This window comes from Onychomys torridus, chromosome 6 (genome assembly GCF_903995425.1).
Source record: "Onychomys torridus chromosome 6, mOncTor1.1, whole genome shotgun sequence".
Classification (NCBI taxonomy): domain Eukaryota; kingdom Metazoa; phylum Chordata; class Mammalia; order Rodentia; family Cricetidae; genus Onychomys; species Onychomys torridus.
This window is the reverse complement of record NC_050448.1, coordinates 101,247,107-101,391,285: the sequence shown is the minus strand read 5'-3', so window position 1 is coordinate 101,391,285 and position 144,179 is coordinate 101,247,107. Positions and strand designations below refer to the sequence as shown.

Below are 144,179 nucleotides of genomic sequence, written 5' to 3'. Positions count from 1 at the left end.
CTCTTTGGAGTGTGTGTTGGGGCCACCTCTCTTGCTGCAGTGTCCAGCGAGGGGCAGGGCCAGCTATCCCAGGGCCAGGGAGGGATAGGGCCTGGTCAGCATAGCCCTTGGACTTCAACACACATGGTTCTTATGACCTTTTGTGGTAACATGGGCTATGGACATCAATGTAGACCCCAGCTGTGTCAGGACCATGGACACAGACATGGCCCTAGGCAGCAGCTTGGACCCTGGATGTCACCATGGTCCCAGGTGGCAGCACAGTCCACCAGATTAATTTGGCCCCCATGGCAGCATGGCCCTTGGATGCCAACATGGTCTCAGGTGACTGACCAGATCCCAGGGATCTACATGGCCCTCAGTGGTAACATCAGGAGCCAGGGACATCAATGCAGACTATGGATGTGATAGGGCCACAGACTATGACATGGCCATTGGCTGCAGCCCTGGCCTGGATGACACCATGGCACTATGTGAAAGCACAGACAACTTAGATCAGTATGTCCCCAGATATGCACATCCCTCACTACCAGCATGGCCACAGGTTGTGTCCTAGACCCTGGGTATCTGTGTGGTCTTGGTAGCAACATGGGCTATAGACATCAGCACAGACCCTGGCTGTGGTAGGACCACGGACTATGGGAAATTTTTTCCTGAGTAAGTTTCTAATGATGACTAGAGAATTTTCTTGACAACTTAATTTTCCATCTTCTCTGAAATCAAACCAAATACAGCTTGTAACAAAGCTAAGAAAGCTTGAAGGATGCAGAGAAATGCAGATTGTCCATATCAGCTTTCCATATTAAGTTACTGGCTCCACTTCAATGAAGATGGAGTTTGGCTTACTTCTCCAACAGATCACTGCAGCCCTGCATCATGGAAGCAGATGGAGAAGAACATAACTATCTATATATCCTACCTTCCCTTTGGTGTGTTATGACCATAGATGTTTTAATAGCAATGAAGAGGACTGGCAGACATTTCCACAGTGAACAGAATTGTTACAGAATTTTAACAAAATCTTTCCAAAATCATCCATACAAAAACAATGAGTTTTTAAAGAACTTCTGTTATATTTTAAAAACTGTGTCTCTCTGTGTGTATATACATGGGTGTGACTGAGAAAACACATCTTTAGTGATGTAGAATAACATAATAGGAAGAAATTAATCCTCATTTGGAGCCAAACTGCCTGGTCTAAAATATGCTTCATTTGCTGTGGGCAGGTTGTTTAATCACCCTGGATATCAGTTTCCTTTGAAGTACAATGCAGATTAAAATAAATTGTGCCCTATAGGATGTTGGTGAAGACAAAATAATTGCTGAACTGATACCTAACAACAGAGTGCTATTCACTAGTTATTATTGTTGCTACATTTTATGTAAAATCAACTATTGGTGTAAATGTCTATAACTAACCCCCCTGCTCATGCAAAATCTGGTGAGTGTGTTCATAAAACCTAAACATTAGTGTTTTATTATCTTCCATTTTTCCTGGAGTTACTACAACCACAGATGTGAGACCACAAAGCCTATTCCAAATTTTTTTAGGATTCTAGCTGTGATAATTTTGTTAATTTCTATTTTTATTGCAGTTTGTTTGAGCTCTTTCCAGTAAAGCATTCATAGGGAGCCGTCAGTTGATATATTTTCCTGGTTTCAGTGATTAAGAGATAGCATTTCTGTGATCTGGCAACATTAGAATGAGAAGCAGCACAAAACAACATTACCAAAGGACAAAGTTTTTTTAAGTAACTCAGGCAAAGAGTGATTTAGGATTTTAATGACAAGTAATTAAATTTAATTTTTAAGATAGAGGCCAACAGAAGAAGTAGGAGAGAAAAGAGAGAGACTAATGGAGAGTAAATTCTACCCAGGGCAGCACATATGTCCTTAAATCTTGATGGAGCATGGTCAAGGATAGATGATATGATAGACCATAAAAAGGTCTCAATAAATTTAGTAAGATTAAAATCCTTTTCAGTTACAGTGGTATATAATCAATAACAGAAGGGAAAAAAATCACAAAATTTTAATCACACAACACTTTACCAAACAGCCAATGAATCAAATAAGAGTTGTTTTTCAATCTAGAGACAATGATGAGACATATCTAAGCAACACAAGACTTACTGACAGTTTCTATAAGACAATACCTCAAATAAACAAAAAAGACCAATCTCAAAGTTAGAAGGAAAAAAAGAGAAATAACTAAGATAAGAGTTGAAGTAAATGAAAGACTACAAATTAAAAAAAAAAAGATAGTTTCTTTGAGAAGGTGAAAACATTGACAAGCCTTTATCTAGGCCAAGAAAAAAGGATAAAGACACAATTAAAATCATAGACAAAAGAAGACATAAAAACTGATAATAAAATAATTGCAAATGGGGCTGGGATGAAGGCTTAATAGCTAAGAACACTGACTGTTCTTCCAGAGATCCCTTGTTGGATTCTGAACACCCACACGGGAGCTAATAATTGTCTGTAGATCCAGTCCCAGGCAATTCTAGATTTGGGTCCTTAGCCATGCAGGCAAAACATACATGCACACAAAATTTAATAAAAATAATGATAAGTGATTACCATGAATAATGCTGCATCTTTAAATTAGATAATCTGGAAAAAAAGACAATTCATAAATGCCTAAGAGTGAAATCCATAAGAAACAGAAACTCTAAACACACTGATCATAATACCAAATCAACACTCATAAATTTCCCATCAGGAAACAAAAATAAATAAATAATAGCAAACAAACAAAGGTCTAATGATTCCAATGGAAAATTCTAACAAACTAATATTTATAAAGTATTTGCCAACACTCAAACTAATCTGAACATTGAAAAGAAATAAACATTTCCAAATTCATTTTGCAAGCCCCTAGATACCAATATCAGAGAAGCTGCTACCAAAAATTAATCATAGACCAATATTCCTAATAAAACACATATGTAAATATCCCCAACAAAATTTCAGGAAACTAAATGCAACATCACCTAAATGATCATACATCTTAATCAAATAAGAGTTATTTCTGCTATATGAAAACGGTTAAACAAAATGTGAGTCACTATATCAACAGGAAGACAACATTGAAGGAGTGAGCTAATTCCCTGTGGCTCTGCATTGGTTCATGAGGGTGGAGGGGACAGAAGCAGGGAATAGGTTGAACATGGCTGTTGGTACCAAGGGAGACAGCCCTCCAAGAGACAGACTTCAGTGAATCAGATCAACTTTACTGCAGAGTGCAAGGAACATATAGGATTGGAGAGCCCGGGGACAAACCCTAATTTGCATGAAGTGGCACACTTCTATCACAAGGCTTTGTATGTGGCAGCAGGCTCCTATAGAAAGGCTCCTAGCATGAGTCTTCTGAGCAGCAGTCTGTGTCAAAGGCTAAGCTAAAGATGAATCAAGCATCTGATTGAGACAGCTTTCAGAACAGGTCAGTCCTTCAGGACCCGAGACGTTCTACAGATAAGGACAGGTAGAGGCTACTGAAGGAAGGAGACCAGTGTTGCTAAGCTACTGAAATAAGCTGCCATGCCACAGGGAGACTAAATCATCTATCAGTCAGCAAAATCTTCCAACTCCTGAGAGTTGTCCTCTGATGTACATATGTGTTCTATGACTTGAAGAATATACAATAATCACATATAAGTCATACACACACACTCAAAATACACATATGCAATAGTAATATTATTAATAACAAATAAATTCAAAAATGGACAATGGTTCTGAAAATGTGACATTTATGAAGGGTATTCCGCATCATTAAATACAAAAGTAATATAATAAAAAAAAAAGCTGTTATGATGGCTGTTACAAAAATAAAAATATAATCTGGAGAGTGGTAGTGCAATTCTTTACTCCCAGCACTTGGGAGGTCTCTGTGAGTTCGAGGCTATCATGGTCTACAGAGCTAGTTCCAGGACAGCCAAGGTTACACAGAGAAACTCTGTCTCTAAAAAAAAACGAACAGAAAACAAAACAAAACAAAACAAAACAAAACAAAAACTGTAACTATAATAACAACTTCTGTTTAGAGTGTAGAGAATAATGAACCTTTGCATACTAGGAATGTAAATTTATATAACCAGTATAGTTAAAAAAAAAAAAAACACAAAAAAATCCTGTAATTTGAGCTGGCTTAAAATAATAAAACCTAGGCATTTATTCAAAGTAAATAAAATCTCTATCTTCTTAATACTTAAACTTTGGCAGCTGAGGCAGGTATATTGATGCAAGTTGGAGGTCAACATGAGCTGCATAGTGACATCTTGGCTCACTGAGCTACAGAGTGAGGTCTTATCACAGACAAAAAAACAAATTCTCCATCTCTCAGGGATATCTTCATTGTTATAGTCATTGTATCATTAGTCACAGCAATCATGACATGAATATAACCCAAGTATCTGTTGACAGACAGATGGACAAAAAGAAAACATTGAATGCTTATCAAATGGAGATGTAACTTTTAAAAAGTATTTCTTTTTAAATCTCGCTGTTTCTTGGAATTGTGACAAACTTGGAGGGCAGTATTCTAAGTGAAGAGTGTCAAATCCAGACATAGAGTGAGACAATATAAAATCCCACTTACATGTGTCATATTCAAAAGCTGAATTTGTGGAAATGGAATGTAAAGAGGTAGTAATCACAGGTAGAGGGTTGGTAAAATGGTAGTAATCACAGGTAGAGGGTTGGTAAAATGAGAAGCTATTGCTCACAAACAACCTTGAAATTATAAGATGAATGATTCTTTTCTTTTTTTTTTTCTTTCTTTTTTTTTTGGAGACAGGGTTTCTCCGTGTAGTTTTGGAGCCTGTCCTAGATCTCGCTCTGTAGACCAGGCTGGCCTCGAACTCACAGAGATCCGCCTGGCTCTGTCACCCAAGTACCAGGATTAAAGGCGTGTGCCACCACCTCCTGGCTTAAGATGATGATTCTGAAGACCTATTTTACAGCATCATGGCTCTAAATAATATGTTCTTGATTTGCTAAGATGATACTCAATGCTGCTGAAAACACCCAACAAGAGCAGCTTCCAGAAGTCAGGGTTTATTTCAGCCTACAGTTTAAGAGGACATAGTTTCCCACAGTGGGAAATTACGGGAGGAGGAGCATGAGGGAGCTGGTTAGATTGCAATCAGAAAGCAGAGATAAAGACATGTAGGGGCTCACCTAGTTCTCTCTTTTTCTTCCTGTCTGGGACCCTCATCTGTGGGGTGGTGGTGCTATCTATTTCTAGGGTGGAACTTCCCACCCCAGTGAAATCTTTCTGGAAATGCCCTCACAGACAGGCCCAGACATGTGTGTCCTAGGTGGTTCTAGGTAATTATCAAGATTAAACATCATGGAGAATAACTTCACATATCTTCATCTCTCACACATAAAAGGCAACCATGTAAATTGATCAGGACATCCAATATACCCCACTAAATCGGAAAAGAAGTCCACATGACAAATAATCGTGTAAGAAAGAAGAATGCCTAGCGTACTATAGGAATTCAAATGACGGACATTTGATTTAGATGGTGGGTGCACAAGGATTCTTCCTGAGCAGGTGACATTTGTAGATCTTTAAATTGGCAACTTGGAGTCTGAGTGAAGAAGGAATTGTTAGAATTAGCTATGAAGAAAATGTTGGGTCTTAATCTAGAAACAAGTAAATGGTCCTAGTGGTTTCAGCATCCCATCACACAGTACAATTATGTTTCAAGATGAGGAAGATGTTGAGAATGAAGACTAAAGATGTGTTAGCTGTCCATCAATCTTTGGACTAGCCATACAGTGCTGAAAAAAGACATTATTGGTGCTGTGGATCTTCTCACCAGTTCACCCTTCCGCTGGTGTGTTATTTTCATTCTTCCTGCTCCAGAGAGTTCAGGCTCCACAGTGCTTCATACATATAACACTCTTGGCAATGTTTCCCTTTGGCATTCTTGGTGATGTACAACTCAGGTGACAGATAGAACCAGAGCCAAATTATGTATTTTTTTTATGTTGATTTACTTTTCTGTACTACATGGATGCTTTACAAACTCATAGTTACTTCTCTCCTGGTTGGACATATGAATCCACTAAAGTCAAGCTTATTATGTGCCTAACATTGTGTTGGTTCTCCCTAAATATTAAATATTCATAAAAGAAGATGAAATGTAAAAAAAATAAATAATAAAAAAAAACAAGATGACAGTTGTAAGGCTGGACCTCAACTGCATTTGAGCTGCACTGCAAACATCAGTTAAAACATGTGGATACTTCTCATCAAAATACAACACTAAAATGTTTCTAGGAGGGCAGGAGATGCTCAAAAGCAACAAATAATTTTCAATCTAATTATTTAAAAATATACAAGAAAGTAGTTTTCCCATGCCCTTATATGAGAATATAAGATGTGTTTCACTTATAATTTGGATTTTCATCAGTTCTGTGACCATATTACACTGAATTTTTTCCCCATTGTTTGAAGTGAATTTTTCAACAGGTAATGAATAGTACATGGTGATAAAATATTATGCATATATATGTATGTATGTATATGTTTATTTATTTATTTATTTATTTATTTATTTATTTATTTATTTTTGCTTTTCTGAAGCCCCATTGTTCATTTCACTTACTCCTTGACTGAACGCCTCTGTTTTCATTCCACTTCACACAAAGGCATGTTTTAGGGACATACCTCTCACAAAGAAGTATTGATGGGCCAGGAATCAGACTTTGAACAAATGAACATTTCATGATAACACAGCCTAATTGTTAAAGCCCTTCTTACTGAAAAGAATGAAAATGTCATTAGTCATCAGTGTAGCTCAGCTCAAAGCCTCCCTCCTCTTCCCTACAATGCATAGAAAGTGCCAGAAAGAACAGCAGCTTTAAGTTTAGCACAGAACTGTTGGAAGCTTTGGTTTTTCTTTCAGCTCTACATCATCTATATATGTTTTGGTAATAACTGCACCATAACTGTGGTTATAATCTTAAGTATAATTTTAAGGATTTATAGTTGTTTAACAGTTTTAGATCTATGTGTGCAGCCCAAGTTACAAGTAACCCGGAGTTCCAGCTGATGAAGGTCTTGGACCTTAGGTTTCTTCTGTGAAAATTTTAGAGATTTTTAGGTCTATCTAATGTTATACAAATTGAAAGAAACATATTTTGCATTGATGACCATATTACCACAGCAGGTTTTGATTTTAGTATCTTTTTCTGCATGTAACAAATATATGCATTGATTGATCTGTTAAATGAAAAAAACCAAAGGGAAGAATTTCACAGGGACTATCTGTAGAGAAAAACCTACCAGACAACTAAGAACTGTTGGAAGAGGGAATAAGGATGAGATTTGTAACTGATTATTTAATTCCAAGTGGTCAGCCCTGAAATTACATATACAAGCAACCTTGAATGGACTCAGTAGGTTGTATTCATGTATTTATGCGTGTGTGTATGTGTGTGTGTGTGTGTGTGTGTGTATGTATGTGTGCAGCAATAACAATTAAAGAAAAAGAGGCCATGAATTTGAGAGGGAGTGAGGTTGGGAATATATGAAAGGGATTGAAGGGAGAAAAGTGAAGGAAGGAAATGATACAGTTGTGGTGGTGTTGGTGTTCTGTAAAATATTGTACACCCTAATAATCTTATCTTGGTGTTCCCCAAAATATTGTGCACCCTAATAAACTTATCTGGGGTCAGAGATAGAATAGCCACAATATTAAACATAGAGCATAGGCAGTGGTAGCACACACCTTTAATCCTAGCATTCCAGAGACAGAAATCCATCTGTTCAAGGATACAGCCAAGCCTGATGACTCACGACTTTAATCCCAGAAAGTGAGCCTTTAATCCCAGGGAGTGATGGTAGAAAACAGAAAGGTATATAAGGTGTGAGGACCACAAACTAGAAACATTTGACTGGTTAAGCTGAGAGGCTTCCAGTCTGAGGAAACAGGATCAGCTGAGGAACTGGCAAGGTGAGGTAGCTGTGGCTTCTTCTGCTTTTCTGATTTTCCAGCATTCACCCCAATAACTGGCCTCAGGTTTGATTTTATTAATAAGAACTTTTAAGATTCCTGCTACATGTAGTTATCTTTTAATTTTTAAAAGAAAATGGATTTAAAAACCAAAAGAGGAAAGATACAGGAAGTGACTATTCAGAATGGAAAGTCTTGATGTTAATTAACTAAAGTTGTTGAATATATTATGCAACCAAACAGCAGGAACTATTGTATCAGATTAGTACAATGGTGAAGGAAGAACAGACAAGGCCTGGGAACACATGGCAACCTGCAGCTTTACACACAGGCAGGTATGCTCATTGATCTTAGAAGTGTATGTGATAGAGACAGCACATGACTCATTTAACAGGTTGGGGCTCTAGATAATCTTTTAAGTTTTTATTCCTGACACAAGAAGCTTTAGTTGTTACCTGTAATTCTAGATAAACCATCTAACTCTTCTGCTCAAAGTCATCTAACTCACAATCTTGTTCTGAAAAAAAAATGCTGAAGTCTGTTGGGAACCAAAAATTGGATAGCTGTATCTTGACTTTTCTTGCTTGGATGATCTGACATAACTGCACCTATTGACTTGCAAAACAATCATTCCCGGAAAAACCACAAAGTGTACTTTTAGATTAACTTCCTGGAGTATGTTTGATTGATCAGTTGTTCAAGCATTGGACCAAAGAGACCTCTCCCTGACCCTTTTCTAATTGATTGATAGATTGCTCAAGCACTGGACCAAAAAGACCTCTCCATGACCCTTTTCAAATTGATTGATAGGTTGCTCAAGCACTGGACCAAAGAGACCTCGTCCTGAATCCTTTTCTAACAATTTTTCATCTCCCTCCCTTCCCCTCATATCCACCAGTATATGAGCTTGCTTCACTTTGCAATAAATGAGACCTTGACGTGACTCAGACTGACTCTGTCTTTCTTTATGTGCTTGGTCTCCTTCCTCTCTCGCCCCCATTGGTCTTTCAGGTGGTGGCTCCTTGGGTCCAACCTAATAACTTGGCGTGCAGGACGGGTCAAGTGGTGCCCTATTGTGGGGCCCGAGGCATGGTGACCCACCGGAGGACGGATAACGATGGAGCAACGGACCACGCAAGGTAGAGACGCCAGGACCGCATCACTTGTGCAACGCGGGAGAGTCTTGAGGTAAGCTCAGTCATCCCATAACCATGGGCAAAGGATTATCAAAAGAGGTTCTTTTTTATTAAAGAAATGAAGGGCAATCTCAGGGAGAGAGGACTAAGAGTTAAGAAAAAGGATCTGATAAAATTCTTCTGTTTTGTGGAGGAGAAGTGCCCTTGGCTGGTAGTTAATGGCTCAGGGATTCACCCACTAACTTGGAATAAGGTTGGAAAAGACATCAACAAATTACTTAAACAGGGAGAAAATGTTCCTGATGCTTTCTTTAGCTTTTATGGTGTGATCAGAGATATTTTAAAGGAGGCAGAGGGAGACGGGAAGCCCTTGCGGAGGATGTTCTCTCAGATTCCTCCTGCCCGACACCCAATGATGAGTCTGGAGCCGCCGCGGCTGCTCGGCCAAAGAACGAAAGTAAAACGGAGACGGCCGCTTCACCCCTGGCTCTGAGTTAGCACTGACTGAACCACCTTATTCCATTCATGAGGCAACAGATTACCCCCTTTCTGGGCCTTTTGGACACAGCGCTGATGTCACTGTCATAGCCAAAAAATATTGGCCTGACTCATGGCCACTGGAGCCCACTGCCACACATTTAAAGGGGATAGGCCAAATCCAAAATACACTACAAAGCTCTAGATTCCTAAAATGGGAGGACCCCAGGGGAAATACTGGAATAGTAAGGCCCTTTGTAGTTGAAGGGTTGCCAATAAACCTGTGGAGAAGAGATATAATGACACAGATGGGGATCATCATGATGAGTCTCAATGATAAAGTGACCCAAATGATGCTAAAGACAGGCTTTCTGCCTAGCAAAGGGTTAGGGATGTTTGAACAGGGACAAACTCAGCCCATCATGCCCATCCCCAAGCTGCACAAAAGGGGATTAGGGATGGACCTTTTTTCCTAAGGACCACTGCTCCTCCTGCACACCAAGCCGATAAAATAACTTGGAAGTCTGACGACCCGGTTTGGATAGACTAGTGGTCCATGCCTCAGGAAAAGGTTCAAGCTGCCCTCCAGTTAGTGCAGGAACAATTAGAACAAGGGCATCTTGAGCCTTCCACATCTCCATGGAACACTCCCATCTTTGTAGTAAAGAAGAAACCTGGAAAATGGAGTTTATTACAGGATCTTAGGGAAGTAAATAAGACTATGGTCCCCATGGGGGCATTATAGCCTGGATTGCCATCTCCTGTGGCAATCCCTAAAAAATATTTTAAGATAGTTATAGATATTAAAGATTGCTTTTTCTATATCCCCCTGCATCCTCTGGATTGCAAACAATTTGCCTTCTCTATACCTGTTGTAAATCATGTTGGACCCAACCCCCGATTTCAATGGAAAGTATTGCCCCAAGGTATGGCCAATTCACCCACATTACGTCAAAAATACATAGCTCAATCCATTGATCTGGTGAGGATCCAGTACCCTGATGCTTTAATGGATGATCTTTTAATAGCAGGGGAGTCTGAAGAAAAAAACACAATATATAGCCCAAAAGATAATTGCTTTACTTCAAGGCCAAGGATTCTATATAGCCCCAGAGAAGATACAAACCCAATACCCCTTCTTGTTTTTAGGATTTGAGTTACATACAGACCTTCTTTATACCCAGAAAATTCAGATCAAGAGAGGCAAGCTCCGTTGTCTTAATGACTTCCAGAAGCTTCTGGGGGATATCAATTGGCTACGATCTTATTTAAAAATAACCAAGGGAGAAGTACGTCCCCTCGAAGATATTCTCAAAGGGGATTCCGATCCTCAGTCCCCCAGATATCTTACTGTAGATGCAGAAAAGGCACTACAAAAAATTGAGTCAGCCATCACCCAACAACACACAGGATATTTTGAGCCGACCTTACCCTTATATTTGATCATTTTTTTCCACAGATTTTGCCCCCACGGGCCTGCTCTAGCAAGAACCCGTGCCCTTACTTTGGGTACACTGTAGCTACAGTTTTCCTGCCTGGTCTAGTCAGGACAAATGTCTCTTACCCGCCAGTCCCACAGTCGCTCAGACCCAACCAAAAAAGCACACAGAAACTTACATTGTTTAGAAACTGTATGGCCGTGGCAGGCTGCTTGTTATCTACCTTTTCTATCTTAAATTAACCCATTCCTGTTAGTCTATACTTTGCCACATGGCTTGTGGCTTACCGGTGTCTTTACATGTTGCTTTTCATGGCGGCAGCTGGCGGTGTCTTCCCCCAGCCTTCTACTTCCCAGAATTCTCTACTCTCTTGTCCCGCCTATACTTCCTGCCTGACCACTGGCCAATCAGAACTTTATTTACACAGAGTATATCCACAGCACTTTCCCTTTTTTTTTTAAGGAAGGTTTTAACTTTTACATAGTACAATTACATATAACAAAATAATTATCAAGCAAGAATTACAGTTACAATATTAAAGAAGATATCCTATCTATCTTATATTTGTGAGTCTAAGGCTTTATATCTAACTTATCTTTTATCATAACTGAGGAAATTATATAATGAGGAAGGATATAATATTACCTGAGAACTGGGAAAAGGATGCAAGCAACTTTCGGGAGTCTTGCAGGGTAGACAGAGACAGCTGGCAGCCTGAACAGTCACTTAATGTTCCTTTGTAATGTTGGGGCATTTGTCTTCAGCCCACAGGGCTAGAGTCTCTCGGTCACTTCTCTCAGTGTCCTGTAGAATGTCTGGCAGTTTCCTCTGTGAAGCAGGAACCTGAAGGACCATTTTGTCAAGCAAAGTTTAGTGGTCACCTTTCTATGGGTCCTGCATGTCCAGTTGATCGAGCAGTCCAGGCAAGAACAGTTTTTTGTCCAAATGGCTATTTTTGTCAAGGTAAAGATAAACTCCATATGAAGTGTCTTCAATGCCCATCCTCCTCTCTGAAGTAAAATGGTGCTGCCAGGAGCAGACATGTCTCACTGTCCAGAAAGTCTAAATTTTAAAAGTATTTTAAATGCAATATTCTGTAGGTCTTTGAAGTATTTGAAGATTACTGATCTACCTGAAATATCTCTGTGTATACCTAGTAAACTTAACTAACATGGCTACAAGTATGATTATCCTAGATGACTAATTATTAATCTCTTTTTAATTATCCATTACAATTTAAAATGAGCTATACAAACATAATACCTTAAACATGAGTAGAAATATGCACACAGTATAACAAAATTAACTTTAAGTTTGTATCAATAGACTAAAGTCTATACCAATGTAAAACATTTTAAACAAGTTGTTGCTCTTTAGAAGTAAGTTCCTTAATCTACCCTTTTATCCTATTATATCTATATCCTATCCCTTTTCTTCTTTAAAAAGAGATTGCATTTATAATCAACCTGCTTTAAAGAAAAATACTGGTTTTTCTGTGTCCCACACCAGAGGGCTCTTCTGATTTGGGACACAAGAATCTCTTAACCTTTTCTTTTAGCAATATGTCTGGTTTTAGAGAAGGAGTGAGCCAATTCCATCTCCAAAGCCAGCTTGATAATTTTGGGAATGTGGGCATAGTTTTTCTTACTACTTCCTGCTGGAGGGGGACACTTTATCTTATGGGGACACAAAGAAAATTTTAGGATTATGGAGTAGTCCATTAGGGTGAACCTCTGAGCCAGTTGCCTTGAAACCATTCTGGATGTCAGATCATCTGGGCTATGGTGTCATTGGAGACCTTTCAGGTGGTCTTGGCTGATCAAACCTGATGTATCTTAATCTGGAACAAATCCATAGCCTCTGGCTTTCTGTGGAAACAAAAGCAGAGACTCCTTTCCAAAGCAACATATCCTTATATACAAATTTTGAAGTCAAGATGTCTTTAAAATTTACATATTTGTTTAACTCAACAGCTTTTGTGATCAAATCTTTTTTGGTAGTTAAAAATCCCAAAGACAAGACAAACCAGATTCTCTGTGTAATATCCATCTTTGTAAGATTGAAACGCCGCTGTGGCTGCTGGCTCTGCCCTCCTCTGCTTCCCAACATGGCGGTGTCACAGTTTACCACCAGCTCTGGGTCTGTAGCCATGAGTACCATCAACTATCAGAAGCAGTTCTGTCAAAGCAGCGCATAGCCCAGAAATCTTTTTTTTTTTTTTTTTTTTTTAACTAGCAAAGGCTACATCTATCATGCAGCAGAGTAAAGTGTCACTTATAGATTCTTCATTCCCGCCACACTGCAGGTCAGACGCACACGCCAGGAATCCGCCATAGTAGCTCAAACCCGTAGGCTGCTGCTAACTTGAGAGAGACAACTAGGAAGCTGTTTTTAGCTCCGTTTCAAGTCTTTTTTTCTCAGGTTTTAGGTGGAAACTCTTGCCAACACGTTGGATGCCATTTGTAGCTAGAGTTTTCCTGCCTGGCCCAGTCAGGACAAATCTCTCTTACCCGCCAGTCCCACAGTCGCTCAGACCCAACCAAGAAAACACACAGAAACTTATATTGTTTAGAAACTGTATGGCCATGACAGGCTGCTTGTTATCTACCTTTTCTATCTTAAATTGACCCATTTCTGTTAGTCTATACTTTGCCACATGACTTGTGGCTTACCGGTGTCTTTACATGTTGCTTTTCATGGCGGCGGCAGGCGGTGTCTTCCCCCAGCCTTCTACTTCCCAGAATTCTCTACTCTCTTGTCCCGCCTATACTTCCTGCCTGACCACTGGCCAATCAGAACTTTATTTACACAGAGCGATATCCACAGCACTGTGTCCCAAATCAGAGTACACATTCCTGTTGCAAAAAGAAAAATCCTTCCCACCTACCCCTCTTTGGTTTGCCAGTTGATTGTGCTGGGGATAAAAACTTCCACAGGATACTTTGGATGGGCCCCTGATGTTATTATTATGCCATATGATAAGGAACAGCTTGAATGGCTGTGCACCCGTAGTCCTGATTGGGCCATCCTTGTATGTACCTATATAGGGAAATTTGATACACAGATGCCCAGTAATCAACTCCTACAATTCTTTTCCCTTACTTCTTTTGTTTTTCTCAAAAATACCCGAATGGAGCCCATCCCAGATTCCCCTGTGCTTTTCATAGATGGGTCCAAAAATGGTAGGGCTGCCTATGTCTTCAATGGCCAAAAGAATGTTATAACAACTCCTTTCAAGTCAGCTCAGTTGGTGGAGTTATATGCTGCACTTGTTGTCTTTAAAAATTTTTTAAATTGCTCCTTTAATTTATATTCAGACAGTCAATATGTGGTAGGGGCTTTACAGACTTTAGAAATGGTCTCAGTAATTCAACCTATTACTTCTACCTTCCAAATGTTTTCTGAATTGCAAAAATTAATCCGACAGAGGTCATTACCCTTTATGTTGGCCATATTCGTGCCCACACAGGCCTGCCTGGAACCTTGGCTCAGGGAAATGAGCTTGCTGATTCTGCTGCATGTTCTATCTTAATTTCTCATCTGGAACATGACCAGATAGCAGCCGCTTGTGAGGCTTACTGCCTTCATCATCTCAGTGCTCAAACTTTGAGACAAAGTTTCTCAATTACCAGGGAGCAGGCTAGGGAAATTGTAAAAAGCTGTAAAAATTGCCTGATGCTCCTACCTGAACCCCATTATGGAGTAAACCCCAGAGGGCTTATACCTGGACAAATATGTCACCCATGTTCCCTCTTTTGGTAAATTAAAGTTTATACATGTTACTGTAGATACCTTCTCTGGATTTATTTGTGCCTCCGCTCACAGTGGAGAAGCCACCAGAGATGTTATTAATCATATGTTACATGCCTTCACAGTGCTGGGCCAGCCAAAATGTGTAAAAACTGATAATGGCCTGGGATATACTAGTAATAAATTTAAACAGTTTTGTTTACAATTAGGAATTAAACACATCACTGGAATACCCTATAACCCTCAAGGCCAGGGTATCATGGAAAGAGCTCACCAAACTTTAAAAAATACTCTTAGTAAACTCAGCTCACAAGATACACTGTTTCCATTTAAGGGGAACCAAAAGGCTCTGCTTTCTCATGCCCTTTTTGTGTTAAATTTTTTGACATTGGATATTTTTGGAAAATCTGCGGCCGAGTGACACTGGCACCCAGAGACCAAACAAGGGTATGCTCAGGCCTTTTGGAAAGACCCAATCACCAGAAAATGGGACGGCCCTGATCCAGTTATTATTTGGGGAAAAGGGTCTGCATGTATCTATGATTCCAAGGAGAATGGGGCTCGCTGGCTACCTGTGAGACTGGTCAAGCCATATACTGTCCCAAAAACCCAATCTACAATCGATGGCCAAGATTAATGATCATCACTGTTTATGATGTCCAGGCCTTAACCCTGAGACAAAGATTTCTCTCTCTCTCTCTCTCTCTTCAGGTGTGGTTGAAGCCTCCTACAGAATGAGGGATTCTGCCCTTACCTGCCTTATCATGTGGCTTGCGCTGATACCTGCTGTTGACACCAACTCCAACCCTCATCTCTCAGTTCAACAGACCTGGCTTGTTGTGAACCCCAATACTGTAATCCATTGCCAATTCTACCTCCTCCAGCACATTCCCAAAAGGGGCATGGTTCCCAGACCTATATGTAGATCTTTGTGATATAGTGGGGGTAGATTGGGACCCCTCTGATCAGGCATTCTTCCCGGGGTATGGCTGTTCCTCTCCGAGGCGATGTTATAGTACCAGAAATGAGAGATTTTATGTCTGCCCTAGACACGGTCAGTCCCAAGCCCAGTTAAAAAACTGTGGAGGCCAGGGGATGGCTTCTGTACTGCCTGGGGGTGTGAAAGCTCGGGTCACATCTGGTGGTCTCCCCCTGTAAAAAATGACCTCATCAAGGTCGAGGCTTGGGATCGGGACAGGTTAGGTACAGGCAAGTGTGATGGACAGCCCTGCGGACCCTGCTATGATTCTTTAAAATGGCCTGGCAGATCATGAGCCACTCCAGGGGGCCGATGCAACAGACTAAAAATTATATTCACACCTCAGGGTAAGATTGTTGACTGGACACAGGGCTTCACTTGGGGGCTCCGCCTATACCGGACAGGCTATGACCCAGCCACAACCTTTACCATTCGACTCCAAGTGGAGACGGTGTCTGCCGTTCCGATTGGACCGAATCCTGTATTGCCCACTCAAAAGATGCCTTCTAAGACACGCCCCACACCACATCCCGCCTCTAATCAGTCCCCTAATTATGCCATCAAGGCACCCAGCCTGAGTACGGGTCCCAACACCACTCTATCCCCTTCCCCTCTTGCAACAGGGGATAGATTGCTTGAGTTGGTCCAGGGAGCCTATCTGGCCCTAAATGCCACAAATCCAAACAAAACCTTGGGTTGCTGGCTCTGCCTTACCTCCAGTCCCCCTTATTATGAAGGAATCGCCTTTCAGTCTGCTGCCAATAACCTCACATGCCCGAGGAGTAGGTTATAGTGATATTTTATTTGTATTGAAATGTGATTTTATTTGTATGTCAATAAAGTTGCCTTGAGGTCAGAGCAAGCCAGAGCAGAAGCTGAGCAGTAGTGTGGCACGCCTTTAATCCCAGCACTTGGGAGGCAGAGCTAGGTGGATCTCTGTGTGTTCAAGGACACAGCCAGCATGGCATACACACGCCTTTAATCTCAATACCAACCATAGAAGACCTGGAGGTCTGTACAAACAGGCAGTGACAAGGAGGTCATGTGGCTGGGTTTACAACCAATGAGAGAGGAGAACAGAAAGTACATGAAGGACATGTAGATCGTATTGATCCAAAGCTGGATTGCATTTTGGTTATTTTACCTTCTAGGCGTTCTCCTACAGGAATATTAATGCAGAGAGAAGATATTATATTGGAATGGATATTTTTACCAACTAAACCAAATGAAAAATTAAAAACTTATGTGGAAAAACATCTGTGACTTAATTTTGAAAGGAAAATTGAGACTTCGTCAATTAGCAGGAATAGACCCAGCAGAAATTGTTGTACCTTTAACTAAAGAGGACATTGAAAAATTATGGACAGAAAGTGAACCTTGGCAAAGAGCTTGCAATAATTTTTTGGGAGAAATTAACAGCAAATATCCTAAAAGCAATAGAATTGATCTTATAAAGTGAGCTGATTGGATCTTGCCTCGAATTGTACGTGAAAAACCCATATCTGGAGTTCGGACATTTTATACAGATGCCAACAAACAAGGAAAGGCAGGTTACAAATCAGAAAATTTAAGTAAAGTGGTTCAAAGTCCTTATAATTCAGTTCAAAAATCAGAATTGTATGCTATTCTGTTGGTATTAATGGATTTTTCAGAACCTCTCAATATAGTTACTCTCAGTATGCTGAAAGAGTGGTATTACATATTGAGACTGCAGAATTTATCCCTGATGCTTCAGAATTAACTTCACTATTTATTCAATTACAATATACAATCAGGGAAAGGAGTCATCCTTTATATATAACTCACATCTGATCCCGTACTGGTCTGCCAGGCCCTCTAGCACAAGGTAATGATGAGATTGATAAATTATTGATAGGAAATGTGCTGGAGGCCTCAGAATTTCATAAGAAACATCATGTCAATAGTAAAGGTTTAAAAAAGGATTTTTCCATAACCTGGCAACAAGCCAAGGAAATTGTAAAGAAATGTCCTACTTGTTCCTTCTACAATCAGACACCATTACCAGCAGGATGTAACCCAAAGGGTACTCAGAGGAAGAAAAAGGACAAATCATCTGTCCCAGGAAAAAGAGTAAAATGGCCTATTGGTATATCATCTACAAAATTCCATAAATCTTTCTAAATGTTTGTTTCTGCTCTTCTCCAAAAAATCAATACTCTTAGTCTTCTTGTAGTCCCAGTTCAATTAAAGCTTCAAGCTGATTTTGGAATTGGAGAATGGCTCTCTCCTCCTTTAAACTCAAGCATGTTGTTAAAAGGAAAATGAAAACTCCCTGTATCATACCAGAAGAAAGAGCCATCTTCTGACATGGGACAGTAGAAAACCTAATTAATTAAGGGACTATTCTATTACTAATCTCAATTCTTTGATTCTATTCTGATTCTTTAAACTTTTCTTAAAGTATGAATTTTATATCAAAATTTACAAATATATACATTTTAAACTTTGTTAAGATAATAATGGTCATATAGAGTACTAATTAATTCTAGAGAAAAGGCTTCAATTAGCTGCCTATACATGTCTTTGTGTTCGAGTCTCTTTTTCAGTTTTCTGCAGGAAATCATGGCCAGGCCTAACATCAAATGAAATCTCCAGGAAGAAGATGGGGCCCCACAATGACAATTCCACGTGGAAAATAATGTCACTAAGCTGACAAACATCATCTACAGATCAGCTTTGGACTACAAATTGCTTAGAGCAATTCTGAGATGTCTAGCTGAGATGATCTAGTTTCAAAGACTACTTGAATAAGGACTTGAGATAAACCCTGAACTTTGGCATTATGGATAACAAAGAATATAGTTACCTTTCCTAGAATTTGTCAATTAACCCAAAATTTTTCTTTTCAGAATAAAGATGACTTCGCCCATACCCACCAGGAAGCAATTTTAAGAATTCGACGCCCACATTCCCAAAGGGGTGGTGTGGGGTGGGTGGTTTTTTGGTCTTTTTATGGGTATTGGGTCTGGGATAGTTTTCATTGTTTAGGAGGGTTGGTTACAAGTTGTTGTTAAGGGTTAGGAAAAGGGCTAGGCAAAAGGTGCTTGTTTAAAAAAAAAAGAAAGAAAAAGACAATTACTAGTTTTAAATACTTTACATTCAATTGGATTGTTTTATATTGTATACAAATTATTATTATTGAGATTGAGATTGTTAGAATATACCATTCACGTATTTCTAATCTTGTTCGAGATATTGTATTTATACCATTCATTTAACAATGTAATGCAATTTGCTAATCTTTGAATGTTAGTATTACCAACTATTAGGATATATAGAAATGAAAATTAGTGGTTAGACATTACAATTGAACTTGTAGTCATATTAGGTGTGTTTTCAAGATCAAACAGATATATTTTAGATAGACAGGTCATCTTCAAACCCTTCAGAGATCTACAGAATATGGCATTTAAAATGTTTTAATAACTTAAGAATTTTTCTTTTTTGCTATGACTATGAGACATGACGGCTCCTGGCAGTACCAATCTACTTCAGAGAAAATATGGGCATTGAAAAAACTGCATATGGAGCTAACTTTCATTGTGGCAAAATTTAGCCACTGTACAACAAAGTATCCTCGAATCAACTGCTGACAAACAGGACAGACAGGACATGAAACCAAGGACTACCAATTATTGCCAAAACAAGTGTGGTTGTGGCTTTAACAAAAGGCATCTTCTGAAGCCAGGACAATATGGCACCATCCCTGAAGTGAGTGACCTTTGCAATCTGTAAAAGGTACCGTGCCCTTTTCTTCGAAGGCAGCTGAACAGGGAATGGGCCAATGGCTTCTGATGTGCAATGGAACAGCAGATGAAACAGTTATTCTTGAAGAATAACTAAGCTCACCCCTCTCAATAGTAGACTGGCGTTTAATAGAGAGATGTGGAGAAGAACAGGATGCCAAGATGAAGCCACATATTCACAGCCAAGAAAAATGGACAGCTGAATTGAAAAAAAACATCAATAATTTCCAGAATTTAAAATCCTGAATCATGACATGACACTAATGGAATTCAGGTGTTTCTGGTATATGGACTGCTCTCACCAAATGTGAGGTCAAACTGTTGACCTTGTATACATCCTAGTTCACAAAACAGTCTGTCAGATACGCTAAGCCTGTAGGCTGAAGATGATGCCCCAACACTGCTGAGAAACCTCAGGTGACTGTACAGGCAGCTGGCTGTTTCTGTCAACTCACATTTTTTTTTTTTGGAAGCTGCTTGCATGCACTTCTTGTTTTTATTTTTATTAGGTAGTATTATTTCCTTCTTGGGTCTCTGAGGGAGTTGAAGATCAGTTATTTATAGTTATAATTATCTTTGTTAAAGATTTCAGAAAAACTCACTAAGAGCTGTAAGTGTATAAATTTGAAAGACGTTATAAGACAGTTCTGTTAGCTATATAAATTAGGATAAAAAGTGAATCAGGTACATTCTGGACTTACCAAAATAGGATAGATAATGGAATTATTTTCTCTGAATTTGTCAAATACAAATGGACTAGACATTGTTTAGGTATTTATTGTTTGTATATATGGTATATATAGTTATTGTACTTTTGTATATAGTTTTTTTATATTAGTTATAACTTTTTCCTTTTTTTCTTTTTATTAAAATAGAAAAGGGGAAATATAGTGATATATTATTTGTATTGAAATGTGATTTTATTTGTATGTCAATAAAGTTGCCTTGAGGTCAGAGCAAGCCAGAGCAGAAGCTGAGCAGTAGTGGGGCACACCTTTAATCCCAGCACTTGGGAGGCAGAGCTAGGTGGATCTCTGTGTGTTCAAGGACACAGCCAGCATGGCAGACACACGCCTTTAATCTCAATAACAACCATAGAAGACCTGGAGGTCTGTACCAACAGGCAGTGACGAGGAGGTCATGTGGCTGGGTTTACAACCAATGAGAGAGGAGAACAGAAAGTTTTTAAATAGACAGGACACAGAGAAGTAGGTCTCTTGCGGAGAGAAAGAACCTCAGAAGCAGTGAAGGGTAAGGTTTTCCGCTCTTGCTCTGACCTCATGGTTTTTAACTCTGCAATCGGTTCTGTGTTTCTTATTTAATAAGCCGGATACATCTACAGTAAGTGTCAAACTAGGCCCCACAAATTGACACTTACTGAGGTCACTGGACAAGGTTTCTGTTTAGGCAAGGTCCCACCAACCCATCAACCCATAGCCACCTCTGCAGCCAAACTCTGACACCCTATAAAGGGAGCTATTATCTCGAGGTACCCGACGGGTCCTACTGGGCCTGCAACACAGGATTGACCCCTTGTGTGTCTGCTCAGATATTTAATGATTCTCATGAATTTTGTGTGATGGTCCTGTTATGGCCTTGTGTCATCTATCATGAAGAGAGCTCAGTGATGGAGTTCTTTGAACAAAGGGGCAGATACACTCGAGAACCTGTGTCTATGACTATAGCCCTCATGTTAGGTATTGGAGGTATTGCTGCAGGAATTGGTACAGGGACTACTGCCCTTGTACAGAACAACCACCTTATGTAGCTGCAAATAGCTATGACTACCAATTTAGAAGCCATAGAGAAATCTATTTCTGTTCTTGAGAAGTCCTTGACCTTGCTCTCAGAAGTTGTGCTACAGAATAGAAGAGGTTTAGATTTGCTTTTCTTGAAGGAGGGAGGCTTGTGCGCAGCCTTAAAGGAAGAATGCTGCTTTTATGCTGATCACACTGGAATAGTTAGAGAATCTATGGATAAATTAAGAGAAAGGCTGGCCCAAAGAAAGTGTGACTCTGAGAATCAAAACAACTGGTTTGAGGGCTGGTTGAAGGGATCCCCTTGGCTTTCTACCCTGATCCCCACCCTCCTGGCCCCCTGATTATTTTCCTTCTCCTCCTCACCTTTGGTCCTTGGGCTTTTCAACGGTTAACACAATTCATAAAAAATCAGATCGATTCGGCTCTATCAAAAACCGTCTCAGTACACTATCATCGTTTAGAGACTCCAGATCAAACTATCAGAGCAGGTGAAAGGCTAAGGTTCAGCACCCTACGAACCTAAAAACCCCTTGCAACTAAAGGCTAGAGGGTACTCAATGACGGGATTAGTATGGGGCCTGTGCTGGAGGCACAACGTACAGAGGTCATCAAGACCAGCTCAACATGGCACATTGCCAGACACGGGACGCAACCCATATAGCCTAAGACAGGGGCCCTCTTAAGTCATGACCAAAGCCTGCTTTGGCCATTTTAAAGAAAAAAGGGGGAATTGTTGGGAACTAAAAATTGGATAGCTGTATCTTGACTTTTCTTGCTTGGATGATCTGGCATAACTGCACCCATTGACTTGCAAAACAATCATTCCCGGAAAAACCACTAAGTGTACTTTTAGATTAACTTCCTGGAGTATGTTTGATTGATCAGTTGTTTAAGCATTGGACCAAAGAGACCTCTCCCTGACCCTTTTCTAATTGATTGATAGGTTGCTCAAGCACTGGACTAAAGAGACCTCTCTCTAACCCTTTTCTAATTGATTGATTGGTTGCTCAAGCACTGGACCAAAGAGACCTCGTCCTGAACCCTTTTCTAACAATTTTTTTCATCTCCCTCTCTTCCCCTCATATCCACCAGTATATAAGCTTGCTACACTTTGCAATAAATGAGACCTTGACGTGACTCAGACTGACTCTGTCTTTCTTTATGCACCTGGTCTCCTTCCTCTCTCGCCCCCATTGGTCTTTCAGGTGGTGGTTCCTTGGGTCCAACCTAATAACGTGGCCTGCAGGATGGGTCAGAAGTCTTTAAGTTGCCCACCATCAGTTCTAAATTCTCTCTGTTCCATTCCCTTTCAGATGCTGATCAGCCTCTTCCATTATCTTGGTCCACAGACTGTTTTTCAAACACAGCAAGCATGCCACTGTCTCAGAATCTTTGCAGTTATGAACCTCTCTTAGAATGCTCCACTCCAGAATTCTGAATATTCACTCTCCTTTTTTGATGACTGAATTTAAATGACCTACAAGGCAATTGACAAAGCTGTAGTCATGAGCAAATCTGGACCCATTGCCTGGTTCTGTATGGGTTTCATGCAAAAATAGTGTTTATGGTTTAAATGGAAAAAGAACAATCCAAGGCAAAATCACATTCTGGGACACATGAAACTCAAACTTCAGTATTCATAAATACAATTTTATTGGAACACAACTGCATGTATTTGCCTTGATTTTTACCAGTATTAAAATATACCTTAGATTGGATAGTTTATAAACAATAGAAATCTATTTCTTATGGTTCTGGAGACTTGGCAGACTCCATGTCTGAAGATTTATACCTCATAGATGAGATGGTGCCTTGTTACTCTAACTAAGCCTGGGGAAAATGGTGGAAGTATCAGGAAGGTTCTATTATAAAGGTAAAAAACATCACTCATGAGGATGGAACCATTTTGACCCAACTATAGCACCAAAGGCTCTATCTTTTAGTGCCATCACATTGATGGTTTTAGTAAACATCTGAATTCTGTCATGGAAAATGCTTACATCCAAACTCTATCACCGTCTGTGGGAAGGCAGGAATCCTGGGGAGTGAGAAGAGCTAACACAAGCACACTCAGGAGGGAACAGACATGGTCAGCTCAGGCAGCAGCACTGCGACAGTTGGAGAAGTAAGGGAACGAGAGAGAAAGCTATAAAACCATGGCAACGTTCTAATGTGTAAGTTCAATTCTTTAGCTGTTTAGTGAAACAAAATTCCAAATAATATTTCCATTTCAAAATTCAGGAGTTTAACTAATGTTCTCAAATATTCACAACCATCCAGGTCTACTGTTGATGAAACCATCTTGTTAAATAAGAAACACAGAGCCAATTACAGAGTTAAAAGTCAAGAGGTCAAAGCAATAGCTGAGAGCTGAAAACCTTACCCTTCAATGCTTCTGCTGTCTTTCCTCTCTGCAAGAGGCCTACTTCCTGTGTCCTGTCTTTTATATAGACTTTCTGTTCTGTCTTCTCATTGGTTGTAAACCCAGCCACATGACCTCCTCATCACTGCCTGTCTGTACAGACCTCCAGGTCTTCTATGGTTGTTATTGAGATTAAAGGCGTGTGTTGCCATGCTGGCTGTATCCTTGAACACACAGAGACCCTGCCTAGCTCTGCCTCCCAAGTGCTGGGATTAAAGGCGTGCATCACCACAGCCCAGCTTCCACTATGGCTTGCTCTGACCCCAAGGCAACTTTATTAATATACATATAAAATCACATTTCAGTACAAATAAAATATCATCATAGTATACCTAATTATGGAACTCATTTATTTATTCATTCAACAGATATTTATGAAAAACTACCAGAAACATACCCTCAAAAAATCTAGCTATTGTAATCACATGCCTTATAGGTTCTATTGCAAGCAGGGAAAGTGCATGTCAGTCTGAACAGGAGAGAACATTTTGTGGTGGGGTGGACAGTTGAGCTAGGGGACACAGATATGATATGACACAATAGACACTGGAAGCTGCAGCAAGAGTAAAGGCTAGAGAAAAATCCTCCATGCAACAGTGTGATGTTTGTAATTCTCATTTTTAAATGTAAGAGACCATTACCAACAACTAAATTCTGCTTTTTTTTCACCATGTCGTCCTCATCCCCTTGCAAGAAATTCTATTGGAATTTTGCAAGATACATTCTAGGCCTTACACACGTGCTGAGAAGGAGGGAAGAGGGTTTCCGCGAGCTTTACCATGTAGCCATGAGTCTTCCTCTTGGGGAGTAGAATGATGTAGAGGAGGAGTAACATTCTGGCATGGGAGCATCTCCAGAACACCAAGGTTTCTAAGAGATGCCAGAGGTATGGGTCATGTAGTAGCTTGGTACCTGGATAGAATTAATAAAACAAGAAGTAATGCAAGAGAAATGGGAGCAATCAGGCTTGTATTAATTTGTTTAAACTGCAGTCAGTGGGTAACATAAATTGCATCAGATGGCCTACTTGTGACACACTTGGATTCAAAAACGAGTTATGAACTTCATCTATTTCTTTTTACATAATTGTCTTTACCTACCGACTCTTTTATGGAGGATCATTCACAAATATTTATTTAATACTTTCTGAGACACAGGCTCACTATATAGGCCTAGCTGGCCTGAAACACAGTATGTGAGATCAGCTTGCTCTTGTCTCAAGAGTGCCGCCATTAAAGGCATATATCACCATATCTGGAGTGGTTCATAAATCTAATCACTAGTCTCCAGGAAGCCTCCTAGCCAGAAGGATTTTCCAAAGTTAGCTGTGCATTTCTTCCATGATATAAAAATCTTGTTTTAAAGTTATTTTACCACTTCAGGTTTATGAATTCAATATCAAGCAAATTATAAGAACATAAACTTCTGGTCTTTTATGTGTGAGTGGGACTGAGATATCTACCACTGGATGCAAATACCGGATATATGAGATCTCACAGTATCAATCTCCTTTATAGTCTGTCTCAGGAGAAGAGATGGATGGGCTTACTGGCTAGGCATAATTAACCAAATGATTAACCCATACAGGGTTGAAATGTGGATACCTTTGGACAAAAAAGAGACTTTAAGACTTAAGCATTTGGTTCTATCTGTGGCCTCAGCATTCTTTATTGGTCAGAGATTTTTTTACTAAGGATCTGCTCTGTTACATCAGGTATGTTGGAAGTCAGGGAGCAAACAGAATAAAATCAGAGATCCTGCATCTCTGAACCATGGTAAAGTAACCAATAACTACAATGATAAGGAAATGGCATGGGACAGAGAAATTGCAAGCCCAGGCTTTGGGTATCAGAGACGACTTCCTAGAAGGAATCCTATACACCCTGAGCCACAAATGTGATGATAGTAGTGAGCTGATAGACCAAAATGAGACCTATAGTAATGAAAACATAGATATTTTTAGGAAAGCTGTACTTCAATAATGAGAGTGGAGTCCCTGATAATCATTCCAAATTATGTTCTTCTCTAATAATCTTTCAAAACATCCTCTATCATTTACATATAACAATTAAGATAACATGTGGCCATGTATGTGACTATGTATAATTCATTACATATGGAAGCAGAGAAAACTGGAAACGTAGTGTGATCAACAAGTCTCTGCACAGGGCAGCTAGATGAATCACATGGAAAAATAATGTCTTTGTTTCTGACAATGCAGGAAAAAATGACAGATTTAATTTTGAGAATATTAAAATTATGATTCTTATAGGCAAGGGCTTGGATACAACCATGAGAACATTCTCATTTGGAGATAAATATTTGTGATTCATCAGAAGATACCCGCTGAAAGCACACCTACACAAACAGCTTACACAGACTCTGAAAGGTCTCACTTGTCAGCTAATTCTAACCAGTTCAAAAACTGAGAAATTAACCATGGGGGTTGATTTATAGTTCTGAAAAATCACATTTTTTCAAGCATTGCAAAAGACAAACTATGGGAAAGGCACCTAAATGACAAGACAACTCTATAGGTCTCTATAATCTGTGTTCATGTTCAGCTTGTTGCTGGGGAACACTTTGTGCTGCTGGGTTTCTTTGGGTCTTTAAGAGTATGAGCCACACATAGCCAACCATGTGCTCTAATGAGACAGAATGTGTCTTACCACATAGTTTTACATGGATAATTGCCTTCTACTTCCAATTTAAGTTATCTTACTCTGGTGGACAAAGCTTAACATTGGACACTTATTTCCTTCTAAAGGATCATCCTGTGACTATAGAGAGAGGATCTCAAGTTCCTTGGGTAAGTTTTGTTTAGCTGCTTTAAAATTCAAACAATGTTTTAAAGAGAAGTTTAATTAACAGGTGTTTTGTTTAGTTATAATATAACATTTGGCATGATTTGTCTTTCATTTTACCTATTTTTGATGTTTTTGTTAAAGTACAGACATTTTCTGCAAGTATTGGATAAGTTGCTTTTACTCTCTAGGGCTAAAGCCACACACACAAGATAGAGAAGTAGAAAATGAGTGAATGAAAGGAATGATGCATTTTAAATGTTAGAAGGCTGAATATTTTTTTTTATCAACCTTTAGGAAAGAGTACTTAATAATAGAAAGTTGAATATCTATTTTGCCAGGTGGTAGAGGGAACTACTCAGTGAAAGGAAAAATATGGATAAATAAAACACTTTAGGAATGTGAGGTAGTATGCTAGCAACTTAACATTTTCCAGCAAGAATAGAAAGGCTTTGAATGCTATGTTAAGGGCCTTGATAAACCTGAGACATCAGGGACTCAGAGATGTAATACCACAGCAAAACATTGCAACTTTCAGAAAGAACATCTTGTTCATAGTAGCACCATGCAGTTGAAGGAAGTAAGATAAGAGAGAGAGAGAGAGAGAGAGAGAGAGAGAGAGAGAGAGAGAGAGAGAGAGAAAATTAAGTCATTTTGATGGCACTGATATTTTACCCCAATTCAAAGCCTGCAATGATAGTGAAATCTCCATTCATTGTGGTTTTGAACAATGCTCTTCTGATTTTGTAGATCTCCTATTAAATATGATCCTCACTATTTGTAGTGTCTCACTCCCTCTATCTCTGTCTATGGTTATTCTTTCTCCTTATACTCAAACCAGCAAAACAGCCAATTCCAATAAAGATGCAGCTGAGTAAACAATGCACCGTGCATTTTGTCAGTTATTTTTCGGTTGTTCCTTACTGGATCAGCTACAAATCCTTTCTTCCTCTAGCATATTGTGTCATGTGACCTTTACTGGATGAACCAACCCTGTAAACAAATGTAGACTGAGACTGGGAAGTGGGCTGAGAGAAAAGGTTGCCATTTAAATAGCATAGACAAGATGAAAATCAATTTTAAGTTCCCAAAATTTATCTTGGATACCAAAAGATACATATCATTTGGATATTTTCTGGCTTAGATGAAAAAGTCCCATTCCCAGGATCATATACCATCTTTATGGGGTTTAAACATTACTATGGCTAAGACAGAAGAAAGACAAGCAGAAATGAAAAAAAAATATGGATCAAAAGAAAGGAAATTTTGTTTATAGTTAGAGCATAGCTCAATAATAATAGGTCATGTCTTTGTGTTTGAGACTTGGGCTTCAATCTTACTCTCAAAAGAGTCAAAAAATGGATAGCGAGAAAAGTCATTCTGTGAGCACAGCACAAAGATATTTACTAAACCTTCAGACAAAGAACAAAACTCCATCCTCCAGAAAGCATTAATTGTATGTGGCTTTATTCCCTTCTCAGGACTCCCTTCCCCAAGGCAAATAAAGGAAGGTGTTCATCCTCCAAATTGTTTGAGGTCCCAGTTTTTGATAGCAGTTGCCTAAATGTGAGTCAGAGAAAGGACAGGAAGAGAAACTGAATATAGATTGTGGGGGTAAAATTCAAGAAGTATGAAAACTAGCCCTTATCCAATTAAGTGACTGGATTTAGAATGGTGATATTTTCTGTGTACTGGTCTTCTCCTCTCTCAGACGTAGCAGCTGGATCACACCAGAAGCCTCTATTGTTCTAATTTCAAGTAGAAGATGAGATGATGGCTGAATATGGTAGGGGACATGGAAAATAAGGTTTGAGGTACATAGCCACAAAGTCATTCTGGCTATGTTGGTTGGTATTATTGAGGTAATTATAACCCTGTTACCTCCTTGGCAGCATTAAAGATGTAATCTTTATTTTTTCTTCATCATTCAGAAGAATATATATATATATATATATATATATATATATATATATATATAATATTCATGTGTTTGTCTAGAAGATAGGATACATAATTTTTCCTGTTGAGAACAAGTTGCTCCAGTTTGAAGTTTAAAGGGCTAGACAGTGGTAAATAGTAATTTAAAACAGGAAAAGAAATTTAAATCTCATACCTTGGGTGTTATTTTTCAGATAAATAATAAATCATTACAATGGTATGTGGTATTGTGTTCCCCACAATATTTTGCACCCTAATAAATTTATCTGGGGTAAGAGAACAGACAGCCACTGGAACAGAGCCAGAAATGGTGGCTATAAAATGGGTCAGAGCAAGCCATAGCAGAAGCTGGGCGGTGGTGGTGCGTGCCTTTTATCCCAGCACTTGGGAGGCGGAGCTAGGTGGATCTCTGTGTTCAAGGCCACATTGGATACAGCCAAGTATGGTGACACATGCCATTAATTCCTGAAAGCAAGCCTTTAATCCCAGGAAGTGGGGGCAGAAAGAGAAAGATTATATAAGGCGTGAAGACCAGAAACTAGAAGCATTTGGTTAGTTAAGCATTTGGATGGTTAGCATTCAGGCTTTGGAACAGCACAGTTCAGCTGAGATTCATGTGGATGAGGACTCAGAGACATCCAGTCTGAGGAAACAAGACCAGCTGAGGAACTGGCAAGGTGAGGTAGCTGTGGCTTGTTCTGCTTCTCTGATCTTCCAGTATTCACCCCAATAACTGGCCTCAGGTTTGATTTTATTAATAAGACTCTTTAAGATTCATGCTACAATGGTAAGGTACAAATAAACTAGATTAAAATAACTAGTAATTTTCATATTTATATTTAGTCATTATTTCATCATATATGTTATAAAATCTCTGGTCTTTGTCCATAGGCAAATAGATGATCAATTTTAAATATAGAATTGACTGGCATAGGCCACACCCAGACATCTGGAGGACAAAAAGTTATGTGTAGATGTGTTGACTGTGAAAGCATTTTTAGAAAAGATTAGCAATTAGATTGGTGAATTATATGAAGAATCTATCCAAAAGAATAAGAAGGAAGACTGAACTTCATTTTGAAATAAGACATGGTCTCATAGTGTCTTTTGGTTTTCCAGATTATAGGTTTAGAAAAGGAGAGAGCCACGCTCCAACTCCAAAGCAAGCTTTAATTTTTAATTGAACTAGGACTACATAAAGACCATTTGTGTTAAGTGTCTGTAGAGAACAGCAGAAACAAACATTTAGGAAGACATGAAATTTTATCCTGTTAGATATATGATATACCAATAGAACAATCTACTCTTTTTCTTGGGACATTTTTTTCTTGGTGATTTGTCTTTTTTCTTCAGATATCTCATTTGTCCAGTGTTCTTCAGATTCCTTAGCCTTCATTCTCCTGAAAGACAAAATCAAAAACTCTTCCCCAACCCTGACTTTGAGGAGGTTCCCTTTTGGCAAGTTATATTTGACCAAATGAAAAACAATTATTAGTTGTATAAGTTAATTTAAATTGAAGGGTCATGCTGGTTGATGAGCTATCACCTCTTGTAGATTTTAGGAAGCTGCTTACAATAAATCTCCTGTTTTCTTAGGTAATATTATTTCCTTCTGGAGTTTTTGATGTAGTTGAAGACTAGATAGTCATAATTATAGTTTTTCTTTGTTATCATAAAAAATAAATTAGATATGAATCTTTAGTCTCAAATATAAGATAGATGATAAAATATTTTCTTTAATTTTGTAAAATACAAATAGACTGATATTGTAACTGTAATTATTGCTTGATAACTGTTTATTATATGTAATTTTACTATATTAAAGCTAAAACATTCCTTTTTGATTAGATAGAAAAGGGCAAGTGCTGGGGGATGTCTTTCTGTATGCTGTAAATATATGTTGTTTCTATTAGTTAATAAATAAGCTACTTTGCCCTATGGGTAATCTATAGGAGAGAGACAGGAAAGAGAAAGGCAGTCTGGAGAGACTGCAGCCTACCATAGGCCATACAGTTTGTAAATAACATCTAGCCTTTGAGTGATTATTTTATTGTATAAGTGGCCGCAGGACCGTTGGGCCAGGCAGGGCTATGCAGGACAAGAGGAACTTGGAACTTGAGAAAACTTATGGCTACAATAATAGGCACAAATAATAAAATAATAGCAATTTTGTAAAAATTGCTGAAGTGAGAGACATACAGTATCCTATGTGTGTGTATGTGTATGCATATGTCTATGATATATGGGAAAACTGGTGTGTGAGTATGAATGGGCCCATGCACATATGTCTGTAACCCAAAGGAGGAGGATTCACATTCTCCCTTATTCCTTTGAGATAAGATCTCCCACTTAACCTGGAGCTAGGCTAGCAGCCAACAAGATCCATCTATCCTGTTTTGGTCCCCCCCGGCATTGGGGTTAGAAGCCTTTAAGTTTCTATGCTAAGAACTTTATGTGGATGTTGAGAATTTTAATTTAGGACCTCGTGTTTTCTCAGTGTTCTGACCCACTGAGCCATGTCCTTGGCTTTCCTCAGACTTTTAAAATCTAAAACTGAAACACTTACAGAGTTGGTGACATAAGTGACCATGGAGAAGCCACATTGTTCAGTGATAACATTTAGTCATGTGTTTCCTTTGAAGCTTTGTAGGAAATGAATGGGATGCTGAATTAAAAAAAAAATCTATACCTGCTGGAGAGTGCAATTCTATGTTTTTTCATCATTATAGTTCAAGGTATGTCTATGTAATGTACATTACATGCATGAATTGGCATGTGCTGTTTGAGCTCATTGAGAACCTGGCTCTGAAAGTAGTATTGACTCCTGGGCCCATTCAGATCCAAGCATGTTTATGTCAAGTGTCCCCTAGACTTCCTGCGTGGGGATGGGATGGTCACCCTAACTGTGGGACAGAGAAGTAAAAGAAGTACAAAACAGCCCAAGAATAAAAACACTGAGCCCTTGAAAATGGCTAGAACCTAAACTATTTCCAACAGACATTAATGTTGCTTATCTATCTTATGATATAAAAATGTCTACCATGGGAAACAGAAGTTGAAAGTTCTCCCATGGGAAACTCATTAATGGAGTGAAAGCTCAACTAGGAAGTCTCGCTAACTGACTTTCTCAAGTTTCTCAAGTTGCTGAATGTTTTTAGGACAATGATTTAAAAATATTATAATGGTAACTGTTGGGGTCCTGCTTCTCTATAGTCCTCTCCCAGGGTCCTTGGAAGAATCTACAACCAGCTGATAATCCAATCTTAGACAATATGAAAAGAATCTATGTACACAAAACTCTTTAGTCCATTCAATTTATTCTTCCAAGTCAGTTCTCTCTATATACAGTTCTACTCTCTTACTTAGCTCTTTTATTGCCTGATTTCTGTCTACATTGTTCTACTGTTCCCTCTAAGTTCTATCTTAATTCCTTATCTAGTTCTGCCTTATCTAGGTTTTCATCCCCCTAGTTCTTGCCCATCTTAGCTCCTCTCTCATCCCCTCCTTCCTCATCTAGTTCTTCCTCATCTTCTTCTTCCCCATCTGGCTCTTCCTCATCTTCCATCTTGTCCTTCTAGTTCTCTCTTCTAGGCCTCCAATCTACTTCTCCTCAAGTCTCTGAGATTTACAGTTATATACCTATACAATAGCAATGCTCTGGTTAAAGCAAAGTCATCAGGTTTGAATTCCCTCAGGCTCAAAAGGAGGGGCAATAAGATCCACACAAAAGAGCAGTAATTGTCATCCATCATCTGCAACCCAAAAGGGGAAATGACTAATAGGGAAATGAATCAACTAAGGGCTAAATTCGGTTAATGTCTAAGCAAAGGGGATTTTATGTGCACAAACTATATTCTTAGAACTGGTTAGGTGAAGTGTTAGGAGTCCACCAGTGACAAGTGAACATAAAACTGCCATATTTTCCTTTGTTCCCTTATCTGTCCAAGCTATCTTTGCTATTGCCCTTTTCTGGCACTAGGTGGCTGAGCCACAGTTTGATGTACCTGTAAGTAGAAACCCTTTAGTTTTGAGTTAGTTGTTAAAGGTAGATCTAAAACTAGAGATAAGACTTTGGAAAGGAGAAAGTTAAGCTTAATTAGCACATCTGCCAGGCCTTCTCAAACAGATAGTTTGGATGCTTAAGTATGTTCTTAGAGATTCTGGGAAATAACTCAGATAAGATACTTTCCTCCATCTGGAGAAGGTCCTGGCCAAATGTTGCTAATGCTGAGAATTACAGAAAGGCCTAATATTAGTTGGAGCACAGTTGGGGAAAGTTATATACATACTTTAATTGTATAGGGGAAATTGTACCTAATGAATGATGGAAAAGCTACAATAGCACATGAGAAATTTATAGCAGGAAACAGCTAATAATCAAAAGCCAATATCATCAAGAATCTTTGAGCCTTGGCCTCAACCTCTGGAAGAGTTCTTAACTCTTTGAGGTATAGCTTTGTCATAATCAGCTGAATTCCGACGTCATATATTTTTGCAGCCTGCAGCAATGTTACCTTTATATTATTATTTTTCCTTCTTTTCAGCCTCACCTGAAATGATGTTCTCCTCTATGCATGACTCCACTAACTGCAAACTCCAGCTGACTACCTAAATAGCTAATATATAATATACTATGATATACTTTTAGAGTTCTGTCATATGTCATATATATGCATGCTGCATGTATAATTTATACTGCATTAGTTAAAAGTTATGCATTCCTGTGCCAGTAGCAGTGGAGTAAGTCTTCAGAACTGGTTGGACCTCATTTCTCCGTGATGCCTTTTAGTTGTGATTAGACATCTTGTGCTACAAAGATGAAAGAACTATGGATATGAACATCACTTTAGCGTTAAATATCTCTAGCATACTTTTTTGTTTCTTTCTTTACTGAAGTAACTGAATTTTATTAATAGGTCAATTTATGTGTTCTTTTTTCATGTACAATATCATACAACATTATATGACCTTTCACATTACTGGTAGGAAACCTGGCATCTTTGGTCAATTCCAGACCCACTCGTACTTACCTCTTATTCTCTGAGACAGTAAATCATGCCCTGACCTAGACCATCACCATTTTATCCTAGTAAGATATACATACTATTTGTTATCAGGCTACCATCAAATATTCTGTAAGTAATTAGTGAAATATTTTCAAAGTTGTCTGGATTTCATTGAGGACTAGTTTACTAAGTAAGAGAATACATCCATTATATAAATGAGAATTAATGACAGTGGTCCTTCATATAGTCAGTGCTCTTAAACTTCCTTAAGAAAACATGAATACAGTTTGTAATATTTTCTGTCAAAAGGGAAGGATGTCAATATATAAATATAATTCCACATATGTGTTCAAGCACCTGTTGAGCAGAAAGTAGCTTGGGATGAATAGCCCTAAAACACAGAGATTTTAAACTTTGGAAACTTAGTAGAGACTGTATAAAATTGCAAAGAATAAATCACTATGATATGCACAGAATATACATAATTTATTTAGTAATAAAATGCAGAAAAGTTTCCTAAAGCTGAAGGTATCATTTCCAAAGACAACTAAATAGACAGATGGCACAACAGGACTGGACTCATCTTCTTGCCCAGATAAAACCAGCAAAAACCAAAGCATGTGCCAAGGATCCTTTTTAGAAAATGTAATGCAGAGTCTTGGTTCTTGGAGTGCACAATTCAGTAGAGCTGCCAACTCTTCATTTTACACTGTACTGTATGTCCTTGTGGCAAATCTATACCATTCTGAAACATCCAGATTGATGGGTTATACAAAGATATGGTATGCTCTAACATACACAGGAAATTTAAAATAACTCTGTGGGAAACCAGTTCACAATACAATGTAAAGTCAAAGAAAGAAAAATAAATCAAGAGAACCTTTTAAAATATATTGCAGAAAGATGTTATATTAGGATATAAAAACCATCACATTAGAATAATGCATCCAAATACTACATCCTTATACTCCTCAAAACTATCAGATTCCCTCCAAATATTATATCCTTATATTTAATCCTAAAATATCAGATGCTCTTTAATGATTTTATATTCACCTTTTGAATCATAAATTTACTCAAGAACAGGAATAGCTTCACATCTAGGACTTATATTCAAATATCGTACCATCTCTTTCTTTGTGAATGAATTTCCTTACTAGCAGGAGTATCTACAACTAAACCTGGCAATATTCTTAGATACAGTACACTTATTGTTCCCTGGTAAGTAAACATATTTGGTAAGGCTCATAAATGGACACTTAAACTTCTAAGCAGTCATGTCTTTGTAATCACTTACTTCAGTAATTACAACATACACAGTTCAGAACAACAAATGCACTTAACTCATGAGGGCTTGGCCATGCAGGGCTTTGATTAAGTATTCTATGATCTTCTCATTGTTGCTACTCCTACATACCAACTCCATGCACATAAATGTAATTCTGAAAGTCTGTGATCTATGTTGCTTATAAAAACTAGCGAATCTTCCCACAGAGAAGTATGCATCTTGGAAAATGACAGTTGCAGGCAGGATAAAAGACAGGTTTATTGTAAGCAAACAGATCTCCTTGACTGAGCTTCCAAATACTCTTGAGTTAATAAGAAGAAGGGTACATCTTCTCTCAGATAATATAAATTACGACTTCCAAACAAATGCTGCAATAGGCTGTTTCTCTCCCACCCATCTGTTCCCAAATACCTGTCAGCTGCTTCCCAAATAATTGATTCAGAGGCTTAATATTACTTATAAATGATTGGCTAATAGCTCAGTTTTATTACTAGCTAACTCTTACATTTAAAATAATCCATTTATATTAATCTATGTCCTGCCACAGGGCTTATGGCTTGTTATCTCAGTTTTTACATGCCCTACTTGTTCAGTGGCCAGGTGCCATCACCTGCAACTCTCCTGACCCTGCCCTTCTTCCCATCATTCTCAGTTTGGTTTTCCCACCTAACTTCCTGCCCTGCTACCGGCCTGTCAAATTTTTATTAACCAATAATAGTAATACACATTCATAGTGTAGAAAAGGATTATTCCACAGCAAAATGTTCTTGAATCTATTGCTTATTTTATGTCTCAAATATTTATAACAAATGTCTTTAATAATTGAGTATCTCACTTCAAGTTTATATTCAAAAATACTACTTTTCTATTTCATACAAAGTTCATATACAACAGTAAAGATGGGTTTAGTTTGAATATATATTTATTTAATTTCATAGTGGCTTTTCTTTTAAGATTGATTTTTAATATTTTAACTTATATGTCTCTCTGTATGATAAATGCTACATGTGTAGTAGAGCCTGTGGATGAAAGAATATGCTAGATTCCCTGGAGATTTGGTCCCAGGTAGTTGTGAGGCACCTGATATAGGTGCTGGGAACAGCTCTTGGGTTCTCTGGTACAGGACCAAGCACTCTTATCTGCTGAGCCATCTCTGTAGCCCTAATTTCATAAATATTTTCAAAGTTATTTGAAAATAACTCTATGGGAAACCAATTCACAATACAATGTAAAGTCAAAGAAAAATAAATCAAGAGAACCTTTTAAAATCTATTGCAGAAAGATGTTATGTTAGGATAGAAAAACCATCACATTAGAATAATGCATCCAAATACTACATCCTTATACTCCTCAAAAGTATCTGATTCCCTCAAAATATTATATCCTTATATTTAGTCCTAAAATATCAGATGCCCTTTAATGATTTTATATTCAACTTTTGAATCATACATTTACTTAAGAACAGTAATAGCTTCACATCTAGGACTTAAACAAAGTTATTATTCAACTATGTTTTATATGTCCTATAATTCCATTCCTCAAAGTAGGCTTAGAGTTCCTTTTTAGAACTCTTTCTAGAACATACTAATGAATAAGACATGCTAGTCATATATGATGTTTCTACTAGTCATTACTTTTTGATTAAAAAACAGCCTTATTCAACATAACTATTTATCCAGTTTGTTTGTTTTTGTTTTTTTAAAGTGGCTCAGAATGGAATCAATTGCTAACAACCAAATTCACAGACAGAAAAGAGACTTTTTAGAACAGAGACTCTTCTAAGAATCATATCACAGGCTCTGATGGCCAAACTTTTCCAAGATTAGATTTGGCTTTAATTTAAAACTAAATATTAAAGTAATGAAGCATTTTCAGGTACTTTCACTAAGTAATGAAATCAAATCTGACAAATATCTACTGTCTTTCTCACAATTATTATAGACACTCATTTCATATTATTTTAAGGACTCTGTCTTAGTCGGGGTTCCTATTGCTGTGAAGAGACACCATTGCCATACCAACAATTATAAAGGAAAAACATAACTGGAGTGGCTTATGGTTTCAGAGTTTTAGTCCATCATCAGCATGGTGGGACATGGCAGTGTGCAAGTAGGCAGACATAGTGCTAAGGAAGGAGCTGAGAGTTCGACATCATGGTCTGCAGGCAGCAGAAGGAGAATGTGTGCCACCCGGGCATAGCTTAAGCAGATGAGACCTCAAAGTTCACCCCCACAGTGACACACTTGCTCCAAAAAGGCCACACCTACTCTAACAAAGCCATATTTCCTAATAGTGCTACTTCCTATGGAAACCATTTTCTCTCAAACCACCACATCCCACTCTCTGGCCCCCATAGGCTTGTAGCCATATCACAATGCAAAAATGCATTCAGTCAAACTTTAAAAGTCACCATAGTCTATAACAGTCTCAAACTTATTTAAAAGTCTGAAGTTCAAAGTCTATTTTGAGATTCATGCAGTCTTTTAACTGTAATCACCTGTAAAATCAAAATCAAAAAGTAGATCACATACTTTTTATGTGTCACAACACATAAAGGCACAGGTATATAGTACCATTCCTAAATGTAGGGAAAGGAGCATACCAGGGAAATACTGGACCAAAGCAAGACCAAAAAGCAGCTAGTCAAACTCCAAACTCTGCATCTCCATGTCTGATGTCAAAATGCTCTTCAGATCTCTAACTTCTTTCAGCTTTGTTGACTGCCAACACATTTCTTTCTCTTGAGCTGTTTCCATTCTCTGTTAGCAGCTCTCTTTGGCAGGTAAATCATGACTCTGGAATCTCCAACATCTTGGGGTCTCCAAGGCAACCCAAGCTACACCTTCACAGCTTCACCCTATGGCCTCCATGCAGGAATACCTCCGTCACATGCCTGGCCTCATTGGCTTTCCTTAATTCTAGAGGAAGTTTCCATAACCCCTTTCTTCTATCCTTAACTCTAAATTCAGAATTACATGGCTAAAGCTGACAAACTCTGCTGCTTACTGGGGCTGGAACATGGCCCCATCATAAATGGAGGCTTTTCTCTGTCCCATCCTGTTGTGCAGCCATTTGCAAATAATCACTCAGAGGCTTATATTAATTATAAATGTTTGAATGATGGCTCAGGCTTATTACTAGCTAGCTCCTACATTTAAATTAACTCATAATTCCTATCTATGTTTAGCCATGTAACTTAGGGCTTGTTGCCTCATTTTCTATATATCTTGCTTCCTCAGCAACTGACAAGAGTCTTCCTGACTATGTTCTTCTTCATCTCCACTTTGATTATACTGCCTAATATTATTCTGCCTGGCTATTGGCCAACACAGCTTTATTTATCAACCAGTGAGAGCAACACATATTCACAGCATACAGAAAGACCATCCCACAGAACCCCCTGTTCAATTACATCTTCATCAGCTTTCTGTTTTTGATGGTTTCTTTCACTGCCTAAGCTTGGCTGTACTGAAACTGGATCTGTAGACCATGTTGGTCTCAAACTCAGAGACCCTTCTGCCTCTGTCTCCTGAGTGCCAGAATTAAAAGGCATATAGCACCATTCCTGGACCTAAGCTGTTTTTAGTTCCTTTTTGCAAGTTGAATGCTTAGCTGGATTGGGTCTTACCCTTGGGTCACTACTCCTTTTATTCCGTTTATTAATCTGTTTATCTCCTGGAACACAGGACTCAGCTCCATCCTACTTGCTGGTACTCATTTTCTCCCCAATTTTTTATTTCTCAGCTTGCTCCTTTCATTATACATATTAATTAGAGTTAACACTAAAACCCACACAACAGAGTCTATATTACACTGTTTTGAGATCTCCTCTGCCAATGAAATTAATCAAAACCTCTTTATTTTAGCCTCAGGCAAACTCTTAAGACAAGGTCAACATTCAGCTACGTTGTTCACCAAAATATCATAAAATCATAGGCAATACACTAAAATTCTTCTCCTCTGAAATCTCTTGAGCTATGCCCCCATAGTTCAAATCACATTCAGCACCACTGTCTTCCATGCCCCTACTAGTACAGCACTGAAAGAATCCACTGGTTTTCTAAGCCAAACTCCCAAAATCCAAATTCTTCCAGACAAAAGCATGGTCAGGCCTATCACAACAATACCTCAGTCCCTGGTATCTTTCTTAGTTAGTGTTTCTATGGCTTTGAAGAGACACCATGACCATGGCAACTCTTATAAAGGAAAACATTTAATTGGCCATGCTAGCTTACAGTTTTAGATGTTCAGTCCATTATCATCATGGCTGGAAATAGTGGCATGCAGGAAGACAAGGTGCCAGAGAACGAGCTGAGAGTTCTATATCCTGATCTGCAGGGAGCAGAAGGAGATTGTGTGCCACACTGGGCATAGCTTGAGCATATGAAACCTCAAAGCCTACCCCCACAGTGACACAATTCCTCCAACAAGACCACACTTACTCCAATAAAGTCATCCCTCCTAATAGTGCCACTCATTTTGGAACAGTCCTCTTTAGTCTTTAGGAGGAGCAATCTAGGCTCAATATGAGGTGAAAAGAGAGCTCACAGACTCTACCAGAGATGAGATCCCATTCTCGGTGTTCAGAGTCCCCATTATATTCTGAGGCCTCAGTCAGCAAAGCAGGCAAGTATCCAAGTCTTCAGTTTGTAACTTGAAGATCTGCTGTCCTCTGCCTGGAGGTTCTGCTCTAGTCGCCTTTGATGACCCCAAAGTGGTTGAGCAATTGCTACAACAAAAGGAATATAAAATTGACATAGACAACTGCCCCCTGCAGGTGTAGATCCAGACCTTGGACCTGCCTGTGGTGACCAACACTCAGGTATCCAGTGAGCCAGATAGCCACAAGGAGCTAGTCAGTGGCTTTCCTGTTGGCCTTTAGCTGAATTAAGAGGAGCTGCTAGACAAGTTGGAGATCTGAAGAGCAGTTTGATATCAGACATGGAGATGTAGAGTTTGGAGTTTGCCCAGCTGGTTTTTGGTCTTGCTTTGGTACAGTATTTTCTCACTAAGCTCCCATCCCTACTTTTTTGGAATGTAATGCATATCCTGTGCTATTAGATTTATTTATTTATTATGTATACAGAAGAGGGCACTAGATCTCATTACAGATGGTTGTCAGCCACCATGTGGTTGCTGCGAATTGAACTCAGGACCTCTGGAAGAGCTCTTAACCTCTGAGCCATCTCTCCAGCCCATCCTGTGCTATTATATGTTGGAAGTTTGTCATCATTTTTTATTTTGATTTTACAGCGGAAGATAGTTGAGAAATTGCATGAATTTCAGAAGAGACTTTGAACTTTAGACTTTTAAATAAGTTTGAGACTGTTATAGACTATGGTGACTTTTGAAGTTGGACTGAATGTATTTTTGTGATATGGCTTCAGGCTTATGGGGGCCAGGGAGTGGAATGTGGTGGTTTGAAAGAAAATGGTTTCCATAGGGAATAGCACTATTAGGAAGTGTGGCTTTGTTAGAGTAGGTGTGGCCTTTTTGGAGCAAGTGTGTCACTGTGGGGGTGAACTTTGAGGTCTCATCTGCTTAAGCTATGTCCGTGTGGCACACATTCTCCTTCTGCTGCCTGCAGACCATGATGTCGAACTCTCAGCTCCTTCCTTAGCACTATGTCTGCCTACTTGCACACTGCCATGTCCCACCATGCTAATAATGGACTAAACCTCTGAAACCATAAGCCACTGCAATTAATTTTTTTCCTTTATAATTGTTGGTGTGGTAATGGTGTCTCTTCACAGCAATAGAAAGGCCAACTTAGACAGACTCCTTTCCAGGTTACTTATTTTCCAGCATTTACAACAGAATCATGATGCTGTTTACTGTGATATGCCAAGCTTAGGAATGGACTTCAGCTGCTGAAAACACACAATGGCGATAACTTTCCTCTACTTCACTGACTGCTCTTATTTTCTCATTTGTCTACTGTGGTGGTATTGTGTTCCCCAAAATATTGTGCACCCTAATAAATTTATCTGGAGTCAGAGAACAGATAGCCACTAGATACAGAGCCAAAAATGGTGGTTAGAAAATGGTCAGAGCAAGCCACAGCAGAAGCTGGATGGTGGTGGTGCACGCCTTTAATCCCAGCACTTGGGAGGCAGAGCTAGGTGGATCTCTGTGTGTTCAAGGATATAGCCAGCATGGAGATACGTGCCTTTAATCCCAGGGAGTGACGGCAGAAAGAGAAAGATTATATAAGGCATAAAGACCAGAAACTAGAAGCATTTGGCTGGCTTAGCATTTGGCTAGTTAAGCTTTCAGGCTTTTGAGCAGCAGTTCAGGTGAGATTCATTCTGGATGAGGACACAGAGGCTTCCAGTCTGAGGAACTGGTGAGGTGAGGTAGCTGTGGCTTGTTCTACTTCTCTGATCTTCCAGCATTCACTCCAATACCTGGCTCAGGTTTGATTTTATTAATAAGACTCTTTATGATTCATGTTACAGTCTACTGAAAAATAAAAAGTCTACTGAGAAACTTCTAATCCAGATATTCCTTATGTAGCAAAATGAGCACCAAAGGATAAAGTATTGGTTTCCATCTGCCCCTTGTGTTCTGGCTTATTACCATGCATGCAGCCAAGGCAAACAAACTGGAACCACAAAGGCAGAAGATAGAAAAGGCATAAATCCAGATGGCTTCTGTGAGTCCCTGCATGAGGTAACAACCTCCAAACTTCTTCCTACACAGATAAAGATCCTATTGTTTTTGCTATTATATAATAGAAATACAATATCCATAGATGAAAGCATCTTTACTGGTATAAGTGACAGATAGCAAGCTGCAGCTTCCAGAAGATCATAAAAATGTATTTTGATAGTCCTTAAAGACACTGAGTTCATAGCTATCAAAAGCAGAAGTATAGTCTCCCCTAGAAACAGATATTACATAGATTCACTACATTTGATTAAAGATGCCTTTCCTGGTATCATTGATTGTTAACATTGCATTATGATTTACCTAACACAATTTTAGTATTTTCCTGTGTATTTTTACTAGTTTGCTTTAAATATCTTACATTACTATGATGAGCCATATATCCATAATATTTTTTATGGATTCGTCCTTGTTTTAGAAACTTTAAAGTCTGTTTCCTTCTAATGGATTAAGAGATGTTACTGTTGGTGTTCACAAGGAATTCATATCCAAATTACAGACTGCCAATTTAAGAGAAATTTCTAGCCAAAGAGTTTTAAGTACATGAAGGAGAGGAAGAGTGGTGTGGGAAAGCCATCAAAATGCCAGACATCTCAAAGATAGCTAGGATTTTAAAAAGTATGTTTTATAGTCATATTTTATTTCTATCACACAGTACATGCCCATAGCTTAGACACTCCTCATCCTTGCTGAAGAGAGCATTGAACGGTGGAATACAGTCAGTTCAGACTATATCTCATGGAATGTTAACCAAATGCTAACGAGCTTCCATTTTGTTCATTCTTTTTCTGTTCAACTGGAAGGAAGAATGATACTGTATGAATTTTGACCACATTGTAAGACATGGGAACACATATATTTCTGGGGGATTTTAGTGGAAGAAATGAGTTTACTTGCCTTTTCCTCAGTTTTGATTATCAGTGCTACATGTTCCTTGTTTTTATCATCATAGCTTTTTTATTCCTTAATACATCATGGACCCCATGGAATATTAAAATGTCTAAGGTTGAAGTAACCTACTTAGTCACCCTAACTCTAGCTGCACATGACATCATTTGAGATTTGTCCTATGCCAGGAAGATAACATTCTCTAGGTAGTGTATGGTCCAGATCCTTTTCATTTTTTTTCATCCATTTCCTCCATGTTTTAGCAGACAATGACCCAGCTAGGGTTCTAAGCAATAAAGATGTAACAGAGAATGACCATATTCTTCTTGTGGAGTTGGGATCCTAATGGGAACTCTTATTATCTTGAAAGTTAAATCAGTGATAAAATTTTGCAAGTGTTACTTTCTCAAATATTCCATGACATTATTCCCTCATTATTTAGTTTTTAACTTGACTGGATTGTATCTGTGCATAAAAACTGATCTGCTCAGTTCTGTATCTGTTCTCTCCATTGCTCATTTGCTTGAGGAACAAGAGTAATATGTTGACATGTTTTCTTTAAAAGGAATTTGTGAGTGAATGCAGGTACCTAATTGGTTTGTGAAAACTAGAGGCCTCTGATGTTACAGGAATTCAGTGTATAAATTTCCAGCAATACAAACCAAATGAGATTCTGTAACACTTCATGGTGATGTGGTGGTAGATTAACATTACATGTTATTAAAAAAAAAAAAAAAAACTCTTGAGATATAATTGTAGAGCAAGGTAGAGAATGGTTCCAAAGGTTTAAAAAGGACTACTGGGAATTTTCACAACTTAAAAATTCACAATTTTAACACAGCTGAGTAGCCGTAATCTTTTGTGGTTGTACGGTATCATATTTTTTTTAAAATTCATCTTACAGGTAAAGTATGTGGGAAGTACATCAAGGAAACATTTTCTAGAAATGTGATTAAAATCTATTCACAGTAGAAAACAGCAGTTAAGCAATGCACTTCACTTTCATTTCTAAATCTACTGAGAAAGAGTAATATATTGACTGTTAGTAGTAACATCCAAAAACACTTTAGGTTAACTATATCCAAAGTTACAACCAATGATTAATCAGTTTAGAAAACAATGGTTGGGCTACTGGTGATAAATTAGAAGTGAATGTATTCCCTACCTTGTAACTGGAAGGTTTCTCTGGTGCTGCCTGGCCCCATGGTCCCACAGCCACTTATAAAATAATCATTCAGAGGCTTAATATTATTTATAAACTGTATGCCCTATGGTAGGCTTCTTGTTAACTAGCTCTTTTATCTTAAATTAACCCATATTTATTAATCTATGTTTTGTCACATGGCCATGGCATTACCAGCTTCTTGCTTCTCCTTGGGCAACAGCTGGCATCTCTCCCTCCTCTCCTTTCTTCTCTCCATATATCTGCTTGGATTTCCTGCCTGCAACTAAGCTGCCTTGCCACAGGCCACTAAAGCTTTATTTATCAACCAATCAGAGCAACACATATTTACAGCACAGAGAAAGACATTCCACAGCACTTTCCCTTTTTTGTCTAATCAAAAAGGAAGTTTTCAAATTTTACATAGTAAAATTACATATAAAAGAACAGCTATCAAGCAGGAATTGAACTTTGCAAGGCAAGATGGTTCTTCAGGATCCTGTTTTGCAGAAGAAACTTCCAGACTCTACAGGACATGGGGAGAAGTGACTGATGAACTTTGCCAGAATAGGTGGAATAGCCCTTAAAATTTCCTTCATCACTGAAAACGATGCCAGAGATTCTAGAACTATAGGCTGAAAATGGATGCCTCAATGTTGCAGAGGAACTTTGGGTGACTGTCCAGGCAACCAGCTGACTGTGTCTTTTCCAGAATTTTGGAAGTTGCTTACAAAGCACTTCCTGTTTACTTAGGTAATATTATATCCTTCTGAGTTTTTTTATTTTGATGTAGTTGAAGACTAGATAGTTATAATTATAGCTGTCCTTAGTCAAGATAAAGATAAATTAGATATAAAACTTTAGATTCACAAAATAGGATAGATGATAGAATATTTTCTAATTTTGCCAAATACAAATACACTAGATATTGTAATTGTAATACCTGCTTGATAACTGCTTTGTTATATATAATTTTACTATCTTAAAATTAAAATTAAAATTGATTAGACAGAAAAAGGGAAGTGCTCTGGAATGTCTTTCTGCACTCTGTGAATATGTGTTGCTCTGATTGATTGATAAATAAAGCTTCATTGGCCTATGGCAGGGCAGGATGAAGCCAGGCAGGAAATCCAAGACAGAAAGAGAGAGAGAGAGAGAGAGAGAGAGAGAGAGAGAGAGAGAGAGAGAGAGAGAGAGAGAAAGGGCAGAGGTGGAAGAGGTACAAGCCCACAGCCCAAGGAGCAAGATGCCAGCAGACTGGTAATGCCATTGTCATGTGGCAAAACATAGATTAATAGAAATGGGTTAATTTAAGATGATAGAGCTTGCTAGCAAGAAACATAAGCCATTGGCCATACAGTCTATAATTAATATAAGCCTCTGCATGATTATTTTATAAATGGCTGCAGGACTGTGGGGCTGGGTGAGACCTGAGAAATCTTCAGCTACACCATTCTCATGGAATGGAAACTTTTCCTCAGAAATAGGAACATGTTTTTAGAAATGGCATTTGACAATTTGCAATCATAAAAATACTGGAGATTTTAGAACATGTTCTTATAATTGTTTCACTTAATATTTATAACACATTTGTGAAGTAGAAATCCGGTCATCATTTTTGCAAGCTTCAAAGTTGAGTTATTCTCAGTTGTGTGGGATAGGTTAAGTGCACACACATTAGTAGAAGTAAGAAGTATAATTCCAGGGCTCATTTCACAGAAATACCTGCTCTTGTGTATTAGTCTGTTTAATGGGAGCCTATTAATTGGAAGGCATCTTAACAAAAGAGGAAGAATGGTTGGTGTGATGGTTTCTTTTGTCTACTTGATACAGTGTAGAATCATCTCAGAGAAGACTCTTCATGAAGGGCTGTCACGATCAGATTGACCTGTAGGCATGGCTGTAGGGGGTTGTCTTGATAACATCAATGCATAAGAGAAGACCCAAGCCTACTGTTGGTGGTCCCATTCCCAAGCAGTAAAACGTAACTGTAAATGTAGGGAGGATAGATAGATTTAAGGAAACATGCATGAATAAATTCATTGTTCCTCTTGTATTGATTGTGGGAGTGAGTTGCTGCTTCTAGTTCTTACCTTGACTTCCCTATTATGGTGGACTAAAACTTGAATTGTAAAAAATATCAACCTTTTCTTCCTTAGAATTACTTTCATCATGGTGTTTTACTACAGCAATAGAAAAGGAAACTGGTAAAGTTGGTAGGGGCTTTGCGGCATTGGATTTCCTTTGTGTAGTGGTGATTCATTTCTAAAGAGTGAGCAAAGGCAGAAAACAGGAAATATTGAAAGGGAGAGGACTGATTGAAGAGGAAAGCAGAAGTAATTTCTATTCTTTAATTATGGATGCTCCTCGTTAACATTATAAATACTGCATAAATGCTGGCAGATAACTGAAAAGTACTTCAACATTAAATCTCAATGTTCTTTTGTATCAATAGAGGCAGATTTTATAATCCATAATGAAAAGAATATAATATTGTTTCTGGTTTCCTCTTCATTTTACAGGCTTTAAAACTAAATATGTATTGTTATCAAACTACAACCATCATGTTCCTATGATGAAGTTAAAACTATCAAATCCAAATTAAAGTTAAATCTAAGGTATTTCAAAGACTCTTGTAATCATAACTTATAATACTAATTTAGCAACTGTTCTTTCCAAGAATTATTAGAACAAACCAAATGTTTATAATCTAAGTGCCTCAGTTATCACCTATGTAACATAAAAGTAAATGATTATGAATTTTAGCTGATGGTTAAATATGTATTGACAGCTTTTATTTTTAATAGTCCAAAATCTGTAAAAGCACTACAGAGAATTCTGACATGTCCCACACCACTGCCTCTTATTGTTTAAATTATGTAGAACAAATGTTGACTAATCACTACTAATTTATCATTTTAACTAAAAGCATCACTTATTTAGATTCTCTTACCTTTAACCTAACATCCTTTTTAGTTACAGGAACCATCTAAGGCAAATGAGTTAATCATCATGTCTCCTCTAACCTGTGAAAGTTTCTTATGATTTATTTTTGATGACCTTGGCATATTTGAGAAGTAGTAGCATGATATCCACCAGAGCATCCTTACATTGGGTGTGACTTATTGCTTTTTCCATAATTATACTAGGTCATAAGAGGAAGAGTGTGTATATCTTTTTCTCTCTATATATGTATACACTCATATACTATACTTGTATACACCCATATATACACACAGAGAAAGAGAGGAAGAGAGACAGAGAGACAGAGGAGAAAAAAGACAGAGGTATCTCTTTTCAAGTGTATATTTCTGTAATTTTTTCTAATTTGTTATACCTGGCAGGGTGTCCTAATAATTGAAAACACTTTCAAATTCCCTCAGAAATCATTAATGATATTGGCTCTTCTTGAGCTAACCTCTGAGGAGTTAGTCCTTCAATTCTGGAAACCTCCAAGCTACTTTTAAACAAATATATTTTTATTTTTAGTTAAAATATAGTTATATCATTTCTTTCTCCCTCTCTTGAATTTCTCTCATGTCTCCCTCCAAAATTCATGGTCTCTTTAATTATTATTGTCACATATGTACAGATGCATATATATATATACATATATATATATATGTATATATATATATATATATATAATTATGTAAATACAACCTGCTGAGACCATTTAGTATTGCTTGTATGCATATGTCTTTAGGAATGACCACTTGTGATTGGATAACCAATTAGGGAGCTTATTCTTGGGGAAGGCTAATTTTCTCTCTCTCTCAGCAGCCATTAATCAGCTTGGTTTTGAATTTTTCCTTTTACCTGTAATTGAAGACAATGAGGCTTGCAGCACTCAACATGCACAGTAGAGTGATGATATCTCTGGTACATTGCAGGATCTGCACCTGCTCACTTGACATTCAAGTATTGACAGTAACTTTCTGCCCACCATGTCTATATGCTTATTCTTCCCCTGAGTCAAGGGGATTTTTACAGCACAGAGTCCCATAAATGGATAGTCACAGACTTGCTAATGATAAGCACAGAACTGGTTTCCAGATATGCTGACAGCAGCTTGCATTGGGAATTTCATGAGTCTCCCAGGAGTCTAAGCAGACCTTACTTCACAGTGGAGGACACTGGAGTCACCCCTTTTACCAATGATGCTTGAGGCACACTCGTGTCTGAGAGTGGGACAGCAGAAAGACATAACCCACTATGCTGTACTTCTCTTAGTAGTTCATCCTTTCTGTTCTTCTGGAACTCCTGTGTCTTATATCAGTAATTCAATGTATTCTTAGGTCTTTTAATTTTTACATATACATAAGTGTTTCTTCTGTCATGAATTTCTTGTAACTACCTTCAAAGTTACTACTTTTCACAACTGGACAGAACTTACTTCCCACAGTGGATGTTTATTTTTAAGATGTCTATTTTTATGTTCAAAAAAAGTTTTTTAGAAAAATTGCTTCCAAATTCTCATGACTTTTAGGTGTCTATGGGAACATACTCCAAAGGAAGTAGCCCATTCCTGAGTGGGTTTTTTTCTTTATTAGCCTACTGTGGTCTAGCAGGGGCACTGCTGTCTTGTTATAGGATAAATCCACTTAAATTCTTTTTATCTATTGGTATATAAATATTTTAGAAAGCTTCTACAGAGTAGGTTTCCGTGACTTTTAAAAAATGTCTTCAGTGTTGGTCATCTCTCCCCATATTCTCTCTTCTGCCCTGCCCTCCCATCTCTCACTTCATTTAACTTTTTCTGTCACATCTCCCTTCAACCTGTCTTAGTTACTTTTCTATTGCCATGACAAAACACTATGACCAAGACAACTTAAAAAAGAAATCATTTCATTTGTTTTCATGTTTCTGGATTGTTAGAGTCCATGACCATCATGGCTGGGAGCATGGCAGCAGACTGGCATGCTTGTTCCTGGAGCAGCAGCTGAGAACTTACATCTGGTCCATAAGCACAAGACAGTGAGAAAGTTCTAACACAGAATGGCATGGGCTTTTGAAGTTTCAGATCCCACACCTAGTGACACACCCCCTCCACAAAAGGCCATACCCCCTAATCCTTCCCAAACAGTTCCACAAAGTGAGGAATGAACTTTCAAATATATGAGCCTGTGGGGGGGCATTCTCATTCAAATCACAAGCCCTCTGTGCTGCTATATTCTATCTATATTCCTTAAATTCCTGTCCTCTATGGACATTTTATAATTTTCTGACCTCTATGATCATTCCAATTGGACAACAATATATAAAAAGTCAAAGCTAAAATCCACAAATAAGAGAAAGCACATAGCATTTGTCTTTCTAAAGCTGGGATAGCTCATTCAGAATTATTTCTTTTCAGGTACTTCTATTTACATGTGAATTTTCTATTTTTTCTTAATAGCTGAATAATCTTCCATTCTGTAAATGCATACCACATTTTCATTATCCAGCCATCAGTTGATGGTTATCTAGGATGTTTCTATTTCCAAGTTCTTGTGAACAGAATATAAATGAACATAGATGAGTAGACGTCTCTGTAGTACGATAAGGAGTCCTTTGGGTATATTCTCAAGAGTGATATAGCTGGATCATGTGGCAGTTATGGTTCTAGCTTTTTGAGGAAACTCCTCATTGATTTTCAGTAATAGTACCAGTTTCCATTGTCACTGGCAGTGAATAAGTGTTTCTCTTTCCACAATTCATTCTAGAATTTGTCATAATTTGTTTTTTTTTATTATGCTGTGTTTTGTTTATTATCATAACCATTCTGGCTATACTTGGGTCATATGACACAGAGAAATCACACTGGTACTCAACTGCAACCCTCATCTTGTCTGGCTAGATTTCATACTGCTGGAACACTGGCAAAGAGAAGCTTGAAAGCTACTAACAACCAACCTGGCAAAACCTTTCAGTGCCTTAATAATGAAAAAAAAAATGTCATGGGAGTAACCAACTACTTTCTGCTCCAAACATTGAAACCCATATCTCAGACCATTATTGAGACCAATAACTTGTGTCTAGATTAGTCATAGTCCCAAGAGGACAGCCTACTACTATACCTTTGCTAAATGGGTATGGTATTAAGACAACTCCTAATGACTAATTATTATGCCAGTAAAAATAAGTAATAGTGATAGCCTGGAGGTCTTACCTTAAATACAGAGGAAGAGAAAGCAAGTGATTCAGCATGCAGGATGTATAAGCCAAAGTACAGGGACCAGCAAGCCTGTTGTATACAGTACAGCAGCATATACAAGCTATACCCTGCCTCAGCAAGGTAGAAGGAGAAACACACACACACACACACACACACACACACACACACACACACACACACACACGTGTGCATAAGCATTCCACAGTTTTTCAATATCTTCACCTTGACTAGTCGTGGATCTCTGTGTTAATTGCCATCTATTGCATAAAGAAGCTTCTCTGATGAGAGTTTGGAGATGTACTTATAGGCATAATAATGTCATTAGGAATTGGTTTAATACTATATCCATTTAGCAATATATTCTCTAATCTTCTAGCTGTTTAACCTATAGCTGCATAACAACAATATTCATCCAGGAGGCCTGCAAACCAATATCATACAGAGGAAGATGCCCAGTCTTGGTTCCCAAGAACACTATACTCTTAGATTGGCCTTTGTTGCATGCCATATTGCTCATCACAGGGAGCATGCTATTGCTAAAGCATGGAGGCACACCATCCCATATCATATGAGGAAAGTAGCCATATTAGGATTTCCCTCATGGTTGCTCCACTTTCAGACAGATAAGCTTAGTTGCATGTCTCATCTCTTATCACAGGGACCATGCAACTGTACTTCTCCAATTCATCTTTGATTCTCTTGGTTTCTGTTTAAATGCCAATTTTGTTTTGATACATTTCCCAGGGAGGAATGACCAAATATTTATTTACCCTAGATATGACATCAATAATAACTCAAAGAGATTATTTCACCCAAGTCTATTTTAGATAATCAATGAACTTATTGGAATTATTTATAAGAGCATGGAAAACTCAAAACATTCACACTGCCAAAAAGTCCAGCCCAGAATGTATGGCAACTCACAATATCTGCATCCCTGGAGCTATTTGCTTAATATGTAGGCAGGCTCCAGCCTCCATGGCAGCCTCTTCTCTCCAGAAATTGTCTGCCTATTTAACTGTAGGGAGAGACCTTTTGGTTTCAGAAGCTCTCTGAATCTTGAAAGTTTTCTTTTCTTTTTTTAGCATAATAATTCTCCAGGATTTGCATAACCATTATTTTTCCTGTGTGTAGTGACAAAGAAGAAAATTAAAAGTTCTGCCTTTCCACAAAGGGTGAGGATTGGAGTAAACAGGAATCTCAAGGATAGGGAATTGTGGGGTCATCATTATATCCATGATGCATCTGCATCCAGTTCTAGAGATTATAGCCTTTGGTCTCAGCTTGGTATCCCTACACCAATTCTTCTCCACAAAAATGTTTATCATGCTGCATATTTTTCTTTGTCTTATTACATTTCCTTTTAATTTAGGCTCAGAATTGCTTAACTTCATGGGGGCTAGGCACAAGTTCTGAACCCTCATGTATGCTTCATGTTAGAAAATTATTGAACTAAATTATATAGGAAGGATGATCTGGTAGAAGAGATTATTTTGGTGTGTCAGCATAAGGAATTTGTAAGCACAAGCAAGGAATTCTTTCATTGGACATTGAATATTTGGAAAGCGATCAGTATAAGGTTTATGCAAGAACCTCAGATTCTAATTTTAAACTTAAAATGCCCACATGACCCTGGATTCCCCACATTACAGAGATATACTACTACTGAGGGATTTTTCTTCCCTGAAATGCCTTGCTATTTTGCACTGAACACTCCTTTAGACAATTTATGTGCTACACTGTAATTCTTTATGATACAAAACAAGGAAGGTAGTAGAGGAAGGCAAGGCAATGGAGTTATTCAACACAAGGTTCAAATCATAAAGTAAAATATCTATTGGTAAAACAATGATATATTTGGGTATTAGGAAAAAGACCTGAATTTTATTATTTTTCACTTGTATGCTAGTTTATTTCCTTTGTAGACTTTAGAAGGGTCAATATTAAGACTGGCACTATGAAAAGCAATTACAAGTTTTACATAGGAGATAAAGTCTAGCCTAATAAAGAGACATTTAAGTAACAGGATTTTTAAGAAAGCTAAATCAAAGGGCAATGGATTTTTGCTCATACCAACCTTCCAGAAAAAAATTCTAACTAATTTTTTCCTTTCTTTTATTTTATTTTTTTGTTGTTGTTCTCTATGTAGTCTTGGCTCTCCTGGAACTCATTATGTAGACTCAGCTAGCCTTGAACCCACAGAGATCTTCCTGGTTTCTCCTTCTGAGCGCTGGGATTAAAGGCGTACACTGCCATGCCCAGCTTCCTTACTACTTTCTTAAAAGCAATAAAATTTGTTCTTGATGTGAAAAGACAGAAGGAAATATCTTGAAGAGTCATGGATTCTGAAGTCTTCCTTAACTCTCTCAATATGAGTAAGTGATATTATCAGGTAATTAATGAAAAAGCAAGTATTTACTAATGCTTATCATTACAGGAAAATATGAAGAAAATGTCAGAAGTTTTGACATTTTAACTCTGCTTAATGAATCTAAAAACTGCTCTGGATGGATTTAGTCAAGCAGCCTTCAGCAAAAATGAAAGCGTGTGATGACCATGAGATCATCTGCCTGCTGATTGCACTTTGGAACTAGTTGATATCACCTGATGCTTACAATAAATTCAAGTCTTCATAATAAGCATTAGTACAATATTTTAGTACATTATAAACTCTTCATTGTCAGGAGGCATTGCAGGTTAAGTTCTGCAATAATATGTAGTACATAGAAAGCAGATGGGAATGGAGATGAGGGCATTTGTGGAACTTAACTGAGACTAAGATTTGATGTCCTCTTGTATATGGCTTTTATACTCTCCTCTAAAACTGTGCAAAAACCACTGTTAGAGACTCAATATAAGCTGTATAAGAATCCAGTGTAGGGGCCTTTCCAGGCCTACAGTTCATCGATGATTATGTAAGACAGGTTTGGTGTTACTATGTATTTCCCATAACTGACTAAACCTGATTCACCACAAAACTTCTAGAAATTATTTTAAAGTAGTCAACTGATTGGGCACTAGATCAAGAATCAGAGTTTTATTCATGGTATTTCCTAATAATAAAAATAATTCTGATCATGATTATTGACTCAACATATCTCAACTGAATTTTCCATTTTGCTACTTTGTTAGTAAACTTGGTTAAGTCTTATGCCTCAACCTCTCTACTTTGTATTTGAGAAGGATAATAATGGTACATTCCTCCATGATTTTCATGAGTAGTAAATGAGACATTTTGCCTGAAACACACTATTAAGAATTCAAAGTAAACAACATACATTTCATTTAATGATTATTATAATTTTAATGATCATTATTATTATTACCACTGTCAATTTAGATCTCATGATTAAAAGTAGAAGTCACTATGTTCATAATTATATTTAGATTTTAAATGATTATTATTAACATCAAATTAGACTTAATGAGCCTTTGTGGACATCCAAACCCTGTTCCCCAACTCTTTAAACAGATAATCACTTTTGAAGGAATGAAGATCAAAGGTACTTTATGAAGTCTACCATGTATGTGAAATTGTAGATGTCCTCCCAAACAATATATTCAAACATTGGAGATTATTATTATTATTATTATTATTATTATTTTGGTTTTTTGAGACAGGGTTTCTCTGTTTAGCTTTGCGCCTTTCCTGGAACTCACTTTGGAGTCCAGGCTGGCCTCAAACTCACAGAGATCTGCCTGCCTCTGTCTCCCAAATGCTGGGATTAAAGGAGATTATTGATAAAGGGGTACTGGAATGTATAGCCACCCATACTTCTTCCCACAACTGAACTTAAATCTGTTATGCTGTGCTCTGTACTGCATGGCCATCACTACAGTGTTGAGCAACATAAAACTATGCCATTTTTGTTAGTTAAAGAGATTCTCATGTAGCCCAGACTGATCTCAAAGTTAGACCTTTTACTTCTGATTCTCCTGCAACCACTTACTAGTGCTGATTATAAATGTGCATCATTGGATCTGTCTATACTATACCATTTTTATTCTCTGTGTGAAATTATTTATTTACTTATTTATTTTTATTAAGGAATTTTTTTATTCACTTTACATACCAACCACAGATCACCCTCTCTTCCCTCCTCCAGCCCAGCCTTCCCCCGCAACCCATCCCCCATTCCACCTCCAACAAGGTAAGGCCACCCATCGGGAGTCAGCAGAGTCTGGTACATTCATTAGAGGCAGGTTCAAGCCCCTCCTCCTACATCAGGGCTGTGCAAGTTGTCCCACCATAGGTAGTGGGCTCCAAAAAGCCAGCTCATGCACGGTGGATGGATCCTGATCCTACTGCTAAGGAGCCCCTTAAGCAGATCAACTACACAACTGTCTCACTTATGCAGAGGGCCTACTCCAAGTCCCATGGAGGCTCCACAGCTGTTGGTCTAAAGTTCATGAGGTCCCACTAGTTTGGTTTGATTGTCTCTATAGGAGCTCCAGGAGTCCAGTCAAAGAGAGAGAAGAGGGATTCTATACTATACATATGTTGATCTAGATATCTTACTGCCTACTTTTTCTTTCATGTATTTTGTAAGTAGGTTTGTCTGTGTTATTTCTACTTGAAAACAGGAAAAGCATGATTTTTTTTTATCAGATTGTCTTTAAGAAATGGGCTATATGAAAAGATAGCACAGAAGGAGTTCAGAGTTATTAAAGAACCAAAAAGAACATGTTTTGTTCCAATGTGCTGCCTCCTGGAACTGAAAAAAAAAATCATTAAATTTGATCTTCAGGTTGGGGTTTTAGTGCAATGGTAGAACACTTGGCTAGCATGTATGAGGCCCTAGGTGCTATGGCTTATGCTCATTGTTAATAAAAAAAAAACAAACAAAAACCAAACAAACAAACAAAAAAAACCTGATCGGCCAATAGGAGAGCAAGAGGAGATTGGGTGAGATGGCCTGAAACAGAAAGAATGATGGGAAGAGGGAGGGAGGAGTCAGGAGAGTGGGGACAGAGGCCAGAAAGCCACCAAGGAAGCAGGACATGTAGAAAATGAGGTAACAAGCCATGAGCCACATGGCAAAGCACAAATAGAAATACGGGTTGCTTTAAGTGTAATAGTTAGCCAGTAACAAGCCTGGGCGTTTATAATTCATGTTCAGCCTCTCACTCAGTTATTTGGGACAGGGCAGTCCAGACAGGAATGTCCATTTACACCTAGGTTCAATCCTCAGTATTTCTAAGAAAAAAGAAAGTCCTAAAAAGCTGATTAATTCTCCCACTGTTAGAATTAGAGATAGATAGCACCAAGTTAATATCTGTTATATGCCAAGGGCAAGGAACTTTCTCTTGCTTAATATATGTTTTATTTTTGGTAATCCTCACAATAACTATGAAATTGATATTGTCACATTGATTTTTAAGATTAATTTTTACATATTATTATTACTATTATTATTATTATTATTTTGGTGTAGAGCATGTTCACATGATTGCCAGTGCCAATGGAGCTCAGAGACCTCTGTTCCCCCTAGAACTGGAGTGACAGGTAGCTGTGAGCCAACTAACTTGGTTGCTGGGATTTGAACTTAGGTCCTCTTCAAGAGCAGGACACTTAACCTCTGAGCTTTGTCCAGCACCACATCATACTTATTTCATGGGTAAAGAAATCAAGGCCCACAGCAGTTGGTAACATAGCTAACACACTGTGGAACTCAGTACTTGTGTCTCAAAGTTAGTAGTTAATGATTATCAGTTAAGCAGTTATTTCTCACAAGTATTGACATTTTCCCCTGAAATAATTTGGGTCCAAGAGTCTCTAGAATTATAACAAACATTTTAAATTAAATAGAATGAACCAATGAATGTGGTATGCAGCAATAACAAGGTAATTTTATTTTTGGCTGGAACTTCCTTCACAGATATGTTATCTACTACAACATTCTGCAACCTGAGCAGTATGGACCCTTCCTGTTAATTTGAATAGGAAATTGAAGGGTGGATTACATATGAAAACTATACACTCTGCTTTGAAGGGAAGTAGCAAGTGTTATTCATTTTATCTAACCATCCTGTCAGTATTGAGTGCCATTGATTGGAGTGTTTTAAAATGAAGAGAGCGAGGTTTACTTTTGTGATTTCCTTTATTGCTTCAAAATTCATAAACATAATTCAATTCTAATTTATGCAAAGGCATACTAAACTTAAGTCGTGGAATGTCGTTTCAATGCTGGGCTGTGATAAACATGGCAAATGACAGCCAGATCATAGAGACAAAATTCATGGACACAGCTACGTGTAGTATTCAGTAATACAGTTTTCAACATCTGTTCGACACGACACAAAATTTACAGTATTATCAGTTAATATGATAATTAAGCACATGAATGTGACATAAATTATATAAAAGATATAAAATCATAATTACTTATTTATTAAATTTCTAATGTCAATGTTTAACCAATACCTTATTAGGGCAATTACTTGCAAATGCAGCATGACTTTTGAGAAAATAAAGCTTTTAAAGAAAATGCTTATATTCTCTATTGATTATCTGTTCAGTTTGATACTTGTTTCCAATGTTTCTAGTGCAAATTAAGAATTAAATGTACACCATATTAATCTCCTTAGGTCAAGTACAAAGATTTCTGGCTTACAAACAAGAAAAGTGTGTTATCTACTTTGAAATAGGTATTTGAAAATCTCTTCATTAGAGCAAAGATTTGGGCTTATGACCTTTGGGCACTACGGTTATTAAATAGACTGTTAATATGAACAATAAATAATAGATTTTTCTTATATCATTACACAAATTTCCATTTTTTTTTGAGGGCAAAGTTCCAAACCGGAATCAAGTAACATTAGTGGCATCCTGTTTGTTTTTTTTTGTTGTTGTTTTTTTGTTTTGTTTTGAATCTCTGAACATTAAACACCTAATTTTCATGGCAGCATTTTAGGTTCTGGAATTTATGTCTGACCTGATTTGTGCTTTTCAGAAAGTTATACCATATTCAGTTCAGTTCATGAACATCCATGTGTATATGCACACGTATGTATGGATGGCATCGTCTGTGTGTGTGCGCGTGTGTGAATGTAAAAGATTGCCTAACAGGTTCCAAATTAAAGCAAGCAAACCTTTCCTAGATTTTTTTTTTTTTTTTGAAGCCTGTGGCGTGCTATTGACACTTAAAGGGCTTGGCCACCAGTGTCTGGGGCTCCAGAGGCTACCAACTCCTTCGGAAATGTTGCTTCCTGACCTGGAAGACAACTTGGCAGACAGACTGCTAGCAAACACTGTCAGTCAGAATACGGAAGCCAGACCCTACCAGGCAAAACTTTCAAAGGCCCTTTCATGAGACGCTCCAGTTGGCTTTTTCCAGTCACCCTAGGCCCGCATTTTCTGCGTGCTCTCCACGTGTGCGCACGCGTGTGAGCAAGCAAGTGAGCGCTCAGACCCTCCACTCTCCTCACCCAGCGACTCTCGCAGGCTCGCCCACAGGAAGTGGAGGGGGCGAGCGCCCGCGCCCCGCAGGCACTGCTCCTCTCCAGCTTCTGCGGGGGGGGGGGGGGGGTGAAAAAAGAAAAAAAAAAAGGCGGGAGGACGAGGAGCAGGCAGGCGGGCGCAGACGCGCCTCGAGGGGAAGACGTGGCGGGCGGCAGGTGCAGCCGGGCAGCAGCATCGCCGTCGAGGCGCGTGCACATCGGGCGTCCCCGGGCCGAGGCAGCACCAGGAGGCCAGGAGGTTGGAGCGGCGGGCCCGGGGAGGGGAGGGGTGGTGGTGGTGGGGAGCCGGGGGCGCGGAGGCGGGGGCGCGCGCGGGCCTGAGCGCGCTCCAGCTCCCCAGCGGCGCGCCGGCTGGGGAGGGGAGGGAGGGAAGGGGGCGGGGCGCGCGGGGCCCGGCGGCGGAGGAGCAGGCGCGCTGCGGGCCCCGAGGGCACGGTGGAGCTTCGCTCGCACGCCCCAGAGCGTCCGTCTTAAGCCGGCCGGCGCGCTGCAGCCTCCCTCAGGGCTAGCCTCGGCAGGCGGAGGCGCTCGCACTGCGCTCCAAGTCCCGCGGCGCGGCAGGCGGCCGAAGGACGCGGTGAGCGGCGGGCGTCTGCAGGGACCCAAGGTGGGGGGGACGCAGGGCTGGGGATCCCGGACGTGTGCGCAGCCCGAGGTGAGGGAGGGAGGGAGGGAAGGAGGGAGGCGGAACGCGGGCTCTGTGGACAGAGAGCTCGGGTTTGTCACCCCTTGAGGTGTCCCCGCAGCGGCGGCGGCGGAGGCGGCGGGAGCGGGTGACCCGGACGCCTCTCCAGACGCAGGACCTTGCGCTGGACCCGGGGCAGGATCTCCGGGTCCCCGCGGAAGGTGCGCGACGACGGGGGGTGTACATTGGGGAAGGGGGCGGCCCCCGGCTGCGCGCACACGCGCGGGACCTTTCGGTGACCGCAGCGGTGGTGGACGGAGACCGTGCGGTCGCGCGTGGCCCGGGGGAGGCGGACGCGAGTGCAGGGCCGGATCAGGAGGTGAGAGCGCTGCGGGAGAGAGGGTGGGAGGGAGGGCACCGAGGGGTTACCGGCTGTGGAGCGGTCACAGGGCCCGGGATGGATGCTGCGGGGCTGTAGGAAGAGAGCGCTCGCTCGCGGATGCAGTGCGTCCAGGCAAAAGGACGCTCAGAGGTGTCTGGAGTCAGGACCTGATCTGTGTGCTCCAAGGCACTGGGTTTGCAGGGTTAGGAAGTTGGGGACTTAGAACTTGTCACTCTGCAACCCTTAGGGACAGGATCCCAGCTGTGCCTGTGTTGGGACCAGCCCTCAGCATCTTTTTGAGTTCTGAAGGACCTGAAGGGATGGAGACAGAAAAGTGCTCCCAGTTCAGAAAATTAACGAAGGTGGAAACTCGTTGGGGGTTGGCGGGGGTTATCACAAGGGAAGAAAGGGGTGACTTTCTTAATCCTCACCGTATCTGGAAACCACTATTGTGATAGTGTCAGGACTAGTCACAGGCTTCTGTCTCACGTGATTGCCTTCTGAAAAGGTTCAAAGAAAGCACTAAGGGTTTTTGGTCATCTTAGGCTGTCACCTTGTACAACTGTTTTTTAATGACAAGAATGTGTGGCAGTTTGCCTGGGTGCCAAATATGCCGCTAGTTCTAGCTATAATCCCACGTTTCCCCCAAACAAATTCCTTCTTGGATGTAGGCTTCCTTAACCCATGTGCCCAGACCAAGAAAAAAAAAAAAAATCCACTGTTTAAAAAAGGCTAGAAAGTCTTCCTTAATTACTCTAATAGCATTACCAGTCACATATTGTCCCTAGGCTTTTTTTTTTTTTATTAATTAACTGAAAAAAAATCATACCCTTAAGTGTATGACAAGGAAGAACAGAACTTCATGTTAATCAAATTAAATGTGAGCCTGCAGTTTAACTTTTGCTGAAGAAACTATTTTTTGGTAGCTTAAGGTGCTTGATCTGACCAAGTCTGTTCAACAACTCTTAAGTCTTCTAGATAGTGTTAGAGAGAACGACGGATTTACCTGCTTCCAGCAAGGTTAAGTGCACATCTAGTGTGGTCTCATCTGTCGTTACAGAAACATTTTTAAACTGTAAGGAAGCAGTGTCAACGTTTAGAACAACAGCCCAGCTTTGTTGGGCACATCTGAACAACTGGGCATTCTACTGGCCATTCTGCTTTTTTCTGCCACAGAGATCTGAGCTCGAGTCTAAACTTTACAGTTTTGCGTTTGTACTGATACTTAGAATACTTGTTATAATAAACAAATTCAATAAATATATTTCATGACAAGATTTTGTAAGGTTTTTTTGATCAGTTGTTTGATAGTTAACATTTCTAGTCATTTAAATTGGGATATTTCAAGGTACCTGTGAGCAGTCCTGAGTTTAATTATCATTTAAATACTGCTGTAAAACTTACCCTCAATTCTCAGACTCTGTTTTAAAATAATTTATGGATCTGCATCTCAAACAATCCAGATTTCTTTATTAATTAATTCTCAATTTCCAGAGTACACCTGAAAATAGCTGACACATACGAACAATGGCTACTTTTGCCTGCTTATGCAATATATATTATACTGACAACATATGACTTGGTGCTTACTTTCTGGGTACTTCACCCCATATTAATCAACTTCAAAAAAGCTAGCCATTAAAATAAGCAGTTTATAAACCTTCAGAATTTTTGGATATGTTTTTTTTTGTGGTGTCTGGGTTATAAGTATGAATCTATAAAGGATTCAAGAATGCAGTTTGTTGAGGTGTAGAGAACTATTTTTGTTGATAGTTTATGGTCTCTGCCTGCCAGGTTGAAGTCCTAGAATGGAGACAGAGGTACTATTCTTCTTTATGTGCTTTTGTCTGGGTCCCCTTTCTGTTATCAGCTATCACTTTCTGCTATCAGGCTGGGAGCAGGTCCTGATGCTGTATCCATCTGTTTTTTTTTTCTTTCTCTCTTTTTTCTGTCCTAGGGAAATGATGTATCCATTGCCACGTACAAAGCCTGTAGATTCTGTGACTGACAGGTTTTGTTCATGTGCTCTTTGCTATACTATGGGCTGAAAGGTTGTGATTTTCAGAAGAGTGACTGTATATGCAAGGTTTTAATGTGTTTATTTACAGAAAATTTTGTATGAGAGATCCTTAAAAGAGCATCTGCACTTTAGATAATTTGGCCTTTTTTTTTTTAAAAAAAAAAATCGAATCAGACCCTTTAAAAATGTTTACTTATGTGGTTTTAGGTTAATTATGTACCTCTTTCTGTCAGTGAAACTCATTAACCTGGTGTAGTATTAATAGTCCCCTATCCTGGAAGCTAAGTAAAAGTGTAATTTGATAATCCTGCTAGCCATACTGGATGCTTGTTCAATTATTTAAATGTTACTTTGCATACCTGTCTAAGGAGGAGCTACATAATCAAATCAGTTTGAGGAAAGTCTATTAGTCTTTAAAATTGTATTAGTCATATATTCTTAATCTGAAGCATTTCATGAACATATATTCTTTCCTCTAACAGGTATTTATTAACAGCATACCTGTTGCGAGTCTCTGTGCACTGAGATTATGCAAACAATTCTAACTGAGGTAGTTTCTGGGTCTAAGAGGGAAACCTAGTGCTGTGTGCTCTAGAGCTAGAGGAACTTTGGTTTTTTGTTTGTTTGTTTGTTTAATTATGGGGAAGCACAGTGTCTTGGCATTTGAACAACAGCTCAGTACACTATAACATGTTTTGCACATCTGAGACAAAACAAGAAACTAATATTAATGAAATAGAAGAGCACTGTTGTTTAAATGCTGTGGTAGAAGTGTGATCTCAGTGCCTGAGCAGGGATTTGTGAATGGCTAGTTATCAATTCAAGAAGACTTTCAAGGATTCATGGAAGGTGACATAAAATCAAGGTTAGCAGAAATAAGATCCTGGATGTTTGTTTACCATCCTGAGGGTTATCTGTCTCTATGCAGAGTTGCTTTTAAAAGAGGTGTGATGTGCTCAGAGGTCAGCTTTCACAGCAGTCTAGAAGGATGGCTCTCAGAAATCTGAGACAGGAACAGCTTTTATGTATTGGGATGACCTTGATAAGAGGACTTAATATATAAGTGTTACTTGAGTGAAGAAGAAGGAGTACCAAGGTAACTTAAGTGGTAGAATCTATAAGAGCAGGAGATGGCTGTGCTGGTGGGATACAGAAATTTGGGATAAGAGACTGAGATTTGAGAAGTCAAGGTGGGCACACAGAACCTAAAGTGGTGTGGAAAGTTTATTAGAGATGTGTATGCAGTAAGTCATGCCACAAAGTTTTGTGAAGAGAGGGCCTAGGTTAGATAGTAAGTAGGTAGATTAGTGGATGGATGCAGGGATTGACAGTTGTAGCATGTTGCATAATTGTGAACATTGAAAGGGTTGATGGGCTTACTAGGAAAGGTACCAAGAGTTAGTAGGAAAATAGACAACTGGGGAGATCCTAAAATTTGGCAATTGGGTTGAGAAATAGAGACCAACAATAAATGAGACCTTGGAAAGCAAGAGGGCAGGACAGAAGGAGGGGAAAGGAGAGACTTTCAAGAAGTGAGCCATTGAGCCATCGGGTGATGAACGGGGGAGCGTTAAACAGTCCTGCTCTACCTTCACTAGGTAAATTCTGTGTCCTGGGGCTGGCAGTTCATTTTCTAGCCTTAGTCTGCAAAATAGGGAAAAAAGCAACTGTTTTACAAGCCTTCTGTGAGAGCAAAGATGATAGATAGGCTTAAGTACAGCATCTAGAAGGTTACTTTTTTGTTGCTAATATGTAGTAGCTGCTTTAATGAAAACAGACCTTGGATTTGTGATTAGAAGACTCAGAGTGAGTTTTAGTTCCCAAAGTGCAAGCTGGCAGAGTCTAGAGGTTATTTCAAAAACATTTATGAGATGATCCAATTTGTAGTGCTTTGCTTGGGAAGCCAATGGATTAGCAGATATCGAAAAATGTGAAGGGATCCGGGAAGCCAGCTCATCCAAGTTTTAGAAAAGAGGATAGGAGTTGCTTCCAAAGTTCTAGGGGGATGCTGAGTTCCCAGAACAGGCTCCAGCTGAACTGTGTTTAAACATCAACTGTCCCTCAAACCGATGTTCTTGTATTCTAAGTATGCCTTGGATGATCTCACAAGGTATTGATTGTTCATTTTAATAGAGCCTGAAACAGAAACAAAACTGAAGATAGATATCAAAACTTAAACTATTTCCATCAGTTGCTGAGTGAAGCCTCTCTCAGGCATCAATCTACGAGTATAGCAGAATATCATTAGGAATCATTGTCATTGACTTTTTCCCCCATTCCTTCATGATTCTGTCCAAGGTCTAAGGGGCATCCCAGCTCTGGGTCCTAGCACTCAGTGGTGAGCTCCCTCTCAGGGTATCGGTCTCCACCAGTGCCAGTCATTCGTTGGTCACTCTCACAATTTCTGAGCCATCTTTCCCCCAGCATATCTTGTAGGCAGTACAATTTGTAAGTTGAAGCGTTTGTGGCCAGGTTGGTGTCCCAGTCCTTCCTCTGGAAGTATTGCCTGGTTACAGGAGATGACTGGTTCAGGTTCAGTATCCCCTATTTTTAGGAGTCTTATCTAGGGTCTCCCTCATAGATTCCTGGGACTTTCCATTGCTGTAGGTTTCTCACTCATCCCAGGGATGCACCCAGCTTCCAGTTTTCTCTTCCAGAACTCTCCCCCAACCCTACCTGATCCCTCCTGTTCCCATCCCCAACCCTTTTTCCAACCCCTGCCCCTCTTCCATTGGCAATGTCTATTCTATTTCCCCTTCACAGTGAGATTCATGAAACTCTACCTTGGGCCCTCCTCGTTACTTAGCTTCTCTGAGTCTGTGGCTTGTAGTGGGGTTCTCCTTTACTTTACAGATAATATCCACTTATGAGTGAGTACATACCAGCTATTGGTGGAAACAGATGCAGAGACCCACAGCCAAACATTAGGCAGATCTTGGGGAATCCTGCCGAAGAGAAGGAGGAAGGATTGTAGGACCCAGTGGTGGTGTCAAGAACACCCACAGAACCCACTAACCTGGGTTGATAGGAGTTCAACAGTGATTAAACATATAACCAGGGAGCCTGCATGGGGACTGACCTATGCCCTCTGCATATATGTTACAGCAGTGTAGCTTGGTCTTCTTTGTGGGACTTTTAACAGTGGGAGCAGGGTCTTTTTCTGACTGTGTTGCCTGCTTTTGGGACCCATTCCTCCTATTGGATTTCCTCATCCAGCCTTAATTGAAGAGGAGGTGCCTAGTCTCACTGCAACTTGATATACTATGGCTGGCTGATATCCATGGGAGGCCTGCCTGTATCTGAGGAGAAACAGTGGAGGAGGAGTGGAATGGAGGGGGCTGGGAAGAAGGGAGGGAGGAACAACTTCTATTGGAATGTAAAAATAAAACAACCAACCAAACAAACAAAACTTAACAAACTAATGTTGTATCAAATGTTTCAGAAGACATTTCTCACTTATCCAGGGCCTTAAACTCAATGTTGTGAACAGGTTATGATCAACCTGTACAGCAGTGAAAGGATGATCATGGAGTTTATTTTCTTTCCCCTCCTCTCCTGAGGTTTATTATAGTAATGTATAAATATCCTTACTTGGGAGTATTTTGAGAGTAAAATATTAACATATATGAATTGTTTGGCAACCATCGAATCCCTGAACACTGTACATGTTGTTTATACATTATTAGTTGAAAGGCATTATTGTGATTGGTTGGTTATATCTAATTATGTTTAGCTCAAGTTAATAAGTCTATTAGTCCATCATATCTATGGCAAATTCACACTTTTTTTTGTATAGCACTCTCAGTAGTGCATAGCTTTAGGACACATAAGAATTTACTGATAAAATGAAATTTAATGTTTAATAATTTAAAGGTGAAGTGCAATTTGTTGTACTGATGGCTTTGAGAGACTCTAGCAATACTTTCAGTTATCAGCATCTCTCTCTTTGGCAGAGTTGACTTTCTGTGATTTTTTTCCACTCTGTTTACTTAAGTACATGGTCCTATTACTTGCAAAGGGTAGAGAGCTCTGAGATTTCACTTTAAGATTTTCATTCTGTTCTATATTATGTGTGCATAAATCTCAGTATTTCACACTGGATATTTATTGTCTTTCTAAATACCCTCTTAGACTGCAAGGCCAAGTTAAAATTTGTCTAGAGTGTTACCTGTTGATAGGTATTAAGCATTGTATAATAGCCCGAACAAAAATGCTACTTTTGAATTTATGAGTTGTGGGATATCTAGGATAGCTTAAGTTTCAGGTTTGAAATCAACTGCTGGTTTCAGGCTAGAAAGTTGCCTAAGTTTTAAAGTATTTTATTAGATGGGAAGACTGCATAGCAGGAACATTTTGGAGATCTTCCTTATGGCCTTCGATTATTTATGTCAACTTGTAATGCTTAAAATGTTTTCAAGATTCTAAGTCATGTTTTAGAATTAAACATTGAGTATACCTTGTTTTAATTGGAAGAAACTATGGAACTAATATTTCTCCAAGTGAGAAAAAATGCAAGTGTATGCCCAAGTATTGGAAAAGTAAAATTATTTGTACAAATTTGCTACAGAATTTGAAAGATGATCTTTATGTTGCATAAGTTGAATCATATGTATTATAAAACTTCAAAACACCTGAAGAAAATTGGGCCAACATTTAAAATTTGTAAAAATGCTAGGATGATAGTTTAGGAGGGTAAAAATTTCTTCCACAAGCCTCATTATATGAGTTTGGATCCTCAAAATGAACCTACAGCCAGACATGAGAGCATATCTGTAATCCCATGATTCCTATGGTGAGATGGGAAGAAGAGACAAGAGAATCCCTGGATACTCACAGGCTCTTAAGCCTGGTGTGCACAGTTACAAAAACAAGAGAGTTTGTTTCAAACAAGATGGAAAGTGAGGGTTGAAACTCCAGGTTGTTCTCTGAGCTCTACACATGTGCCCAAACTACCAGAACACAGGCTCACATACAGTACACTACATATATACATAACACACAGTTTTAAAATTATATAGTTGATATTTTGATATATTAATTACACACCTTATTGTATCATATAAATACTTCCTTTTCAGCTGATGGTTTAAAAGTATCTCATTTTAAATAAACTAAACTAAAGGACTTTGCTATTCAAAGCAACATCAAAGAACATCCATGGGAAGAATCCTCTTTTGAGTAACCTATTTTGCAAATTCAAAGCTTTTTATTCTGCTTAAGTACACACACAGCAACAAAAACATGTGGACACACCTCTATAATTGCATGTAATTCAACCATCAGATGTTTTTTTGCAGTCTTTTTGTGTAGCACAACTGACCTCAGATTTGTAATCCTCTAGTCTCAGCTTCCAGAATACTGTGTGTCCCCACACCTAGCTCCTTTATAAAGTTTAAACACCATTTCAAATGGGCTTCCTATTATTCTACACCATTGCCATAATAATACTGATAATGTAGAAGAGTGTATCAAGAGGATTTTTTTAAAATTTCTAACAGTGACATAAGTGAGTATGTGCTGATGTCTTAGTATTCTTAAAGATCTGTTCTACACTGCAGATATTGTACTTTACCTAAGAAACTTGGTCTGTGTATTTTCCATAGCTTTATCCATTGTCCAGTTGGTCTCTCTACTGAGTAGGGTTTACAGCAAACTAGTCAAGCAGGTTTGCCTGTTTATTTGTCAGAGCTGGGGGAAGCAGGGAAAGTTATGGATAAAGGCTAGATTGACGCTGTTTTAAGGAAACTAATGCTAATCACTAACTCTGTTTTCTCCTGACTTTGAAAATATGTTGAAGACATTTATAAGAATATGTCATAATAGAGATATGATTAGGATAATGGAATCTAGAAGGGGAAATAAGATGCAGTGAATAAGAACAAAGTGGGAACAATAGAGAAAGAGAAAACCTTATTGGAACAAGAAAACATTTTAAAAAAGCAGTATACTTCAGTGCTATTCTTTCTGTGAGCTGGCTGTGTCATAGCAAGAAACCAGAGTATTGATCTGAGGGGGAATGTAATTAAAGCAAAAGCTTGCCTGTGGCATTGGTATCTGGCATGGGACCTCTCATCCCAGACCTGAGCTATACTAGGGATATTTATGGGTAGGATATAGTAACTTTCTCTGACTCTAACTTTATCTTAGAAATGATAATTATCTTTTAGAAAATAATAAGATATTCATGCAGATTTTTGAGGGTTTCATGTATCTAAAGCTAGCTGAAACTTAACTGTGTAGCAGAGGATGACATTGAACTGCTGATCCTCTAGTCTCCATCTACAGAGAGCTAGGATTAAAGGATTGTGTATAACCATGCCAAACTAGCTTTTTTTTTTTTTTTTTTTTTTTTTTTTTTTTTTACTATCTGTAGTTTACAAAACTGTGTGTTCTATCATTGTATTCTTGATCTGCCTCAGATCTCTGGCCAGAAGGCAATAGAATATTACTATAAGAAGATATAAAGTCTGCAAGTTTTCAAATCACTTATTGAGATGACCAGTATAGTCCCTAAGACTTCAAAGTTAGGACCTCAGTTTCTTGCTGAGAACCAGGTGCTGGAGGTATACCAAACACCTTATTTTCTGAAATACTTCCATAGTCCTGGGGAAATTACACAATAAAAGCCCCACCCCCATAGTGTCTATCCCTTTCTTTCTTGATGGAGTCTCCCACCCCTACTCTGTGACAGTGTTCTTCATCTGCTTTTCTGATTATTCCTTTGTCTTTTCTGGGCATTCTTCAGATCATTTTTTAAAAATTCTCAAACCTTCACTCGTTTTCTTCATTCCTTTGGTGAGGGATATTTGTGCTTGTAGACTAGATTTCTGTTTATAAATATATGGTCTGTAATCCCAGCTATGACATTTTTAATGTACTATTAAAAGAGTTCAAACTCAACTTGCAAACTATGTCTGGCAACCCTGTCTGCATCAGTCAAGTGACAGACCTTGGGTTTACCTCTGAACTTACCCTTCTTTTGTCTCGCTTATTTAGTTTGGCCTACTCTTTTATGCTTATGATCTTATTAAAGCCCTCCCTTCACACTGCTTGGAACTCTCATTCACCTGTGCTGTCTCTGTGTGGTCTTCTCACACTCAACATTATTACCCTCTCTCACCTTTGCCTTAGATACCTTTTCATCACTACTTACTTGCTGCTTACCCTTCACCTTCTTTAGGGGCCATTTAACTGTGCCCCATATTGGAAAACACCCAGTCTTTAGCTAACCTTCATGCCTACACATTGTCTAGCTGTACCCTGAATACCCTTTCTAATCTTACACCCAATAATGTGACAGCATGTATCCCTTGAGGCATTTGCTTCAGGCCATTTCAGTTCTAAAGTGCCCTACCTTTCTATGGAGAGGTAGATAACAAGGAGATAAATGAAGTAAGGAGAATGGGTTAGTAGAGAGAAGAAAAGAGACACACAGAGAGAGATTTTGGGGGTATAACCAAGGAATTTGTTTTTGTGCCTGACAAGAGTTCCACCACTGAGCTACATCCCCAGTCTTTACTTTCTCATTTCAGATATTCACCTACCCAGCTTTTGACATTCAAGTCATGTGGTGGTATTGTGTTCCCCAAAATATTGTACACCCTAATAAACTTATCTGGGGTTAGGGCACAGAACAACCACTAGATACAGAGGCTAGAAAATGGTGGCACTCACACCTTTAATCCTACCATTCCAAAGGCAGAAATCCCTCTGGATCTCTATGAGTTCAAGGCCACATTGGAAACAGCCAGGCAGTGATGGCTGAAAGCAGAAAGATATATAAGGAAGAGAGATATATAAGACCAGAAACTAGAAGCTTTTTGCTGGTGAAGCATTCAGGCTTTCAAGAAGCAGTTCAGCTGAGATTCATTTGGATAAGGACTCAGAGGCTTCCAGTCTGAGGAAACAGGATCAGCTGAGGAATTGGTGAGGTGAGGTGGCTGTAGCTTGTTCTTCTTCTCTGATGTTTGAGCATTCACCCCAATAACTGGTCTCAGGTTTGATTTTATTAATAAGACCGTCTAAGATTGGTGCTACAAAGTCACACCTCGGATTATTGTATTTTGCATCTCTAAACTTTTCTTTGGCTTTAGCCTTTGCATATATTGATGTGAGTTTAACATTTACTTCTGTCTACCTTCTACCTCTAAGGAGAGCACACGTCCATATACCACATTGGATAAACTGTTCTCACCAAAGATAATGATATTAAACATCATTAAGTGTTATTTTTAGCTCCTCACAAGGTAGTGTAAGAAGAGAATTTTCCTAGGTTTCTGTACATATGTTGATACTTTTGCTGTTTTCTCTCAAGCTTGATCATTCAAACTTGAAATGTTTCTTTTTTTTTTGGGGGGGGGGGGGGATTTTGGGATTGTCTGTGTGAAAACCATAAGGGTTACCAAGACCTCCGTTTCACATAGTCAGCCACAGTAGGAAGGTCTAATCTGTAGAAAAGTCATGTTGCAGAACTCTTTAAAGATTGCATTCATGTAAGAGTATTTTCTTTTAAATTTACCAAATATTTTATCTAGTAGATAAAAGTGCATTCCCAAGTAATTCTGAATGACACTAATTCAAGAAATAGCCATAGCAGTAATTAATTGTACTTAGTGTTTATTTCAGATTTATGTTTGATTGTGAGTGTGCCCAATGTTGTGAAATAGTAGTTGAGGGTGGGTTACATATACTAGAAAGAAGAGTTGGATGCCTTCTAATTCCCTCACCTGGACGTTTTACAGTAGCTGTAGATGTTGAAAATGCTACCCAGGTGGGGTGTTTTGTTTTCCCCCCCCTCTTCCTTTATTCTAAGCTTCTCCCTTGGTAATTACCAAAATTCTTGTTCAAAATCACTCCCCTTCTATTTCTTTCTGGGCAGAGTAGTAGAAGAAGGGATGAGATTAAGGATATAGTTTAAGATTAAGACAAATTTTAAAAAATTTAGCCCAGGAATAAAAAGAGAGAAAAGCATGAAATATGAAGACTATTAAAATCTATGCACGTTACCTGACTACGAATCAGGAAGTTCCCATAGGAACTCAAAACAATCTAGGGTATTGCCATTGTTCTTAGTTGCCTGCTATAGATAGATGACAGGACCCTATTGCTAAAGGCACAACATAGTTTGATTACAGGACTTAGAGAAATCAAGCTGGGAGTGACTAGGAAACTCTCCCTCCAGTGTAGCTTCCGCAGTTCTAGAAGGTACTACTGTGCAGGCTACTAAGAGAAAAGACATCAGGAGTTCCATACTGGCCCCTGCAGCAACCTGCAAAGGAAGATGTGTGCACTGATACTGTAGTGGGAAGACTGGCAACTGGGTTAACCAAGAGCTCTCTTGATTTGAGGCCAGTTCCACAGGAGGGAATCCATGCTTGTTACTGTAAATGTAGTTAAGACCTATAGTTAGGGAGGTTATAGGATCCAGGGGGAACTTACTACTGTTGTTTTGATAAATGGTCATTTTGTTGCACTGCTTTCTAAATACTTTATGTTCATAAATTTGTGCCTTTCTCAACCTTGGGCAGAGAAGCTTCTTATTGCAATGGGTAATGGTTAATGTGGAGAGCCATAGCTGTTCAAAGTGCTGAGAATAATAGCCGCAAATACTCAGCCATGGTTGGGGTGTCTATATTAATTTCTCACCCATAAGGCTCAGGGAACAGGGTGGAAGAGGGAAGCAAGCAAAGGTAGAGAATGGGAACGAATGCTGAGAAATTTCCTCTGGCCATGATATGTCTGTGACACATATGAACTTATGGCAGCTGTGGTTACCAATGTAAGACCTGCTCAACATGAGGCCAGACAAAAATTCCAGAATGGATGAAGGAGGGGCTACCACAGACCATAGCTGAAGAGCTCTTGGAAGTTGATGGCTATTGTGTAAAGAGTAACTTTTCTTTGGGGAAGGGGAGTGGGCACTGGTAGGTTGCTTATGCCCCAGTGGATAGCTGCCCACCTGAGCACATATAGACAATAGTAATTGAACTAAGTGGTTTTAAACAACAAAAGTGTCATGTGCCAGTCAAGGCTTTGAGGGCTGTACATTACTTAGAACAGTTATCTTTTAAATAAGCACATTTTGGAATGTTGTTCCAATGTTTCAAACTGTGCACAAAACACAGACACAAGCTCTTCTGGATATCCTTGCTTCATTCCTTTCTCCTTACCCTGTGTATCCTTTTGGAGATAAAGTTCTTCTCATCTTTAAGAATCCTTGTGCCAGATGCTACTGATGGGTTTATAGGTGGGTGGCAGGGCTAAGAACATGGTGTGAGACCTTTATAGTAGTTGTTAATGCAGCGTTTATGGACCCTAAACACTTTATGATTTACATATATATGTGTATATATATTATACATACATATGAAAATACTAAAATATATAAATAATAAAATTCTTTCACTAATCTCTCTGTCTTTCTCTACCTGAGTGATAGTTTTGACTTTGTCGATGAGTAGCTATGGCTTGCTTGTGATGGTAGATAACTACTCATTAGAGACATTGTCCCTTTGTCAAAGGAAAGAATTTGAACTCAGTTATATTTAGTACTTAAATTAGAACTCCATTTGTTCTTTAGATGAAAATACTTTTAATTGTATTTTGTATTACTTTACATGAAATATATTAATTACTGTGTTTAAGTATATTTATATTAGTTTTGCAAAACCAGTAATGACAGCAGTGATATACAAAAGACTGCTTGACATTTCTTCATTGTGGATATATTAGTATAATCCTAGATGCATAAAAGACGAAAAATTACATTTTCCTCTGTTAGTAAAGGAGCATCAGAGAGATGCACTGTGCCTCATGAAGAACCTACCCAAGTCGTTGGTACCAGGGGACTCATAAGTTTGCTGTTTTTTAATCTAATGATCTGCAAAGAGCTTCTCATAGTGCTTGTGCCTGAATTTTGTGACAATAGACAAGTTTATTATGAGTTTACTAGTGAACACTTCCACAGGATACAGAAATACATAGAATTGTGGTTAATATTTGGCTAGACTACTTTTTTTAAACTCAAAAACATGTTTGAGACATTATATGAATGCTTAGTTTGTGACTTTCAATAATGCAATAATAGCTCATCCACAAACCTATTTAGTGATAGCAAATAAAGGATATTTTTAACAAGTAGAGGAAAGTTCCATGCATTCCAATACATTTCTGTAACATTAAGAATTCTAAGTAATTGCTAGTTGAATAGAGTTTCATTGTGTGAGATCAAAATTAACCTAGATTTTTTTCAGTTTTAAATGCTGTATTCCATTAAAATAAATAAAGAGTAATAAATATGTAGAGTTCCAGGCTAGACTGGGCTAATGTGTGAAAACCTGTCTCAAAACAATAATCATATGGACTATTAGATTGAAAAACAGCAAAGTTATAGTAATCCTCAGGAGGCAAAGATGGGTAGGTTCTTCATAAGACATAGTGAATTTCTCTGATGCTCCTTTATTAACAGTGACTTTTATGCATCTGATTGTATATCAACAAAATCTCAATAAAAGAGCTGTAAAGTGTTATTTTAAAACATAAAGCATGGTTTAAAAAAATAAACACCTGTCAAATTAAACCTTAGAAAATCTCAGTTGGATAACTTAGGATCTCTTCTGTTTGTTTAAGGATGAAGTCAGAGTCAAAACAAAGAATTTCTGTATTTTCTGGATGCTAATCAAGTGATGCAGAGACATGGAGATAATTAGTACCAAGCTGGTCAAGTCTTGGCAGAATTATAGAAAAAGAAACATAAGTCTTTTAGGTGTGTGTGTGTGTGTGTGTGTGTGTGTGTGTGTGTGTGTGTGTGATTTTATAGCTAGGATGTGATAAACACTGAAAGTGATATTTAATCACACAATTTTCTTTAATAAAAGGAACATTGTTTTTCAACTGTACGTTTTTATCACTATCATTGATTCTCAGAAAATGGCTCTTGAGTCAGTACTTTCGGCATCACCTGTGAATTCGCTAAAATACCAGATTTTGTGGCTCATCTCAGATCCACCTTGTAAGGGCACATTCAGCAGTCTGTTTGCATAAACTCCCCATTTGCTTTTGGTGCTTACTACTTTTGAGGCTCATTAATCTGTGTTACTAGATGCCTAGTTGGCTCATTTTCTCATATGTTGAAAAATTTGTGATCATTTTGAGGATGAACAACCTGGCTTAGGTTTTAAGATTTTTTTTGATCAACAGTTCCTTGATTAATTTTATAACTTAAACTCATGATATAGTGATTTCAGTAACTAATTGGCTGTGTAGATAAAGTCAGGTATTCTTAGTTCAGTTAATACATACATACTCATTAATTCATCTAAAAATTGAGAGAGATGATTGTCACTTTTTTAGACATTGCTCTGATGCTGTCTCACAGTTACCCATTTGGGGTAGTAGTTCTCAATTTTATCACCTGGATAGCAATTGTGGAACAAAAATGTTAAAACTTGACCTCAGCTGGGTATGGTGAAACATGCCTTTAATCCCAGCACTCTGTAGGCAGAGGTAGGCAGATCTCTGTGAGTTCAAGGCTAGTCTGGTCTACAAAAATGAGACCCAGGACAGCCAGGGCTGTTACACAGAGAAATCTTGTTTGGAAAAAAAAAACAAAAAACTAAAGACCAACAAAACAAAACAAAACAAACAAACAAACAAACAAAAAAACAAACAAAAAAACTGGACCTGGTCTCTTGATTGTGGCAACAATGAAGTTTTAAAGCTTCTTTCGGTTTTAAAAGCTAGAGATGTTTTAGAGCTAAACTGTAGCCAGGTGCTTAAAGATTGGCTCCTTATCAAGTCAATTAAAACATTACATATTAAGTCCATTAGGCACTCACATTATTTTAAGCACAGTGTCGTTTGCATATTTGTGATTGAAAAGTAATCTGCTTCCTTGCAGGTTTGCATTGCTGACTGCTTGACCATGATCTTGTCTTTACTGTTTTAGGACTGTTACAGTGTTGGCTAAATCTTGACCTATGTGGACAGTTACTTTATATGAATACCAGCAGTCCCATGTCCCTAGGGAGCTTGTTTCAGAAATAAATATATTGGGGATTCTCACTCCTGATCTATCAAAGCCTAATTTATATTTTAACATGTGGGATGAAGTTTGTGTCAATTGAAGAGTCTCTAACCTAATTTGGAAATCAACTTGAATTCGTTTCTTATTTTTAAGTTTAGTACTCCATTGATTTGATCGTACTGTTTTATGATCATACCACCTCAATCTCCTTAAACTTAGCCTTTTTACCTTCTTTCCTCTTTTTCATGCCCCTCTCCCGTAAGTTATTTTTCTAGCTCTTTCTAAACTTGTTCTTAAATCTAGTTTTGAGCAGGTTTTATAATAGGATGTTCAAGTCCTTCTAATCTGATTGTCTCATTTGGCAGGTTAGATAATTAGTCTCAAAGAAATAAAATATTTGGCTTCATTTACAAAGATTACTAATGACAAGATTTATGGATCGTGCTTTCTTTAACTTTTTTATTTCATTGTAAGTCATTTAAAATTTCCATACTTCAGAAATGAGCTAACTGAAAAAACCGATCTTGGACTCTGAAATATACTTCCAAGCCAAAATCTTAATTATTCATTGGCAACTATTTTAATTATATTTCTAAGTTGATCTTGATATATTTTACTAAGAAATTCCATTTTAATAATACATTAACAACATAAGTTAACTCAGAATTTGTGAAATGAATTGGATGATAGGGAAAACCCAGTCCTAAAAGGAATGACAGTGAACAGGATGGCTGCATGTTCACTACAGGCATAGTCCTAAAAACTTTGTTCATGTACTTGTGGAGATGGTAGGTAATTTTAGCAGGAATAAGCTTGTAAATGTTTTGAGATTGTTCAGCTGCTTCTTCTGTGTTCCTAAGGATCAAGGCTTTACAGTGTGCTTTTCTGAATTCCCCAAAGAGCTATGCTTTACCTCAGCTCTTGCTAGTTTACACCTACGGTTTCTTCAGTGTATCACTTGTATAACTCTGCACCGAAGTGTTAAGTGCTAGATTCTTACCAGTTAGTGTGGTGGTGAATGACAAAGAAATCTTCAGCTCCTTTTTAAAAATACACATTCTTTTCTACCCAAGTCGTGGGATATTTGCTGAAGAGACCTTGGAATCTGCATTTTTTCGTTTTTCAAGACACTCACAAAGTTCGAGACACTCAACTCACAAAGATCCGCCTGCCTCTGCCTCCCAAGTGCTGGGATTAAAGGTGTGCGCCACCATCACCTGGTGGAATCTGCATTTTTGCTTAACATTTGAAGTGAGCCTTTGGGGCCCTAAAATTTGAACATCATTTCACTTAGATGATTAAATTTTGTGTTTTATTATTGCTTAGGATATAAAATTATATTTATTACTATTACTCAGTATCATTTTCATTTTGAGACGGTCTCATTCTGTACCTAGGCTAGCTAGGAGTTCATAGTGATCCCCCTACCTTAGCCTCCTGAATGCTAGTGTTATAAACTATCAAATCCAACTTTGAAGTTTTAAATTGCTAAATTTATCATGATTAGGCATAAATGGGTTTGGGGTCCCGAGTGCAGTGTTTGTTGATATCTATTTTGTCCTGTTTTTGTGTCTTCTCTCGAGTCTTGCTTTTGTTTTTCCTCTCGCTTGCTGGTTGAGGAGAAACTCTCACGTGGACAGGGGCCAGCTATTGCTGAGAAAGGAGAAGGGTCGAGTTTCTCATTCCAGCTTTTCCACCTGTACTGCAGATGTTAGGAAAAGGATAACTGTGGCTGATTAGAGTGAGGAATGTGAATGTGCCTAGCTTGGGATGTTATAAAAGCATCGGCCACACTGCATTCCTTATGACCTTTTTTGAAGGTATTGCTAATGGCTAATATCTTTTCGTATTTCACTTATATAAAGCGAGATCTGCCTGTTTGTAGTACTCCCAAACAGCTATACCAGTCTCACTTCCTATAATGGAATATGTTAGTATAAGCAATAATACCATATGAATATATTTTCATCATGACTTTTCAAACTAGTTGTTAGTCACACGTATTTTTTTTTTCTTTTAAAAGTGATTGTGTTAGAAATTTTGACTAGAAACTTCTGACAGGGAGACGCAAATGAATTATCTTTTAAATTTGTAAAATAGGTTGGGCAGTGGTGGCGGTATACTCCTTTAATCCCAGCATTTGGGAGGCAGAGCCAGGCGGATCTCTTTGAGTTCAAGGTCAGCCTGGTCTACAGGTCGAGATCTAGGACAGGCATCAAAACTACATGAGAAACCCTGTCTCGAAAAACAAACAACAAAAAAACAAAAAACAAAATTTGTAAAATAGACTACATTCTTCCTTTTCATTCAGAATGTTTGTCTCATATCTGTAGGTAAACTGTATATCTGAAGATTATGTGCAGACCTGAAAATTATGTGCAAAAAAGCATAGAAATGTTTTTTGTAGTTGTTTTGTTTTCTGAGTAAATCAAAACCAAAAACTTAGTAAAGTGGTAGATTTTGAAAATCTCCTTAACTAGTCACTAACTTCTAATGGTTATCTTGAATTTTGTTAGTAGATGATAGTCCAGTTAGTTCACAGTACTGGGCACACTTTATCATTTTAATTTCATGTTATTTTTGTCTGTATGGCTGTTTTGCCTGCATCTTTGTCTATGCACTATATGCATGCATGGTGTATAGAATGTTAGAAGAGGGTGTCAGATTCCCTGGAACCCAGAGCTACAGATGGTTGTGAGCTGCCATGTGGGGGCTTGGAATCAAACCTGGGTCCTTTGGAAGTTCAAGCAGTGCATTTAACCACTGAGCTATCTCCAGATCTTTCTCCCTTTCCCACCTCTTTTTCTTTAAGGTGGGAAAGAAAACAGAAAGCTAACTGAAAACAGAGGACCATACTTTTCTGTATGGTATGTTCTCTTCCAACCCCAAGCTGAGAATTCTGCTCCTAGTCTATGAAAGGATTTTTACTTTCAGTGGCTTATTTTCAAACTTCTAATCATAATTTACTTTAGGGACACCAGGTGTGGCTTTCCTGTGAAAGTAGTAACCATAGAAGTACAGCTGCATTTGACCATGCATGTGTGTCTGAATTGGGTGCATGAATGCATGTGTGTGAACTTTTGACCTTTCATTATATAGTGGGATAAAGTGGATTAATTTCCTAGGTGTTAGCTTTTGTCAGGTATTTACCTTTTCAAGCTTGTTTCATAAAGTAGAAGCAACTGTCTTAGTGTAAGTGACGTAATGCTTTCAGGTCTCAAGAGGAGAAAAAGGAATTATAAGGTCAAAGCTATGAGGTGAGCCACTTGCTTGATTTGCTAAGGAATTTTGCATTTGTAGCATTGAAATGCCCATCCCTTAGGAAATCCCTCAATTCTGGGAAGACCATGATGATTCATCACCCAGGTGCTATATACAGAGATGGTACAGTGGCTTAGATCAGGTAGTTTAGCTGCTCATAAACAGTAATCTGGCATAAACATGGGGGAATGTTATTTCTGGCTCCAAGCACCTTTGTGGCTACAACTTTCTGCATCTACTCTTTGGAATGCATGGCCTGGAGTGTTAATAATTGCCATAGTCTCACACCAGCTATGAGGCATGTAAGAGTGACTAATTAGGGCAAAAATTATGCACACAGCATTTCTCCTCCTGTGACCAGAGCTTTTAGAGCAGAAGCCTGGACTCATCCACCAGTCCCCATATACCAGTTAAAGAGACAGAAATTCAAAGCAGAGATATGTTCAGTGTGGCCATGTTGGGAAAAGGCACTAAAAAGGGGGTTAAAGGACCCTATGTCCTTCTTGAGGAAACTTATCCAAGTGTTGGGTTTAGAGGAGGAAGTTCTTATTTAACATCATTTCTCATCAGGTCTTGAAAGGTAATCTCACACAGAATTCTTTGCTGGAGGGGTTGAAGGAATTTCAGATGGTTAGTTCCATTCCAGGGGGAGTCTGTCAGTCCTAGACAACAATTACCCTCAATTTATTTTGGAGGGGTCTTCATTTTATACAGGAATAAAGTGACCCAAAGATAACACCTTAAGCCAAAATAAAGGAGAGAGACAAAACTGTGGCAAGAATGTTAGCCTTTTATCCTTCTTCAGTACCTATGTGCCCCAGTGAGGAGTCAGTGCTTTTTAACTAGAGGTTTCTAGGCTCCTGCCATACTCTATCTCCTTCTCCTGTAGGAGAACTTATTTATGTGACTGAAACTAGATGCTGGCAATGTGCTTTTTCATCTTTTTGGCCATGAACCAAGTTGAAGTAGAGTACATTACCCTTGAAAGGAGAACAGAAGCCACAGTCACCTTCTTATGCCTTAGCATCTAGCATATCACAGAGTTCCTTTAGTGCATTTAGTGCTGTTGTGATTGGTAATTCTCTTAGTTGTTTATAACAGTGCTGTGATTATTGGGGTTACCTAAGGATGAAAAATGGAACCTCCAAACTGGAGGAAAAACTCCTAGTTGTCAATAGCAGTGTGGCTATTGGCTCAGGAAAACGCTCTCCACTGCCTCACTGCCTTAGGAATTCTCTCCAGAAATAGTTATTCAGGTGAGGCTGGGACTTTTGACTGTGCCATGGAAAATAATTTCAGGACAAGTCAGTTTGAAGCAGAATTGGAATTTATCAGAAAGAAATTTTAACATGATTTAAGCACAAGGTTTAGGTGCCAGAGATAGGATAAGACAAGCCCAGATGTGTGTGTGGGCTTCTGGAGAGAGCATGTTTAAGTGCTTTTAGAATAACTATATGTATCATTTGAGTGGCTTCTGAAGTTAACAGTACTGCTTTATAGCCCCATTCAAACCTGCTCTGATGTGATTGTTTGTTTGTTGTTTCACCTAATGTAAAACAAAGCACTATTCTTTGCGATATAAAATGCCAAGTGCTGTCATGTGTCACACATTGGAATTGGTGGGTCATAATCTAAAATCCTCTGACGGTGGTCTGGAACCATCAGTTCTAGTGTATGAACCAACCAATACCTACTCTAGTTTTTTGAGGAACATAAAATGTGTAAATGCTTATAGAGAAGAGGTTTAGTGTCACATCATGTTTTGTCAATAAAACTTCTACCTAGAAAGTTGTTTTTTAAATGAATTTTAAGTTATTCCTTAGTATCTCTTACACCCAAGGCAGGGGGTAGGTGGGTGGTGCAGAGGTAGAAGAAGGGAATGGAGAGGGGGAAAATACTTTCCCAGACTAAGGCAGGGAGTGGGAAAACAACAAGTAGAGAGAGTGGAGGCCATCTTGTCCTCATTGTCTGGGACTAAGCCCCAGGTTTCCCCGACCCCGGGCTCCCCATTCACTTGAAATGCTAAGATGAGACCCAGGGCACCTGACCTTCCTACTAATATATTACATCATCATTTTGTAAGTGGATATGGTGGTCCAGGTTGGTGGGTAGTTCAGTGGCACATCCTCCTCCTTTTGGTACACCCCTCCAGGCAGTTGTGGCCTTGAGATGGTGCTGCAGGTTGTCTTCCTTGGCAAAAGCCTTTTGGCACAGGTGGCACTCATAAGGCAGGTCCACAGTGCGCAGGCACATGTGGTTCTTGAGGTCTTAGCTCTGCAGGAAGCCGGCTGGGCAATGTGGGCATGAGTAGGGGTGCTCTCCTGTGGATCTTCAGCTTGTCTATCTTCAGCTTGTCATTCCTGGTGAAGCAAATACCTCAGACCCCACAGGCAAAGGCCTTCTCACCAGTGTGGGTTCTCATGTGGTATGGTAGTGTGCCTGCCTTATGGATTATCTTGTGACAGACTGGGCACTTTTGGGGCATTTGTAAATGGCATTTATGCACCAACTTGTCTTGGCCATTAGGTCAGGATCAGTGGTGTATTCATCTGAGCCCTCTGGCGGTAGATACTGAGGGCTCATTGCTCTGTGCTACCTCATAGGCTGGAGGATATACCAGCTCCTCCTCTTCTTCCTCATTCTTAAAGACCTCATAGTTCTGGTACCAGTCAGGAGATGAGGCATCACCCGTGGGAGGACTGTAGCTGTCCCTAAACCCACTGCTCCTCCTGTTGCCTACTCTACCAGCTCCCTCTTCTTTGTAAGGCAAGGGATGGGTAAGTACTGTGGATGCATCAGGGACCAGATCTTTGCTCAGACTACCTTGGTTTGAAGAAAAGCTTTTCAGGGCTTGCAGCTGGGGCAGGCAACAGGTCAAGCTGCTGGTGGTGGTGGTTGGAGGAGCTCCTGTGGAGGGCAATCTTCACATGGGGCACATCTGAGGTTGAGGCTGTGGTGATAGCAGTAGCAAAATCCTCTGGTTACTGTCAGGCTTGCTCACAGCCATCCTCATCTGAACTAGTGGCTTCTATCCCACTAGTTTATAGAATTTCCATGCAGGCAACAATGACACAGGGGATTTCTAGTAACCAGGTAGCTTGGAGTACAGCCAGCGTGTTGGCACTGCTGGTGGTCAGTGTGGCTGTGTAGGTAAACTCCAGCAGGGCACCCAGGGCCTCAGGCCCTACAAGGTCTGGCTCACACTCACACAAACAGGCCCCTGCTCTTCCAGCAGCTGTCCTGCCACCCCTGTTACCATAACAGTCCCCCCAACCCCCATCATGTAGATCTTCTGGAAGTTGTGGCTATAGGCAGCCAGCACAACCGTATGGGTGCTGTGTTCAAGATCCTGTGTCCTGGTGGTGAGGTCTCATAGATGGCCCAGCTGGCTCTGCTCATTGAGGCAGCTCAGGAGCTTACTGTGTGGTCTGGGAATGAAATTCCAATCAGGACATCCTCAGAACTCCCCATCAGGGTTCCCTATCTTTTCCTCTCAGCTTTCCGGAGCTGCAGAGTGACAGTTTGGGAAGAAGCCCAAACTTCCCATCAGCACAGGGCATGTGGCCCTGCTCTGGTTCTGGCCAGAAGGCTGAGGTCAGTAGCTCACCTTTCACTTCTTTGGGGAGGGCTCCTCCTCCACCACCATTTGCCTCTTCCTGCTGCCCTGACCCCCCTGTGACATGGAGAGCCTTATATTCACCTGGCTCTCCCCCTCCAGGGCCTGCCTCACCTGTCCTTCTCTCTCACCTGTCCTCCTGCTGGTTTTCCTCTCATTGTCCCCTCCTTCCCTCCACACCTGCCACCCTCAAACTCTTCCCCCACCTTAGCAAGACGCTCTGTCACTTCCTCTTTTTGTTCACTCCCCAGCCACCCCTTCCCTCCTCCCAGTAAGGACATAAGCTTACACCTCTTCCAACAGCCAGTTCCAGCAGGGAGCACATGGGTCCCTCCATCCCTTTCACTCCCTTCCTCTGAGCTCTTACTATGCTCCCTGAGCCTTTCCCAGCCTTTTCCTTTCCCTTCTTTCCTTCTATCTCCCTTCATCTACTGGGATCCCTCTCCCTCTTCTCTTTGTACCACTGTCTCCTCCAGTCCACCTTCACCTATACAGTTTTTAATAAACAGTCTTCCTGAAGCACAGATGAGTATTAGGATAAGGTATTGTATAAAATACCAGGAGATAAAGTCCAGTGGATGTGCTCAGGTGACTATGAACCAGGAGAGCTTCAGCATTTGTTGCTAGCTGTGGTTCTTCCTCTTATGTACACAGTGATGCTTACAGTGCTTGTGTTCAGGTGCTGCCATGATTTTTTCATAATTGATTTTGTATTTAAGTAGAGAAACATGGTTGCTTAAATAATTCTGCTTTCTCAGAGTCACTGTTTTTTATGGGTGGCATGGTAGACATTATTTCTAGAAGTCGTTTTGCCTTGAGAATGTTGATATTTCTAAATAGTAATTTTTAAATCACTGTATAGAGTCAGTAGTTTTAATTTTTTCTTTAAGGACAGTTCTCATCAGCTAACTGTAGCTGAACTATTAATACTATTTGGATTTCAGTTCTCACTCTTACTAGCCTCATAAAACTGCTCAGTAGTTACTGGTGAGTAGAATGGCCAATAGAAAAACAGGCATACACATTTTTCATCTCACAGAATATTTTCCTGGACAATGCTATCCTAGGACATAAGTTCATTGAAGCAAAGTATTTTATGTTATTTCTTCTTAATTTTTAGTAATGACTGAAATAATATACTAAGATAAGGAAAAGTAAGAAACACAGAGGAAGTGTTTGTTTCCATGCTATTGTTTTTGTTCAATTTATGATCAGTTCATGGCTTTGAGTGTGGTGGAAGTACACACTCACTGTCAGTCCAGCAGAGTAGAAGAGTGGCTGTCTGCCACCCTTAAGTGGATCTTGGGTGTGCACATGATGACAGGAAACAACAGTGTTTATGGCATACCTGCTTTTGCATAAGTCTCCCCCCTAGAATTTATAACATGTGTCTTGACATGTCCATCAGTCTGCCTTGAGGTGGCGCTCTAGCTGAAGGTGGAATGTAGGAAGTGCGGTCTGGGACGCACTCATTCACCAAACCCGTCTTCAATACGCAGTCACTCTTCTTGGACTTTTCTATTGAAAGACATTCACTTGGGTGATGCCCTGAATTAACACAGTATAAAACAAATGAAATGTTACAAAATACTGACTGTCAGGATATTTAGCATATGTAGTGATTTAAAAAAATATTATTTTACCTGAGGGAAATACATTTTCTACAGAATTATTGAACTACTACTTAATAATAAGTGTGACCTCTTATTGGAAACCTTTAATCACAGTGGGAATGTTACCAGTAAATTAGAATGATTTAAGTAGCAATGTATACTGATATACCTGAAAATTAAAAATTGTCGCTCTTCCTGGAATTAACATTGACATATATTAAGAATAAGAATTTTTTAATACTGTTTCATAGATAGTGTTCAAAGAAGTACTATCACTTGTCTGTAGGCCTTGCAGAAGTTATTATCTGAGTTAAAATGTTCTTGTTTACTGATGAAATAATGTATTTCAGATTGGTCTTGATGGGTATTGTATGTCAATTTCTTCCAATTCTGTATTTAAATAGTAATTTTTATTTAAGCGAAGGCTGCTTTGGAACAATATTAGGCTAATTTTTAAAAGATCACCATCTATTTTGGGAAATGAAATCTTTGTGGTGGTTTTGAATGGCTATCTGTCTATCCTGTTTTAAGTCATTTTCTGGTTGTCTTTACAGCTATGAAGTCTTACACTACATATTTCATGCTCCTATGGAGTGCTGTTGGAATAGCAAGGGCTGCCAAAATCATCATTGTGCCGCCAATTATGTTTGAAAGCCATTTGTACATTTTCAAGACACTAGCGTCAGCCTTGCACGAGAGAGGCCACCACACAGTGTTCCTCCTCTCAGAAGGCAGAGACATTGCCCCATCTAATCACTACAGCCTCCAGCGATACCCAGGGATCTTCAACAGTACCACCTCAGACGCTTTCCTTCAATCTAAAATGCGGAATATTTTCTCTGGAAGACTGACAGCAGTTGAACTGGTTGACATACTGGACCACTATACTAAGAACTGTGACATGATGGTTGGCAACCAAGCCCTAATCCAGGGTTTGAAAAAAGAAAAGTTTGACCTGCTACTTGTGGACCCCAATGATATGTGTGGATTTGTGATCGCTCACCTCTTAGGAGTTAAATATGCTGTATTTTCTACTGGCCTTTGGTATCCTGCTGAAGTAGGAGCCCCTGCTCCTTTAGCTTATGTCCCAGAGTTTAACTCACTCCTCACAGACCGCATGAACTTCCTGGAAAGGATGAAAAATACTGGCGTTTACCTCATTTCCAGACTGGGGGTTAGCTTTCTGGTTCTTCCCAAATATGAGAGGATCATGCAGAAGTATAACCTGCTGCCTGCGAAGTCCATGTATGATTTGGTTCATGGGTCCAGCCTATGGATGTTGTGTACTGATGTAGCACTGGAGTTTCCAAGACCCACCCTGCCTAACGTTGTGTACGTTGGAGGAATCCTAACAAAGCCGGCCAGCCCACTGCCAGAAGTAAGGTTTGCTGAACTTCTTGGTAATTTTTTTTTTTAAAAATAAGCATCAGTTTTTATTTCTGAAAGAAAAAGTATTGGTTAGTATTACTTTAAGAGCCCATAGCTGATCAGTCCTCTTTATTTGTGGATCCTTCACCTCCCTGGAAATCATCTGCTTTGGGTGAACATATCTATAGTATCAAGAGGCTCTCTGTCCTGTCTAGGCAATAGATTGAATGGAAAATAGATTTTTAAATAATGACTATAGTCTATGAGAATACACTTAGCTGTTTAGTTTTAATAAGCATAATTTATTTTGCTTTTAATTAAACACCCTGTTCTCCACAAATAGTATGCAGAGCACGGTATTTGGTAAATAAAAATGGAGAGAATAAAGGTACTTCTTTGGGAACTTATAGTGACTAGAACATTTCCATTCTATAGTAAAAATGAGTACTAATTTCAAAGTAGTAAATCAACTAATTTAAATTAATAACAAATATAACATTTTAAGAAAAGCATGCCCTAGTGCAGTTTCATATTCAAAGACTGAATTAATGGTACGTTAAAAATATCTGGCTTCTCAAAACTGCGTTCTTTACCTTTTTGCTAGTTTAACCATCAGTCCATTGTTCTTCAGAAATCTTTTTTCTATCATATTTTGTTTTAGTTAGCTACCTAAACTAGCAGGAATATATATTTAAGTTTTCTAACTTTATGATAACTCAGTGCTTTATATCAATTAAACGGTAGTAAAGCTTATATAATTTTATTTTCTCTCATCTGTGAAAATAGCTACCTGCACAAATGGTTGACTTCCACTGTGAGCACTAAATAAAAAATGTCTGTCAGGCCCTCAATGAAAAGAAAACCCAGATTGTCTCCTGTAGATATTAACATAAAAATGATCACCAGGTAGTATTTTCTTACAGTGTAATCAGGTGCCTGGAATGTAAATGTGAGATACCTTGTTATAGTCCATGTGACATGGAAGCACAGGAATAGCTGGCTTTGTGTCCAGTGCTGGGTTAGCAGCTTGAATTGATGCAGTCACTGGAGTGTCAAGGGCACAGCTGCACTAGCTACTGTAGAGGATGAGAATTAACCTTAGCCTATCTCAGTTGTTCACGAAGAGTCACCTTGTGATGTATCGCTCGCCTTCGTAAAGACAGTTAAAGTCAGATTTTAGAAGCAGCTCCTCAAGGATTTAGTAAACAAAGCTGTCTTTACCTTGAGAGGGTCATTTATAATGTCACAGAGATAGCTTTGCTCTTTCCACAGCTTCATCATTTTCCAGTGAGTCCAGGTGCCCTCTGCCAGCAATATTGGTTTTGGTCTCAGTACTTTATCTCTTTATCTACTCAGTCTCTTCTTAAGAAAGCTCTTCTGATGCCCCCTTTCAGTTTCAGTGTATATTTCTTGAGTTGCATCAACTTGAACAGCAAATTGTAGGTATACAAGACTGTACTATATTTTGTGTGCTTTCTGTCTTTATTAAGATACATAGTATATGTGCGTTTTTCTATAGTTTGAGTTTATTTTTACTGCCTTGGTTCCTTCTGTTCATCCACATCTTAACTAGTTTTAATATTGTGTTTCTTTTTAAACTTAAAATTATTTATTTTACATGTATGGGTATTTTGGCTGCATATATGTCTGTGCACCACAAGCATTAATTACAGATCATTGTGGTGCTGGGAATTGAATTTGGGTCCTCTGGAGGAGTCAGTTTCCTTTTTTTTTTTTTTAAGATGTATTTTTGCCGGGCGGTGGTGGCACACGCCTGTAATCCCAGCACTCGGGAGGTAGAGGCAGGCAGATCTCTGTGAGTTTGAGGCCAACCTGGTTTACAGAGGGAGAACCAGGAAAGGCACAAAGATACAGAGAAACCCTGTCTCAAAAAAACCAAAAAAAAAAAAAAAAGATTTATTTATTTATTATTGTATATATGGTGTTCTACTTGCATGTGTCCCTGCATGCCAGAATATGGCACCAGATCTCATAACAGGTGGTTGTGAGCCACCATGTGGTTGGCAGGAATTGAACTCAGGGCCTCTGGAAGAGCAGTCATTTCTCTTAACTGCAGAACCATGTTCTTGTAAGCCCTGCAGTCAGTGCTCTTAACCACTAAACTGTCTCTAGGTCATTTTGGGTTTTGTTTTGTTTTTTATAAATTATTTCAGTGGGTTTTATTGAGCCTCACCTAATTTATTAATTGAAAAGTTTTTAGACTTAACTTGGGTAACACTGGCTTGACCAACTCTATGAGCTTTTCAGATCATCTCTCATTGGATTTTCTATAGTGACTCTAGTGAGAGTGTGCTTCTAATTAGCAGGAGCTGCTCATTTCTATTGGTTGGGATACACATACTGTTGAACATACCTGGTGTGTGTTATACTGTAACATGATTAGTAGCATGGAGGATTTGGATTTTAAATGTAAGATTAGTCTCATTTCAGTGTACTATACTTAGTGTGGATATTTTGACAAATGTCTGTCTTACTCTTTTTGATTCCTTTTACTCTGTTGAAATTTTATATGCTTAGAACATATATCTTCCTACTGGGATTTCTCTCATTGATATCTGAGATAACTACACAATAGTGTTGTAAAAGTGAATGAATTTCTCAGGTGTTCATACAATTCCAGGATGTGGTTATGATACTAAGACAAGAGGGCCCAGCAAACAACTGATGAGAAATGGTATTCAATAACAACCGCCCAGTTGTTAATTAATTGCCTTGGCATTTCATATTGGGAACATATTTCATTTTCTGTATGTCTGGAAATGATAGTGAGATTTGAATTTTGCAGCATGGGATGAAGAAATGGAAAGATTTCTAAAAGATGTTTTTAGAAATTTTCATGATGTTTGAGTGTTTTGATGTTTGAAACTATTGTGAGTATCTGGACCAGCTTCAGTAATTTTTTGACTCAAAATACAGAGAATAGACATGGTAGGCCATCCCTTGCTGGATAGATACAAAGAGTTTGAGTGGCTCATTCAAGCCCAGAGTCTGGCAAGGCAGTTGTACCATAGATTTCTGGGCTATTGGTTAGTTTGTCAAAATGACTATACCCTTTTAATTCATGTTATTCATTACACATGCGATTATGTTCAAGACTACAGAGATAACTGTTTCTTCAGTCTTATTTAATATCAGTGATTGTGAGTGCTTAGTACAAGAATCATTTGAAACTATTTGGATTCTTACATTTTAGAGATTCTGGGTTGATCTGGTTGAAATAAACACAGATATATTATTAATAATAAACTGTTGCATTGATGTAGTGTGAGAAATTGTTTACCCTGGTAATCTAATAATTCAAGATGCAAGTTAGAAATGTGTCTTGAGTAACCACCTGGTTTCCTAGGATGGATTCTATTGGTTTATAAGTTGTCTTCACACTGTTAAGTTGGTATTCAGAGAACAGAAAGTTGAAGACCATAATGTTTGAAGAGACTACAATTTAATTCCATTTGTGCTCAGATGTTCACCACAAAATGAAAGTTGGGCAGGAAATGGTAGCTTTATGTTTTTGTTGTTTTGTGAGTTTATAGAACATTTTGGCATTCTTTTGTAGTAATAAGCCAAAAGAACTTTTTGATATTTAAATCTATAAAAAAGTAATTCAGAAACTGTGGGAGTAGTCAGTAACTCACCATTCATTTTGCAGCATTGTAACATTAAATAACCTGTCTGTTACATAGTAAGCATTATGAGCTAAAGGGATTTATTGACATAATCCGAAGATTCTACTGTCTGAAGTTGATATCACAGGGTTTAGCATAATTTTAAGTCCTCTGTCTCAGCATCACTCCTTAAACCATTATTGTACACTTGAGAATCGTTCAATTAGATATTGATAAAACATTGGTGGTGTTAAGGGAAATATTTTTTAACTGATATTTCTACCAGTGATAGTTTTCATAATAAATTGCTGTTGGATTCATATACTTGCTCTATTTTTCACATATCCCCATATTCCAAGCCAAACAGTTCTCTTTTTAAATTAAACTTGGTACTGTGGATGAGCTTGACACATTTATTTCTGAGTGCTCATTTTTTAAATGAAAAAACAGCATACCTTATTTTTTCATTTTACATATTAAATAACATTGTAATAAAAATGTTGTAATACAGTTTGATACACAAGAAACAGGAACATTTTCAGGTTACAAGACCCCCAGACTTTTTTTCCTAAATTACTTTTTCTAAATGGGTCAATGTGACAGATGTACTCAGTGACCAGTCATGTTGGGCAGGTCCTCCCAGGATGGTGCCCAGGGGTGGGACCCAGGGGCGGTTGCCTCTCTGACTATAACCCCAAGCACTCACCTCTGGTCCAGATGGGAGTTCCAGGGCGGATGGGAGCTGGGGGCTGGTCTCTGAGTCTCAGGAAGTGGCTGGGGTCTTGTGCAAATGGGTGTGGGGACAGGGTGTGGAGACTGCAGGGTCTGCCTGCAGTCCTGCCAATTGGCCGGAAACTGGGGCCAAGTTGGGCAGGTCTTCCCAGGATGGTGCCCAGGGGTGGGACACAGGGGTGGTTGCCTGTCTGACTATAACCCCAGGCACTCACCTCTAGTCCTTGCAGTATATCTATAATATAGTAAAATAAACTTACTGAAGTACATTGACCTGAATTTATAGTTCAGTGAATATAGCAAGTGCTAAAAAAATACCTTTAGAATGGAAGAGCTTTGTGTATAATTAGAGAAAGGTCCATTTTATAATAGTTGAAGATTTCATCTACATCTCTCTTTAAGAAAACACTAGGTTTTATTTTTTTAATTGTCTAGAAAGAATAATAAATGATGAAAATAAGCTTGCTATTCCAGATTGAATTACTTTATCTCATGTTCATGTGTGGGCATACATGCACACACTGTGGTGTATATGTAAAGGGAAGAGGACAACTTGAAAGAGTTGTTTCTTTCTTTGTACTGTGTATATCCCAGTGATTAAGGTCAGATCACCAGGGCGGGCAGCAGATGCCATTATCTGCTGAGATGTCTCACCCAGGCCTGGTTTATTTACAGTCAAATTGTAAATGAGTCAGTAGTGAGGCTTGAACCATTTTTGTCTGTCTTTGCTTATGATACATACAAGACAGTTTCTTTCTGACATTTTCATGAGTGGTATATATAAGAACTCCCCTGTCTGAGGCCATAGTTACCCTCTCCCCCGCTGATCATATTCCTCTTTTCTAATTTCTCTTTCTACTTGTCTATCTTTTAAAAGCTTCATCCAGTTTAGATAAGATGAGAAAGAGAACATTTTGAGCACCTTACACACATTCTTATTTCTGGGTACACCTTCAATAGTTAGTTCATAAAACAGCTGGAAGTGATCAAGGGAGTGGAAAACCACTGCTTTATAGTTTATATATTAGTGAAAATTTAATTACATATATGAAACATATATAAACAATAATTAGAAACAGCATTTGTTTATTGAAATCTAATAATCATTCATTAGTTAATAGACATCTAGGCTATTTCCAATATCTAGCTATTATGAATAGAGCAGCAATGGACATGGCTGAGCAAGAATCTCTGTAGTAAAGTCCTTTGGGTATTTGCCCAAGATTGGTATAGGTGACTCTTATGGTTGACTGAGTTGTAGCTTTTTGAGGAACCTCCACACTAATTTCCAAGGTGTTTGTACCAGTTTGCACTCCCACCAGCATTGATTAAATTCAGCAAATGCTATAATTTGTTTTATTGATCTTTACCATTCTGAATGGGGTAAGATGAAATCTCAAAGTGATTTTTCTTTGTATTTCCCTGGTGACTAAGGATGTTGAACATTTCTTTAGGTACTTCTCAGCCATTTGTGTTTCACCTTTTGAGAAGTCTCTTGGTTTAGTTCAGTACACCATTTTAAAATTGAATTGTTTGTTTTCTTGATGTTCAGATTTTTTTTAGCTCTTTGTGTATTTTAGAGACTAAACTTCTGTCAGATATAAATTATAAAGAATCTTTCCCCCTTCTCTAGGCTGCTTGTCTGATCAAATGTTGATGTATTTTGCTGTGCCAAAGTATTTAAACTTCATGATATCCGTTTTATTGATTCCTGGTCTTAATGCCTGTGCCACTGGGGTCCTGTTCAGAAAGTCCTTTCCTGTGCTCATGAATTCAAACCTATTCTCTACATTTTCTCCTGTCAGACTCACGGTGAACTCGGACAGAAACAGCACACACAAAGTCTGCACAGGGTCAAACCAGGCAAAATCCCAGCTCTGAGGACAAGTGGACACCAAGTCCCAACCATAACCAAGAACTTACTTGCAGCTGATACCTGCTTGGAAAGAGAAAATCAGTTTCCTCCAATGGGTGCACCTAAATCACACCCATGGCTAGGAATAGTTGGTTAACTTAAAACAGTCTCCATGTTTTTTATGCTTTTTGTTTTGTTTTGGTGTGTTTTGTTGTTTGTTTGTTTTGATTTTGTTTTTGTTTGAGAAAGAGAAAGAAGAACATGAAATTGGGTGGATAGGGAAGTTGAGAGGAGTTGGGGAGTAGAAAGAATATGATCAAAGTACATTGTCTAAATATTTTTAAATAAAAATAAATTAATTTTTAAATCATGTAATTACAAATTGAAACCACCAAGGGACAACTAATCATGAAGACTTTGCATTTAAGAAAATATATATGCACCAAACTCTAGCACAACCAATTTCATAAGAAGTGTTCTATTGGAATTCAAGATAGAGACTAATTCAAATTCAGTAACAGGTGATTGCAATACCCTACTTTATGAAAAAAAAAACAGGTGATCTAGACAAAAATAAACAGAGAAACAGAATAAAAAGCTATAATATGTCAAATGGACCTAACAGATAATCTACTGAATATTAAACCTCAAATTAAAGAATATATGTTCTACTATCAGTCCATATATGTTCCTCTAAAACAGACCATTTGTTAGAATATAAAACAAATCTCAGAAAATATAGAAAAAAAGTGAAATAATTCAGTGTATTCTCTCTGAGCACAATGCAATAAAACAAAATCAACAGCAAAAGAATTCCTAGTACTGTGGGTCATGTCACCCTAGGAGCTACATATCAGACATCCAGCTTGTCAGATAATTACAGTAGGTTTCCTAACCATAGCAAAATCACAGTGATGAAGTAGCAGTGAAATAATTTTATAGTTGCGGGTCACCTCAGGCGGAACTGTCTTAAGAGGTTGCAGCTTTAGGAAGGTTGAGAACCACTGCTGTAGTAGTTGCACACACTCATAGAGATTAAAAAACAAACAAACAAACAAACAAAAAAACACCATAGAGGATAGACAGGACAACGAGAGAATCAAAAAAGAAATAATTTTATTTTCCCCTGCATAAAGGAGTGTTTGTGAGTTTTTCTTGAAATATATTCTTAAAATTTTACAGGAGCTGGCAAGGTAGCTCAGTGGTTGAGAGTGAGTACCACTCTCAGAGAGAATCCAAATGATTCGCAACACCCACATAGTAAAGTGGCCCAGAACTTCCACTTCAGGGAACCCATTGTCTTTTTCTGGCCCTCAAGGACACCTATCCACACATTTCATATACTCACACAGACACACAGATATACAAATACAGGAAAAAAGATCAACCTTAAAAGAGAATTTTAAAACATTTCAAACCATATATATAATTTAGTTTCTCCTTTTAAAAAGTTACAAGCCTCATCTTTGTGTGATGGAGGTTTTTTGAATAAGATTTTATAAAATATTCATAGTTTTACCTTTTAAGTAAAATTTCAGAATATAAGGAAATGCTTCAAGCTTTTAAAAACTTAATTTCATTTTGGTAAATTTCTGATGATTATTTTATTTTTATTATAGTTATTTAATTTTAGTTTTAAGTAAGTAAAGCGTGAAAATGAAATTTTATATTTTTAAAATAGTAATTGATGTGATGTGTAATTTAGATTCATTTTCTGTTATAAAGATGGTGTTTTTAATAGTTGAGAAGTGATTGCCATTACAAATAAGAAAGGTAAAGATAAAAGAACTAGCTTCTCTACTAGACTATATATGGCTTTTCCCCACTTTCAGCTGAGTGCCCCAAACCTTACTTTCATTTTTCAAAGTAATAATGATGTTTTAATGTAAATGATACAGTTCACCCCACTAGATTTGCTTTGTAATAAATTTAAATGCTTTTAAAATTAGGATCTAATGGGGCTCACACTGTGACTTAGCCTACTTGTGATTTCAACAGTGTAAGTTCTTAAGTGGGAGTTATAGTCTATTGATCCCACATAAATTTCAACAGAGCTGAAAAGTGCTACATTAACTTTATTTGCATATTTTATATATAATCTGTACTTACATTGATAGCACCACTTCTTTCAGCTGAATGGGGCCTCAAAGTTGTACATCCAGTATTTGAGTACTTTGCTATGGCTTTAAGAAGGCAGTATTAGGCACCACTGGTTACTACCAGTTGAGGCTTTACACAGCTGTGTACTTAGCATTTAATCATGCAGAGAATTTCTAATGAGAGAATCAGACTGGACAAAGCACACCCAGTCAATCTGCTACAATGCCATTTTTGTTTGAGAAACATAAATAAATACTCTTCATACATTAGTGGTTTCATTAATAGGTATTTGTGCTTGGTATGTCAAGCAGACAGATGTTAACAAAATGTCTTAACCTGCTACTAATAGTTTATCACTTTTAATCTTTCATAGAAATCATGTTCTCTTTAAAACAAAACCAATCTTAGGTATATTTCCACCTTTATTTGACCTTTACCGTCACTATTTTAATTTTCCTTTCAACAGCTTCCTCCCTTTCATGCATGTAAAGTATCTACTGATCTCTCCTCCCCTTTCTGACACTCCTAGCCAGAGCCCTGTAGCTCAAAATCCCACTGTAGCAACCTCTCTCCAGGAGCTTTACAGTGTCTCAGGCTGCCAACTGCTGTGCTGTCCACTTCCTTTCATCAAAGACACCATATTTCTAAACCTTGAATGCAGTGAGTTGTAGCAAAAGGGATGGCAACTCAATTCATTGATTGCAGTATGGTAAGAGCTGAGAACAACCTAACGTATTACCTTTCTAGGAGCAGTAAATATTTTATGCTGAAATTTGAGTGGGAATGACAGTAAGGTGTTAAGTCAGAATAATCAATACTAGCAGTGTAATTAGGCTGGCTAATAAAAGACAGAAGATAGGGGTTCAGAACAATTGGGTAGAATACTCTAGATGTCCCTAGTACTAGTATTTCTGACTGATTATAGGTGAGATTGTCCTTGGAGTGACTGGAATTTACTGGAGAAAGTAAATTCTAAGCTCATACAATTCACATTTCAGTCACTGCATGTGTGACCAGTGACTCTAACTTTCCCTTTTAGGCTTGAGAAGCAAATAGGCCAAACACATGCAATACTGAGACGTTAATGTGTTTAAGAAAGGCTACAGTTGGGTTTTTTCTGGAACTTGGCCTTTGTAGACTAGCTGTGCTTCATTAATCGATACTGCCTGACCTGTGTTCCTTAAAGAAGAGTATGAGCCTTAATTCGAGATCCAGGAGTTTGAGCCTCGGGTCTGCCACCAAGAACTACTTTCATTTTCATGAGCCTAGAAAAATGATGATTTTGTCAATATTAAAAGCATTAGTTGTAGATCAATTGAATATTTATATTTACAAATTATAGAGCATTATTATAAGAATAAAAGATTACCATAGTGTTCCATGGCAATTAATATTACTATTTAAATAAATATATATTATGTACTCAATAAAGACAAGCTGTGTTTTTAAATAACAATTAGTAGAGAATAGTCTAGAGTTTAAGTACATTTCTCCTACTAAGTCCAAATAACAAGCCTTTTAGGAGTCTTATTTGAATTACAACTAAGAACTAGAAAGTAAATCTAAACAATGTTTGAAAGGCTGGAATAAATGTTCAATATCCAGGAACTAAAATTGATAACTCTAATGCACAATAGCCACCTTTAAGCCTTTTTCATATAGTTAAGTTTCTTTAATTGTCTATCTCCTAAATATCTCTTATTTTATTCCCAAATCCATGAAAGATAAAAAATTACTGTATAGTAAAAGGAGACATGATGAAGGCAATAAACAGGGACATCTTTTCAGTTTACCTATCAGAGAAGGAGAGAAGCTCCTCTAGAATAACAAGACAATGTATGTGATTCAAAAGGGGCAAAGGGTCTTGGGCCATTTAGTATCATAGACCCAGAGGACAGCATTAACCACAGTGGCCCACCTCTTAACTACATCCTTAATCATGGAACTCTAGGCCTTCAAAGAAGGGAGCACAACACATCTTCTACAGGAGCTTCTTCAGTAATAGGTTTTTGTAGTTACTCCTCTTCTTCATGTGGTAAAATACCTGACAAAACCAACTTCTAGAAGGATGGGTTTGTTGTGACTCATAGTTTGGGAATAGAGTCCATTGTTGTGGTAATGACCTGGTAACAGCAGTTTGAGGCAGCTGGCCACATTGAGTCTATTGTCAGGAAGCAGAGTGGTCAATGCATGTAGTCCACTTAATTTCTCCATTTCTATACATTCTGAGATCTCAGCCAAGGCAATGATTCCATTCCCCATTTAGAGTGGATATTCCAAGACCAATTAACCTAATGCAGAAACCTACACACAGACCTGGTCAAGAGCCTTATTTCCATTTTATGATTCTAAATCCCATCAGATTAATCAAGATTAATCATCATGTAGGCTTCGTGGAAACTGTAGGTTCCAGACTATGGCAATCCACCTTCAAACTGAAAATTTTGTGTGAAACTAACCTTTAGAATAATAGGCTAACATTTGTAGCCTTACACATTCTTTCCACTAGATTAATGGTATATATTTTAAACCTCTAGTGGATGTCCTGAGATCACCTGTGTCATAGAATGTGCATGTATATACAATGATGCATAATAGTTGCTTTAAATAGTAGAATCAGCTTCTAGGTATACTTTTGATTATGGTAATTAAGCCAGAAAATAACACTTACGAGATTTAAAATCATTTGTTTATTCAATAACACAGAATTTAGTGAAACAGATTAGATGTGTTCTAAAGAAGCTTAAACCTGATGAGGAGGGCAAACACTACTGATCATATTAACTGAAAATTGGAAACACTGTGACATGTTAATCATGAGCAACTGGGAAAAAACAGGGATCATAAGGAGCTTTTTCTGTAAGGGTCCCAAGATGTTCACTGTAGTACTTATGCCATTGGCATCTGGATCTGAACAGTAGGCATGCATAGTAGGTTACACAACTACATCACATGATGTTGGGTAGAATATTTAGGTCTTTGAATCGAGTTGTAACAACAACAACAACAATCCAGCCTGAGCAGGTTTTAGGGACATTGCTATATCCTCTCTACCTCAGTCTTTCTTTTTCTCTTTCCATCATTTCTATAGCAATTCATTGAAGTCATATAAGGCTCTCTCCTATGACACAGCAAGGAACTTTCCCTGTTACTGCTATGGCTGACATTCTAGTTCATTCTAACTTTTGTCATGCTGAGTAGTTTCTATTTTATTAGAAAGTGCATCTTTCTCAGTAGCTGCTTGTTCAGTTATTAAATGCTATCATTTGGAGGTTTTTACTCAGTTTCTTGGCTTCAATATTTCCCATCCATTCTCATTCTATTGTTATCCTCATATTATCTCTTACTGTAAATTTTCTAGCTTCCAATCCATGCCCACTGAGGAGTTCCAAGGTCTATGCTAAAGGTACTCTTCCTGAAGTTTTGACTTAGATATTTTTATAGAAGAAAACACCCAGTCCCTTATAAATATTATTGGAGTAGTTGATAAACTACTGTAAACAATGTTTGCTGAGGGCCTCCATATGAAAAACTGCTAGATGGCAAGGATGCAGAATAAGATGCCTTAGTGCATGAAGTGTCCAAGGACTTAACATGTGACCTAAGTAGTTTCTACTGCTCTAGGATTCTGACACTGGCCTTATTTGTGAAGATAAACCAGAGAAAATGAAAGGCAGCCATCTCTAGCTCTCTTCTACCCTCTATCAGTCTCTGCTCGCTTCAACCACCCATTAATTATCAACAGTTTCACATTCGTTGTTAGACTATAGTACAGATGCCATAGCTGAGTGAGGAATTAACTAAACCTCTCAAAACAATGTGGGGAGAAGCCACTATCATCAAGTCTGTGTCCCTGGCTCCCTTTTTTTAACATAATGCTACTCATTAAACATAGAAATTGTGGCCTTCTGGGACTTTATTAAGTTTCAATGAATCTCTGTCGTGAATTTTCCTCTTTTTCCCTTTGTTTTGTTTTCCTACTCTTTTGATGTCTCTTATTTTTTCTTCATAGCATCTGATTTAAACAAAAAGCATCTCTGCATTAACTGAGACTGCTTGATGCTAGGGTGAAAATAGACTTTGACGCAAGCCAACATGGGCTTTAATGGTTTCAATATTACTAGTTGTATATCATTGTGAGGTTATTTAACTTTTTTGAACCACAACTCCTTTATCTCTGAAGTAAGAAAAGCAATTCTGTTGTAAAATAGAGAAAATGAGTTCTGGTGAGTGGCTGGTTTTATTCACATGGGTTTAATGTCATAACAGTGCATTTTCCACATCACTGTTAAGATGTCATAGATTGATTTTTCAGATTATTTCATATTATTTATTAATATTTATGTATATATTTTACATCCTGACCACAGTTTTGCTTCCCTGCTTTCCTCTCAGCCCTTCTCCACACCTGCTCCTAATCCTTTCTTCCTCCTTTTCTCTTCAAAAAAAGGCAGGACTCCCATGGATATCAACAAAACATGGTGTAGAAATTGCAGTAACATAAGCATCTCCCCTTGTATTAAAGCTGGGCAAGGCAACCTAGCATGAGGAATAGGTTCCCAAAGGCCAGCAAAAGAGCCAGAGACAGCCCCTGCTCCCACTGTTCCACAAGACGATCAAGCTACACAACTGTCACATATATTGGAGAGCCTAGGTCAGTCCCATGCAGGCTCAGTGACTCTGTGAGCTTCTATGAGCTCTTAGTTGATTCTGTGGGTTTTCTTGTAATGTCTTTGACCCCTCTGGCTCCTACAATCCTTTCTCCTTGTCTTCAGCAGGATTCCAGAGCTCTGCCTAACTTTATATGTTTCCATCAGTTGCTGGATGAAGCCTCTTTGATGACAATTGGGCTAGGGACCAGTTTATGATTGAGTATAGCAGAATATTATGAGACATCTTTACATTGACAGTTTTTTCCTCCCATAGTGTTTGGTTCTATACAAGGTCTCTGGGCCATCCAGTCTTTGGGTCCTGGAGCTCCAGGCAGTGTCAGGGGTGGGTTCAATCTCCTTGGCATGAGTCTCAGATTGCTTATTCCTAGAAGAGAAGAATTCCCAATGGTACTAATTCCATAATATTTTTCAGGGGGTATACATTTATAGTTACTCACTGAAGTGTACCCTAGCCACATCCAAAATAAATCAAATATTTTTTGAATGTTAAAAACATGTAACTTTACTCCAGGGTTATATATTGCCTAATTTTCTTTAGCCTGAAGATTTATTTTAGAACATATCATCAAAAGGATAGGCTACTTACATCTTGAAAACAAAGCTCTAATTATGACATTTTAGTCATTGTTCTAAATATCATAGTAATTTCCTTCTAAGAGTTCTGATAATGTTAGAGTATGTTCAAAGAACCTGACAGACAAATTTTTGATTTACTAGAGAATAATATTTAAGGTGAATTAATTTCTAATGAATTTTGTCAGTTGAAAATCATGATGAAAAAAGAAACACATAAGTCCTGCTTTTGGACAGTGCAGCTTTATAGATAGTTATTTCAAAACACAATGTGCTTAGAGTTTATTTCTCCTCTCCCTGTGGTAGATACTGTTCCTCTTGTCTCACTTCAGGATTATCTGTTTCCATAACCAAAGGCATACATCAACTTAGATTGTATAAATCATAGATTCCAATTCTCAGGAGTAATGAGAAAGTTATTTTATAATTTAAAATATTAGACTAAGAAAAATATACTATTTTTAAAAAATAAAAATAATTTCCAGTACCTTTACTTCCCAGTGGATGTCATATAAAGTTTGATCTTACAACATTATGACTGTCTAGCATTGCATTAGTGTTAAGACCTGTGGTACAGAGCTGGTGAGATTACTCAGCAGGATAGGAACTGGCCTCCAAGCATTAAATCTGAGTTCTATTCCTGGGACTCACATGATAGTGAATTGACTCTTGAAGATGCCCTCTGACCTCTACACAGTCACACAGCATGCTCAAATCTAAACATACACACCATAATACAAATTAGGTAAATAAAATGTAACGGGATATTTCTGAAGACTGAGAGTGGTTTTGGTGGATCATGAAGCTGGAGAAGAACCACTACACACTACAATAGACTACAGTAGACTGTAAGCTAATGTATGAAGGTATACGAGTGAACTCTGAAAAGAAGAAAGGTTAAAAATACAACATATCAAGTTAAAATTTGATGCAATTATTAGATTAAACTTGTCCATTGCCTGAATTAGTCATCCTTTGTACCTTGACTGAAAGATTCGTCTTATCTTTTCTTGTCTACCTTTTACAATGAAAAATAACACTAATCAGGCTTATAATCTTAAAGAATTTAAAAGTTCCAAGATGACTGGTAGGGTGTTTAGTCATCTGATCACCAGACTAGGTCAGATCAGGCTTTCTCTCGACCATTGCCAGCAGTCTACAGAGGATGTATCATTGTGGATTTCTGGGAACCTCTCCAGCACTCTGCCTATTCCTATTCTCATGTGGTCTTCATTTATCATGGTCTGTTATTCCTTGTTCTCCCTTTCTGTTCTTGATCCAGCTGGGATCTCCTGCTCCCCTAAGCTTTCTTTCCCTCAAATCTTGCCCTTCATTACTTCCACTGTTGTCCAGGTTGTTCATGTAGATCTCATCCATTCCTCTGTCATTGGGCGATCCCTGTGTCTTTCCTAGAGTCCCGTTTTCTAGGTAGCCTCCCTGGAGTTGTGTAGCAGTCTAGTCATCTTTGTTTTACATCTAGTATCCTTCTATGAGTGAGTACATACCATGTTTGTCCTAATGAGTCTGGGTTACCTCACTCAGGATGTCTTGGAACTCTCGTCCAATAACTGATGGAAGTGGATGCAGGGAGCCTCAGCCAAGCCCCAGGTAGAGCTCCAGGTGTCCAACTGTTGAGAAAGAGGAGGGACTGCAAGAGCATGAATTGTTGAATCCAAGATTGCAAAAAGCACAGGGACAAATAGCCAATCGAATGGAAGCACATGAATTATGAACCAACGGCTGAGAAGCCCCCAGCTAGATCAGGCCCTCTGGATAAGTGAGACAATTGAATAGCTTGATCTGTTTGGGAAGCACCCAGTCTGTGGGACCAGAACCTGTCCTTAGTGCATGAGCTGGCTGTTTGGAACCTTGGGCTTACACAGGGACACATGCTCAGTCTGGAAGGAGGGGATAGGACCTGCCTGTACTGAATCCACCAGGTTTAAATGAATCCCCAGGGGTGTCTTGGTCCTGGAGGACATGGGAATGGAGGGGAGGGGCTGGGGGGAAGTTGGGGGTGTAAGCGGGAAGGGGGAGGACAGGGGAACCCATGGCTGATGTATAAAATTAAAACACATAATAATAATAATAATAAAATAAAAAAATAAAAAATAAAATAAAAAACAATCCAGCCTTTAAAAAAAAAAGAAAAGAATTTAAAAGTTGTAAGATGAACTTTAATAGTTTTTTAAGTACATGTAAACTCATTCAATGAAAGAAATCAACATTAATGGAAGGAAGCATTGGAATTCCTTATTTGTGGCGCATAGTAGAATTGTGGAGAGAGCTCAGTCAGTACAGTGCTCACTGCACAAGCATGAGGATCTAAATTTGGATCCATCCAAGCCAAAAGCCATCTGCAGCAGTGTGTAGGCAAAGTTAGGAGAAACCAGTGTAGGCAACCTGTGAGCTTCATTTCAGTTATTCATCCTGTTTCCAAAAGAAGAGGCAAACTGAGAACGACACCAGTCATTAAGCCCTGACCTCCATGAATCACATGTTCACACAGGATCACAGAAAACACACACAAACACATTTCTCTGAATACAAGAGCAAAACAATATTTTTAAACAATTAATTGTACTCTATGACTTACCTCTTAAGACCCTTGAGAATAATATATTCCTTTTGAAATAAACATTTTCTTTATCATACACTAACAGAAAGTCAAGCAGTAAACTTACAAGCTAAATAGTCTTGACAGAACAGACAGGTAAATTGGAGTTCTACCTATTGAATCAATCAGTGCTGAGTTTACTCAGCTGTCTATGTGGGGTAGGTAATTCAACAACATGCAGCTGCCCAGTCAAATGAAAAGAAAGGAAGCAAAACGTCTACAGATTCAAATGGTGATTTAAAAATAGACTTAGTACAGTAGCCCATGCTGAAAAGAAAGCATCAGTAAAGTTGTACACCCTAAATTGTACTCCTATATACATCCTGCTCTAAGATAAATAATAGCTACTGATTTAAGTGCTAAATGTATTTTGGCCATGACATTATATAAAGTGATTATAACTCACTCTGCTTTGTTATGTAAACTACAAAACATTGCCATAAAGTAGACTGTCACTTTAAAGGATGGGAATAAAACATCTTTTTGTACTTGTTATTTCAGTAATATTTTATTTTATATGTTTGTTTACAACCTGACCTTAGAAACTGCTAGGGCAGGACTCTGTAAGAGTCATAGTTTTTTCTGATTTGTTTATATTAAATAATGAAAATGATGTTTGTATACAAAATGATGACAATGGCTTTGTGAACAATTAGGCCCTCGTAGTAAAAAAGATAGGAATCAATTATTAAAATATAACTTGGAATCTAATAGTTTTTCATGTGTAGCCAGTCATAGGACACATGAATCACTTGAATTGCATTTGGAACAATAGGCAGGAATATCCTTTGCAAACAGCAGTAAACGCTGCAATTTTAAGAAGTTGTCAGTGAGTTCTCTGCTTTCCTTCTAGTGCTAATAAGGAGGGAACTTAGAAGCACTGGAAGAAAATCTTACACCACATGTGAGGCTATTGAGAGACTTTAGGCAATATTATTTTAGAGTAAAGCATTGTTTCATAAACACCAGTATTGCGTGCAGTATTGCTGAGGTCTGTTCACATACATAGCATACATAATAGACCCAGTAAATGTCTACTAGGTGGGTGAGTGCACTTGTAAATTTTTGTCAGTCTCTCAGAGAAACATGGTGAATGTTTATTAAGTTCTTTCTGTGTACTAGAGCTTTGAAGGGATTCAGGGACAGAAGAGATAATAATACATTTCCTCCAAAGAATTCTTGAGGAGAGAATTGGGTGTAAACACGCATGAATGCAGCAATAATATTTTGTCATATTTAATATACATGATAATAAGAACTATTGCATGAGATTCACAGTGGATATAAAGAGAATTAGCTCAGAGATGCCTCTGGCAGATGCACTTAGATTTTACTGTTTTGCAAGATTTACAGGTAAGGACCTAGAATATGATTCATGTGGCCCATTGTTCCTTTGCAGTGTGTTCTGAACATTTCTGTTGCTGTGCTTTAAGGTATTCTTGGTACTTTTGAAAAAAAAAAAGGTATTCTTGCTACTTTTGAAAAAAAAAACTAACATGTAATATAATCCTTACAGAGAGCTTTTCATTACCCACACTCTGACATATACCTATAACCCTAGCTTTCAGGAGGCTGAGGCAAGAAGGCTATGAATCTAAGGCTAGTATGAGCAACAAAGTAAATTTAAGACCATTCTATTCTCAATTGTAAGGTGTTGTCTAGAAATTAAAAGTAAAAGAAAATAAACAATCCCATGAAGTTTATTAGTGGCATAGAACAAAACTGTCTTTTAGTAGGAAAAAAATCCGTTTTTTTTTTCTACTAGTAATAAAGAATATAGGTTAAACAACAACAACAACAACAACAAGCCAGGCAGTGGTGGTGCATGCCAGCACTTGGGAGGAAGATGGAGGCGGATCTCTGTGAGTTTGATGCCAGCCTGGGCTACAGAGTAAATTTCAGGGAAGTTGTAAAGCTATACAGAGAAACCCTGTCTCAAAAACAAAACAAAACAAAACAAAACAAAAAACAAAAACAAAAAAAAAACAAAAAAGAAGAAGAAGAAGAAGAAGAAGAAGAAGAAGAAGAAGAAGAAGAAGAAGAAGAAAGGAAGGAAGACAAAATAAATTTACTAGGAAAGGGGTAGCTCCTCATTTAGTTGCACTGAATGAATACACACATTATTTGTGTTGTACAAAACAAAACACTTCAGCTCCAATTATTTGTGAATTTAAAAAGTGCAGTGCATTGAACTGATGATCTTTGCTGCAACAGCATCTAGAAAATTCCTGCCTTAATGAGCAAAATAGTTTCCCAGCAGTAGTATTTATCATTTAGGGGTCCATGGGAGAGTTACACCTAACAGAAAATTATATGAGTGATTTTTTTTGTTTTCAAGTTTTGTGTTTGATTTTGTTTTGTTTTTTGCTCTAAGGGTGGTAGCGGACTAGCACCATCCCAACTGCTTTCACGGTAGGCCATTTTATGAAGTCAGTTATTCTCGATAGGCATTAGCCTTAATTATCCCCCAAAACTCTGGCTTCCTATTAACACTTGCCTTCCATCATGCCATGACATGGGAATTTTTTTTTGTTTGTTTCAAGTACATTTAAGCAAAATTGCTGTCTAGATATCTTCCTGTTATCCAATTGTTTGGGAAGTTCACAGGCCAACTTCTTGTCACAACTCTAACCTGGAAATCCAGGTCTGCTACCATTGTGCACAGCCTTTGCAAACCATGCAGAGTTTGAGCTGTAACAGAATTCTTTGCAGTTTAAGAGCTTGACTATTAATTTAAGGAAAAGAAACATCTTCCTGTCCATAGAATTTATTCTGATCTCTTCATTCTAAGAATACACAACTAGAAACAGATACATTATGTCAATGATCATCCTTTTTATAATCATGTTGGCAGCTGTAGATATTTCATAAAATACATCAGATTTAATACATGAGAGTCTTCAGGGGAGTGTCATCTGAGATATAAAATTTGTATCAACTATTCATTCCCAAAGACCTTTAGTAATAGCTTCCAAATTTATTTTTATGCTTATGTATGTATGAGTTATTTATTATTATTTAACTGCCAGTTAAATAATAATAGCTGGTGACCCTGAGCATTTTTATATACCTATTCTAAGCAAATAGGATAGATTGGCTTGTTTAAGCCTCACAGCTTCTCTGTCAGGCAAGAACTGCTATGGCTTCATTTTGCAGATGAGGAATGTTAGGCTCAAGGAATCCAAGTAACTTTCTCAAAGTGATGGTAGAGGATAGAACTTAAAACTTACACTGTTGAGTCTTAGACGTTACTCTCTCTTCACCCTTATACTCTCTCATTACTCTTCTTACTATATTTTTTATTAATGATTTCCCTACTTCCCTTGCCTCCTCTAAACCTTCTCATGTAATCCTCCTTGCTCTTTCAAATTCATGTCCTCTTAATTTGTGTGTGTGTGTGTGTGTGTGTGTGTGTGTGTCCGTGTCCTAAATACATGAATACAACCTGCTCAGTCTTTATAATTTTGCTTATCTATATATGTTTTCTGAGCTGACAATTTGTTATTGGATAGACAGTTGGTGTCCTGTTCCCTGAAAGACTGTTCCTACCACATTACTTTTTTTTGTATGTTAATCCACTGACCACAGAGAACATTTTATGTTAAGATTGTCTCATGTGTAAGGTAGTTTTTTTTTAATTTTTAAATTTTATTTTATGTCTGAGTATTTTGCCTGTGTGTGTGCATGTGCACCAAATGCATGGCTGGTGTCCATGGAGTTCAAAAGAGGGTGTCAGATACCCTGGAATAGGAGACAGCATGTACATGCTGGGAACCAAACTTGGGTACTGTGCAAGAAGAGCAAATGATAACTGCTGAACCATCTCAGAGGAGTCCCTTAATAGGATAGCTAGTGGGTGTCAGTTCAGTCTTGTTTGCCTCTCGGTGGTTTTCTCATTCCTCACGGCTGACTGGTGTGTGATTTTCCTTCTTGAGTCCCTCATTTATTCTTCATTACATAGGATGCAATGGCATTGCTACGTATTTGGACTACTTTGGGTAGATCAAAGTGATCAAACAACATTTATATGCATGGAGAATGATATATATCTTTCCTGTGATGAGGAAGTAGTATTTAAATGGTTTACACAAATTATTATATAGCAGCAGTCTATATGAAATAGTCTGTTCCTCCCCCTCTTTCCCATTCCCCTCTTCTTAACTAAGTCAGATCCAGAGCTCATAGTGACTACTGTTCAGACTTCCTGTAGCAGTTTAAAGGAAATACATGACTTTTTAAATATTGCCATTATGGACCAAAAATGAGTTTTACTTACATATAATGTAGTTTAGTTTTTTTGTGAATTTTAAGAAAATACTTAGGAACAAATTTTTAAACTCCAGTAGCAGTGTAGAAGGTAAAATAATATTTGTGTACTAAAGCAGGGAGAAAAAAAAAGACAAAAAACCCAAGCAATCAAACAGAAATACCAGAAAAGGCAGTAAATAGAAAAAGAATATAAATGTATCAGTAGGAAATGGTGCTTACTCACTGGAGTGCTGGCTGAGAGTTCTTCCTGTACAGCATTGCTCTCTCTTCAACATTGCCAGTAGTAGGGAACGTGTGCCTCTGAGAAACATTCATGAATTCCTTGTCTCTGGGTGCAATTCAAAGGCTTATGAATTGGTCAGTTTTTGTAACTTTATTCTAATAAGGAACCTCAAATAGCCTTTACATTGTAGAATATATGGCTACACTGGCATTTTAGAATAAGGGCAGTTCAACATGAACATAAGAAATATACATCTTTTTCTAATGACCTCATGTTAGTTAATGTCTTGCTTTGATTTCTTTAGTACTAACCTGAATAATTTTAGCTTTTCTTTTCAATTAATTATGCAGGGGTTATCATGCATACCTTCTGGTTCATTTGTTGCTGCATGATACCGGTATAATATAAAGGTAATCTTAAAGCAAGTCAAATGATCCAAAAATTAATATTGATAATTTTCATTCAGTACACACCACAGAGGAATGAATTTACTCCACTGGGTGGACCTAAGAAAACCATACACTCTTAACCATTCTCCATGTTCATGTCATACACATACACAGTGCTGAAAATAAGTAGCTATATATAATCAAAGTATATTTATGTCATACCAAGGGCTTTCTGAGTACCAGCATGATGTGGTATGGCAAAGAAGTGAGTGCAGATTTGGTTACATCCTCTTCACTTTCCCTTGAGGGCTGCTTTCATCTGCAGTATCTAACTAGCTTTGGTTATCCCTCCATCGGAAACCTCATTTTTCCTTTTGCTCACTGTTAATTAACTTAGCTTCAGCTTTCTAGAAAACATGGTCCTTTTCTGGGTTGCAGTATTTTCAGCTAAATGTTGGACTGCTAAGAAAGGAGAAGAAATGGATATGGCCAGGCAGCTAGCTTCCTTTGTCCCATAGTGATACATACCTCTGTATTTTATGTAAAATGAAATTTATTTTGCTAGAATCTTATTTATGATTAAAATGGCCCTTCTCAGACTGGCCTTATAGTAACATATGTCCATTGGGACACATTGTTTTTTATCTTCACTTTGAAAACTGATTTATATGCAGTTATTTAGATTCAGTGAACAGTGATTTTATTCAGTGAGTAATGGTGTAAAAATGTGAACTGTTCATTTAAAACAGTGGTGTTTTGGACCAGTGGGTTTTTATACCACACCTGATTGGTATGCAGTGATTTTCCCAAGATGAGTTCACAGCTGAGGTTTTGCTCAGGATCTGAGGTGTTAGCTTCATTGATTTCCTCTGCCCAGGGGGCCAAAGGATCTGCAGTGGCTGGCTGTGTGGTTACACTCACTGCCTTTGGAATTGTGTCATGCCAGAGTGGCCTATAATCTCATCTGCATGGTGTCCTCTGGGACCATCATAGTCTACATGGGAATTTTTCAACATCCAAATCCTTCTTTTATAATGAGATGTATTTTAAAAGTTCATAGTTTTGAAACATTCATTACCTCTTACAAATATATTGATATCATTTTTTACATTAAAATATGTGCCTTTAACTGTTAATGAAAAGCTTATCTAGTATCATAATCACATTTTCTAGTTCTATGACAGTTGTTTTGGTGGTATTTTCTACTTCCGTTGGTAGATTTTTAATCTATTTTGAAGATTATTCAGTTTTCAGGAATTATTTGTCAAGTAAGGGATCCAGTTGAATGAGGTCATTATAAATTCTAATTTTCTATTAGCTGCTTTTAAAATTATGCTCCTTTCTTTCTTTGGCAAAGCAAGGCATTTCTCATGAATATGTTCATTTTCTTTGTGTTCTACAGCTCTTCCTTCTGTTATCCATTGGACAGACTTACTTTTCCTTCACTAAATAGTCCTGTTTTAAAACTGCCATGCTTTCTATTTAGAACCTTACTTTTTCCTGCCCAAAACTGACCTCTCTCAATACTCCTAACTTGGTCCACCCTGGGGAAGGCACATCCCTATTTATTCCTTCCTTGTAGGTTATGATTATGACAGAATGTGATGATACATTGAAATCTCTGCCCATATAACTTTTTATTATAGCTGTTGATTTAGAGGGACATGGCACATATTGCTTTTCTTCTAATTTTGTATTCTAGTAGATAGTTTTCCAGAAATAGGGTATATTGTGAAAGTTTGCAAACGTTTAGTCCTAAAGAGACTTTGCAAGTTTTGATTTGTTCTTCTAGAATGTTGCTAAAGCTGTTTTTCTCTAGTCATGTTTCTCTGTTATCAATGTAAAAGTTCAACAATGCCATTTAATTTCATGGAAAGTTTGACACAATTTCAAGACCAGAAACAATAAGATAAATAAATACATTGGTACATAGATACATATATAGATATAAAAGATCTTATTCTTCTATTGAAATGTTCTAATTGAAGTCCTTGAACTTGCTGTAAGCATGCCTCAGCTCCACAGGTTCCCTGATGCACCCTGTTAAGGAAGGCCTTTGTCCAGTGATGCAACAGGTGCATTGGTCGCTGGTGCCTGGGAAAGGTAGGAGAGAGAACGTGAATTTGGTGCCTAGAGATTCATCTGTTGACTGTTTTTTGAATTATTAGTTAATGTAAATAATAGCTAAATGCTGAAATATAACTTAACTTTTCCTAAATTACCAGATATAGCAGTGTTATTTGGGGAAAATGCACATTGATATCTGAAAAAAAAAGTGTAAATAGATCTTTAAAATAAACTTTAATAAGTTGGTAGTGTTGTGAATAAATTTACAAAATTAATGAAATTCTGTAAAAGACTAGAGAAAATATGAGGCATATGACACATTTTGGATGAGTGTTTAGTTGACTGAATATGAATTATAGGAAATTTATTATTCTTGATTCCTTGAAATTCAAGAAAAAAATAGTTTACTAAAGAATATGGTGTATGTAAATAATGTATAAATAGTTCATGGACAGACAGTGCCATAGATATATGTAGCAAAGAAGAAAAAATAATATACATGATTAATCATGGCAAGATCAGATAAGAACTGGTACAATAGGCAGCATGTGAGCAAAATTTTGTGTTTCCATGAAGTAAAAAAGAAGGAATGTGAAGTGGACTTTGATGAGAGGGCTCAGGAACTAAGTTAAGAGAATAGGTGAGAGAGCACATCATTTTTGTCTGCTTAAAAATAGTTTGTAACATAGACTTCTCTACCTTCCCTATAATATTAAGAGAATAATTTGGTCTCAGAGTATAAGAAGAGCAGATTAATTCATATTTTAGTGCTATAGAATTAGCTGTGTAGTACATATTGTCATTGGATGTTCTTGCTAGCCATTTTCCTAGGGTACCCAGCATTGCTGGTTGGGGTTACAGTGATGTTGGATAACTGGACTTCATTCTTCATTTAAATAGTCATTACTGAACCCAGGTAGAATTCTTTCCTTAACCTGATTGTTATTTTCCCAATAGCATTTTCTTTATGTAAGGTTATACATGGAAGATTATACAGTCTAACAGGCTGTTATTGATTTTGCATGTTTTTGCCCAAGGCACAAATGCTTTCCCTGAGATGAGCAACTACTTGTCCTGAGATCCATATATCCATTACCTTTTGGGTCATTAACTTTATTGTACAAGAGTTCTTATCCAAATGAGGACCAAGAGGGAGAAGGCCATACATATATTGCACAGTCACTTGTGCCAAAAAAAGTGGACCAAAAACTTCTCCAGCTTTCTTCATTTTATATACTGTTCAGCTGAGTCACAAACACTGGAGCTACTGGAAATATCCATGGTCTTTGTCTGTCAGAAGATGCACTATTTCATAAAGCATTTGAGAGCAACTGACTTAAGTGTCATCATCAACCTGGGAAGATCTATTTGAGTGATTTACCTTGGAAATTATGTTAGACTAGTTTTAAACATATTCTCATTTTCTGTTTTGCTATATACTTGTTTATAATTTAGACTAATATCATAATATTAAGTACTAATATTTATGATTAAATTCTTATGCTTCTAGTGCTTTTTTTTACCATTTTATTTAATTTAATTAACTCTAAACGTGTTTCTAATGAGTTCTGGAAATATTTACCCTACATCTGGAATTGATTGTCATCAAATTATTTCTCTGGCAGTGTCACTATGAAATCAGAAAGCTAAGATCACTACATATTTAATGTAAATGAACTTCCTAAAATTTAAAATTTATTATTTCCAGGGAATCCATTTGGCTAGAATACAAGTAATACAGCAAAGGCAGTGTTAATTCTCTGTTAGTGAAGACCAGGAATCTGAGCTGGACTTTGAACTCCCAGGCAGGAAACTATATCTTGCTCTTTTATATTCCTGGCATGTAGTCCCTTACACATGAAAGGTAGCCAATAAAAGTTTGTTTAACTGTGATTGCATCACTGTGAAATGAATATGGCTGAAGATCAAATAAAGGTACTGTATCCTTTACCTTTGGTCTAGAAGTCTTATACATGTCCATTTTTGTTGCAGCATCCTTTTGCCATTTACCCTGACAGGAGATTAAGGAATATATATTTCAGGCTGCAGAAATGTACTCTGCACTCATTCAGGGAGAAAAGTGCCTCTTCTCCGTCTGGGTCTCTTTCCTCTCGTGTGGATGCTAATTTCAAATCAGTTTCCAGATCTCTTGCCTTCTCACATCTCTTGAGTCTTCCCTTACTTCTGTAACATAAGAAAGTTTACAAATCATTTTGAGAGACTTTTTTTCTTTTCGTGGGTTTTTGCACACCACTCCAGCTTGCTGTGCTCATATCCTTGGGATGTCCAAATTGCTTGTGTGCAGTTTGTTGAAGGTCTGAAGAACCTTGAAAATTTAACTCTCTTCAAAGGGTTTCAAATTTTGCTTACTTCTAATTGTAACTGTGCTGCTAAAAGTCAAAAGCCTGATGGAAAGGAAAAAAGATACTTTGGCATGTTGGTGGGAAAGAATGTCTTTCAGGATTTTTTCATTCTTTCAAATGTTCAGTGTTAGACTCAGCCCTCATCTTGACATTGATATCTCTGTTACATCTTTAGGTTAGTTGTTGATAATCTTCTGGATGAACTTGGAAAGCATTTGAATTTTCTAGAAAATATGATGACTTAATTTGATACTGCATGAAAACATTGTACTATTTTTCTTTTATGTATTATAACTAGCTTTGTTATGAAGAATGTAAAATACAGTAACAAAGAACAAGGAAAATACCTTGTTTTAGAAAGATTTTTTTTTTTGAACTGGGGATACAGACAGTTGTGAGCCTCCATGTGGGTGCTGGGGATTGAACCTGGGTCCTCTGGAATAGCAGTCAGTGCTCTTAACCACTGAGCAATCTCTCCAGCCCTGGGATACATGTCTTTTCATCCCATAATTTATGTATTCCATATTCAACATCTTTTCTAGAAAAAAGAACAGGCCTGTGTTTAGCTGACAAAGTACTTTTTAAAATACTTGGTACCATTTGCAGATGTAACCGTCTTGTTAAATAAGAAACACAGAAACAGTTCCAGAGTTAAAAACCACGAGGTCAGAGCAAGGGTGGAAAACCTTACCCTTTACTGCTTCTGCTGTCCTTCCTCTCCACAAGAGACCTACTTCTGTGTGTCCTGTCTATTTATAGACTTTCTGTTCTGTTTTCTCATTGGTTGTAAACCCAGCCACATGACCTCCTTGTCACTGCCTGTTTGTACAGACCTCCAGTTCTTCTATGGTTGGTATTGAGATTAAAGGTGTGTGTCTCCATGCTGGCTGTATGCTTGAACACACAGAGATCTACCTAGTTCTGCCTCCCAAGTGCTGGGATTAAAGGCGTGCACCACCACCGCCCAGCTTCTGCTCTGGCTTGCTCTGACCCCAAGGCAACTTTATTAACATACAAATAAAATCACATTTCAATACAAATAAAATATCACTATATTTGCCCTTTTCTATTTTAATAAAAAGAAAAAAAAAGGAAAAAGTTATAACTAATGTAAGAAAAACTATATACAAAAGTACAATAACTATATATACTATATATACAAACAATAAATACCTAAACAATGTCTAGTCCATTTGCATTTGACAAATTCAGAGAAAATAATTCCATTATCTATCCTATTTTGGTAAGTCCAAAATGTACCTGATTCACTTTCTATCCTAACTTATATTGCTAACGGAACTGTCTTATAACGTCTTTCAAATTTATACACTTACAGCTCTTAGTGAGTTTTTCTGAAATCTTTAACAAAGATAATTATAACTATAACTAACTGATCTTCAACTCCCTCAGAGACCCAAGAAGGAAATAATACTACCTAATAAAAAATAAAAACAGGAAGTGCATGCAAGCAGCTTCCAAAAAACAAAACAAAAAAAAATGTGAGTTGACAGAAACAGCCAGCTGCCTGGACAGTCACCTGAGGTTTCTCTGCAGTGTTGGGGCATCATCTTCAGCCTATAGGCTTAGCGTATCTGACAGACTCATTTGTGAACTAGGATGTATACAAGGTCAACAGTTTGACCTCACATTTGGTGAGAGCAGTCCATGTACCAGAAACACCTGAATTCCATTAGTGTCATGTCATGATTCAAGATTTTAAATTCTGGAAATTATTGATGTTTTTTCTTCAATTCAGCTGTCCATTTTTCTTGGCTGTGTATATGTGGCTTCATCTCAGCATCCTGTTCTTCTCTGCATCCCTCTATTAAATGCCATTCTACTATTGAGAGGGGTGAGCTTAGTTATTCTTCAAGAATAACTGTTTCATCTGCTGTTCCATTGCACATCAGAAGCCATTGGCCTACTCCCTGTTCACCTGCCTTCGAAGAAAAGGGCACGGTACCTTTTCCAGATTGCAAAGGCCACTCACTTCACCCATTTAATCTCAATGTCCTATCATGATGTATTGCCTGCGCTTGTGGAGATGAGGAAGACAGACTTCCAGTGTTTTGATTAATATCACGCAGCAAGTGGTGGAATTGGACTTTGAGGAAAATCTTTTCCAAAGCATGAAAGCAGTTTTAGTACATGTTTATTTTGAGTTGTGACTTTTATATATTCATTTTTTTCATGTGTGTGTGTGTGTGTGTGTGTGTGTGTGTGTGTGTTGAATGTACTGATGTGTGGCAGTTGGAGATTGACATCTACTGCCTTTTGTTTTGAGAGAAAGGGTCTCTTATTGAGTTTAGAGCTGACCATCTGGGCCAGGCTGACTGCCTCTTCCCCTAGTACTGGGGTCACAGCTGGGGCCTGGCACATCTGACTTTTTCATGGGTGCTGAGGCTCTGCACTCAGTTCCTCATGCTTATGCAGCAAGCACTTTATCCTATGTGATCTACCTACCTCTAACTTCTATATTTAATTGATATCTTTTATTTAGTTAAGTCCTGTTTAACTACATAGGCAATACTCAAAGATCATGTGATGCCTGGAGCTGTTTTTAAAAGATTTTGTATCAAAATATTTGCTATTATTCTCCTTGCTGAATTTTACAATATAAATATTTCAGTTATTTCCAGCCCACCTGACCTAAGCAGAACATTCTTTATATCAGACATGGTAAAATAGAGAGAAAAAGCCCTATTGATGTTGGGGTTGGGAACAACAGAAGTGGCCTCCCCCTTGTCTTCTCTCGCCATCTTTGTGTAGGACTCACTCACAGTCCAGGCATTCTTTCCCTCAGAATGCATGGCTCTGACAAAGGAGGCAGTGTTACTACTTTCTTGCCTGTGCTGGCCCTCTCTCAAGGCTCCCAGTTTGGGGCGGAGAAAGGGCATACTTAGAACTAGCTACTGCAACCCAGTCTGCTCCCAGCCATGAGACATGGAGCTCTGTCTGGAAGAGTCTGATACCCGCAGAACAAAGCCTCAATGAGGGTAGAGGCAGAACTGTGCCTCTCAGCCTTCAGTTAGTCCTTTATTGTTTGGGGAGCAGTTATCTGGGGGTTTAAATGATCTAAAATTAATAGGAGACTCATGTTTATTTTTGTGTATAGAGCTGAACTTTATTCAGTGATGATCTCTCAAAGGTTGAAGAACTAGTTAGATTTTTATATTGTCCCTGATTTCTCAACATCCTTCATGTAAAAGTATTACCTAAAGATACTGAAATTGTTATACTTTGGGTCATCACTTCTGTGTTTTTCAATTTCTATCTTACTTAGTCTCCTGCCACAGAGCTCAGCTATTGCACTCCTCCATGCTGAAAAGCACAGGGCAGAGTAGGTGGGCTAGTTGGAGGACACCATATGCAACTACCAGCATTCTGCTTCCTATGACCAAGTCAAATCATTTGATATGAAACTGATCCAGAGAAAGGAATCTGTCAGCTAGAAAACAAAACACTATCTAGTCATGTTGTGGCATTTTAATGTACAGAATATGGTTATGATAAATGTAAAACACACATATTTTCCTTATTACATTTACTGTAAAAGACTTAGCACTGCAAGGAAAGAGAGAGAGGCGGGGGGGGGGGGGGGAGGGAGAGGGAGAGAGGGGACATCTGGCAATTAAGTTGTGTAGAAATGAAATTATTTTGAAATTATTTACACACACACACACACACATATATAGTTTGGGAACATCTGACATCTGTGTTTCTATGTTCATATAGAATACTTGATTCATTGTTTTGATCATTGGCCTTCGTTTACATTTAGATTATTGGAGAGTTATGCCCCTGTGGTTTAGATTCTCCTGAATCCTTAGGAATGAGTATTAACCTTGGACATAATGATGTTCGAAGCCAAACATCTCTGCTCTGTCCCTGTCATGCCACCTGGTGGTATAAAGTACAATGCTGTGCTGACATCTGAATATAAAGGAATGGATGTGATTTCTAAATGAACATTTTTGATGAAATTAAAATATGTATTCTGTGCATATGTGCATAAATACCTACAATGCACACAAGAAGTAAGGTTGTTAGTGTAATTTTTTACTTTAAAAAGTAATTAAAATATATCAAATGTACAAATAACCTAATTACACAATAAAATATAATGAGAGAAATTGAACCATGCAGATACTTAAAGTACATGATAAAATAACATTGAATAGATTTCAGAATTATCAGGGATGACAGATAAGTGGAGCAGAGTAGAATTTAGAAAGCAACTGAGATGGTGACAGTTTGAATCACTGAAGAGATGGAGTATTCAATGCATAGTACTGAGAAAGCTGACTCATGAGATGATTAAAATAATGGTAGAGACAAGCATGATAGTGTACATGGGAAGGTAAGGGATGATGATTGCTTAATGATAGTCAGGGCTACATGGCTAGTATCAGAGTATCAGGAACTACATAGTAAGATCTTCTCTCGAAACAAATGAATTGCTAGTGATTGAACTCCATGTCATTATTCTAGATGCATGGAAGTTAAATTCTGTTGCTAAATTCTAAATGCATGGAAAGGTGATACACTGATGAATTACTGAAAGGAAATATCACTTGAGTGATAATCTTACAATGGGAAAAGATTGCTGCAAAACCTGGAGGCCACTTAAGTGATTGTATCCTTTCTGAAAAAAAGTTGAAAAAAATTGTAAAACTTTAGTGCTTATGAATTGAACATTAAATAAGTTCTGTAAATGTTTAAAGTTAAATAGACATTCCCTCATCTATTTTACTTCCAACCTAGTTTGAATATCAACTTGAAGCCACACTGCCCCTTTTAAGCCAAGGGAAATGTTATCTACTGAAAATACTGACTACTTTTCATGTAGGTAACCATGCTGATTACAAACTTTTTCTACTTCCTTGCCTGTTAGTGAAAACAAAATAAATATATTCTTACCATGGTTAATAATTGTGATAGGAAAAGGGAGAAAACATAGATGTGTGGGCTTCATTTTACATCATGTGGAATAAAATCTGGAGAAACATTACATAGGGTTCACTAAAACTCTATGACCTTTCATGTTTATGTGAAAGAAAACTTAAATGATACCTTTACTGTAAGGCCACCTGCATCTGAGTAAACATTTTGCAAATCATATTGATACTAAAATTAAGTGTTAAGTGGTAAGTTACCTGAAGCTAAGACATGGAAAGGATGACATGTTTCACTCATTCTCCATGTAGCATTTTTAGCATTGTGTTAGGTATATCTGCCTTAGTGCTGTGTGTAAAATTTAAATTGTGAATAGATTTTTTTTCTCCTTCTTACTTAGGAATCAATAGATATGCTCATATTTTCTGCATGTGAAATAAGGCTTGGTAATGTAGCAAATGATTAATTAGTGGTTTTGATCCTAAGTTGAGACAGTCCCTATTTCTTTTATATACTTACAAATCAAATTTCTTAGAAAATAATGTTTAAGATTTGTGTCTATCCAATCATCACAGTGTCTTTTCTTCACTGGCTACAGGATCTACCATCTTGCCATCAACGCTTTCTGTCTTGCAGTGTTTGAATTCTCTAAGTCATTTGAGATATAAACTGTGGTCCTTCCCTTCTGTCTCTAGGAATGAAATGCCATAAAGCCTCTTTATACAAGTATCATTAAATAAAGAAAAACCATGTAGGTCACGTGGTGTTCTCTTTATATAGGCAAGCTGAGCCATGATACCAGCATGACATGATTCATGTAGTACTCTTTGGCTATGGTCAATGTGCTCTAGAAAGTGGTATGAAACTGTAACCCACATTGACACAAGGCAACAGTCCACTGATACTGAACAGAAAGGCAGGAGCTGTGCAGTGGTCTTGACAGCAGGCTCTGTACCACAAACACTACTACAAAACTAGGTCACACCCTTGTTTTTATGACAGCCTATGGCATACAGTCAGTAGACAGCAGGGTTGTCCTTAAGAGAGTCATACATGCATGCCCTCAAACACACTGGACCTGTTAGTGTTCCCACAGTGAACAGCTTCCATATCTTTGAGAAAGATTCATTCACATGGTTGACCCACCAGTGACATAAGAATTGTGCTTTCCAGAACCCAGCTGCTGGCAGTGGTGCCTATACGGGACTGCTTTCATTTTTAGTACAAATCATCCATCCCAGAAAAAGTCTGAAAGGATTCATTGAGGAATTTAGCTGTAGGGTTTGTCATATGGTCTGTCTGAATCTTTCACTCATATTCTTATATCTCTCTCTAACCATGGTTCAACTATTAGAATGTCTTGACTTTTAAGGTCTTATACTATTAGCTATTGGTTTAATTGAGTTGTTACTAATTGACCTCAAGGAAGACAGACAAACAACATATGCTATTCTAGTTGAACAAGCATTGTCAGAATTATTTTTTCATTTCATTTGTTTTAGGTGTATGAGTGTTTTTCCTACATGTACATGCCTGTTAATGAGCAGAGGTCAGAAGTGAGTGCCATATCCCCAGAAAATACAGCTATGGATAGTTGTAACTTGTGTGTGGGTATTGGGAACTGAACCCAGGTTCTCTGCAAGAGGGGCAAGTGCTCTTAATGGCTAAACAATCTCTCTGCCCCCTGAAATAAGTCTTTTTAAGTAGTTTGCCATTTTTAGTTGAAAATGCCATATACTGTCTTCTTTTGTTTTCTTGTTTAAGGAAATTATCTGAAGATTTTTCAAAGCATATTTTTATACCACTGACTGAACTGTATTGGTCTTCTTAAACTTGCCTTCCATGTTTCTATTCTAGGATCTGCAGAGTTGGGTAAATGGTGCTCAGGAACATGGCTTTGTCCTAGTGTCTTTTGGAGCCGGTGTCAAGTATCTGTCAGAAGACATTGCTTACAAACTGGCTGGAGCTCTCGGGAGATTGCCTCAAAAAGTGATTTGGAGGTAAGATCGTGGCAATTTAGGTTGGTTTTTTTTTTTTTTTGCTGTTGAGTCCTAGTTTCTTCTTATTTAAACTTTACATCCTGGGACACTGACTGGCACATGGAACATTGAGTCACTGGCTAGATCAGATGACCTTGAGGTTTCATTTTGTTTCTAATGCATTGAAATCAGTAATTAATTCATAAAGGTCTTTGATAATAAATAACTACATAGAAAGAATATATGATGTGGAATGAGATGGTGTATGTTGGATACAGTTTTATTTCTCCTTCAGATTAAGCCCTCATTTTTTTCTTATTTTAAAAATTTAGTTGTAATTTCATGCCTGACTATATTTCTTCAGATCAGTTTGGAATAAGGTAGATAATGATGTATGAGTAAATAATTTAAATACTTCATTAATTTGGGTACTTTGCACTCTCACTGTGTTCTCTCACCTTTATTGGTATTTCCAGACTTAATATGAGAGACTGAGCTTCTGAAAATCTCATTAAATTATCATATAATTAATACTGGTTAAGATAGACTCTAAGATATGTCTCAGCTTCCTAAAGGCACTTCAGCAGGGTGTCAGACCTACATATTTTGTTGAACATGCATTTGTTTGCATTTACCACTATTTTGGAGGTCTGGGGATATTGTAGTGAACACAACTCCACAATAAGGAAAAAGGATCTCCCAAGCCATTATATATGCATTATATATATATATATATATATATATATATATATATATATATATATATATATGAATTGTCTAGGTTTTTACTTTCATAACATTGTATGAGGCTGGTCTAGGAAGTGCTCACTATGTTCTGAGCAGAACCTTCCCCTTCTGACTGTCTTTCCATTGAGATTTCTCCATCTATGCTTTATTGAGGACAGTTCTGTTTGTTAACATCAGACTCTTGTCATCCTCTTAGTTCTGAGACACGTTTGAGGTTCATCACATAGGAAACAGCCTAGCTATGTGCTTTGCTCTGCCAATCTCTCTGGTGCCAACATATTGAAGCATACTTCCCGCTGTCTTTCAGTGTTGGCACTGGGTGGGAAGGATGGTGGCTAGTGACAGCCCAGTGGTGGTTATTTCTCTTCTCCCTGGGTACTTGAATGGAATTAAATTCAGCAAACATTCATTTGGGTTCCCCCATCTCTTATGTATGTCTCTTAGAAAAGCAAATGGAAAACAGACTATGAGAAAATTCTGTCTTATCTGTCTTTCTGTGGAATATTTTATTATATTTGGAATATTATAGAATATTTTATTATAAAGAAAGTGAAGCACATTTTTATTGATACTAAACCAAAATTTCAATAATTTATCATGTAATGTAACACTTGGAAGTCTACCAAATTAACCCATGTCCTAAGTCTTCATTTTGGAAAGACCCATTGTCTGGTATTCATTTTAGGTTTTCTGGAACTAAACCAAAGAATCTAGGAAACAACACTAAGCTCATAGAATGGTTGCCGCAAAATGACCTGCTTGGTAAGTCAGTGGCTGCACTTACTTAACTGATATGTAAACGTGATGTTAGTTCTTAAATGGTTCAGAAAATGTGTGCATGGATTCTGTTGGGCTCAATTCTTAATCTAGTACTTCAATCCTTAAAATTCAGACCAGAGATTAAGAATTTTATGTGTTGGAAAATCATTGGTAAAATGTAACCACTGGAATCTGTAATTAAAAAAATTTAAGCAATCATCCAATTTTAGTTTTCCATAAAATACACATTAAATTGTATAAGTTATTAGTAGTAAATAAGGCTATATTTGATTAGGTCAATTGGTAAAAGTAGTAAAATTTAAACAAAAAAAGCACAAATTGATGTTATGATCATTTACAGATTATGTAAGCCTTAGGTAATTGGGAGTTATTTAATTATGTGAAACCAAAGAAAAGCAAAAACCAGGAAAATAATTGATTTAAGTTTAATTTGATCAGTTGCTTTAATTCTTCATAAATTACTAAGAGTTTTAACAACATCTGCTTTAAATTTTTATTTGTTGTGATTTTAGTCTTCAACACAAAATTAAAATAATATTATGTGCTTATCTTTGAAGTATGCCTAGGTATAAATTATTTTACTTTGTTTAATGAGTATAGACAGTAAAATGAACAATTTTATTCATTAAATTTATAGAGATACCCAGTGCACTATCATTCCCTTAATGTGTATTAAGGAAATAATAAGAAAGCTGTTGATCTCAGCAGCATTAGACACTATTTATATAATAATATTAATGCCAAATATAAAATAAAATGAAGTTTTAAAATTATTAATCTTAAGACACTAGCAACAATCTTAAAATGCTTTAAAATTAAAATTTAAGATTATACTTATTTTAAAATACGCTTTCTAGATGCTACAATGGCCCTACAAGTCAGACATTTTATTTTATTTACCATTCTTGTTGTTTTTAAAGATAGTCTGTCATGTAACCCAATTTTTTATTGCAGTCAGCTATGTAGCTTTGAAGTCTTGCTTCTACATCCTAAGTGCTGGAATTTTAGGAATAGTTAATTGTGTGTGTGTGTGTGTGTGTGTGTGTTTGTGTGTATGTGTGTATTGAACCCAGGTGTGTGTGTGTGTGTGTGTGTGTGTGTGTGTGTGTGTGTGTGTGTGTGTATTGAACCCAGGACCTCACACATGATCAGCAAGCACTATTGGCAATGCGCTGCACCATCACACTATATCTTCAGGCCACAGAACAGGCCATTTCAATTTTTCAATATAAAATGGTAAATAGCTTTTATACATGGGTCCTTTCTACCTAGCTCATTCTAAATGTAGTAAATGAAACAGAGCAAAAATAAACACAAGAATTTTCTTTTCCCAGTACTTTTTGTCTTTATTTTCCTGTCTGTTATTGTGATCCCTGAATTCCTCCAAGGTAGGAAAAAAAAAAAAAAAAAAAGAATCCCATAGAAATTTGGCCATCAGCTAGCTCAGTACAACAATATGACGCTTTCACCTAGAAACATTTGAGTTTTAAATGTGGGACTATAGTTAAGTGCAGCTGTTTAGTGGTCTGTGAGGAAGACCTCTTCAAGGCTCCACCAGGTTCTTCTTGTCTCAGTATTCTGCCTTTTCCAACATTAGTGCTTTGCTATTACTCTAAGCATCACCTCTGCAGGGTTGTGATGACTTCCATAATCAAAGACTCATCCTGGACAAAATGTAGGCACCAAATCACTGTCCTCTCCCTTACCCCACAGAGTCCCCTTTTCTTCAGATGCCAGCTCTACTCGATTTTTCAATGCTGGACTTGGTAGTACAGGTTTTGTTAAAATAAGGAGTTCTGCTGCCAAGAAATACTTTTCAACCTGATCCTTTATTTAATCTGAGATCAGGGTAGACACTATACAACACAGATGTACTGAGAGCTCATTGATACTGCAGTTCATACGCAGTTCTGTACCTGGTAAGATTAGTATTTCTGCAATCAATAATTATTGCCAAAAATACATTACCTAAGCACACTATTTTTCTTGCACTTCTTATGAAAGATTTTCATTCCTCTGATTAAATACAGGCCACTTACCTAGGAGGCATACCTCATTAAAATTTTAACAAGCTAGCCTTTCCACTTCCATGATAGCTACATATTATATGATATGATATATATCTCTTACAGTTGATTCCCTCATTGACTTTCTCCTTATTGTCAGCAATTAGTGTGTGTTGCTAATTATGTGATAGTTGTGTTTGAGAGAATGTTGTCATATATTTCATGATTAATGTTATATGTTTAAATTACTAAAGAGGACTTTCAGTTGATATATGTAACAAACATTTTAACTGATATAAAGAATGGATCAATGAAATTGCCACAATTCACTTTCTAAAATGTATGTTTACTATATAGTGTTAAGGTCTGGATAAATCTAGAGTAGTAATCTAAGTTGTTTCCTTTTTATCTTTTAGGTCATTCAAACATCAAAGCCTTCCTAAGCCATGGTGGTTTGAACAGTATTTTTGAAACTATGTATCATGGTGTCCCTGTAGTGGGAATTCCACTTTTTGGAGACCATTATGATACTATGACTCGAGTACAGGCAAAAGGCATGGGGATCTTGTTAGAATGGAAAACAGTTACTGAAGGAGAGTTGTATGATGCGCTGGTGAAGGTTATCAATAATCCAAGGTAAGGCTTCAGCTAATATAAGGCAGGTGACATTATATATATACACGTTTATCACATACTTACATATATACACTTAGACACATTTATTTACACAGTATATTGGCAGGAAGTTGTCTCTAAGTCCACCATGGAGATATCCCTTACACTAATTACTGTTCTATGTGTTTTCTAAAAATTTGAAGTTAAATTTATCAGCCATTTAGTCATCCAGGTTGTAACCCTGAGGTTTTTGCTGCCATGATTTGTCAGAAAAACTAAGGGGGGCTCTTGTCAGATCTCTCCAGTGTGTCCGATGTGTGTTGTTTATATTCACTTGTGTCCTTGGTGCTCATTGCACTAGTTATATTTGACATGGCTGTGACCAAACACTTGAGATGATGTGGCCTGGAGGAGGAAGAATTTATTTCGGTCTGTGGGTGGAAGGTATATCCTGCTGACCCAGGGAAGGCCTGATGGCAGGAATAACTCCCAGCTGTGGTCACATGAGCTTCCTCACATCCTGATAGGAAAGCAGAGAGTGGAGAATACTGGCACTGTTCTGGCTTTCTTTTTCCTCACTCTGAGTCCCCAGCCGTAGGACAATGATATTGTATTCCTATTTTCCCTCCTCAGTTCTCTTCTGGGACTGTTCTCACACACATACTCAAAAATATGTTTCTCAGGGACTTCCAAACCCACTCAAGTTGACAGTGATCAGCCATCACCCTGGCAGTTTCCTTGTATTGGGATTTTTGCTAGTCTCACTATAGAAATGAGGCACTTGAAGCTCAAAGAGCTCCAGTAATTTGCCTATGGCTACACAGCTATTCAAATATGAACTGAAGACAGGATTAGCTGACTCCTAAGCAGAGCTCTTCATCCTGCCCTCCAATCACGTGCTGCTGCCTTTCCCAGCACTAGCCATTGCTGCGATGTGTTTGCTCATGTGAATGATGAATTAGAATCTTTATTTTGCCTTTTAAATTCTTGATGTGTCCTGAGTTAACCCACTTCACAAATAAGTCTTAGTGGGCAGCTGCCCTGAGTAGTTTTAAACAAAGCAGCGATTTTCTTCATTTGAAGACATGATGTTTAGTTTATCGTGTGCTTCAGATGACATTAAGTAGCTGAGGAGAATAATTTCTGGTTTTACCTGGGGGAGATGGCTAAATTGTGGGTTGAGTATTGTTGCAATATCCTAAGGAATGCCACATAAGAAAATGTTTTCTTAAAAACCATTATTTGAAGCTTACTTACAATTTTTTTTAATCATCCTAGGTTCATTATGCTCCTTTTTCTTAGGCTCAGAGATGGCACTCATCTGTGGCCCCTTAAAATAAATGCCTCGGTCACAAATGTGGCACTTGGAGCAGTATGCTCTGTGCCTCAGGCACCTGCATATTACCCCTTCTATAATCTGTAGTTTTCCTTGTTAGACATCATGAATTTCAAGATATGCTATTAGGAAAATATTTTCATACAGGCCTGCAAAATATGAAGGAAGGATTTGGTGTAGGAAGGTTGGAGAGCTGTGAACATTGGGTCACTATATAGAAACATTTACAGAAAGTGGTTTGGCAAGGTAGTTTGTGTTTTTTTTGTGGCACTGAAGTTTGAATCCAGGGGCCTGCACATGCCGGGTAAGCACTCTTCCATGAGCTGTATTCCCAGTTCAGCTTAACAGTGTTCCCTGAGGTGTGAGTCAACATGAATTAGAAAAAGATTAGGCTGTACTTGTTACATTGCAAAGGAATCTTAACTCAGAATCTTGAAGTATATAATAGGTAGAAAAATGCCTTACATAATATAGAAATAGCAACGATAGGTGCCATAAATGTGCCTTTCCCTAAAAGTCAGTATGCAAACTGGAGCAAATTACTTCAGATGTATGGCGAGTGTTCCACATTTATGGTGAAATCATTATTTAAAAGGCTAATTATCCTCATTAACACTATAGTCAAAATAGTCTAGCTAAAGGCAAGTAACTACTCTTGCTAGAGAAAGTTTTGTTGTTTGGGGTTAATTTAAAAAAAAAAATAATAAAACCTACATGATATTATTACAGTCCTGCTTCCTTTACCTGGTCCCTTGGTTTTGCTTAATGAAAACCCACTACTTTGTGTGGAAGAATCCCTTTAAGTCTGGAAACACTATCATTCTAGAGAAAGCAATAAACAAAGGTGAACTGATCTTTATAATTTCAGTTATCTAACACAAAGTCAGCTTTTACTGTGAGATAGTTTTTCATAAATTCATGAAATATAATGTGGTTTTATTACTTTCAAGAAGGATAAATATCTAGGATAGTCTTCATTTTTCTGTTTGAAGGATAATTGTTTACCCAATGCGTATATGTACACACACACACACACACACACACACACACACACACACACACACACGTATGTATGTATGTATTTGTAAAATAGAGTAAGAGAAAATCCATTTTCTTTTGCCATCAACTAGAAAGCATGATACAATGTAAAGCAAGATGTGGATGGGCTCTCGATATTTGGGTTAAAATTTTAGATCATTTACATCTAGATTCATTATTGAGGAAATCCTGATAGCAGAGTAAATGTACCTTTAAAAGCTACATCCTCCCATAGCATTGATATGAAAAGGCCTAAAAGTGATTGTCTTGGCTTGCTTCCTACCTCAGTCCTAAATTCCTATTCATTTCTCTGATTTGTGGCCATGCCTATTAAAAGTAAAATATGTAGGGGTATAGCTACATCACAAAAGGAACATCACATCAACTCATGCGGCACTGTCACCATTTAGTTAGGCAATAACATCTTAGAGCTCCTCCCACTCTCTGGATCCTCCTTCATTCCATCCCATACTGGACACTATAGCTAGTGCTCTGCACCTTGAGGTGCTTACTATTCATAGGATCTGCCATAGTCTGGCAGGTTGCAAGAATTACAGTTGCTTCTGACTTCTCCACTGACTTTCACAGTGAATCCAGGATCTTGCCGATTCCTACCAATTCTTTCACTCTACCATTTCCCGCATCTGGTTGGGCCTACTCTCACCTTTTACTGCTCATGTGGTCTTTTTCATATACCTCTGACCATCACTGTCTTCTTCTCTAGTATACTAGCCATTTCTATGTCTAATGGCTATTTGGTTCTATGATTTAAGCTACATAATTTATCATTCGGTACAGGCTTGAGAAATTTGACCAGATATCCCTTGTTTTGCATACTAATTGTGAATGGATTTACCCTCGGAATGCACCTGTTCTCCACGCTTTCTTATTCTTCACATTCCTCCTTTAGCATGCCAGGTCTTCACACATGCCCAAGATTTTGCTCCTTGGTAAGGCACTAAGCCATATCCTCTGTCATATTTTTATTTTCTTGAAGTAGAACTTATTTCCTTTGTCTAAGCAGTATAATCTTCTGTCAGGGCCCTATACTCAAAAAGACTGTCAGAGTGTCCCATGAATGTATAATTATGCAATTTAAATTAAAATAAAATGTTTACATTTTATCACTTTACCTGTTTTTAACTAACCACTTAAGAAAGGTTTTATAGTCATATACATGCTTGCCTACATTCATGTTTATATTACATATAGTGTCATACATCATATCGGTGCTCCTCAACCCTCTTTTCTCCTGTTTTAAAATAACATTCTCACACCATCATTTATTTTGGCTTGAAAGACACTACTTTTTTAAGACCTGGTATGAAAAACATCAGTGTTTTTCTCTGTCATTTTCATAGAACTTGAAAATGTCTCTTTTTCTGAAAAGGTATGTTGGTTAACAGCATTTGGCAATTTCTGATGAGTGATTTGTGCAATATGGTGTGGGAAAGGCTTGGGTCAGAAAATATACATCTGCCTCCCATCATGGAATCTTTTCAAGATGCTGGGTCTCTGGGTTTGCTTTCCTCACTAGCTTGAAACATACAGAGATACTATAAATATTCAAAGCATTTAACCCAATTTCTGGAGCACACTTAGGTACTTAAAGAAGAATATCGGTCATTTCACACATTTCTAAATTGAGATAGCCATCAATACAGAACTTGTATGTACATGATCACATCATGTTTTTTTTTTCCACTGCAGCTATCGGCAGAGGGCTCAGAAGTTATCGGAAATTCATAAGGATCAACCTGGTCACCCTGTTAATCGGACTACCTATTGGATAGACTACATTCTTCGCCATGATGGAGCCCATCACCTCCGCTCAGCTGTTCATCAGATTTCTTTCTGTCAGTATTTTCTACTGGATATTGCCTTTGTGCTTTTGCTTGGTACTGCCTTGTTCTTCTTCATTTTGTCCTGTGTGACAAAATTTATCTATAGAAAAATCAAAAGTCTGTGCTCCAGAAATAAGCATAGCACAGTCAATGGACATTACCAAAATGGAATCCCCAATGGCAAATACAAAGGAAATGGTCATATTAAACATGAAAAGAAGGTAAAATGAGCTAACAGCCCAGGTTATGGGAACAAATCTGTTCGGTCATTGAGTTTGAATTGCTATACTTTAGTCTAACAGCTACTAAAACTAAATGTCAGCAAACAATTCTAATACTCCCTCATCAGACCTTACTAATGAAATGCCATGGATAAGATAATCTGTAAAGAGCACAACCCTAAATGCAAAAAAAAAATGTATTTTATTCAAATACTGATGCAGAATGTTGGCACTGAACCATTTAGAAGCCTTAATTATTTAAATCAATTAAGTGATTGTGTCAGACCTTAGTTTTAAATGTTACATGTCTATTATAGGCGAGGAATGGTGTCTTTTTTCTTAGTAAGATGTGTGTATGTGTGTTTCCTATTCCTCTATCAGTAAGTTTTGGCTTGTATTTGTTGAAAGTACAACATATTTAGGAATGGAGTAGGAAGATAGGACCCAAATGTTTCTCTGCCAGTGTTTAACATATGTGAACTTGGAATTCTACCTTCGAAGACTTGTTTCCCTCAAAATTCAAAGCAGGCAAGTGAAAAAATGGGTGGTACAATTTTTGTATTTTTGTTTATTATAGAATTTTTATTTGTTTGTTTTGTATATGTCCTTACTGACTATGGATTCTTGTGGAGGAAAACATGTAATGAAGTAAATGAATGAATTATTTTTCACATTTTGCTTATGTTTTTCTCCTACCAATAATTTTTCTCTGGAAGAATTTTCTAATTTTATTGTCTTGTTTTAGTAAGTAACATGTTAATGTATAATTAAGACAAAGCAACAAAGCTTACTTTTGTTCAGAGTACTAAAGGTTATTGCTCACATGGCACTTGGAAGCAGGGCCATTTTTGAATGTTTATGTGACTATTGGATATTCCATAATTTAAGTTTCGAATATTCAGGTGTCACCATTCTAAAATTGTAACTTTAAAATACCACCTTTCATTCCTTATATTGTCTGGGTCACACAATCTAGTACATAGGTGCCAACATAGGATTCTTTTAAGCAGAACGTTTATGAATCTCCTGATTGGTACCTGCTTTGTCTGCAGGGGTTTGAAGTTTTGTCAGTAAATCAGACTCTACATGCCACACAGAAGTGACAGGAATTTACCACCCCTTTGTGCAACTGAGCTCCATTCCCTCACTCCATCAACCCAGCTCAGCAGCCTTTGACGTCACTGTGTCTGACATGGGACAGTGACAGTATTCATTTGGAACAGGGAGATGTGTCACAGCCTTCACAAAATCAGGACCTCCCTGTTGAGCCACTTACTAGAGGACAACTATAGGCCTATTCCATGTCACTCTGTTTACTGAGCATTTGCACTACACATGCAGAGTATGTGCTTTATTTATTTGTGGTTGGAAATCCCACATTTGACACTTGAGAGTAAAGAAATGAAATATTAATGTCATTCACTAACATGGAAGAGTTGTGAAAAATCTAGAATGCTGTAAATCCTTGTCATACACTATGACATACAACTTTATGACACTCCCACCAGGAGCCACTCTCATATACTCAGAAGTAATATCATCAATAGTTTTCTAATGCATAATGCATAAAATGTACTGCTTTCTGAATACTTGAAGAAATGGTAGATATACAAACCTGTTAGTTACACCTTTTCGCAATCTTACCACAATGTTGCCATTAAGAGGAAAAAAGTCAGGCAGTGAATGGTGGGATGACAGCAGGACATAGAGTGTATGAATGAGTTGATTCTACATTTTGGCATTTGATGAAGTTGACAATAGGCATTAACTGAATGATTAAGCATAAGTTAATTTCCACTGTGATTTTAAAAAAAAAGACTTAAAACAATAAACAAAATTGAAAATAGAGAAATGTTGTTGGAATAAAATTTTTATTCAGATTTTTATTTCACAGTATTATAGATAGTTATATTTAGATTATAAACATGTTTCTAAGACCTCCTTACTTTTATATGTGTATATGAGTGTGAAAACAATGTATTAAATGCGATAATGTATTTAATAAAAATTAAATGCAGGGATTTATCTTTTCAAGTATATCAATATGGATCTTTAAACTCTATCCCATAATATTAAGAACAATTTCTAATTATCATTGTTTCTTTTTATTTTATCTTATTTTTTATTGTTGTTGTTCTCCTCTACCCAACACCTACCCTAGACTCCCAGAAAGCCCATTAGCCAGTTTTTTTTTCCCTTCTCAATCAGTATGGTAATATCTTACCAATAGCAGAAGACAATTTTGATAACCCAAATTGGAAAGAGTTCAAGTTTGAATTGGAAGCAGCACTATTATTGAACTTGAAAGAAACTAGACACTTCCCTCAAATCTCAGCCCCTCACTAAATCCTAAATTACTACTAAAATTGAACAACTCTACTTCAATAAAAAGTTTAAGAATGGTAGACCTTGAGACTGTTATATTACTCATAATGAGGACTTGGGTTTGGTCTCCAGAAATTCTCATCCTACCCTATCTCCATAAAGAAAAAGAAAAGTATGTTGAAAAGCAACCTTGAGTAATAATTTAGCAATTTGTTTTATTGGGAATATAACATTCATTTTTTCAATTTTTCTGCTGAAAGTAATTCAACAAGTTTATAAATGTCACATTTGACAGTATTTATCATTATGAATAATGGTATGAAGGATAAAACTTCCAAATCTTGTCAGATGAAGTGGGGAGTTACAGGAATTTTGTTGCTGAAATCTCCTCAAAATATGCCTTAGAGAATTTCTTACTCAGTGTTCAAGAAGACCACTATAGCCAGCTTTTAAAGAAGTGTGTTATGTGTAAATATGCTGTTTGTATTTTTGGTAGACTTAGATACATTTTCCTGACACATTTTAGTAAGAAGTTATTGAATTTCACACAGTTAAACCTTCCACACCATTATTTAGCTGAAAATTCTCCAAAATGTTCTAGGTTTCCAGCCACTTGGGTGTTTGTGGATTGGATTTAGTGATGTTAGTAATAGGTGGTAGCACAGATGTAGGTAATCTTGTTGTTATAATTATGGAAACTAAAAAGCACATAAAAGTTTTATCACACCATTTCTTTGGGGTAATTCAGATATGTTCTAAGAAAAAATTCACATTGTTGTCTGAAATTTTTCTGAAAATCTAGTCTAATAAAACAAGAGTTCTTAATTAGAGTATAATCCCTGTTTGCAATGATAAAGTCACAACCACATGCAAAATCATACTGTGATTTTAAATAAAAGTATGTTACTCAATATAAGTCCAATACCAACATTTGTCTCATGGAATTGAACACTTCTGATATTACAAAAGATTCTCATTTGTGAGCCAATACAGAATTTTCCACTGATTTGTAGAGAATTAGTATTATTATATTCCAACTTCTACAATATTTTTTTTACTTTCTCAGATCTTATTTTTCGTAAGTGATAATTCTCTATTGCAATGAACAGAATTGACTTAGATTTTCACTGAATAAGTGTTAGTTACCCCATTTCAAATGATAGTTTCTGTTGAACCATGATTCCTTAGTTCCAATATTAGCATCAGATTTCTGTTTAAAATTAAAATAAAATTTAAAAATTCCCACAACCAAGAAGTTTTGTTATTGACATCCTTCACACAAATAGAAACCTTTCAGTTGGCAGGAACTATTCTGATGTTATGTAGCATAGAATGTAAGTGTGTACAGTAGAGTCTCTACCCTATTGGAAACATGCATTCTGTATTTTCATGAAAATTCTGCTTCAGTTTTTCTCAGTTTTGTCTAAAAGCACATATAGTTCCTTGCTTTTAGCCATAAATGGGACCTTTTGCAGTTAAAGACATTGGTAAATTGCAAGTAACATTTAAGTCAGCAATGATTTATGCTGAGGTTCCTCTGATGGCAGTCACCAAGCTATGACATGTTAGAGACCCTCAGTTCTGCTTCTGATCTTGATTCTGTCTTCTAGGTAAATCAAAAGACCAAGTTTACAAATGCCAGGGCAGTGAGAACAGTATGAACAATTAAAGAAAGACTTATGAGACTCAGGATATAAACCAAATATGCAAGGCTCAGAAAGCACCTGAAAGTTACAAGGTTCACAAGATGCCTCCACAAGGTATATAAGCAACATTTGCTGGGGATAAGAGACTCTTACACCACGCTGTCTGTAAGCTGTACAGGAAATGTAGATTTGTGGGCTGCCAACCATACTAGGGTGGGCTTTGGGTAATGACTTTGGGACACTGTAATTTTGTTAGTAACCCCAACAAACTCAATAACTGAACTAGATATCAATGCCCTGTCTGTTGATAGGTGAATGAACATTTGTTTATACTTCTCCAGGAAAAGTTATATAGTCTGTATCCAAAGAAGTAAAACACTTATATAAATTTATTGTTGGTTGGCATTTAAATCCAATACTTTGTGAGATTTTCTGAAATCCAAACAACAAATGAAGTTTGCTTTTTCTTGAGTGACAAATCTATCTCAACAGCTTCTTTTAAAATAAGAAAGGCAGAGAAGAGCTAGAAAATTTTGAAAACGTCAGAAGCTCTTCCTAGAATATTTTTAACAAGTTATTGAAGAATCAGAATTTTAGAGTCATAGAACTAATGCACTGCCTTAATTACATTCTTCCATGTCTTTCCATCCCTCTGGATATTCTAAAATAAAGACTTTTTTTTTTTAAATTAGACTTTAACCTACATGTGGATTTAGGTATAAATGAAATTTTCTTAACTGTGACTTTAAGTGATAATGAGACCTAACCCCCTGCTGTTTTACAGAAAATTAAGGGAAGGAAGTCATTTATTTGACACCTCAGCAAATTTCACAAATCCAAGGGAATGAAAGTTACAGTTTGTGCTGTTTTAGAAATCAGTTCTGAGTTTTTTTTGGGGGGAGTGTTTGTGCTCAGGTACTGTGCTATTGATTGAAAATGCCAATCTTCCCATTTTGTTTGCTCCTATTTTCCTGCTTTTGTGAGTTCTGTTTTCTTTCTTAGCTTGTCTCTTGCACAAGAATTTCATAAGTCACTGGCATTCCCAAGTGTAGGGTGCACAGGTTATGTGTGTGCATCTAAAAATGATGTTTTTAAGAGAATGTGGTAAGACAACTAGAAGTTAAAGCATTCAAAAATGCAGACTGAATTGAGCAAATGTCCATTTATTAAAAAAAAATGCCTGCTCCCCTATATGAACTTCACCTATGTTCTAAGGTCCCATGAATAAAGGGAGGGAATGGTGCTCCTGTGAGCACCGGGAGGAGGGTAACCAGTGTGTGAACACTCCTTTCTTGCAGGGCTCCAAGGGACCCTTTGCAGCACTGTGCCAGTTCTTTGGGGGCATAGCTCAATGATCTCTGAATGATCAAGCCATATACACAGCCCCTTTTTGCCTTCCACTTGATCAGTTAAGATTGTGGCATCACTAGCTTGTACAAGTCAAGGCCTTTCTCCAATGAGGACATCTTTAAATGTTAATTGTGCTGTTATGAAGGAATCCTGTACTATGAACTGTGTTCAGCTCTGATTCTGTAACACTCACTTAGCTTCACTCATGTCTCCAATGTTAACAGAAGGTACTGGAAAGGTAGCCAGCTGTTGGGAGAGCCCCAGATAACATAGATAAAAAGGCAGGCATTCAGAACTTATCCAACTTAACCATGCATTTCATGAGAATGAACTTGTATGTAAGGAGGAGTAGAAAGGTATAGGTAGGAGAGGCAAGTAGAGTCTGGGAGGGAAGAGGTGTAATGGGATTTCAGATCAACTCCAAGTATACCTCACATTTCTTTTGTGCACGGTAGTGAAGATGGGAAATGGGGCACATCAAGTTGACCTCTAAAGGTGAATATGGGATTCAGAGAGGCTAAAGGGATTCCCAAATAAAGGCATCTATAGGTGTATTGACCCTGTTACATAATGGGTATTCTAGAGATGAAGTTCTCGGCATAAGTGGATGTGAAGAAAGGAGTTAACACATTCCAGCAGGGTCAGGTAGAGGCCACTCATGTTTGTGAATGCCATAATGGACTAAAGTATTCTAGCTGTCAGTGACTTCAGACTGAGGGAAACACCAATTTAGTAAATTTTAAAATAAGTAAGTTAAGCATTTGGTTATATGAAAGTTTATTTTATGTTACCTGTGTTCTATTACTCTGCCAGGTATCAGATTCAAGCCTAGTATGTCTACCATTCTTCGTGTTACTGCCTGTAAATGATGTAGAGAAAGGATAGGTGAGAGGGAAAGTTGAATTTCAAACAGCACTTTAAAAGCACTGTGTAGTTAGAGTTTTCCTGCCTGGCCCAGTCAGGACAAATCTCTCTTACCCGCCAGTCCCACAGTCGCTCAGACCCAACCAAGAAAGCACACAAAAATTTATATTGCTTACAAACTGTATGGCCGTGGCAGGCTGCTTGTTATCTACCTTTTCTATCTTAAATTAACCCATTTCTGTTAGTCTATACTTTGCCACATGGCTTGTGGCTTACCAGTGTCTTTACATGTTGCTTCTCATGGCGGTAGCGGCTGGTGGTGTCTCTCTCCAGCCTTCTCCATCCCAGAATCCTCTTCTCTCTTGTCCCACCTATACTTCCTGCCTAGCCACTGGCCAAACAGCATTTTATTTGTACAGAGCGATATCCACAGCACTTCCCCTTTTCTTTTTTTTTTAAGGAAGGTTTTAACTTTTACATAGTACAATTACATATAACAAAACAATTATCAAGCAAGAATTACAGTTATAATATTAAAGAAGATATACTATCTATCTTATATTTGTGAGTCCACGGTTTTATATCTAATTTATCTTTTATCATAACTGAGGAAATTATAACTATCTAGTCTTCAACCACATCAAAGACCTCAGAAGGATATAATATTACCTGAGAACCGGGAGAAGGATGCAAGCAGCTTTCGGGAGTCTTGCAAGAGTAGACAGAGACAGCTGGCAGCCTGGACAGTCACCTAATGTTCCTTTGTAAAGTTGGGGCATTTGTCTTCAGCCCACAGGGCTAGAGTCTCTTCGTTACTTCTCTCAGTGTCCTGTGGAATGTCTGGCAGTTTCCTCTGCGAAGCAGGAGCCTGAGGACCATTTTGTCAAGCAAAGTTCAGTGGTCACCTTTCTATGGGTCCTGTATGTCTAGTTGATCGAGCAGTCCAGGCAAGAACAGTTTCTAGCCCAAATGGCTATTTTTGCCAAGGTGAAGATAAACTCCATATGAAGTGTCTTCAATGCCCATCCTCCTCTCTGAAGTAAACTGGTGTTGCCAGGAGCAGACATGTCTCACTGTCCAGAAAGTCTAAATTTTAAAAATATTTTAAATGCCATATTCTGTAGGTCTTTGAAGTATTTGAAGATTACCTATCTATCTGAAATATCTCTATGTATATGTAGAAGACTTAACTAACATGGCTACGAGTATGATTATCATAGATGACTAATTATTAATCTATTTTTAATTATCCATTACAATTTAAAATGAGCTATACAAACATAATACCTTAAACACGATTAGAAATATATACATAGTATAACAAAATTAACTTTAAGTTTGTATCAATAGACTAAAATCTATACCAATGTAAAACATTTAAATGAGTTGTTGCTCTTTAGAAGTAAGTTCATTAATCTACCTTTTCATCCTATCATATCTATGTCATATCCCCTTTTATTCTTTAGAAAGAGATCACATTTATAATCAACCTGCTTTAAAGAAAAATATTGGTTTTTCTCTGTCCCTCACCAGAGGGCTCTTCTGATTTGGGACACAAGAATCTCTTAACCTTTTCTTTTAGCAATGTCTGGGTTTAGAGAAGGAGTGAGCCAATTCCATCTCCAAAGCCAGCTTGATAATTTTGGGAATGTGGGCGTAGTTTCTCTTACTACTTCCTGCTGGAGGGGGGCGCTGTATCTTATGGGGATACAAAGAAAATTTTAGGATTATAGAGTAGTCCATTAGGGTGAAACTCTGAGCCAGTTGCCTTGAAACCATTCTGGATGTCAGATCATCTGGGCCATGGTGTCATCGGAGACCTTTCAGGTGGTCTTGGCTGATCAAACCTGATATATCTTAATCTGGAACAAATCCACAGCCTCTGGCTTTCTGTGGAAACAAAAGCAGAGACTCCTTTCCAAAGCAACATATCCTTATATCCAAATTTCAAAGTCAAGGTACCTTTAAAATTTACATTTTTGTTTAACTCAACAGCTTTTATGATCAAATATTTTTCTGTGGTTAAAAATCCCAAAGACAACATAAACCAGATTCTCTGTGTAATATCCATCTTTGTAAGAGTGAAATGCTGCTGTGGCTGCTGGCTCCGCCCACCTCAGCTTCCCAACATGGCTGTGGCACTGTTTACTGCCAGCTCTGGGTCTGGAGCCATGTGTACCATCAGCTATCAGAAGCAGTTCTATCAAAGCAGTGCATAGCCCAGAAACTTTTTTTTTTTTTTTTAAACTACCAAAGGCTAAATCCACCACGCAGCAGAGTAAAGTGCTGCTTGTAGATTCCTCATTCCCGCCGCAGTACAGGTCAGACGCACATGCCAGGAACCCGCCAGAGTAGCTCAAACCGGCATGCTGCCGCTAACTTGAGGGAGACAACTAGGAAGCTGTTTTTAGCTCCGTTTAGAATCTTTTTTCTCAGGTTTTAGGTGGAAACTCTTGCCAATACGTTGGGCGCCATTTGTAGTTAGAGTTTTCCTGCCTGGCCCAGTCAGGACAAATCTCTCTTACCCACCAGTCCCACAGTCGCTCAGACCCAACCAAGAAAGCACACAAAAACTTATATTGCTTACAAACTGTATGGCCGTGGCAGGCTGCTTGTTATCTACCTTTTCTATCTTAAATTAACCCATTTCTGTTAGTCTATACTTTGCCACATGGCTTGTGGCTTACCAGTGTCTTTACATGTTGCTTCTCATGGCAGTGGCTGGTGGTGTCTCTCTCCAGCCTTCTCCATCCCAGAATCCTCTTCTCTCTTGTCCCACCTATACTTCCTGCCTAGCCACTGGCCAAACAGCATTTTATTTGTACAGAGAGATATCCACAGCAGCACTGTAAAATGTAATCCCATTTATATTGCTTTATTTTGATAAAAACAGATGCCCAATTTTACTCTTGCATCACCATTCTATAAGTTTATACTACACATTTTCAATGTATTTAGTTACTCCCCAAATACTATAGGAAGTATAAAGTGAAACAGGTAATGTTAAAACAGTTGAAAACTAGGTAGCTAGTTCTTTTTTATTTATTAAGAGATTTTCTCTTCATTTTACATACTAACCACAGATTCCCCTGTCCTCCCTCCTTCTGCCCCCGACCGAGCTTTCCCCCCCAACCCACCTCCTATTCCCACCTTCTCCAAGAGTAGCTAATTCTTGACTGATATTCATTCTATGCTGCTATGACATATGATCATTACTTTTTCTTTTTTAAAAAAATTATATTTATTATTTTGTGTATGTGCATGCACTTCCACACATGAGTGTTCCATGATGTGCATGTGGATGTCAGAGAGTACCTTGCCAAAGTCAGTCTTTCCCTTCTACTATGTGCATTCCAGGGATTGAATTCGGGTTGCCAAGCTTGAGAACAAGAACCTTGACCCATTGAGCCATCCTGCTACCACCACCATTTGCATATCTTTTGAATTTTTGTTCCTATCAGATAATTTCTTAACTTTCTTGAGATTATTATATAATTATATAACATTTCACCCCTCTATATATCCTATCTGTACTCCTTCAAATCCACTAATTATTTTTGCATACGTGTGTGTGTGGGTGGGAGTGGGGGTGAGGGGGGTGTGGTGTTCCTAAATATAACCTGTTCAGTCCATATAATACTTGTATGCATGCTTCCAGGAATGACCATTTGGCACTTGACAACTAATTGGCATGCTCTTCCCTGGGGAAGACCACCTCTTCTGATCCCAGCTTTCCTCAGTTGCACATAGCTCTTTGTGTAGGATTTATGTCTTGTGGGCTTTTCTCCATCCACTTTGGCATATCCATTGGTGTAATCCTTGTTTAGTTATGTTGGTATGACTTTATGGGTGTAGTTGCTGGTATTACTAGGAGACAGAATCTCATAACAAACTCCTTGATCCTCTAAGTCCTACAATCTTTCCACCTTCTCTTCTGCAATGCTCGCTAAATCTTAGGTGCAGGTGTGGTTTCTAGATGCATCCATTGGGACTAGGCTCCATAACTTTGCATTTTTATGGGTTGTAATTTTCTGTAGCAGTCTCCATCTGTTGCAAAGGAAAGCTTTAGCCAACAGCCTTAGTGACCAACATGGTACAGTAACCCTCAGGGTGCAGTAGTGGCATGTATACCTTATTGGTAACCAAAAGCTCTCTAATTATACTTAAGACCTGATCAACAAGAGGGAGCACATGCCTGGTTCTGGAGTTTAGCTAACTACTCAGTGCTAATGAAGTCATGGTTATTGGAGGAGAATCCACAGCCACTAACTCACTAAGCCAGCATAATCCCCTAACAACAGTCTATAAGCATTTTGCCTTAAACCCAAAGATTGGTGTAGTCTTCAACCCTGGCTGTCACTTTTGTTCCTGTTCTAGAATCCCCTTCACAGCTAATCTAATTGCTCCTGTGAGTTCGCAATAGAAGCACCTCTAAATGTAATCAGCATGGGATACCTCTTGTTGCTCAAGTTCTGGTATCTCCTAGAAGAACTTAGATTTTATTGCAGATTAAGTATCCATTTGCATCAAAACCATGGATATACATTTGGAGATTGATGGCAATGAAAAGCTTTGTATATTTCAACTCAGGTTTGAACATCAACCTGTATATTTACACACAATAAAACAGCATTTTTCCCTCATTACCTGGACCTTTCTGTTTCTCAGACATACCAAGGTCACCTACCATGCTGGCTTTTGTCATCCACCTCTCTTGACAACAGTTTATATCCTCCTTTTATCCTAGTCTGTCTGATCATTTATACCAATAGCTGACTTCAAGATTGTGTTCTCAAGGTACTGTAATATTGAACCATGGTGTTTTATTGTTTTCTATTTTTTCTTACTGATACAAGGATTGTAATGCAACGTTCTCCATTTACATTGCAATTTTTTGACATGTTTATCAACTGTTTCTTCTAAGGCAGGTAAGTTCCTCCTGGCTAGTTTTTCATATAACTTTTATCTGAGTCTTTGACCTTGAGTCCATTCATTTTCTGCAACCTATCTTTTAAATATTTCTTTTAAATTTTATACCACAAGTACTAGTTAGGGAAAAGGGAGTCCGCAGATGTGAAAGAAGAAATATGAGAAAGAAATTGGGGGAGAGAATAGTATGGCAATATAGTGTATGCAAATACATCACTAAAAACATTTTGATACCATTTTAAACATACTAATATAGCTTAAGCTCTTATGTTGGATATCATCTTTAACATTTATTTTCAATGACAGATAATCAAATCTTATTTCTTAATTTATAACACTACCAAATAATATTCCTTTGTCAGTATTGTTGTCCGTTTGGTCTCACTGCTATAAGTACAGCCTTTATTAAAACACAAGCAAACATTGTTTTCTGTGTTTCTAAAGTGCCAGGCACTGTATGTGATACTAGGGGTGTGAGGGTGAGGAACCATAGTCCCTGGCTTCAAGAGGACAATCCCAGCAAATAGGCAGTTTCAATAAGCAATGGATTAGTTGTTGTAATATGAGGATAGACAGTGAACTATTGAAACAGAAAGTGAAGGGAGTTTCCACATGGGAATTTTTTGAGGCGAATCATGGGGAAATAATGGAAATTCACAAAGTTGAAAATGGGTGGAGGTGATCTTTGAATAGCATGCCCTACAGTCAAAGGCACTGAGTTATGGAAGAGTGTTAGATATTGTAACCTGCAGGTTGTTTGGTCTGACTGGAGAAGGCATGGTGATGAGGAAGTGACCATTCTACTAAGACAAAAGCCTGCTTTCTCACGCTCTTCAACATGCCTTTTGGCTTTGGTTTTTTACTGTGCAGCCCAGTCTCCCTTGCACTAGCTATTCAGTAACTTTCCCTAGGTGGCCCATGTATGGTGCCTGTATCCCATGCCTGGTCATGTCATGTAATGTTTAATGACTGTTAGTACCAAGTTTCTTGAATTACAGGCCACCTGAGATAATATAAATACCTTCTATTCAATCTGCACTGGATCAACAGAAGGACAGTACTCCAGTTTACTTGTGTTGGGTTTAGGAAAACTGCAAAATAGTATTATGCACAGCTTCTTAGCCAGTGTGAAAAATGATGAGAGATTTTGTTTCTCCATTTGAAAATATGAAGTTTTGGTGATGAAAAGATTCAGCCAAAGCAATTTGTATAAGGTCTCATATAGCCCTTGCTGGCCTCATACTGGTTAGGTAGCTGAAAAGAGCCTTAAATCCCCCCCAACCCCTTCACCCCACCTTCACATCCTGAGTCCTGAGATTACAGGTATGTACCAGTACTACAGATTTTATATGGTGCTAGAGACCAAAAAGGGTCTTGTAGGTACCCACCAAGTTACATTCTCAGACCCAAAACATAATTCAGTAAACTTTTTTTTTCACTTAACATGTCATAACAAAATACCTGGGAAAATTGCCTGCCACCAGGTTCAAGAATAACAGCAACATAAGAAGGGCATGGTGGTTCATACCTGCAGTCTCAGCACCTGGGTAACTGATACAGGAAGATCAAGCCACACCTGCCTGGTCTGAATAGGAAGATTCTCCCTTAAAAACCAAAACAAAAGACTATCAAGATGGTTTGGTTGGTAAAGGGACTGTTGTGCAAGCCTCTTGATAACTTGAGTCCAATCCCTGGAACCTACATACAGGTGAGAATAGAAAACTGAATCCACTATGGACCTCTAACTTCCATACACATGCCTATGGCAGATGCACCTCCACACTCATTTCATGTCCGCAAACGATTTTCTTTTTGGTTTTTCAAGACAGCGTTTCTCTTTGTAGTCCTAGCTGTCTGGAAACATACTCTGTAGACCAGGCTTAACTCTCAGAGATCCAACTGTCTTTGCCTCCTGAGTGCAGGGATTAAAGGCATGGGCCACTTCACAATAAGAAAAACAAACAAACAAAAAACAGAAAGTTAAGAGTCAAATGAAAGATTACAGCTTCCTAGATGGTCAGGAAGTAAAGGGCAATTCATGAATTGCTACATGTCTTTAGGGTAAAGACAAATTACCATAGTAATGACTTGCTATACAGAAAATACCCTAATAGGATTGGACACATAATAATACTTAAATATTTTAAAATCTAATCCCACATGTTATCAAATACATATTTGTTTCTTCCCACAACTTTTGGGTTGGTCTTCACAGTCATTACTCTGGTTTTTGTTAATCTCTTTCAGAAAAAGTACATATCCAAACATCAAAGCCAAGTCCTAAGTCACAGGTGCCTCTCAAAGCCTCCTGAAAGAGTGGAGGAAGAAGGAAAGACAAAACAAGCTCAGCCCTGCTGGAGAAGCCAAGTGCAGTGGCCAAGGGTTGAGGAGGCAAGCCTGGTGTGTGACTGCTCAGGAAGTAGCTCTCAGATTCAGTAGTTTTTCAGTAGATGCAAAACACAGGCTGAGAGATAAAGCTAAGGAAATTTGGATTCAGTTGTCTGTAACTCATTGAGCCTGTTGCATCCTTAGAGGCAACCATAAGGGACACTTCCTCATTGGGAATGAAAGAACACTTTTGTCTTGACTCTGATACATTTTGGAGAGGAAAGGAAAGAGGCTGTTTCACCAGAAGTTGATGATAGGATAATAAACATAACAGCAATGGAAACCCCCAAACAAAATGACATTTGTAAATTATGTGTGATCACATAACCTACCCCAAACTGCATTAACATGAGTGTTCCCACAGGTTTTAGATGGCAGATATGCCACTAGGCCTAGGAAGTTGGGATAATGGAGCAACCCCAGGTGAAAATATAGCTTTATGCCTATGTCATTAAAAGGTCTTAAAGGATCATCATGAAGACAATGTTCATTACATCCTTTATTCTTCCTGCAAGAGTTTTGATAACCTGTGTTTACTTAAGAGAACAATCAAAGTTTCCTTTCCTTGTCAACTCTTTTTTAATCATCTAAAATAAATTCAAGAAAATACAAATAACCATTGCTTAAGCATGAAACACCATTGGCTTATTTTTAGGCCTGCTTTGTAGAATTTAATATAAGTGGTTCAACACTAGGTGAGCAATTCCATTATGTTGACAACTGTTTGGCCAAAATTTATTGAAGGCTGAAACTTAATACACTATTATGATTGAATTTGGATAAGGGCCTTTAAAGATCTTCAACAGTATGTGCACCTTTTGCTCAAATTAGTGTCTTGTTTCCTTGGATTTGTCAAAGCCTTTGACCTTTCCTACATTCCTCCTTGACCATCACCTTCATGCAAAATCTGGTACTTCTTGTAGACTAGAATCTTCATTTCTGAATTTTTATGCTAGATATTTGTCCCTATCTTAGCCTCCTATTATTCCAGCACCTATTGTCTCCACTTACTGATGCCTAGTCCCACAACCCTAATTTAAATCAATATTAAAATTCTGAGTCTCCTTTTGGAGGAGGGGATGAAGGGTGGTGGGGGGAGGCTAGGGGGAGCAGGAGGTGGGATGAGAGAGAGAACCGTGGTTGGTATGTGAAATAAATTAAAAAGTGAAATAAAAGCTCAGTTTCTTGGATAATGTGGGCTTTTGTTCCTTAGGTGATTCTATTGTCTATATCCACAAACCTTGCCTTTACTGTCCTTCCATACTCAAAAGACAGACCCTAGATCAACCCAGCCACCTCTCAGATCTAGCCAGTACCTGAACTCATAAGCAATATTGGAAAATTCAAAGCCCATTGACAGGTTCTACAGAAAGGCAAGTTTGAATCTGAGAGTAGCTTTGGGGTAAATCACTTGACTTGTGTGACAGAGGCATACTTTGCTCAGAACCACAATAAAAACCAAGCAAAGGTCCCTGTCTTTGTTGGGTGATGCAAGTGAAAGATTTTATCTCTTCTATTGTAGCTCACCTTCTTATTTTCCTGAACTACCTCAAATCTTTACCAGTTCCTTCAGGTTTTATTTTTATGTGTCACCTCCATTGGTTTCTGCAAATGATCTGTTACCTTGCTGAAAATGATAATGTCAATATGCTATATTCATTCTGCCACTTCTAATACATTTGTATCTACACACATTTTTCTTCTTTACTAAGGTAAAGTAATCTAACAACAACAAAATAACAGAATGTTCATTAGTTTCTAGTACACAAATCTCTCACTATTGAGATTCCACTTTGGAATTCTTTACTTTTTTATAGTCATGAGGCTATCTATGAGAAAAGAGAGTTCCATTTGGGATTTTGATCAGGACCTCTGGGATTGAAATTGATAATCAGGATTCAGTTTCAAATAAAGCAGAATTTAAACCATGGTAGGAAGACAAATGGCTGGCACTAAACACTCTACAATACCAGTAAATACTTCACAATGCTGGTAAACATTTTTTTTTTTTTTTTTGTCATCTTGGTTCCCCTAAACCTTTCATCTTTGTGGCATTTGGTATCTTTATTTATTTTTCTTTGTTTGTTTATTTAGGTTTTTGAGACAGGGTTTTTCTGTGTAGCTTTGGAGCCTGTCCTGGAACTCACTCTGTAGACCAGGCTGGCCTCAAACTCACAGGGATTCACCTGCCTCTGCCTTCCAAGGGCTGGGCCACCACCCCTGCCTGGCGTTCTGTCTTTTAACCTCGTGTGTGTGTGTGTGTGTGTGTGTGTGTGTGTGTGTGTGTGTGTGTGTTCATATGCACATGTGCCACAGGTGCATGTGAATATCAGAGGATAATTGACCGTCAGTGCTTGCCTTCCACTTTCTTTTGACTTTCCCACCCTGATTCTACTTTTGCTTGAGTAGCCACTCCAGTGTAGTGAATGACAAGCCCTCTAATTGTTCATCATTCACTTGCTATCTGCTCCCTCCCTTCTAGAAGGGGAAATTGACTGCCTCACCTACAATCTGTTTTCTTTGCACTTACAGATTTCTTTGTCTGAACACAGTTGATCATTCTTTCTCTTCTTATTCAGTTTTTATGCAGCTCCTTCTTTACAGGGGGTACAAGCAAAGCCAGTGTGTAAGGCTTATTCTGTGGTGCTTGACTATGTCTTCAACCTTCTCTCCTCTCATGGCACCTTCCCATGAACTAGATACAACTGTTTTCAATTTCTCATCCACAATGTGCTCTTCAGGGATAACAAGAGAAAGCTTTAATTTCCCTTTTCCGGAAATCTCACTGCCTTGGGTCTTTCCTTCACTCCTCTCACCCTTCCCTAAGCTGAAGCTTTCCTCACTGGACCTACAGCTCTAAACATCACCTTTCAGAGAACTCCTTCTTGGTCTTTTATGTTCCCTACTGTGCTTATGGCTATTCATCATGGTTCACTGTATATTCACTTCTCAGCTAATGACCTGTGTTATTGACTTTTTCATCTGCATTTCTAGCACGTAGCACAGATGTGAGATGTAAAAATACACATAAAATCATTAGTTGAATAAAAAAAAGAAGCATTTCATTTATTTTATTGTGTTACTGATTCCATGTCAGCACATGGTAGAATATTTGTGATAACTTAGCATATAAGTAAGCCTCAATTTGTATGTGATGAAAAATATATAATTGTGTTATTCCTTGATTGTCTCAACTCAAAGAAGACCCCCCTAGCTAGCTTTCCCTTGCTCTCAGTGCTTGTGCGCTTGCATTTCTCCATCATGGGCTTTGAGTTGCTGCCATGTGGAATGAGTTGGTCTGGTTCATTGATGTGCAGTTTGTGTCTGGCACAGGACAGTCTTTCAATAGAGACTGGAGGATTTATTGCCCAATTAAGTGATTTCCTCTCAAGGAAATTTGGGAGAAGGAAGGGCTAGGTTCTACTGTCCTGTGTTCCTAGCCATGTTGATTTTTAAAAGATAACTTTGTTTCTGAGGCTCTTCAGTCCTCAGTTGCTTTTCTTCCTGGCATCCCAGTAATATATTTATATTACATATTAAAACCTGAGTACACTAGTTTTCTATACTTATTTTCACACACATTCTAGGTACTGTACGCACAGTGATATATACATCTACATATTCATGTGTACATAAGGATGTGAACTGTAGGTCAATAAAGATGCTATTATAAAATGTAAATCTATATGAACACATAATTTACCCCAATTTTAAAGTCAAAACAATCACAGCATACATGCCTGTAAAAATCAGCCAATGAACAGTCTTTAATCAATGTTGCCACATCTGAAAGCTTGTTATATGTGATGAGTTAATATTGACATGTTGCCTGTGAGTTTCTAAATAGTTTTGGATTTACCAGGAACTTATAAGCAGGCATTTTTTCCTCCTACCTTTAATTGACTTTGATTTTTATGCCTTTAGATTGGACACTAGGCATTTTAATTCATGAGCTTGTTGCTCTCACTTTATAGGATAAACTGTACAAATTAGAAGAACTTCATGATAATAACAAGATAGTTTCTTTTATCTGTACCTGTAAGTTTTCCTGCATCCCACCCAGTCCGCAGCTGCTCAGACCCAAATAAACACACAGAGGCTTATATTAATTATGAATTGTATAGCCATTACCTCAGGCTTATTACTGATTAGCTCTTACATTTAATTTAACCCATAATTCTTATTTATGTTTAGACATGGCTTGATACCTTTTCTCAGTTCTGCCTTGTCATCTTGCTTCCTTGATGTCTGGCTGGTACCTCCTGACCCAGCCTTCTTCTTCCCAGAATTCATGTCTGCTTGTCCCACCTATACTTCCTGCTTGGCTACTGGCCTACCAGCAGTTTTTTAATCAAACAATCAAAGCAACACATATTCACAACATACAGAATGACATTCCACAGCAATTTCCAGTTATCTTCCTCAGGATTATAGTAAATTTAAATAGATTAGAAATACATTGAATAGGGTTGGGGATTTAGCTCAGTGGTAGAGTGCATGCCTAGCAAGCACAAGGACCTGGGTTTGATTCTCAGCTCAAAAAAAAAAAATACATTGAGTCTTTTGGCAACAAGATAAGTAGATATTCATATAATGAAAATAATAACTTCCAATATTCAAAGGCTAAACGTTAAACATAAGCCAGGTCTTATACAGAAATGACATTTACATCTTCATTTATTTTTAGATACTAGATTGGGTGATTAGCTTTGCATCAAATTGAAATGAATCCCCAGGGGAGTCTTGGCCCTGGAGGAGATGGGAATAGAGGGGAGGGGGTGGGGGCAAGGTGGGGGTGGGGACGGGAGTGGGGAGGACAGGGGAACCCATAGCTGATGTGTAATTTTTAAAATTTAAATTAAAAAAAGAATCATATAGAGGGGCAGTAATTGTTAATTATTATTTACAACCCAAAAGGGAAGTGACTAATGAATTAACTAAAGACTAAATTCGGGTAATATCTAAGAAGACGGATCTTATGTGCTCAACTATAACCTTAAACGTGATTGGTAGAAAATGTTAAGAATCTATAAGTTGCTAGGTCAATGAGAGAAAATAAAACTGCCTTCTTTAAAAAAAAAGAAAGAAAGAAAAGAAAAGAAAAACTTACCTGTAAGATTTTTTATGAATGAAACACTTATCTTGTTTTTCCCCCCCACTATTTCATCATCTATTATATCACAAGCTTTTGTGATGCTGGTTTCTGAACAGTTTCTTTAAACTGGGTTAAAAGATAGGAGAAAATGATAGTCTACACTTGGTAAAGTATCTCTAGGAAAGCAAATTATAGATCTAAATTGTAAAGTTAACTCTATAATCATCACACCAATACTGGAACAGAAATTTTGATTTTATGTTCTCAGTTGTGAATACAATAAAGAGTCTATCTATATCCACAGGCTAATATTTCATTTCCTTCAGTCTTCTTGCTTAATCCTTGCATGAGTATGTGATTTAGTCTTCTCACTAGGATAATTCATGCATTTTTCATTGAAAGAAACATCTATTGAACCCCCACTCCATGCTGGCACGGGACTAGGTATTTTGTGTACAAAAACAAATAAAACATTGTCTTTTTGTTAACAAAAATCCACTGTTTAAGGATCCATTTGTCAAGTGGTTCTTTGTTACAGATAGTAACCAGAGGTGGACTTCCAGTGCTTTAACATTCCTAAGGGAAGTCTTGGTTAACTCAAATAAAAAAGCCATAGTTACAACAAAAATACTAAAATTGTCATAATCCAAGCAGTAGCCAATCACCTGCAAACACTTAACATAATTTTAATAAAATAGTAAATATCAGATAATATGAATAAAAAGAGACCCACTAGGAATTAAGAACAGAACTCCAGAAGTTTTAGGAGTTACAAAAAGTCTAAAAGGATTATTCTCTGTAATTGAATACCTTGAACTCATTTAAATGCTTATGGATCAATTAAAAATCTAAACTTTTGGACTGCAACACCATTCTATCACCAGGCTATGTCAACCACAGTTCTATAAACATTGTGTGCTGAAAACATAATTTCTATTTAGTCAGGTAGTGAAGACATAATAAAATCACACTATAGTTTGATAAATACACACTTCTGAAAAATGTATTGAGTTGCCTTTTTGCCATCTACCAGATAGCAATCTTCAATAAATCCATTTTGTGAAACTAGCCACGTCAACTCCCTTGAGAAAACTCAAATCCATATTCATTGCACACCACTCCATTATTTCTAGAGAATCCACCACTTTGGCAAGCATTTTATTACACTTGAGAACCTCTACCTTAAATGGACTCAGTGCGACTTACCTGCTTTGGTTGCAATCTTTTCATTCCTACAGTCCCTCATTTCCTTTAGACTCTGATGATTACTGTAGAATTATTCCTTTAGGAAGACAAAAATGAGGCTACTGGGAACCTTGTCTCAAAAAGTTAAGGTGGAGAACAACTGAAAAGGTCAGTAGACACTGATTTCTCTCTTCTATCTGCACAAATACAACATTTGTGTGCATATGTGTCCACCTGTGCTTATCAACACACACACACATGCACACACAAACACAAAATGGTCTTGAACTTTCTCAGATTCTCACTATTAGATCTGCAAGCCTTTTCGGACTTTAACAGCTCCTTTCTCTGTATGTGATGTCTCCACAATCACTAAGTCCATTTCTCTATACATGTTCTCTCAGCCTGCTTTATTTTTAAGTTTTGCTATAGCAACTACTCATCATCTTCCACGTGTGAT

At 37.9% G+C, this 144,179-nt stretch overlaps 1 protein-coding gene, 1 long non-coding RNA gene and 1 pseudogene across 6 annotated transcripts; 1 reads left to right on the top strand and 2 right to left on the bottom strand.

Moving 5' to 3' along the window:
* The first annotated feature begins 57,165 nt into the window (after nt 1-57,165).
* Ugt8 (UDP glycosyltransferase 8) lies at nt 57,166-125,781 on the top strand. 5 transcript variants are annotated; one of them, XM_036190223.1, is made up of 6 exons: nt 57,166-57,317; nt 82,175-82,998; nt 115,229-115,371; nt 116,783-116,859; nt 119,300-119,519; nt 123,583-125,781. In XM_036190223.1, the coding sequence occupies exons 2-6, from the start codon at nt 82,177-82,179 to the stop codon at nt 123,944-123,946; spliced, it is 1,626 nt and encodes a 541-aa protein (XP_036046116.1). In that variant the 5' UTR covers nt 57,166-57,317; nt 82,175-82,176; the 3' UTR covers nt 123,947-125,781. The 5 variants fall into 5 exon arrangements, with proteins under 5 accessions (XP_036046116.1, XP_036046115.1, XP_036046117.1 ...); XM_036190222.1 differs by lacking the exon at nt 57,166-57,317 and adding an exon at nt 57,475-57,656; XM_036190224.1 differs by lacking the exon at nt 57,166-57,317 and adding an exon at nt 57,475-57,686.
* LOC118585544 lies at nt 77,043-80,160 on the bottom strand (annotated as a pseudogene).
* LOC118585545 lies at nt 80,232-91,424 on the bottom strand. Its single transcript, XR_004945208.1, has 3 exons — nt 91,311-91,424; nt 82,624-82,746; nt 80,232-81,555 (listed from the first exon to the last, which is right to left on the bottom strand). It is a non-coding gene; the product is annotated as an uncharacterized LOC118585545 (long non-coding RNA).
* Nucleotides 125,782-144,179: the final 18,398 nt, after the last annotated feature.

Coding starts and splice junctions, on each gene's coding strand:
- Ugt8 (XM_036190223.1), top strand. CDS start 82,177: ATGAAGTCTTACACTACATATTTCATGCTCCTATGGAGTGCTGTTGGA. Junction 116,860..119,299: donor GCCGCAAAATGACCTGCTTG/GTAAGTCAGTGG, acceptor TTTATCTTTTAG/GTCATTCAAACATCAAAGCC. Junction 119,520..123,582: donor AAGGTTATCAATAATCCAAG/GTAAGGCTTCAG, acceptor TTTCCACTGCAG/CTATCGGCAGAGGGCTCAGA.